Raw genomic sequence first — 121,048 nt, forward strand, 5'->3', positions numbered from 1 at the left:
ACAAAAATTAAATAAAAGTCACAAGAACCATATGTTTTCATTCTGTGTTTGTTATAAGTGACACGTTTTAAGTTGTCTCAACATTTACCACTAGAGAGCGCTCCTACACTATCTTATGGGGTCATGCTGTTTGTACTTGGGTCTGATGCACCCTCTAGTGGCAATCCTGGTAATAACAGGCTAGGAGAACATTACACCACAATGCAGCATTTCATAAACAATCCTGGCCTTACTCCAATGTGTGCAAATATCACCTAAGTCTATTACGCTGCGATATACGTCTTTCTTCCCCCGCTTTTCCTTTCTCGCGCGCTCTTTACCCTTCCCGCCTCCATCTTTATCCCTGAGCCTCGTTCTTCTCCCCGGCCTCTCTGTCCTTGCAGTCCCTCAACAGTTTCGGTCTCATCTATTTCCATCCGTCCTTCACTCTCTGTGACATCAGAAGACTAGCAGCCAAATAAAAACGATCTCAGTGGACCTATAAACTCTGACACTTAAACATAGCCTTCTAGCGCCGATACCCCAGTTTTGGTTCGAAGAGGGGGGGGGGGGGGTTGAAAGATGCGTTGGGAGTATCGTTCCTGCTTGATTTGTTCACTTGACCAGTCGAGTCGCTTTCTTCCAAAGCTTTTACAGAAGCTTGTAGCCCAAATATTTCTAACCAGTGACGAGCTAAAGATATTACCTGAGTAATATCAGACAGGTGGACCAGAGGCTCGTCTTGACCTCTGACCCGGCCAGCTCGGATGGGAAAAAATAAGCGCGAGAACGCAGCGACATTCAAACCGGAACAAAAAACTCTGTTTCATTTGATGTTTTATTTAACATTCCTTAATACAAAACAGCGTACAGTTGAAAATATTTAAAGATATAGTTATGATAAAATACAGAATAAAGTGCTTTTTCTTCATCTTTAGTGTTTTACCAACTCTATAAGTGCCATTTCTGGGTTACATATTTGCATCATTTTTTTCCCTCAATAAAGGATTCATCATTTGTATTTTGGAAAAGTAGCTCATTTAATAAAACATTAACAGTAATATACCTTAAGCAGGAAGACGGCATGTGCATGATTTCTAAACATAACATTACATATTTACAAAAACTGCTTTAATGCCAGCAACAGAAACATCATTTAGTAGTTAGGGTTTTGAATTAAATACTCATGACTATTGTTATCTGTAAATGATAGAGGTGGAACAGGAATTGAGTCAATGTAAGAAAACCAAACATACGTTATATTCACAAAGACACTATCAAATTATTATACACAATAATTTATGACATCGCATTTAACACATCATGATTTAACTATTCAGTTACCATGATTTCTGAGAAATAAAACTAAATTGTGCGCTGTGCAAATACACAATATTGATTTTCAAACAAAAGTGAAACCAAAAGAATAACAACCGTCTGTCCTGCAGATTTTGGTTATAGAGAATGTTCTCTTTCCCCTTATAGCAGACTAAAAAGTTTTGGATTCGTCCTGTAATCATCCATTCGATAAGAGCGGGGTTATATACAAGCATTTAATAATTCTTGAAGGGAATTAATTTGACCTCATCAGTGGCACATTTGGGACTCTTCCATAACCTTCATTGTTATGGGTATCAAATCTGGTTCGACCCTGGTTTGCTTTCTATCCGAGTTCTTTGGTTGGATTAACAAAAAGAGAAGCAGAAAGTCAGCAAAGGGCACCTATTGTAGTTAAGAGACTGACAAGGTGTTCGCAAATAGGTGACGCTGCTGTAGATTGTTCCAGAACTCAAAAAAATGGAGGCGAGTGACTCACACTCCAGACTCCCTCCCAAAGTTGAGCGCATCCAGGGGAATCCCCGGAGGCTGCAGCCTGTCGAAGCCCATCTGACCCTCCACGTCCAGCACACACAGCACATCCACCCTCCGCTCCTCGTAGCACTCCTCAAAGTCCCCTCCCCTCTCGTCCCCCTCCCCGTCATCCCTCCCCCAGCATCCCCGTCCTCTCCCCCGCCTCCTCGTCCTCCTCTTCCTCCCCGCAGCACAGTGCCACCTCGTTCTCGTAGCAGAAGGCGCTGGGCGAGTGCGGCGGCAGGAGGCAGCGTGCCGACGACAGCGGGCCGAACAGGGGGGGCGTCGCCGACCTGGAGGAGGCGGTGGAAGACGAAGACTGGGAGCGCTGCCTGCTGCCCCCGCCGACGCCACCGTCCACCTCGGTCATCTCTCGGAGGTCCTTGGCGCTGCAGTGGGGCGTGGTCGGCACCTCGTAGGTCTTATGGAAGCGAGAGTAGTCCACCTGGTAGCGGTCGACCTTCTCGAAGACCACGGGTTCGAAGCGGTGGCCCCAGAGGATCTCCCGGGCCAGGTAGGAGCTGCGGGCCTGGGTGGTCATGGCCGTGGCCTCTACCATCCCCTCCAGGATCACCACAATCTCAAAGTCCTCCTTCTGGAGGTCGGCGCGGCTCATCTGGTACAGGGGGCTGTTCTCCGTGATCTCGTGGACCACCACCAACGGCGAGACCAAGAAGAGGCGGTCCAAGCCCTCGTCGTAGCCCACGTCGATGTCCGTCTGCTCCGCTGGCAGGTACTCGCCCTCGGCGGTCACGTGCGGCCGAATGAGCTGGGCCCGGATGTGCGCCTCGACGATGTGGCTCTTGCGCATGTTGCCCAGGCGCCACATGAGGCAGAGTTTGCCGTCGCGCAGGGCAATGACGGCGTGGTGCGAGAAAAGTAGCGTCTGCGCCCGCTTCTTGGGCCGCACCATCTTGGCCATGATGGTGCCGATCATGAAGGAGTCGATGATGCAGCCCACGATGGACTGGACCACCACGGTGATGACCGCCACCGGGCACTCCTCGGTCACGCAGCGGAACCCATAGCCGATGGTGGTCTGGGTCTCGATGGAGAACAAGAACGCCCCCACGAACCCCTGGACGTGGAGGATGCATGGCCGCCACTCTGCCCCGCCTTCCAGCACGGCCAGGGGCCCCTCCCCCAAGCCGGGCCGCAGTTCAAAGTCGCCGTGCGCCAACGCCACGCCCCAGAACACCAGGCCGAAGAGCAGCCAGGAGAACAGGAAAGTGGTGGTGAAGATGAGGAAGAGGTACCTCCAGCGGATGTCCACGCAGGTGGTGAAGATGTCGGCCAGGTAGCGGCGGGGCTTGTCCTCCATGTTGTGGAACACCACGTTGCACTGGCCGTTCTTCTTCACGAAGCGACTCCGCAAGCGGCTGGGGGCGGGGAGCCCCGAGGACACGCGCCGGCCGTTGTGGACGGTGTCCGTCGTCGCTACGGTGGCTGGAGCGCGCAGGGCCAGGGTCCCGAGCCCTCCTCCGTCGGACCCCATTCCTCCGCCCCCTCCACCCCCCAGCCTGGCCCCAGCGAGGGGGTGCTGGGTGTGAGGCCCGTGGCCGTTGTGGAGGCCCAGGCTGGAGATCTTGAGGGCATCTTCGTCGGTGGATACAATGCTGTACCTGCATGAAGAGCACAAAACATGTTTTGGGACACATCTTGAAAGACCAGAGAAGAAGGGTGGATGTATAGATAGACTGGTATAAAAGGTTTATTGATGGGTATGATATGGGTAAAGCAGTCTGGTAAAATGCGAAAACATAGTTACAAATGTAATTTTATGCTTTGAGGGTTCATCAAAATGAAACAGCCAGAAGAGAGACGAATACATCTCAAATGTGTATCAATTTCTTTTGGTTCTGTCTCATACTGTTGTTAGGTTAAAAAAAAACTTTGATGGACTTAAATGTGGTGGTAAAAAAAAGTCTGTCCTTGGAAGAAAACATCTATCGAACAACATCTCGCTCACGCTTTTCTCTCACGACTCTCCTGGTCCTCCTCTCACCTGTTGACTCGCACCGCTCCCATGGCGATCATCAGGCTGTGTCTGTGTGGGCAGTAATCCTGGCACGGGTGGGCAGTGCCAACCATTAAAAGAGACGCGCGGGTTTGAGGGGGGCCCGACCAGCGGGGGGGGGACCTGCTGCCTCAGGTTCGGGGGCCCCTTGGAGGCATCAACTCACAAATAAGAAGCATCCCCTCCAAATCATGTATTTCCTGTACGAGCAACAAAAGGAGTAGTTTGACTTTTCAATCAATGACAAATGTATTTCTAGGCATTCACAATCAATACATTCGATTCCTATATAGACCATGGTTAACAAACCAGAAGTTATATGATGTATACAACCAGAAAGTAGGAGACGTGTATGTGCGTATGTTGTTATCGTGAGTTTTGACAATAAAAAAAAAAACATTACGTCAATGTTTCTCCCCGGTCCACAGCTGTGGGCCAGGAGTTTTCCTCTTCTTTAGGTTTGTTCCCATATAGGTTATGGTTACAAGGACCAGGCCTTATATAACCTAAGAATCATAGGTTGTGCCTAGGTTGTTCTAAGTTTTGACCAACCCTGTAAAGGTCCCTAATTTCAAGATCTCCTATCGTTCACCACTGGGGATCTGGAGATTTTCCCTCTTCAAGAATGAATTTGGCCTTAGCCTCAGAAAAAGTAACATTCCACAATGAGAAAAACGAATGTTTTTTTTGTTTTTTTTACTCCCTTCATGCGCATCAGGCGCCGACCGATATACATAATGAAAGCTATTGATTGAATTCTCGATGATGGTTAGCCTCAGGGACCTGAAAGCCGACAGAGTGTGGAAAACCAGACAGACATCGGAGGGGGGCAAAGGTCTACAAAAGAGGAAATTCTGTGGTAATCTACAGTTAGAGGAACAATTGATCCACTTTTTGGCTCCATGACAGGGTTACAGGGTGACTGCGTCGGGCTTATTATGTCAGACAGACTATCGGCCGAACGAAAAAGGGAGGGTTGCGTAATGATTCTGTGGGCTCTCACGCAACAGCCTACGAAAGCATGCAGAGTTTGGGGTCGGCTGCGCTTGGGAACAAAGTGTTTTCGGAATGCTCCTCTGAAAGTACTGAAATTGCCATTGATGGGTTTTATTTTCAAGTCAACATTGAACAGCATGCCTCAACACCTAAAAATAACACTTTCATACACGATTTGTTGGTGCCGTTGGACCTTTGCGTGACGGTGCATGTTTTCTCTACCCCTCTTTAACAAACAATACAGTGGACAGATGTTAGGACCTGGGCTGTTATTGCCTGGATTAACAGCCCTCACTGATTTAAATAATCCCAGGAGATGGAAGATTACGTCAGGTTTGGTTACAGTAACAGCTGGACTGAAAGCGCTGTGACATCATCTCAACCCATAGTCTTAAGGAGTCTTAGAGAGTGGTCCAGGTTCACATGCCTGGGTCAAATGATGTCAGCTACACATTTGTGTGTGGGAAAGGTGAGATTGTTGGATCCGATCCATGTGAAACTGTGCTTGCTTGCTCGATGAAAATGATTGTTTTATCGATTCAAACTCACTTCATTATCTGAAATCTCTTCTCGTGGGCCTTAATTTAGCATTGATCATGTCCACAATGGAATTCTGATCCCACAGTAAATTCCTTTAAATCAGTGAGTCCCTTGTAGAACCTGAATACTGCAGACTTCAAAACACTGTCAAAAACTTGAACCAGAAGCTGCATACATTCTTAGCGGTCTGTCTCTCTGTATCTGTAATCTAAATGTAGATGCAGAACAGAACTGCTGGACTTTTACCTTAGTCCAAGACAGGAACCATTGGTCCCTGAGGGAAGAGATGCAGTAATTAAATGTTGATGATAGTGATTAGCCGTTTCCATGGGAACCTCTCTCCCTCTTCAGCGCGCTGACTCTCAGTGTCAAGCGACTGTGATTTTGCATATGAGTGAAGGAGGGCCGTGGGGCTAGAGGGTAGACACACGAGTGAGAGCTGTAAGTGGCTCTCCTGAGTGACTCACACAAAGGGACTGATTCACTTACATACACACACACAAACACTTCAAAGCTAGCATGCACACACATTCATAAACACACACACGAACGAAGGTGCACTGACACATGCAGCACATGCATGTGTCATGGAACACATGCTTTCACACGTCGCCTAGTGATTTCCCGCTGTCCCAGGACATCAGCATGCGCAGCATCACTCAGTTAATCTTTGTCCAGAGGTCATCCTAACTTCTGCAACACGTGGACGGTAGGCTACGTCATTGCCCCAAACGTCAATATGAGGCACCTCAGATGTATCTAACCCTACATAGGCCTGTAGCTTAATCCCACAGAGAAATACATGATTGTGTGTGTGTGTGTGTGTTTGAGTATGGAGGAAAGCCTTATAGAATGCCAGATTACAACCCTCATAATCTCCTAATCCGAACAACGATACAAAAGATGTAAGATTGCAGTAGTCAAGCGAACAACTTGTTTTCACCGTCATTGTTTTAATCTGAAGCCTGTCATGAAGGGAAGGAGGGGATGACAGGACGAAAGAAAAAGCTGACACAAGGGTGGGCATGTGATCATGAAGGATGGAGATGGAAATGAAGAGATTATGACATCAGTAATACATTGTATCTTGTTTATCCTAGGGACTCCTGGCATTGTTATTCCCTTTTAAATCCACTTATACCAAAACAACAATGTTGCATGGAATTATTTTTGGTGAAATAGTAGCACCTGGGACAAATCCTTTTTGTAAATACCTTCAAAGAGGCTACCTGCGGCGGGTTAGGTTTACTGAAACAGGCTACCCAGGTAGGGTAAAATGAGTTTACCCATTCGGACATTCCAAAAACAAATGCACCTGAAACTGCTTTAGACTGAAACGTTAACACTTGACCCAAAGTTTGCCAAAGAAGAATAAAAAAGACAATAAATGGTAAACAAACTGTTGTGTCCATTGATCGTGATTGTAGCCCTGCAAAAACTTTTTTTTATGAATTTATTTGATCTGCATTTAGATAACTTTAGACAACAAACAACAATGAATGCAGTTTTAAAATTACCTTTTGATGACTAATGTGGAAAATAAATCCACTACAGGGAATCAGGTTCAGAATCAATTGGTCTATCAAATAACATTCCGTTTTTGATTTTCGTTGGACGCTCTCAAACAAGTGGGCGCCATGCACACACTTGTTTAAGCTTGATGTAGGTAGGCTACGTGCATGAAAGTATCTAGGTTAATTTGGCCCAAGGGACTGTTTCTGAATACACAGGAGAAAATACTTAGCCTACCCACAAAAATGACAGACTTTACAGGCTAAACATTTCGTTGATAAAAGTTTGCTTGATAACCGACATTTTAAATCAGTAAGGTATTTTAATTATTTTTAAATTATTTAATAGCCTAAATTATTCTTCTGGTGTTACTGCATTTTGGCAAAGACTAATAGTCGACATGAACCAGTTAGATGATTGGCTGATTGTAAGGCTTTCGATTTTTTTACCATTTGAATGTCAGCGACCAAAAGATCAATAAGTTTCAAGAGAGTAGAAATTAGTTTAATTGCCAAATACTTTTGTAGGCAATAACTGTTTTCCATTAAATTCTTGAAATTCAAACACTTTGAATTATGCTCAAAGTGATTGAATGGCTATACATACAGATGAAGTAAAATAGCCTACATTCGTGATTGGTGTATTGGCTATTGATGTATTGAATTTTTCTTAGGCAATTGAAAAATAAAAACGTGGATGGGTTTGTTTTCGAGGAGCCTACAGAACACTGTGGCACTAAACAACTGATGTGATTTTTCTTTAGCCTACTAATAAACACTATTCATAGGATTTTGAGACAAACTGGAGTTTACGGTAAGTCGATTTGTATTGAATAGCCAAAAATAAGAAAAAACGTCAAGTGCAAAGGTAGCATGGATCACAATAGTCTACTCACCTTTTAATTAGGATACACTTTCGTAGACCCACTTGCAATATTGTGTTGACTTTATCCTGCCAGGCGAAAAAAAACGTTTCACATTGTTCAGCCTCGTTCAGCGTTGTCTAGTGCAAATTCCTCATTACACGCCATGTAAATTGTTTCATGTTTCATTGTCTATTAAACTATTTTGAAATCCGGCAACCTAACACCCAGCCATTCTTTCCTAAAAACGTTATTTCTCCATCACTACGGCGCTCTCGCTCTCTCTCTGTTTCTCTCTGTCTCTCTCTCCGTGGGAGCTCACTTGACTCGCGACTCCAAGAGCTCATATCATTGTGTGCCTCGCATCTCTGTGTGTGTCCCCGTGTGTGGGAGAGAGAGGGCGGGAGGAATGGAGCCGCTTGTCACTTTAATTATGTCCCCTTCTATGTGGAGTGGTGTTCTTGAAACTGTGGGTGTGCATCCCTATTATTTCTACCAGCACGGACGTAATAAACTCCGGTTCCTTGCAGTTAGGTCAATTCAGATAGGTGGACAAGAGTTGGACTGAGTTTCAGGCTAACACTTTATCTAGACCTAACAGTGGTAAGGCAAATAGACTAATTTGGTTTAACCAAAATGCAGTATATGGGTCTATTTCAGTTGCATATTTGCGTGAAAATCTTGATAGGAGGCTATTTTAATAACAGTTAGCCAATGCAAAGTGCTGAAATTAAGCAGAGAAAAGGTTGATTTCACTCAAAAAAACAAAGACACACACTAAGGACGAGATGATGGAGGATAACTCGAATGTGATATATCTAAGTTACATAATCATAAAAACGAGACGTGAAGTAATTGTGTATAAGGTAAGCTAATAGCCACACACACATACGAGGCTCAAAGCTAGGACCTTCCATCCTGCGCACTTAGATCGCCTGTCACACAGAGTTAGCATCCAGTATTAGCAATGCTAACAAGCATCAAGCCCCACGTTTGCATCCTCTTTTTTATATCCTCCACTGAATGGATGATTCATTTCCTGATTATATCGACTTCAAACAGTGAAAGTGAGAGATGTCTGTGGATGAACATGGTTCATCATTTATCCAAATGTCATGATGTTCCTCTTAGATTATCAACCACTTTTTCCAGAAGTTTAAAGTTGTGTCTCCGGCACTTCTCACAGTTTGCTAACATCCCCCTGCAAATTAAACAAATCTAGCTGGATGTTTAACCATTGCAGCCATGTCTGAGTCTGAGTGGTCTGAATCCACTTGGCTTCTTCATGCTGGCAGCCATGTTGGATTTCAAACCAGCCACTCCCAGAGATGAAAACAAAGAGTTATCTGCAGTAAACATGCAATAATACTCATAGATCTATGACCAGATCTCGTACACACAGACACCGTTCTGTATAGTTCCTTATTTCAGGCCTCCTCAAGATGTTACTGGCAAGTCTACACAACTTGATAGTTTCTATGGAAACCCCCTTCTCCTGCTCTCCCTCTCTCTTTGTCAAACAAACATATTTCCAAATCATACCGCTGAGGCAGTGTATTTTTGAAACCTGTCCTCTGTGAGAAGAGGTGGGTGTTCCACGTCCACAGAGGAGCCAGGAGAGAGAGGAAGGGAGAGGGATAGAGAGACAGAGACAGATAGAGGAGCCAGGAGAGAGAGGAAGGGAGAGGGATAGAGAGACAGAGACAGACAGAGGAGCCAGGAGAGAGAGGAAGGGAGAGAGATGGAGAGACATAGACAGATAGAGGAGCCAGGAGAGAGAGGAAGGGAGAGGGATGGAGAGACATAGACAGATAGAGGAGCCAGGAGAGAGAGGAAGGGAGAGGAATGGAGAGACATAGACAGATAGAGGAGCCAGGAGAGAGAGGAAGGGAGAGGGATAGAGAGACAGAGGGCAGACAGAGGAGCCAGGAGAGAGAGGAATGGAGAGGGATAGAGAGACAGAGACAGACAGAGGAACCAGAAGAGAGAGGAAGGGAGAGGGATAGAGAGTCAGAGACGGACAGAAAGCCAGAGGGAAACAGACAAACTGAAATGTGCAGAGTGAGATAAGGAAAAAGAGAGCAAAGAGTAGACCGAAGAGTGTGACAGAAAGAGTACAAGACAAATAGAGAGAGGGAGGGAGGGAGAGAGAGAGAGAGAAAGAGGGAGAGAGAGAGAGAGGGAGAGAGAAAGAGAGAGAGAGAGAAAGGGGGAGAGAGAGAGAGAGAGGGAGAGAAAGAGAGAGAGAGAGAGAGAGTTAAAGACAAGAGTAGACCATGTGAGTTTGGGGTCAGATGACAGAAGACACTGGTAGGTATAGGGTAGGTGTGGGTGTATAGGACTGATAATGTGGGTGGAAATCCAAGAAACCATGAGATACGTATGATTATTAAAGGCATTTTGTGCCCTTTGCTTATCGTGTTCATAGCTTAGCCTTGTGTGGAAGCATCAAGATAGCCAGACAAAGTGTTACAACAATTCATTAAGTAGGCCACATGATTTGTAGCTTCTGAAATATTGACAACAAAATGCAACAAAATGAAAGCTAATCCCATTTACTCTCACTTGGTTTCATATTTTAAAAGGAATTTGTGATGTTTTCAAACCATGCTTATTGTATTTTTGATTAGATCTGTATATATTTGTTTGGCATGTGCCGGAAAGAGACCAAGAATTTGTGCATTCTTAGTGATCTGTACGAGTTTCATAACATTTTATTGGAGTCTAGGTCAAACTAAATATATATTTGTAATTGTTTCATAGGATAGATGTATCATGCGCCTACTATATCATTCCTTAAGGATGCTGAGTAGGTAATACTCAATCAGCACAAAGAATGTCAGGGTTTCAGTTACAGCAAATTAGTTAGTGCAGGCCTATACACTCGATCTTCTTCAGCCATAACAACACTGTTGGCCTGAAAACCGATGTGCACAGAACATTGTTTTTCAGCAGCCCCATAGGTGAAATTCTAGCCATGTAAAGGAAAACCAAGCCTCCAAAAGACCACCCCTTCTGCCAAAATGACCGTCTGTGTGTGTATTAATAGCCACTAATCCGTTCAACTCCTCAGTGCCAGACAAGATACTAAGACGCTATCGGAAGCACACCTTACTCAATGCATTTCTGAACAGTAGGCCTATCTGTTTCCAGCTATCTCCTGAGCCGACAGCATCTCCTCTTGCTTAAATGTCCCATGCAGTCACAAGAGATTTCAATGCCAACAACTTAAATTTGCGCCTGAAGGCAGTTGTGAGGAAGAACTCGAGCTTTTCAGAAGTGTGACTTGTCACTGATGTGGAGAAATTTGTTTTCTTGAAGACTCTGTAGGCTCATTTGGTAAGTCCCAGTTGTAAGTGACGCTAGCCAGTTGTAGAATCCAATCTACTTGGAAGGAGGATGCAAGCTCGTTTTTCACTCCCACAGCAGAACCAGGTCGATGTTTTGGGAAACGGTGAAGGAGAGAACGGCCCGCCAATCTCTCCGCGAAAATGAATAATTCACAGATATATTTAGTTGTTGGCTAAATATAGGACAAGCATACAATATACGTATTTTGTATATTGTGTTTGTAGTGGTTCAACTAAATCAGGGTGTAGCAGCAGGGGCGTTGTTAGACCCTTTTTACTGGGGCACGTGCCCCAGTATAAATCTGCTGTGCCCCAGTAAAATATAAAGTTTGAGTTTTAACAATTACATTTATTAGTCAGTGCATTCATTTAGATTGATAATCCCATTTAAAAAAATGCACACAGCATCCCAATCAACGCTTGTCAAGTCAAAGCAGTTTAACTGAAAACACAAACCCATGCACGCAGAATTCTATGTCAGCGCCCTCGTCTGAGCTTGCCAAATAGCCACTGCAGCGCACCCAGAAGTCCAGGTGTCGGACTGGGCACACAAGTCAGAACTGAGGTAGAAAGAAAACATTACAAAACTAAACCGATCATCTTATTTTGACTAAAACACAAAAACAATATTACTAGAAGCTCAAAAAAACAGTATTTGCGCTCAAATGAATGGGAAAGACATGTGCGCGCTCGCATTAACTATTGATGTCCCTGCCAAAGCTGATATCAAACTTGTGTCCCTGAACTCTTTTATAGTGGGTTAAGCAAGGGGAGTTTCTATAGCCTAGTAGTGCTTTTTGCGCAGCAAGCTTGAAAGAAAAAAAAGGGATATGAATAGGGGCCTGTGCCCCAGTAGAGTTTTATGTCTAACAACGCCCCTGACGTAGCATATAGCAGATTTTTTCCCCTAGAGAATGAACATGAATAGAAAGATTGAAGAGAGATGTATTCAGCATGCAAAGCAGATTTAGTAAGAACTACCACCTGCCATGGGTCACAATTGAATTAAAAAGTAAAAAACAGGACAAAAAAAAAGTTATTCAACTGGGTTGCATGTAAAACGAGGCAAATAGAGATGATAGAGGTCAGTTGGATGTGAGACTGCCACCATTTTGGAGTCACGCAGTTCAGTTCAAACAGGGAGAGGCAGAGAGGGTGCATGATGTAAGAGTAATAGAAGCTATTCTAGTTTCATCCAACTACGTCAATTGCAAGGCACCAAGACATAGGCTGTGTTTTGACCTGGGTAAAAAAAAAACATTTCGAGCGTTTAAATTACCTCCCATCCATTGAATTGAGGCTTGTGTGTTTGTGACAAGTTCAAGAGTGTTTTTGGGGGGCGGGGGCTCCTTACCAGTCTGTGTTACCTGGCATTTGCACAGGAAACAGGAACAAATGTTTGGTAGGTATGTATCTTTATACATAAGCACTAAATAATACCATGGGTTACATTTAAAAATACAAACAGTATCTAATTACATCACATTCCATTGCATTCATTAAAATGTATTAAGAATTTAGTAAACTCCACTTGGTATAGATTGGGAACTTTTTGTCATCATATTTCCATGGTTACTGAAACTGCTCTAATCATAGCAACAGTTACCGGAGCAACTAAGTGTAGCTTGCCAAGTGGGACGCTTATAAGAAAAGGACATTTGCCCATACGTGAGCTATACAGCAGTACAACCATATCAAAAAACCGAATTAGCCACTGGAGGAATTAAATGTGAACTTTGTAATCCCGTGGTTTTCTCAATTGTCAGGTCTAAGAAATGTAGTAAAACAACAAAACAAGGGTGTAATTAATCATCAGAAGTTTAGGACACAATTTGAGTTTAAATTTAAATGCTCCACCACTGTGATAAATCAGACCTGTTCTTGTATTTAGAACACTCAAAGGCCTCCAGCCTTCACCTATAAACGAGCTGTGGAATGGAGGCCCAAGATGCAGCTATAAATACCCTCATCGTCTAAGTTCCGGACGTCTACTGTGCATTCAGGACAGGTTAGAATAGACTTCCTTGTGAAATAGTGTTTCTCTGTCATTGTGTGTGTGCACGTGTTGCCTCGACCTACACAGCCAGACACCCTGTCGAGATAACTGTCCCCCCCTTGTGGCGTCTCTTGTCCAGTGATGTCCCCCGGTCCCTGTTCTCCCACTGTGTACTAATGAAGCAAACACAATAGCACATCGATACCATTTCAGAGTAACAAGCCACAGGCAAATACACTTGGGAGTCAATACAGCAACTAAGTCTTTTTCTCTTCAAACTGAATACGCCTCGATGGCCCCCCTCGACTTTGACGGTAAAAACAGAAGAACAATGTGGAATCTCATTCTCTGATTGTTTTCACTGTGCTTGGTTTTAATGGCGGGGCAAAGAGTTGTTGCAGGGCACCGCATTTGACAGCTCATCGGCAATTCCTCTCAAGCAAGCCATCTGGGAGACAGGCCCACCACATGACATCTGGCAGGTGAAGCAGGAGCCTTATTCACCCTCTCTACAGTTGATATTGGATACACACCATATTGAGGCCTTGTGAGAGCCAATATATGTTTCCATGTGAGAAGAGCAATAGCTACTAGGGGTGGTCTGGTCATACCACTTTCATTTTTACCTGGGATGGTGGAGTCTAAACGGCAGAATACCCTAAAAGAAGTTAGCAAGGTGCACATCCGTTTGTCATCGAATGAAAAATTCCTATCCACATGGCACGAGGTAAAGTACATGTCTATCGCAAGGAAAGCTTTCAATTGATTGGTGAGGTGACTCGTGACATTTGGGGTTTCTGGCATTTACAAGAGTACTGTAGGTCACTGTGTAATGGTTATTTGGTGTCACCTCTATCCATCCAGAGGTGTAAAAGTAAACCGTTGGTAATGGTGTGTGTTTCACACACTCCCTATCTCATACTTGACTTCAAGGAACGCTCACCCATACCAGAGATGGAGTTACACTTTGTTAACTACTTAGGAAGCTACAGTGTTTCCTTGTCTCAGGTATCATACCAGAACACAAACACTAGCCACAAACACACACATCCCTGCAAGTAGGTTTGCATATATCCAGGTAACTACAATCAAACGTGACACAACATTGCATATTCTCTCATACAACAGCACTGCATTATTTTATGATGAGGTAGCGGAAGATCTGTAATCCCAATGTGCCACTTTTTGTATAGGTGGATTTTGTATCGTGCCTCTTGTGTTGAGGCAAGCCATTTGAGGACAACAGGGGTGTTCTGTGGGCTCTGGAGGATCCGTCATGGCTTTCTCTGGCGGTGAGGACTATTACTGCCGGCAGTTTCTACCCAATGCCTTTGACCCCTCCCGCTGTGGCGCCTGCCTACGGCCGAGTCACATGCACGTGAACTCTACCCTTGCCCCAACCTCTCAGGTGAGCTGTCTAAAACCAGATAGTGTTTGCGGTTCGTAGCATTTTTTTTCTGAGGAACTTTTCATCCCCTTCAAATGATGACTAATGGACATGATTTGCTCTGAAACAAAAGTGAGCACCACTTATTTTACACTTTACTGTGAAAGTAAGAGGTAACCCTTGAAATAATTTGCAGAAAAGCACTTTGGAAATGGCATCAATTTACTTGACCTAAATCCTTACTGACTTGGAATAGAAGTCTGACTGACAGTGATGCACAGAAAAACTTTGAATCGAAACGAAACCAAAGAGATCTTGGGTCACTAAGCACGGACACGGTAACAAGGGACTGTCGAAGCCCAGGGTGACGTTTGATTCAATCATTAATTAATTATTGAGCATTGTTTGCAATCTACTGGGAATGACAGGTAATTTAATATGTCCCACACTACCCTGACCTTCCTGAGCAATCTTAAACTAACACAATAAATAAAGTGCAATACATCTTAAATGTAAATCTAAGAACAAAACTGATCCAAGAATCTTCCAATACACGCCTCCACACAGCACAGTAGAGCAGGTCACAAGGTCATGACAACAAGGAACGACTGAATACTGCCGAGTTGAAAAGAAAGGCTAGAAATAGAAGAGGGATGATCAAGATAAGGTTGAGAAAGAGTGGTGGGCGGTTCTGGTAATGCAAAGGCACCAGAGCAATGAAATAATGATGAGCACGGTCAGAGACTAGGTTGAGTTACCGACCGCTCTCTCCTAATGTATTGGCTGAGACGAAGTGAGAGAGAGAGACAGAAGGAGGAGAAGAAAAGTTATTTCAAGATTTGACAGAAGGTGTCGGAGGAGATACGAGTAAGGGAGAAATTTAAGTAAGTGAACACCCACATTTCTCAATTCTTTATCAGAAGTTTAGGGAGACATTTCTTTCAGATGGTGTTTGTTTACTTCTAGGAATTGTGCTGTTGAAAGTATTTTTGTGATGTAAGTAGAAGGTTTTCAATTGTTTAATGATTTAGGTTTGTTCTTGGTTGTTGACATCTATCTAATGGTAGAACCTTTGTGACATTTCACACTTTTAAAAAGGATGTACAAATATATTTTACGTGTTATTTTTAGTAACTTAAAATGCTGCTACACAGCATATACTGTCCCATATATGTTCAGGATACAAACATACAATTATCCTATATATGTACATAGTATATACAGTACAATATACTGTATCAAATGTCAGACAACCTGAATTTAAAGCCAATATAATTCAATTCTTGCCAACTCTAATCCAGAAGTCATTGACAAGTTTGACGTTCCATGAATTACTAATGAAAGGTCAGAATGTGTCACATTCCACCCTTCAGGAAAACTGTGAATTCCAGTCCAGTGTAACCTCCAACGATGTCATCCAAAATAACTGGAACTGTCAGGAGAGTCTGGTGCACACTCTGAGCCCTGAGTGGGACCTCAGTCTAGGTGACACTGACTCTCTGTGTAGGTGAGTTTGTCTCAGTATATGGTTCGTGATTAAGTGATTGACACTGCATGGCAAGCGATATTATCACATTAACTATATTGGCAATAAACGTCTTTAATTACCACAGCATATATTAGCATACTGTGTGCCATGTGTCCACAACCTTGCCTTAGCTCCCAGGACCAGGAGGACTGGCCAGAGAGGAGTAAGTCCTCCAGCCCAGAGTGGTGCTGTGAGGGTCAGCAAGAGATGACCCGGCTGGACCCTTCTCCCCACAGAACCGGCAACGCCTCCTGGATGGAGGAGAACAGGGGCAGGGCAAGGTCCAGGCGACCTTCAGGTCAGCTACACGGACATGCATAAATAGGATATAGACATGCAAACACTTCCACTGGTCAAAAAAAACATATTTTGTACTGTTCCATTATGTTTGGTACTCATCCTCCTGCCATAACTTGAAGATGCAATTCTTGGCTTTTTCAGAAGCAAGAGGGGACAGAGAACGAGAGAGTGGCTATTTCTCTCCTGACCGCAAAGGTGAAGGCAGTTCACATAGGGAGGACGCCCCCCCCCAACGCCCATACCGATACTACGAGAGAGGACACCCCCTCCCAAGCAACCACAGCCCAGAGCCCAAGGCATGCGTCCCCTACCGGAACCGGAATCTTGGAATTCCGTCCCAAAGGAGGGACGCGGGAACCTTCAACCAGGAAACCTGGAGAAGCGAGTCTCCGCAAAGGTACATACATCGTTCCAATTTCCGGCGGGGGACTGATTCCCGAGGACAGGGAAGTCCGAGGTCTCCAAGTCCTAATCGTTCTCCAAGCCCCAACCGCTACAAGCTAGCAGAATGTCCCGAGTCATCGTCCCGGCGTCGGAGTTCCCAGTCCAGAAGCAGAGCTCCGTCTCAGGGTCCCTCGCACGGTCCGTCTCGCCACCCATCAGGAAGGTCCAGTCCATCACATAGGCGAGGCTCTGTGGTGTCCGGTCCCGCCTCCCCGGCGCGGCACACGCCCTCCTACAAACGTGGCGAACCCGCCCATGTGCGGAGCAATGGCGAGGACACTTTCCAGAGAGGGCATGGCCGTGAGTCGAGACGGCCCTCCCACGCCTCCAATGGCCACAGTTTGGACTCTGAAAAACTGTACCGCAATCTAGACTCTATCTCTCGTCGGGGATCGTCGGGCTTACCGCCGGATGGCTATGAGGTTACTCACAGTCCAAGGCCCAGAATGAACATGAACAGTTCCACCAATACTCGTTCTCGAAACAGCCGTGAATGCTCACCCCCTAGGAGTGGTTATGGTACAAAACACCACTCCCCTCAAAGGGAAACTCCTTCTGTCATGGATACCAGACCTGACACAGCACACAGCTACTCAAAACGAGTCTCGGAAGGATATGGTGAAAACAATCCCAGCCCGGCTGCTCAGAGTCCCTGGCATGGCTCCTCCCATTCTCTGCTAAGCCCCGCCCCATCCAGAAACTCCTCCCCTTCTGGGCGGCCCTTGGACTCCAAACTTCTCACGCACTCACTAACGACCCACGCCACCACCATGGAAATGGACAGCAGGGGCATTGATAGGAGCAAAAGTAACACAAGGCGAGGCCTGGAGGCTCTGCTGACCTCTGAACCCAAAAGGAACCCAATGGAGACAGAGGAAGTGGGGATGACCATTGAGGACTACATCATCCTGGCTGACATCCCAAGGTGCATATTGGGGTACCATTTACCAATCCATGTCTGCTCATGGGAGTTGTGGTCCTTATCCGTTTAGCAAGAAAGCAAAGACGTGTTTTGGTGCATTTTGCAGACATTTTCATGTTTGACACCCCCAGGACCATCATGGAGTCAGAGGAGGAGACGCCAGGGCTGAGAAGGCGGACCCAGAGCCCAAGCCCCCGGAGGTTGGAACGAAACCATGTTCCCAGGTGAGTATCCACTGGACCTCCCAGAATGGTCAAACAGGAAGGAGGTTGCATCAGCGATACACAACAAAAACATGGCTTAGGGTTGTTATTTTGAACAACTGTCTCTTAACTGAGAGTCATTTTAAATCTACCTTGTGGTTGAATCAAATAAACAAATGATGTAACTATACTTTGTAAACAGACACTTGGTGAATAATCCCTTTCTCATGATTACCTAAATCTCAAGCTGCTGATCTTCTCTCATCAGACACTGTAAACCTACATTACTATAAACCTACATTACTGTAAGCCTATATACTCTAAGCCTTACATTGCACACATTGTATAATCTTGTGTTCAAAATCTTCATTCATGACAGCATGTTGCTGGGCTCTCTTTATTTAGATATGATGATGAAATGGATGGCTACAGTTTGAAGGCTGAGACTGATGAGAGGGGGAGAGGAAGAGAGAGAGGAAGAGACCGGAGGGAGAGAGAAAGGGAGAAGTTCAGAGATTCTCAGGATGGGCGATATTCTCAAAAGCAATCTACAACAGATCAACACTTCACCAAGGTTGGCACATATGCAAAATATTAAATGTTAACAATTTGCCTATAGGGGATACTTAAGATCATTACAAAATGTGATGTCCATAACTATGATGCATGTGCCATCACCCATTGCAGAGCTCAGATAATTCAAGCCTGAAGGCCCACAGATCTTCAAAACCACGGGAAAAAGTCCTTCCTGAGCACACACAAACACAGGTTAGTTCACCTCTAGAGATGTACTGAAGTTCTCTTGGTATGTGCTTCCGATCAAATAGATACCGGCTCTGCCTGCAAGCAAAACAAGTAGCTGCAGTGGGGTCCTTTCGTCGACGGTGGGGCGCCCAGGGAAATGCCTGTCCCATATTTCCTGTTGCTCATATAACTGACCACATCAGAGACATGTCAAGTTGTGATTATGGAGTGAATCCCTCCACCACCACCACCACAACCACCACCACCATCCCGACCTTCCTAGCGCCCCCATAAATGTAGTTCACTCTCCCATATAGCCTGGGGCCGGCCCTGGTCTGTGCATTTCTATTTTGAGAAGCTCAAAATCTGGTTCACAAATTTGGTAGTCTATTTCATCTGAAAGTTTGAAATGAAGCTCCGCCTTCGTTGTCAATAACCCAATCGGTGCAGTTCTTGAAAGCCACTTCCTGAAGTGTGACCAAAACAGTGCAGTAGCAAGGCCATTTAATTTCTGTGGTAATGTTGCTTCAAGGATAACCAGGAACTTGATCCCTATTCATGTTGTCTTGCTCATGCACATGCCTTTTCTTTCTGACTAATGTAACTTCAACATGTCGGTAAGAGTTTAACTTGGACTGTTGGCTGCATTCATATGCTGTGTCTCTGCACGCTTGCTGCTTGGATGTTGTGATGCTTTACTACATGATACTTAACTTTAGCTTACACTCCTCTGCAAAGTGATTCTATTTATAATACCTACCAAAAATGTTTCATTCCAATTGGCTATTCAATGTGATTGCACTGAGTTGTCTTGGGAGTTAAGTTCATATCAACACTCCTTTTTTTTCTTGTTAGAAACGTGTCACCTTTAAAAAATCCAGAATACAATTGCTATGAAGAAAAATATGAAATTAACTCAAATATAACTTTTGAAAAACATTGCTGTTTAAACACAGGAAACTGTGTAAAAGTCAGTTTATTGTATTATTGAACCAAGTGACAGATAGACTCATGTGACAGTGCTTTGGCCAATTGTGCTTTTTCAGACACGACATATAGTGACAACAAGATAAAGACTTCTGGAGACTGAAAAATGTAAACGGAAACAAAAAAGGAAAATGTTCAGTCGTTTTCTCTCTCAGCCATAAATGTGACATCTCACTCCGACTTCCTGTCTGTTTAGAGTTTCAAGATGATTGTAAATGCCAAGACGACAACAACACATATTTAGAGTTTGACTTGATTTCTTATTATAGACAGACGGACTACACTCTTTCTAACAGTAGAAAAATCCTGCCAGAAAAGTTTGTCTTGACTTTTAATTTGTTCTGAAAGACTGAAACCAAGTTTTTTTTTTATAACAGCCTCTCTCCCTTCCCTTGTAGCCTGATCTTCTGACCCTCAAGGGCTGGATGTCCAGGCTTGATGAGAATAGAGAGGTATGATTAGAATGTCTACATGTTACAACAGGCTTACACACATGCACGCTCTTACTTGTATCCTATTTCATCCCATTTATCCTATCTATTTCATCAAGCATCTGAAAAAAGACGACAACTGGAGGACAATATTGTTCAGACTATGTTGTTTTGAACATATACACCACCGATTAATTCAAGCACTGAATTTATGATACTTAAATGTCATTATTGAATTTGCGTAGCATTAGCATTAGCTTTGTATTGATTTGAATGGGTTTCTTTTATTTGTCACAGTGGAGAAAACATTGGTTTGTCTTCGGTGATTCGGTGCTAAGGTTCTTCAGAGACTCTGAAGCTGAGGAGGTGAGTCTTACCTTGATTACTCCCCGTGCCCTCTTTCCCTCCTCTCTTCTCAAACAGCATTGGAGGAGAGGATCGGAGGCTGCTCCCATACAACCTTCTCCTAGAATAGGTGTTGAGAAGGAGGTTAGGAAAAGGATGTGAAGAAGCAGGAAACAGTTCTAAAACGAATACACATTTTTGTATTGGACATGACTCTCTTTTTCTCACGTGTACCTTCTTTTCCGCCGTAGTCAGATGACCTGGATGGAGAGATAGACCTCACAACCTGTGTGAGCGTACAAGATTGTGATGTGGAGAAGAACTATGGGTTCCAGATACAAGTGTGTGCATTCAGGCGTTTCTTTCTCGTTCTGCTTCATGCAGACATTCACACGAAGCCTGTACACACGCACGCACACACGCACACACACGGCACACACGCACACACACGGCACACACACACACACACGGCACACACACACTACAGTCCACGCGAGTTTCTTAATTTCTTTCCTGTTTGCAAAACCTCTGGAGGTTGATGTTTTTGGGGCTCGTCGTTCTTCTTCTCTTGATCTCTGCTAGACGAAGAGAGCCGTGTTCACGCTCTCGGCTATGACCTCCAGGATCAGGAGGAACTGGGTGAAGGTTCTGAGACAAGCTATCCAGAGCTACCACTCGTCCGGCATCACAGAGTGAGGATGGTAGATGACAGAGCCGAGACTGTACTCTGTACTGTATTTGTGGTTAGACAATGAATCAAACGGAGACACTGACACATACCGGTGGATAGCACATGCATGCTTCTCTGTTATTGAAAGGGAAAGATAAACAGCTGCATCCATTTACTGTGAATTGCTCAAGTTGGTTACAACTATAGTTCAATGTGTTGGCAACAAAACAGTTATTTGCTATGTAGAGATGTACGAAATGTATCCATATCCTGATGATGAGATGTATATGTATCCATATCCTCTTAAATTTCTTTTGAAATGTAATAGTATCCTCTTGTCTTTCTGCTGATTCCACCCCAGCCAATTAGAATGCAGCAGCGAGAAAGAGAACTCCCTCTCTCGGCATTCGTTGTCATGCCAACCTTCCTCTCAGCTCACCCGTGAGACTGGCCCAGAGAACACGGAGCAGCAGGAAACGACCCGTCGACAAACTGACCATCGGTCGGACTCCTTTGATCAGGATCCAGACGCCACGCCCTCTCATTTGGGTATCGTCAGTCAGCGGGAGGAAGGGGAGGGCTGGGACAGAGAGCAGGCCAAGCGATTGGAGGAGAGGAACAAGTGGTTTGAATCGGGAATTTCTTTCAGCGAGATGAGCAGCAGGTGGGATTCCATGGAACTAAAAAAGGGGAGTGTCCCTGTACCTGTCACTCAGATGGACCCGGAAGTCATCAAGAAGTGGGCAGAGTTTGAGAGTCTGTCAGTCCGGGACGTGAGTGCGCAGTCTCTGATTGGTGCACAGACCAGTCCGTCAACCACTGCTCAGGCTTTGCAGAGAGAGGTAGGGAAAGAGTTTTCTATCTTGCAACATTCAAACATGTCAATGAAAAGATGACCTGCATACGTAGCATGGCTCACACTGTTTTGTTCTGTGGTTTATGACATTTCACTCATAAGGCTTTGTCATACAGTCCATTGTGCAAAGTATAAACCTTTTCTGCCCTTCACTCCTCCCCCACATCATTCTCCTCCTACTCCTCCTACTCCTCCCCTCCCTCCTCTCCCACCGCCCTCTCCTTCCTCATCCATACCTCTCTTCCCTATCTCCCCCCCCGCTTCCTGTCCACTTCCTTCCCTCTCTCTCCCACCCTCTCCTTCCTCATCCATACCTCTCTCCCCTTCTCTCTCCCTCTCCCTCTCTCCCACACTTACCCTCTCTTCCCTCTCTCCTCCCCTGCTTCCTGTCCACTTCCTTCCCTCTCTCTCCCACCCTCTCCTTCCTCATCCATACCTCTCTCCCCTTCTCTCTCCCTCTCCCTCTCTCCCACACTTACCCTCTCTTCCCTCTCTCCTCCCCTACTTCCTGTCCTCTTCCTTCCCTCTCTCCCCCACCCTCTCAAGGCCCTCTCCCTGAGGGAGCAGGTGGAGGGCCTGAGGAGGGAGCGTGTGGCCATGGGGACGGTGGTGGAGGTGGGAGTGGAGGAGGGGGTGGAGGTGACGGTGGACAGCCCGTGTGGGCCCGGGGCCCCCTGCGGGGCCAGGTTGAAGGCCATGGAGGAAGCGCACCGTCGGAGCCTCCGGGAGCTGCAGGAGAGACACGCCAGGGAGATACGTGAGCTGGAGAGAGAGAGAGACCGGCTGCTGCAGGAGGAGAGTCAGGCCACCACACAAGGTAAAGTTTCAACATGACATTTCCCGTTTTCATCATGTTTCATAGACAGTGTCCCTGTTTGTATTAGATGGAGGGATGTGTTCCATAATGTCAGGATACAGTATGTGTCTCTCGTGTTTGCAGCGGTAAATAACCCTTACATGATGTTATATAGCTCCAAACAGCTCTTGGTCCTCTCTTTTTCTTTCTCATTGACTCTTCTCTTCCCCGTCATTTTATGTGGACATATTTCTGGACATTGAAGCTATGGAGGCTCTAAAGAAGGCCCACTGGGAGGAGCTGGAGAGGGAGGTGGAGACGGCCAGGCGGTTAGGGGGCGGAGTCTCTAACCTTGAATCAGGACGGCAGTACGTTTTCCTGTGACAAACCACCAGTGTGAACTTACTGTGAATCGAAGAGGAGGGGTTGGGTGCTGACTATGTAATGCGATAATAATCTGGGCTCTATGGGTTTCTGTCTGTTTGCATGTGCGTCTCATCTGTGTACATGTGTACATGTGTTTGGGCTTACGTGTGTGTGTGTGTACATACCAGCTCCCGTAAGGATTCCCTCCACAGCGAGCTTGATGTCCTGTCAGAACGTTACTCCCAGAAATGCCTGGAACTGAGCAGGACGGAGCAGAGCTGTGGAGACGGACAGACAGACCTGAGGCGGATGGAGAGAGAGTTGGAGCAGCTTCGCAGAGAGAACCAGGTCAGAGAGCTGAGGACAGGGAAGAGAGAGGAGGCAAAAGGAACTCGAGAGTGGCGCACAACTTTAAGTCCTTCAGTCACTTGCGCGTGTAACTCAGTTGAATTGGTTAAACTCACTCCTCGGTTTAAATATCACGCACCCGCTCCACCAAAAAGCGAGGTAGCCGGATAAAGCGGTGTTTAGAGGGTGCCATTGTGTTTGTGAGTCAGAGGACCCAAGTTCACTGTGGAAAGATTGGGTGGAACTACTGATGGGCAACACAACAGCGCTAACTGACACCTTTGCACCATGTGGTATCCAAAACATGTTCTATCAAATTTACTACCTTCTGAACACATTCTGGAGTCTTTTAAAAGTGTTTTTCAAATGGACTGTGTCCTCTACCTGTTCCTCTCAGGAGCTGAAGGTGCGGCTGGCTGAGGAAGTCAGTCGCATGCGCTATTTCATCACAGGTCAAAGGTCAGGGTTCGTCTCCACCGGCAACTGTGAACGCAGTCCCTCAGAACTGGAGGTATGGGCTAAGAACTGAGAAAGTGAATCCATTGTACTGATGGAACCAGATGCGTCTGTTTCTGGCTAATTGGAGTGGAGCAGTCTATCTCTGGTTGGTTATATTCTGGTGGAATACTTAATGCCATCTGGTGGCCAAATATGTTGCGTGTCATGAAAACAAATTGTCCCCGATGCATTTCTAAATTTAACCACCCACTGTATGTAGGCTATGGCTATTTCTAACCATGCAACATTGGATAGTTGAAAAACAGTGCTATGGTTTGTGATGATGGTAAACATGATCCCACTCAGAGGTATTCAATCATTGCATAGCACTTATCTGTCAAATATATTTATTATGCTATCACACAAAATACATTTTTTCCTATCATGTCTCAGATGGAGTTGCGGGCCAAGGATAATGAGATCCAGTATCTCCAGAAAGAAATCAGCTGTCTACAGTCTGAGGTGCTGTCTCTAACAAAGGTGGGTGTCAAACGTTTACCTGTGCAGCCGCACATTTTAAAATGCTACCATTCAGTCATTCATATCTCAAATACTCTGCCCTCTACGTGATTGCATCCTCCCCATCCCAGGAAAAGGAGACTGCATACGACCGCTATAAAGAAGCGTATGTGGAACTGAGCGGAATGAAAGGTCGCAGCCAATTGGAGATGGGCTCCCTCAGGGAACACCTAAGACTGGCCAATGCCGCACTGCAGGAGGGGGCTAGAGACAGCTGATTGGCTGGGGCGGGAACCTGCTGACACTTGGGTGAACCATCCCTTTACGAGGGCAACCAGGAAGTGATCAAAGATCAGTGGAATTAGTTGACACTGACTTGTCCTGGTCGTGGTTTGAGTTACCAGGCCTAAGATGCTTGAGTAACCATGACTGAACGGAGAACCCAATGCAGAAATGTATTGTAATAACCCAATGCAGAGAGATGAAGACAAAGCACGGAAGAGCGAGCACTAACAGTACCTTGTGTTTCCACAGACTCGTTTATTGAGTTTAAGACACATGCAAACAAGAGTGAAGGCCTAGTCGTGATCGACCTCACAATATTGAAATCAAATATCTTTGATATGAGGTAAGGATAAAGGAAGATGAAAGAGGGAAGGCCATGGAGTGGTGCAGTAATCTTCTACCACGGGAAATCTCTCTCCTTCCTTGTATTGGCATGCCATCATGACTGCAAAGTACACTGAAGGGAAAAATAAAAACATTCAATCCACTTTCTTGAATTTTAATATCTACCTGTCATTTATCAACGACACATGCACCATGATAGTATTTCATAGTAAACAACTGATTGAGGCTTGACTGGGCCCGAGTAAAGTAGGGTTTAGGCTACATCTTTCAGAGAACAGTTCTCAATTACATTATTACAAGTTGATGTCTGTCACTTAATCTAGGTTATGCATCACATATGGAACACAGATTCCAATTATTTTCTGTTTCCACTGACCTGAGTCAGTCGGCCATTTAGTCGTCATCGTCGTCATCTTCTGGGACAAAGATGTCGTGCTCTTCCAACAGAGCGGCGAAATTCTTACTGATCAGAGTCCCCACATAGAGGAAAGGCACCACCACAGCTGTCATGCGGATGAGTCCAAAAGACGTCTAAAAGACAGAACAAATTAGGCTAAATTAGTAATGTTAACAATTCCATAGAAACAACTGCAGCCCACCTCATTCGTTTTCTGAACTGTCAAATAGGCTAATGTAAAATGCCTATACCCACGCTCCTTCGTATTACTTTTAGTGATGCAATTACAGAACGTCGTGAAAGGAATTTGCTTAACGACAAAAGCATATAATTTAATTTGAGTTTTCAACCCATTTTAAGAAAAATTATATCTACTTACTTCCGCGTTGTTCACTGAGTTATATAAACATACGTTCATTGGCTCCCGCAAATGTCAGGCCAAATATATTAAATGGCCATTGGCAAGAGTGATGTCAATCGAAACCAAGACACGCCTGCAGTATTATGAACCTCCCACTTCATTCCTATTTTCTGAATCATGAAGGTAGTTAGGCCTACCAAGTAATAAACACTCACTTTGTCAGGTCGGGGTAGAATAGTGCCCGAACTAGATGACACCACAGTCCGGCATGGGGTAAACTTGGATATGTTCGTTGGTTTCAGACCAGATTTGCGGCTACCTATGGCCGTATTTCTCGATACAACCTGCCTCGAGAGTCGTAAGACAGCCGTCGCCATATTTCCAGTTTACAGTGTGGGGTGGAATTGTATTGTGGGCGTGTTTATGCGCGTTGCTGCAGAATACCATGACTACGTTCAACACAGTGAAAATTACAAAGTCCATAGTTGTTCAGATAAGACAGTACCAATACATGTAACGTTCAGTATCCTAATATATCATAATTTTAATGTAATTTAAATTTTACACATACGTCACATTTTCATGAATTTGTTAGGTTTTCTTTACGTTGCCTAAATAATGATAAGTTGTCAATCATCCAACCAGGGCGCGAGGACTGCAGCACTTCCTAGAGTGGGCCGGCGGTAAAGAGCGCGCACCAGAAAGAGGAAGTCAAGAAGGGGCTTTGCATACAAAAAAATATAATTTAAATGTCGGAGAGTTTATTTGAAGATTTAAAATGAATTAGGGGACTGCAGGCGATCTCAAAATTACATACAATTTAGATTTTCTCTTAATTATTCAAACCTCAGAATAAAACCCGCCACTACACTTGTATTAGTGACCCTTCGCCGCACGAGTTTGGTCAAGGCGATAGGGAAGTAAGCGAGAAGGACGAGCGGAATTTCTAAATACATAATTTTACCAGTAAACAACGAGGTTGTAACCTACACCTAAACACGTTTAGATGGTAGAAGGTCTCAAGGCATCATTGAGCAACAGAATTAGCATCAACTGGTCTTCACGAGAACTTGAGATTCCCCGAGAAAAGTTGTTCGTGGAGCACGAGCCGTCAGAGGCCTGTGGTCGAGGCTGCATGCATAGACCTTCGGCGTGGTGGAGTGCCTGTGACATAAACAAGAAACATGTCGGCCCAAGCGCAAATGCGAGCGATGCTGGACCAGTTAATGGGCACAGGGAGAGATGGTGAGTATTATATTCTGCGCCCAGATCTAATATTTTGTTGTAAACACGGCATTTTCTCCTGATCATGTATTTTTTTTACCCTGCTGAGCCTGGGCTAACGTTAGCTTGCTAGCTAGTGTTAGCTACGTCAATAGAAGTGTCATGCATTGCTAAATAGCTATCAAGCTAGCTGGCTACCTGTTGGTGCTAGCTAGCTAGCTTATAGCGTTAGCCAGCGAAATTTTAATCATCTTGTTACGATGGAGTCAATCCATGTCACTGGTAGTGTGGACTAGAACGTCTGTGTACCGTGTGGTCTCACGGCGAAATGTTTCCACACTGGGAATTTATAGCTAGCGAACTGCCTACCTTGCAAGATACATTTCGAAACCCAAGTTTGTCGGCTTTCTCTTTGGAGCCAACATGCTATTCGTTTTTTAAATGAATGGGAATCTGCTTGATAACTTAGTAAAATGACCAACATAAACTCATGTTGGGATACCCCTACTGTAATACTGTAATTCCAACACTGAATTATTTATCAATCTGATTGTGATTATATTACAATCCGAAATATCTGCTAATGTCGTGTTTGTGTAATGTTTCCAGGGGACTCCATGCGCCAGAGAATCAAGTTCACAGACGAGCGGGTTTGCAAGAGTCACTTGCTAGACTCCTGTCCTCATGACATTCTTTCAGGCACTGTGAGTATAATATGGGTTATTTACACAATCATGTATACATCCTTCAGCCTTAGGCGCTATATCTGACTGGCCCAACAGTTGGTTTGTGCACGGCCCCCTGTTACTAAAATATCTAATAACCAAGTCATAAAATAGTACTGCAGAGTACATCCTTAAGATCTTCAGTGAATATACTGCTCATTAAAGTCAGGGTAGGTGATGTTGTTGAGGAGCTTTTTGTCATATTAGCCGAATTAAACGTCACATCCTGATAGTGTAATTGGTGTGGATCTGGTAACTCACTCCTCAGGTATGTATACAGGCCACCCGTGCTTGGGATGTTGGAGGTGGCGGGTTCGCTCCCAGTGACGGGCGAACGTCGGCCCGGTGTACCTCTGACGGAGGCGCGGCCACGTCTGTTACAATAGCAACCAATAAATCGAAAGGTCTGACAGTGAAATCAAATGCATTCGATATCTGTGGGCGTCGCAGGACTGTAATAAATGCAACCAATCGTTTTTTTGTGAAATGATTGGACGGCATTGGGACCGAATGCAAGGATGGACCAGGCTGCTCGTCTGTCGACCTCCCAGCAGGAGGAAAGGCAGCGCGGTCATTTGTTTTGGAGTTTGCTTTGAGAGGAGGGGGTGGGATATTTGGATTTGAATCCTTTTGAACTGAAGCCAAATTGCTAGGTTTGCAAAACGTACATGCCCTGCCTCATGACTTCCCTTCTTTTCCAGCGAATGGACCTGGGAGAATGTGTGAAGGTTCACGACCTGGCTCTCAGAGCAGATTATGAGATTGCCTCCAAACAGCAGGAGTATTTCTTTGAACTGGACGTAAGTTCCCTCTCTGCATATTTGGGACGTCTTCTGGTCATTGTATCTGTCACACACCGGCCGTAGGTTACTAAATGGCAAATGGGCTCATTGACTTTTCCTCTTGGTATTTCTCTCCCTCTCCTACATTTACATGTATTCATTTAGCAGACGCTTTTATCCAAAGCGACTTCCAAGAGAGAGCTTTACAAAGTGCATAGGTCACTGATAATAACAACAAGATTGCCCCAAAGCATTGCGGGTAGCCAAAACAAGAAGCACACATTGTGACCGACCCCCAAAATAAGTGCCAAAGGGAAGAACCTCCCCCGTCCTCTCTCACCTCCTGCTGGTTGTCCCCAGGCCGCCGAGCACCTGCAGTCCTTCATTGCCGACTGCGATCGCCGGACCGAGCTGGCTAAGAAGAGGCTGGCCGAGACACAGGAGGAGATCAGCGCTGAAGTGGCTGCAAAGGTGACCCACACCAATCCCCCCGCGCGCACACACACAGACGCACACTTCTGAAAACAGTTTGGGAGATATGTCCCGTGATGCCATCCATAAACGCCGTGCCCCTGAATCCCATTTCATAACTGCCCAAACTGACTCGTGTGCCTTCACGGATGAAGGCTGCTTGTAATCTTTCCCGATGAGGCTTCAAAGGGCTTTATTCAAATTGGCGGTGAACTGGTTCTAACGGTGTTCTGACTCCCTTCTTCGTCCTCCGCCCCGGCCAGGCCGAGAGGGTGCACGAGCTGAACGAGGAGATCGGCAAGCTGCTGGCGCGGGCCGAGCAGCTGGGCGGCGAGGGCAACGTGGACGAGGCGCAGCAGGTGCTGGAGAAGGTGGAGAAGACCCGCGCCATGAAGAAGGAGGCGGAGGTCAGTTGGGAAGGTGGGGGTGGGGGTGGGGGGGAAGGAATCTGTCCTAGGGGCTAGGGAGGATCCCAAGGACATAGTAGCTTTGAACTCAATTTTTTTTAATTTTTTTTTATCATTATTTATTTTCAAACTGTCCCGATTCTCACTTTTCTCAACATGCCTTTCCCCCCCCTCTAGGACGTGTACAGGAACTCCATGCCTGCGTCCAGCTTCCAGCAGCAGAAGCTGAGGGTGTGCGAGGTGTGCTCCGCCTACCTCGGTCTCCACGACAACGATCGCCGCCTGGCCGACCACTTTGGCGGCAAACTGCACCTGGGCTTCATTGAGATCCGCGAGAAGCTGGACAAGCTCAGGGTAGGTCGCGCAGCATCCCCCCCTACACCTCTCCTTCCTGTCGACAGTACTTGACATGTCCACGAGGGGCCTGAAGGGAACTTTTTATAAGTTGACTTGTTCTGGGACTAAGCGTTGGCGGTCGGTTCACTTGGAACTGTCAACTGTTTTTTGAGTAGAAAGCGGTCGTCGAGAAGCAGGAGCGCATGCGGACCCGGAGACGGGAGGAGCGCGACCGGGAAGAGGAACGCGAGCGAGAATGGGAGCTGGAGCGCGAGCGCGAGAGGGAGACTGAGCGCGAGAGGGAGAGGGAGCGAGAGCGCGAGAGGGAGCGAGAGCGCGAGAGGGAGAGAGACCGAAGGAGGTAGGCTGTCTGCCGAGTCTTTTCCAGGATTCGGTGACATGCACTAAGACATGGGTTTCTAGCATTTGATAGGCCGAGTGTTTGCGTCAACCTGTGTGTGCTTCCTCCCTCAGGTCGAGGTCCAGAAGTGGCGAGCGTTACAGGTACGCCATGGTAACCGCTATCAAAATGTAGCTACCAACCTTTCCCGCGTCAGCGATGACCTAAACTCCTCCCTGCCTTTCCCTCTCTTTCTCTCCATCTCTCTCTCCCTTCCTCTCAGGGAGGGGGGCAGTTCATCCTCCCATCACTCGAGACGGCACCGCACCTCCCGGTCCAGGGAAGAAGGGGGCGAGCGAGACAGGGAGAGGGAGAGGAAGCATAGACACAAGGAAAGGCACCGCTCGCGCTCGCACTCCCACAGGAGCAAGAGGAAGAGGTGAGACTGGCGCTGCCTGCACGAGAGCCCCCGGCTCCGCAGCTCTGCTTCTGGGTCCTGACCGTGACATAACCGTGTCTGTACAGCTAGCAAAGCGCTTCAGACAGTGACATATTTGAGCTGTTGCGTACGAGTTGAAAGGAGACAATGACTCGACAATGATAAATTGCAGACAGCATTTTTATATATATATATATATATAATTTTTTCTTCAGGCAGTCATTGCATACAAAGGATTTCCGCTCATGTACTCGACGTACTTAGTCAAAATAATTTTTGTGTGCACAACATGAGATGCATTGTTTAACTGTTCTTTCATTTTGGAGAACAACAACCTCGAATTAAAACCCCCTTTGTTAAATGTGTATTTGAAGAGGAGGGTATGTGCTCATACCAGCCTTTAACCCACTGTCACGGCTGGTCTAGTCTGGGTTTTTCCCCCCCGATTCCCTCATCCCAACACCTCACGGTGCCTCTCCCCTGTTCCCCCCCCCCCCAGGTCCTCCAGAGACAGAACCTCAAACACCCACGACAAAGAGCGCTCCCCAGCATCCCAGGAGCGCTGGCGGGAGGCCGGAGGGGAGGCCCGCCGCAACGACCGTCCCCAGTTCCCGGGGGAGGACAGGGAGAGGTCCACCTCCCCGGAGCTGGCGCGCGGGAGAGAACGGGAGAGGTCCGTGTCCATCGAGAGAGACCGGCGCTCCAGTTCAGAGGAGAGAGAGTCGGGGGAGATATAAGAAACCGAGTTTGGCGGGGGGGAGGAGGTTCCCGGGGTCTTGCGTCGATGGGGAGGGGGCGGGGTTGAAAACGAGTCTGGGGGTGTGGGTGTGGGCGTGCAGTTGGGATGTGCATGCGTGCGTGCGAGTACTGAATGTCTGTTCATGTTTAGACCGGGGACATGAATTAGGTGGGTGGGGGGGGGGGGGGGGGGGGGTACAAATTTGATAAAGGAACAAGACTATTTACGACCAGGAGAGCTTACTAATTCACATACGCAAGAAACATGGGTGTGAATTATGACTCAAATGTGGGTGGATGGGAATGACTTGAAAGAATTGAAAGACCAGGGAAGCTTTACTGAACATCATCTTGTGTTAATAAATTGGATATTTAGAGCAAGCGAGAAATGACATGGGGGGGGGATATGGAACTTCTACCTTAAAAACCTCTTTGTTTTAGACATGCTGTTCAGTTTTTTTTTAATTTTATTATCATTATGATATACAACGTTATTACCATTGTTTTTTTGCGTTCCATTGAAGAATCCGATATTTGGTTTCGTACGGGGGTGTGTAGCCATGGGTTTATACACACACAGACACACACATTTACACTCACACGCGCCACACACACACACTTGATGAATACACACTCTTACAGGACATGTAGAATGAGATATAGGACATTCACAAGCATTTTAGATATTGGAGCTCTGGCCAGTGGTATTGAGTTAGTTAGCACACTCTGTCCTTTTGCTGTGAAACAAGATGGAGGTTTTGCAGGATCTGTACCTTGCTGTGCCATCTACAGTACTACAAAGTAAATAAAATGTTTGCTTCCGTTGATAACTGTTTGCGGAGTCGTTCTTGTTTGATTCAAGGTGAGCATCTTAATAGTATGTTTAATGCTGCCTTAGACAGTTAGGCCTATTATACGTTTGATAATACTTAGCCTTGTTTGTGAAATGGGCATACACGGCATACTGCGTATGTAGATTTATGAAGTTCATAAGTTATGTTGTATTATACCGGACATTGAACTCCAGTGACATAGGTGGCAGTAGTGCTCCAATTATTTTGTAGAATAAGAGTGTGGCGTAGACGTCATGACGTAATTTGCATACGACCCATATTCAAAATAACGCGCCACTGCAAGTTGTCATGGATGGAATTGGCTCTTTTCTTGTTTAAGCAGCGCCATAACAAATAAATAAGGAATCATGTCTGTACTTAAGCCATTTAATAAACTGCCTGATCTGAACACAGCGAACATTTTGGTAAGTACGATGTAGCTACATATGAAGGACTAACAGCTGCTAGCTTCCTAGCCAGTTGTCAACAACGTAACACAAATACAGTAGTTGGAGAATGTGATTTAATGTTTCCCGTTACAGCTGGTGGAAAATGAGGAGCAGTTTCAGCAGAAGCTAGCTGACGCAATTGTGCAACAAGAAAAATCTGTCAACGTTATTGTGTGAGTGTCATAATGTTCTACGTTCATGTGCTACAACTTACATATACAATGTATTATTACTCTCTCACTTGCTGACGAAGGAACACAGGTAAACTGACCCGCGTGATGTTTGTTTAGGAGATTAGCTAGAAATCTTCCCCTGCCCATGGAGAATGAAGAAAGTCGTCCTCGGATAGACCTTGTGGTCTTTATCGTAAACCTCACCTCAGATCTCAGGTGAGGTCAACACAGCTTTACGTTGAGGTGGTTGGTTCAACAGACAACCAGTCAACCAACAGTTACCTACAATTTGTGGGCATTGGGGTTTGTGAGTGTTACATTCATCTACTGATTCCCCATTCAGTTACAAGTCAACAGAGACTTCCCTGAAGTACTTGGATCCAAGTTACTTCCTCGGAAAAGTCTGCTTCCTTGTCACCAATGGTGAGAACTCGACATGCCTATTCGTTCTGCTTTATCGCCTACATTTTAGACTAATGTAGCGCACATGAACTCTCTTTCATCACTCTGTGGAATGGCAGTATGCGTCCCAACCCTTAAGTGTGTGTGTGTGTGTGTGTGTGTTCCTTCCCTCCATCTCTAGCTCGTAATGCAGCAGTGCCCCCCGAGCGTCTGGTGTCTGTCAGGAAGCTAGCCGCATCCTTCCAGTGTCCCTTCATGTGTGCCGAAGACCAGGTTGGTATAAAGAAAGGATGCCATGAATGTCTGGGGACAAATGTAAAACACACTTATTTCACGGCCCCACTCTGTCTCTCTGCTGCCTCCCTCCTTGCGCTGTCCCTCTTTCAGACGACAGACGGAGTGACCACCGCGGCAGACAGGCTGCTCTCGATCCTCAGGGTGGCGGCGGGCCTCGTTCCCATGGCAACGAGTCTCTACCTGTCCACTTTGACCCGCTGCACTGTGCCCGCTGACATGGACCAGCAAGGCTTTGACTGAACCTGCCACTCAGGACTCTGTCTGAGCCGCTGTCGAATCGAACTTGGACCAGAAAACCAACTCCTCGTGTTGATCCCTGAACTATCCCTGAACAGCAAAGGGATCTTATCCCGACGTGTAAATAAAATGTATTTGTAAATAAACTTGATATTTTTCCTGAGAGCTGTCTTGTTTGTGCTTTGTCATTCAAAAAAAGAAAATTTCAGATGAGGAACATGTTTGGGTGTGATTGTTATATAACTGATAATATTTTTTATGAGGGACTGGTATTTAAGGACACTAGAGGGAGTGCCAGACCTGAGACACAATTTGAAAAATAACTATGGACATTCACAAACTAGACAGTAGAGTAAGGCACAAAAATATATTGTGTTTTTTTTCTCATACACACACTGTCTCTGTATCACATTCACAGGCACCTCTCCTCTTGGTAAAGCTGTCATATGCTTAATGAGGCATGAGTATTATTTTCTACTCACGCTACCCGTTTTTCTCTTCACTACATACGCACCTCAACACCTGTCCTCTGGGTCGATCATGTCCCTGAGTGACCTCTTGCCCATTGGCCTCTTGCCCATAGACATCACTTTGACATTTTCTTCATAAAGGTACTGCATTATTTGGCGGCAGTTTGGGGCGTCTGAGATGGTACAGAACAAGAATGTTCATGGTTTTCATCACGATTGATTTATTGACCATGTTTGGGGGCAGGGCCGGCCACACTATAAAAAGATAAGGGTAGGGGAGGTGAGTGTTAATTGACAACTGTCTCTCTAGGAACTTGCATGCTTCATTGTTTTTTTGTTCTTCACCTTTCCGTTGGTGGAGCTCTTCTGTCCCCCGCAGCGAGTCAGCAGACGGAAAGAGAATGTCTGTGCATGAGGGAGGGAGAGAGACCTAGTCAAGTCGACTTGGTAGTCAAGGACATTTAAACCAAAGCAGGTGGGTGACCGGGTCACCTAGGGGCTGACACAGTGCCTGGTGTCACGTCTGCAGAGATGGTGGCGCGGCAATCGCTCTATTAATAGTGATGCTCTCACCATGGAAATGAAGCAACTTCCTCAGGATTGGTCAGCTGCCATCCGCTGACAAGTCCAGAGCATAATTCTTTCTTGACTTCAATGGAGACTTTAATACCGAAGGACTTGTGACCTTGAGTTAGAAGCAATTCCAATAAACCATATTCCGTACCCAGTTCCTGTTTATTTAATCTCTCTTCAGCTTGAGTGATCTCTGCTCTTAATTCCCTAAGCTATCAAGATCCAAACCCTGCTGAGCAGGGGAGAGTGTCAACATGATGCTTCCAGTAAAGAATGCCCCAGCCATCACCACAGCGTCCCACTGGTGCTCCCATGGCGCCAGGGCTGGAGAGGGTCAGCAAGTGTGAGAGGCGGGGAAGGAGATGCTCCTGCCGTGTGGTACAGAGGGAGTCACGTCCACATTGAGATAAGGCCACAGGATTGGTGCGAGAGAGGAGGATGGGTGGAGAGGCAGAGAACTGACCAAAAATCGACAAGGGAAGTGAGGAGGAGGAAAAGAGTGAGGCTGGGAGTTCCCTCTAAGTAGGAGAAAGAACAAATCGAGAGAGGGAGACATTGAGAGAAAGGGAGAAATAGCAAAGGGAGAGAGCGAAACTGAGACATGGCAAGAGAAAGAATGAAAGAGAGAAAGAAACTGTGAGAAGCAGCGATATAGTGTTTGTGTGTATGTGTCTGTTAATGAGGGGAGCTTGTGGACAAATTGCTGACCGCTGGCTAACTCATTTATTTCTCTCTGAGGCAGGAATAAGTGTGGTCATGTGTATGTCCTGGTGGATACACATCTTGTTGATACATTCTACTTATCCATGCCTTTTTTTATTGTTCATAGATTATAGATTCTAAAGATGATCATAGATTATTTTACAAGAAGCAGTAAAAAATGCCCACAGTATTTTGTAGTTGTGTTTGTTTATTGGTTTATTTGCAAGTCTTAACATGAGTAACTGTGCCATGTGTGTCAATTGACATTCAAAAAGCAAAACATTATATCATTTATATTACAATGACAGTAATGCTGAACAGAGAGAACAGGATGAAAGTCATGCTGACTCCAACAGTCACATCCTGTGAATCAAACCCACTACTGTGAGATTGTCTATTGGCAAAGCAGTGCTTGGATTCAAATTTATTGAACAGCTTTGCCCTTGCAATTCTTACATCGGATTTCTTTATGTTCGTTTTAACGCCATGTTTTAAAAAATCCATTCAGACCTCCCAACAATAAATCATGTTGATGTTCATGTTACATATGTGGCGTGATGACTGAAACAGCAGAGGTCTAAGGTTTAGCCAGTGAAGCCCAGCTCTTTGTAAGTGACGTCGATGTCAGCGATGACCACGGCCATCACCCTCCTCAAGGCGTCCTGCCCAGCCGCATCCAGCCCTGCCTTTTCCCCCATGACTTTGGCGATGACCTCAGTGATAAGCTAGTATGAAAACAGACCAAATACTTTGATAAGATGTTTTGTTTTAGTTTTTCAACATTTCTTATTGACAAAAAATTGAAAAATGTTTAGCACACCCAATTTGGGACGGAGAATTCAAAATTATAGATAGATTATCCACTTGGGAAGTTGGTAAACTTAGAAGTGTGATAAAGAATATTTAAGCATACTAGAGAAGCCACAAGTGTGAGAAACCAGAAAGAAGATCAATTAAAGGGAGACGAGAGATTCATTTTCACCCTGAAGTTGTTGAGGGCAATCTTGTGCGTTTTGGCATGGGTGGTGGCCAGGGGCTTAAGGAGTGCAGCATGGTCACCCTTAGCCTTCAGCAGATCACCCAGCTTCTTCAGCACGGTGGCGCCGTGCGCTGATACAGCTGCGTTGCCCGCGAGGTCGCTCTTGGCGATGCCAGCGAACTTAGGGAACAGCTTCTGGGTGTCTGGATTTTCATTGAACAAACTAGATAGAAGGAGAGATCAATAATGAGAGGAAGACAGTGATACAGTGTGAATACATCAGAATCAGAATGGTATTTATTCGCCATGAAAGTTTACACAGACAAGGAATTTACTTTGGCAGGAAGGTGCATATAATAAACATATAGGAGCCTAAAATTTTAATATGTGGACCATCTATACTAGGGGTACATAAACTAGCAGTACTAAGTGGAATTTGAATTAAATAAAATGTACAATTAAATAAAATATAAGTTGCCATAAAATAAAAAACAAGTTGCCTATTACAAAAAAATAAATACAAATATTACTAAAAATACAAATGTACATATTTAAAAAGGTGGCGTTTAAATCTTGACGACTTTTGGTAGTGATACACATTGAAGCACCTTGCATGGGATTACGCATGAGTCGTTCCTCGCCCTTTTGCTAGTGAAGTTTCATACTCCATTCTAACTATGAATCTATCTCAATGTACTGCCTTGACCGCATACTCCACTGACCGAGTCAGAACCAGACCTCCATGGGTGTTGTAGTCGGCCTCGACCGGGCCCCAGCACTTCAGCACCATGTCAAAGTCTGCCATAGTCTGAGGAAAAGGAGATGCGGAGGCGGTTAGGGGTTATGAGTTAAGTATAGGTTATCAACCAGTTCACAGAATAGATATTTTATGCTTAGAGTGCAGTTCCTAATTTACACGTTATGGCTACATTTATAGTGTGGATTGATTTAAGAACAATGGAAGATGGCCAGTGTTTTCTCAAACAATTGGCAATCACAACAGGTGATTGTATATGATATGCAAACAAGATAAAGCAAGCACACACACAAGTCTGTTGTGTCATTAGATTTGTCCATCAAAGCAAAGCTCTGAAAGTCTGGCAACATTCTCATCTGGTAATTTTATACGCATAAGATTTAAAAAAGTTATGGATAAAATATAATTTTTAGTGTTAAGTAGGTAGGTTAAGAGTGTGTCCCATGCTATCTGGAGGGTAAAACAGGGTGTGTGAAGGGGGAGAGGAGGAGAGGTCAGCTGGGTACACTGGTGAGTCTGCATGGCATGACAGGCACACACATACACACACTAACAAACACTACTTGCACATAACTGAAAAATGACATTAGCTTAGCAACAGACCATTAACCGGGAAATTGTTTAGTATTTGTTTTGTGTTAGCAACCAATACATTGTTAAGGAAAATGTTTAATATTTTACCGGTAATAGACGGAAACGAAGATTTGAACTCCCCAGATACTTTGGACCTGACCAACGCCCCCGACCCAACCTTTTATAACCCCACCCTTCTCTTCCTCCTCCTCTTCTCTCACTCATCACACCCCACCCACCAATTAATCCATCCCTTTTTTTATATACTCTCCCTTTTACTTTCTGTGCTATCAAATCGTAGGATACCTTGCTATTAGTGCAGGCATTGCATACTAACCCAACACATCTGGTCTTTTTGAATGAGATTGAAAACATTAAAGTATTTTGTCAATAATTAGCAGTGGGAATCATGGCACTGTTTCCAAAGAGTGAAACTAATTAAATGTGACACTACACAAACCTTTCTCGATGTATAGTATTTATATCTCGTTTCACAGAAATAATTAACTGCATAATGGTGATGTGATTATGGTGACTGTATGGTGCGATTGGGTGTCAATGTTTTTTAAGTTAATATCCTTGACAAATCAATTAAAGTAAAACTTTGAATCTGCCACTTATGGCAATAATAAATATTGGGGATCTTAATGACAACACATAAAACAATTGGTTCTTGCCAATCCCCAGTCTCACCAGCTAAAGACCCTGCTATATTTGTGCATCACCAATCCCTTCCCAGCACACACCCTTCCACCTCACACTTCTCTCCCTCTTATCCATTATCTTTCCTTTACCCCATATCTCTCTTTTCAAGTTACCATGCAGCTAAATAAAGAAATATTGCAACAGCCAGGCTCACTGGTATTGCCAAAGCATTTAACTGGGATCACAGTTAGGTCATGTTCAAACCATGGCACCAGAGAATGGAGGTCGATTTCCTCAACGGTACTCTAATAATATCAAGCGCTGGTCTTTGAGACATATTTACGTTTTTTTTTCTTCTCGGTCAGCTACCTGCCCTCTATTTTAGTCATGAGTAGTGGACTGTGTTGTGGATAGACTCAGTGAGTTGTGACATGCCAATACTAGCTTAATTGGTGTAAACATTCAGGCATAGTTCAAAGAAAAGTCCATAAAATGGCTAGCAGTAATACTTAAAATTTCATTTTTTTCTTTCTTTTTTGGACACAAAAGAAACCCAAACAAACAAACAAAACACTTTATTGAATACAATTCATGGGCCTTAACATAGGCCAGTGTATTGGCCTGATTAAATACATATTTTCAAATGGAGATGTATGGCATGTAAGTAGGCAAATTTCTTACTTTCTTATTTTCGAAGAATGGAATTCACCCTTTAGATTCTAAAGGGTTATTCTCAGGGGCGATTCCAGGATCAGACCTTTGAGGGGGCTCAGCCCCCAATGAGAGTGTGACATGGATACAGTGTCTTGCAAAAGTGTTAAACCCTCTCGCTAATAAATCACTAATTTCACTGGATAGCAATTAATAATTAACAATTAATTGTCACTTTCAGTTACTGGTTGTCACTTTCAGCTACTGGTTGCACTATCAGTAACATTGCACTATTGTACTTCACTGTACTTCGCCATCAGGCTCCTGAATGGACATTGACATGGTCATTGATTCACTTCTCACTAGTTACTTTGCACAATGTCACTTTCAGCTACTGGTTGCACTATCGGTAATATTGCACTATTGTACTTCACTGTACTTCACTTAATTTAGACTAGGTTTGTAGGGTTACCAATAGGTTATTATGTGTATTTAGGGAATAGTATATTGTATTATGTATATGTATCTGTATATTTAGGAGGTTTACTTATTTAGGCTTAGCATAGATGTATGTGTTTATATTCTGTGTACTTATATGTTATGTTATGCCAGGTGCTTGCATTGTCTTGTCTTAAGAATTTCAGTTCCCAGTCTGACCTTGTTATTGTGCAAAATATTGAATGAATGACAAAACTAAGCACCCTTAAAAGAGTCTAAAATCGCAACTGGTCATTCTAAAGGCTAAAGTTGAAAAGTGGCATTTGTCTTTGTTACTGCGCCTTCTGGCGACGCTCTACAGAAATTACTGTTCTGTTCCAGACAAATCTTTTAACGACAAAGGTTGGTTACTTGACTGCTCAATCATATTTCCAGATTTGGTTACCCAATGGCGTGTTTGAAAAAGAAAGACGCATTGAGACTTCATTGGTGAAAACATATAGGCCTATGTGTTTTACAAAACCCGGAAGCGACAGAGAAGGTTAGAGTCGGCTGAATTTGTGTTTGTTTTTAGGATTCAAAGTTATGATTTAGAGCTATTCAATGCTTAGACATATGTTTCTGTGTATTATACTGCTGTTCTTAATTCTGTAGAATGCTCAATTCACTTGAATGGGGCTTCCAAATATTCTGTGTTTTCAACTATTTTTCCATATTTGAACGTTTCTTTGCATCATTTACCGTTCGCGGAACTCCTCCCTAGAACGGGCCTCGTCCAATCATACCTTAGCAACCGCTACTAAGAGAAGAAGGTCCGACAAGTTTGACATATGAAGCAATTTGGTGAAACGGTGTGTCGATCTGACACAAAGTATCCTGACAGATTAGAGGGAGGCTTGGTTTTCTTTCCATTTCCAAAGCCCAAGACACAAGAGGAAAGGTGACGGCGGTGGATTAGACAGTGTGGGAGACCCCACTCCCAATTTAGTTTAGTGAACATCAATAAACACAAATATGTCTGCTCCAAGGTAGATAAATTAAGCTGCTACTGTAGCGCACGATATGTAAGATATGCTAGTTGAGAGAACATCCCCAAACAGTTATGGTTCATGTCAACTAGTATTATTACCACTCCTGGTGCATAGTCACTCCAACAAATGTGTTAATATTAAAATCAAAATATTACCGTAAAAATGTTAATGTACTGTATCAATGTTGAACAAAACATCCCAACAGGCCATTATAAACGTATTTTATTGTAATATTTGTAGCATTTTGTGAGTGGCCTACTCCTAGTATCCAAAAGATTGTGTTGGTTGTATTGAATAAAGAGGTCGTGGGGTTTTTCATTTTTCGACTGAGACCTGTATGCTTTGGCTCTGATTTTTGTTGTTTCCCCATCGTTGCTAATTTTAATATTTTGAATATATCCTTCCACTGCATATTGCAGTCCCTTCTGCTGGATCTGGAGGAGATGGCGGAGGTATTACTCCAAAATCATCACTCACACTGACAGCGTGTCCCCGTACTCGCCGTGTATTTTGGGTTGACAGTTCCGGATATTGTGTCGGACGTAGCAACAGTAACTAAGGGGGGGGGGGGGAGTAGCCTTTTGCCTTGGATTTATGTCTTTCGTAGCACTCCATAAGTAGTCCGGTCATTATCGTGAAAATAAGCCCCGTCAGGGCGAAGCAAAACCCTTCCGCTTACCCTTGGACTTACAGTTTAAGTTACTGTACACATTGTTAGCTAATTCATATTGCTGATGTTACGTGTACTACCAAACTGTTCAGTTGGTGTTTCAGAATGATACAGACTTTGAAAGGTATAAGACACTTAATGACATCGTCTACAATGAAACATGCAGGTGAGAAGGAAGTTTAAAGTATTCAACGCATTATGTTGTAGTAGGCTACAATTGTGTGTGTTCTTCGTGAAGGACAAACGTGCTTGCGTGCGTTTGTGTTTGTATGGGACAGAGAATCGCATATTTAATCACGTTTTACCATAACCTTTCATACAATTCACAGTTTGAAACTATTAATGTGCAACAGTTTCAGAGTTCAAAATGCCGGTGCCATGGGGCGAAATCAGAGGCAAGGTCTGGGGTCCTGACCATGGCTGTCCTGTACTTTGCCTGCATGGGTGGGCTGACAACTGTGGAACATTCAACACCCTTGTACCCTTACTGCCACAAGGTACCTAACTAGATCAACTAAATTGCACACTGTGTTGTCTAAACACATTGATGAAAAGGGCTGACAGTGTTACTAATGCAAGGTAAAGAGAAACATAACTGAAGCATAAAATCTGAACACAGTGTCTGTGGAATAAGGATTCTGTTGCATATTCCGTAATCCCTGTGGCCACGCCCTGGCAAGGACATTAAGAAGAAAGGGTCATTCACTTCTTTCTTTCTGTCAGTCCCACCCACCACTTTTTTTTACTTGCATGGTTTTTCTCTATCTCTCTTCGACAGACTTCCGATATGTAGCCGTAGACATGGCTGGTCACGGCCTCTCCTCCCATCGTCCTCCTGGGGTCTTTTATTCCATCCCCTCATACGTGGCGGACGTTCGGCGAGTCATTGACGGTACAGAGACTTCAGAAGCCTGAAATTGCCATTGATGTTATACTGTATAACAGCACATGACAAAACTGAGATTGTCTTAGTTCAATTGGAATATAGCACACAAACCCATATCACATGCTAAGGAGTTACAGTTCCAATTGATCCAAGCTATAAGCAATGCAGAGACTTGCTTGTTGTAGGGCATGGTAGGACAGTCTAATTGTTTTGTCTTGCTGAAGTTGGCCGGGGAAGATGCACAAGCAAGTATTGTCTGGTGTCGATGAGAAATCCAACCTGTTGACTTACATTTGCAGCTCTCCAGTGGAAGAAGTTCTCCATCATAGGGCACAGCATGGGTGAGTTGCAAAGTTGATCGTTGTATTACATTTCATACAAACTCTCCATCTCTCTTTTGGGTGTATGCCATCTGACCATGCTCTCTCCTCCACAGGAGGCACTGTAGCAGTAATGGTAAGACGATAGCAGAATGCAATTACTTTCTAGATTACTATATATAGGATACTGGCAGTTTAGCATTATGGAAGGAGTTGGCCCATGTGTTTTGAATGCTACCATGTCCCGTTACAGTTGTTAACTGTTTTTACAGTTCAGTGCCTTGTATCCAGAGATGGTGGAGTCGGTCGTGCTGCTAGACTCTTATGGATTCTTACCCACAGATCCGGTAGTTAAACATTCAGGAGATCCACAAACACACTTTGAACACAGTTCGGATGTAGGATTAAATGAGGGTGTCGTTCTTTCTGATATTCTCTCTGTTCCTCTCTCTCTCCTTCTGTCTCTGTGTCACTTTCTTAAATTCTAGAAAGAAATTACACGGGTGATGAGACAGGGCTTTGATGAAATGCTTCAGTTTGAGAAAAAGAGAGAGGAGATGAAGGAGCGGGTGTACACCCATGAGAAAGCCGTGCAGAGGTGAGGCTAACTACCTCCCTGGGCCTGTTTTTGTTTTTTATCTTCTTCTTTTTTACCCCCCCTTTCATCCCACGTTCACTCAATCTCTTCCAGACTCATGGCTGCAAACCCCACCCTGTCCGAGCAGTCTGCTTGCATTCTTTTAGAACGAGGCCTCGCTGAGGTGGAAGGGGGTAAATATGGTGTCCAGCTCTCTAGTTTTAAAATGTAATGTTTACTGTTTGTTTTGTGCTGTAATGATCCTAGGAGCTGGGTCATGTGAAGTGTTTCTTATTTTTTCTTTCTTTTGTGTCACCTCAGGAGTGGTTTTTACCCGTGACTCTCGGATCAATCTGGTGAGTGACAATGAAATGTCTTAATGAGACAATGCTGAAAATGTAAACAAATTGGGTCGACACTCAAAAAGAAGGATGTTGTAGAACTGCTGCCAGACTTTATTCAGTTTAATTCCTCATGGCTAATTTGTAATGCTGCATGATTCAATGACTACTTGGCACACATCGGAAATGTTAATGGGAAAAACTCATTCAGTCAAGTTCCAGTGGTGTGGGCCAAGCAAAGTCATGTATTCATGCAGCATAGGGAGAGATTACACTCCACACCATAGCTGTGAGCCAAGAAAATATTAACACTTAATAAAGTCCCGTGGAAAATGGACAGAAGCATTAACCGTGTGCAGTGAAGCCGGTGTGTTGGTTGTAGTCAAACGGTTTCTACAAACGTCAAGGGCTATATTTCAGCATCTCAGAAGAAGGGATTAATGTTTCCACAGACGTCTCTAGTCTTAGCGCCAGGGGCAATTCTAGGATCAGACCATAAATGTTTTGTATAGCATACATCCTAAAAAACTATTAAACAAACGGGATTACCTGTGTTGAACTACTTTGAAAAGCAAAAGTCAAATGGATCACTTACTGTAAAGCTAACACGCGTCCAATAGACATCATTTTTAATATAGCCTACTAGATGATGTAAGATGGTTCTGTAAACCTCTCCCCACTTGGCTGTGAGGTTTTCGGCATTAGGAGTGACGATTGGTTCCAGAGCCAGTTGTAAAGTTGGGAAGCACGGGTAAAATGCTGTGTTAGCCATAGCCACGACTAAAATCGCAACTGCTTAGCGCTGTACCACAACATCAGCAAAAAAAGAACAAAATATTTGCAGTGTCAAGTTCTGCGTATACAGTTGTAGTTTGATGTGTGTATGTAGTCTTGCAACAATAAACACATGGGTATAAAATAATTAGTTGATTCATCAATGTATGCTTTGTTTATCAGTAAATGCTCACTTGTTACTTGCCGAAATGTATTTCAGAAAAACATCGAGCCAGTCAGTCGGGAACAGTTTCTAGAGTTGAAGTTACTGATACAAGCTAAATTACTACTAGTACTGTAAGTACTTAGTTTACTAAACTAAGTTACACTACACTTAAGTATACACTGTGCTTTAGTGCCGTGGTTTAAGTAAATTCCTTACCTTTCTTCCAGAGCTGACAAGGGCTTTGAGAAGTTTTTTTCGCAACCCGATCAGAAGAAATTTACCTCTGCTCTTATTCAAGGCTACAAGGATCACAAAGTGAGTGGTATATAATTGACAGTATATGTCAATAAGTGCAACAGGATTGAAATGTTTGATTGTGTCCTGTAAATTTAGGGAAGATTATGCTAAGCAGACTCAGCAGCGCATCACAAAAAGAGCAGGGATATTTTTAGGTGAAAACGCCACGGCAACCTGCATCACTGAAGAGTTACTGATTTTTTTGTATTCTTTCCTTCTTATTCTCTAACCCCTCCTTCCAGGGCATCGTGATGACAGTCTCTGGAGATCACCATGTCCACCTGAACAGTCCTGAGAGAGTGGCCACGTTCGTCACTGATTTCCTCCAGTCCAACTCTTCCTCATATGTCTCTGGAGAGGAAGTCGCAAAGTTATAACAGACACAAACACTTTACCAGCACACTCTCTTACACAGTGAGATGTGCTTTAACTGTCATTATAATCAGGTCACAAAACCTAAAATACTGACACAGTACTTTTTGTACTGCATAATTGTACTACTGCATTAATGTGTGCCTTCGTAAAGTGAGTAACTACACAGGGCTACTGAAAGTCACTTACGTGCTTCCAATCTACTCATGAACAAAAAATGTTTCCCAACATACTTGTATCCTAATATTTGTAACATACTGTGCCAATGTTTTGATCTTTTTAAGAAACATGTCTCGTGGCTACTTATTCATGTTGTATGTTTTTAAGCAGTTCCTTGCTACTGTTCTGCGGAAATGTGTTCTGGGGGGTCAGAGGGAGTCACGTCCACATTGAGATAAGGCCACAGGATTGGTGCGAGAGAGGAGGATGGGTAGAGAGGCAGAGAACTGACCAAAAGCGACAAGGGAAGTGAGGAGGAGGAAAAGAGTGAGGCTGGGAGTTCCCTCTAGGTAGGAGAAAGAACAAATCGAGAGAGAGAGACATAGAGAAAGGGAGAAATAGCAAAGGGAGAGAGCGAAACTGAGACATGGCAAGAGAAAGAATGAAAGAGAGAAAGAAAGAAAGTGTGAGAAGCTGCAATGTAGTGTTTGTGTGTATGTGTCTGTTAATGAGGGGAGCTTGTGGACAAATTGCTGACCGCTTGCTAACTCCTCTCTCTCTCTCTCTCTCCCTCTCTCTTTCTCACGTTCTCCCTCATGCACAACAGAGACATGTCTAGCTTCTAACACAGGTGATTAGGTGACTACCAAAACAGGCAGGAATGCGTCTGTTCATGTGTATATCCTGGTGGATACACATATTGTTGATACATTCAACGGTTCTGTCTAAGGTTCAACCAGTGAAGCCCAGCTCTTTGTAAGTGACGTCGATGTCAGCGATGACCACGGCCATCACCCTCCTCAAGGCGTCCTGCCCAGCCGCATCCAGCCCTGCCTTTTCCCCCATGACCTTGGTGATGACCTCAGTGATAAGCTAGTATGCAAACAGATTAAATACTTTGATAAGATGTTTTGTTTTTCAAAATTTCTTATTGAGGAGAAATGGAAAAATGTTTAGCACAACCAATTTGGGATGGAGAATTCAAAATTCTAGATTGATTATCCACTTGGGCAGTAGGTAAACTTAGACAGAAGTGTGATAAAAAAAAATATTTAGGCATACTATAGCAGCCACAAGTGTGAGAAACCAGAAAGAAGATCAATTAAAGGGAGACGAGAGATTCATTTTCACCCTGAAGTTGTTGAGGGCAATCTTGTGCGTTTTGGCATGGGTGGTGGCCAGGGGCTTAAGGAGTGCAGCATGGTCACCCTTAGCCTTCAGCAGATCACCCAGCTTCTTCAGCACGGTGGCGCCGTGCGCTGATACAGCTGCGTTGCCCGCGAGGTCGCTCTTGGCGATGCCAGCGAACTTAGGGAACAGCTTCTGGGTGTCTGGATTTTCATTTAACAAACTAGATATTATTAGGGTACCGTTGAGGAAATCGACCTACGTACCGCCATCATTTCAACTTGACCTAACTGTGATCCCAGTTAAATGCTTTGGCAATACCAGTGAGCCTGGCTGTTGCAATATTTCTTTATTTAGCTGCAAGGTAACTTGAAAAGAGAGATATGGGGTAAAGGAAAGATAATGGATAAGAGGGAGAGAAGTGTGAGGTGGAAGGGTGTGTGCTGGGAGGGGATTGGTGATGCACAAATATAGCAGGGTCTTTAGCTGGTGACACTGGGGACTGGCAAGAACCAATTGTGTTATTATTAGAATCCCTAATATTTCTTATTGTCACCATTAGTTGCAGAGTCAAAGTTTTACTTTAATTGATTTGTCAGGGATATCATCTAAAAACCATTGACACCCAATCGCACCATACAGTCACCATATCACATTACCATTATGCAGTTGATTATTTCTGTGAAACGAGATATAAATATTATACATTGTGAAAGGTTTGTGTAGTTTCATTTAATAAGTTTCCGGCTTTGGAAAGAGTGCCATGAATCTCACTGCTAATTATTGACAAAATGTTTAACACTTAATGTTTTCAATCTCACTGAAAAAGACCAGATGTGTTGGGTTAGTATGCAAAGCCTGCAATGATAGCAAGGCATCCTACGATTTGATAGCACAGAAAGTAAAAGGGAGAGTGTTTAAAAAAGGGATGGAGGTGGCCATGCAATCGATTTGTAGCCTATCACTAGCGAAAGTTGTCAAGATTTTAACACCACTTTTTTATTCAACCTGTATTACTGTCTCCCTCTCATTATTTATCTTTCCCTCTATCAAGGGCTTTTGAGACTTTGAGATTTTTTCTTCTCCGTCAGCTTCCTGCCGTTTACTTCAGTACTGAGTAGTGGACTGTGTTGTGTATAGACTCAGTGAGTTGTGACATGCCAATACAAGCCTAACTGGTTTCAATTAACCTTCAGGCATAGTTCAAAGATCAGTCCATAAATTAGCTATCAGTATCACTTAAAATTGCATTTTAAAAATGTATTTCTGGACACAAAAGAAACCCAAACAAACAAGCAAAACACTTTATTGAATACAATTCATGGGTCTTAACATAGGCCAGTGTATTAGCCTGATTAAATACATGTTTTCAAATGGAGATGTATGGCATGTAAGTACGCTAATTTCTTATTTTTGAAGAATTGAATTCACCCTCTAGATTTTGAAGGGTTATTCTAAAGGCTAAAGTTGAAAGGTTTTCAGGCATTTGTCTGTATGTAACTGCGCCTTCTGGCGACGCTATGCAGAAATTATTAGTCTGTATGTCCCAGGCCAATCTTTTAACAAAAAAGGTGATTGGTTAGTTGACTGCTCAATCATATTTACACATTTGGTTACCCAATGGCGTTTTTGAAGGAGAAAGACGCATTGAGACTTCATTGGTGAAAACACATGTGTTTTACAAAACCCGGAAGCGACAGAGAAGGTTAGAGTCGGGTGAATTTGTGTTTGTTTTTAGGATTCGAAGTTATGATTTAGAGCTGTTCAATGCTTAGACATATATTTCTGGATATCGACATTGTTAATTACTGTTCAGTTGGCGTTTCAGAATGATACAGACTTTGAAAGGTATAAGACACTTAATGACATCTTCTACAATGAAACATGCAGGTGAGAAGAAAGTTTAACACATATTCAACGCATTGTGTTGTAGTACAATTGTTTGTGTTCTTCCTGGCGGGCAAACGTGCTTGCGTGTGTTTGTGTATGGGACAGAATCGCATATTTAATCACGTTTTACCTTAACCCTTCCCACAATTCAAAGTTTGAAACTATTAAGGTGCAACAGTTTCAGAGTTCAACATGCCCGTGCCATGGGGAGAAATCAGAGGCAAGGTCTGGGGTCCTGACCATGGCCGTCCTGTACTTTGCCTGCACGGGTGGGCTGACAACTGTGGAACATTCAACACCCTTGTACCCTTACTGCCACAAGGTACCTAACTATATTAATTAAATCGCACACTGTGTTGTCTGAACACATTGATGAAAAGGACTGACAGTGTTACTAATGCCAAGGTTTCTTAAATGTTTTCTCCTGCAGTGAGTTTTTCCTTGCCTTCCTTGAGGGTTTAGGTTGGTTTATGGGCAGTTCTATGGGCGTATGTGAAGCCCTCTGTGACATGTTTGTGTGTAAAAAGGGCTATACAAATAAATGTTGATTTGAATGCAAGGTAAAGAGAAAAATTATAATTGAGCCTTGTTGCCCAGGGCACAGAAAATTATTAATCCGGCCCTGGGGGGACGGGGGGGGGGTGGGGGGGGTGGGCGGGGACTGAAGGGTCACATTGACCTGAAGATAACACAAGCGTTAAGAAGAAAGGGTCATTCACCTCTGTCTTTCTGTCAGTCCCACCCACCACTTTTTCTTACTTGCATGGTTTTTCTCTATCTCTCTTTGACAGACTTCCGGTATGTAGCCGTAGACATGGCTGGTCACGGCCTCTCCTCCCATCGTCCTCCTGGGGTCTTTTATACCTTTCCCTCGTACGTGGCGGACATTCGGCGAGTCATTGACGGTACATAGACTTGAAAAGTCAAAACTTGCCATGCCATGTTACGCTGTATAAAAGCACACATAACAGCAAACTGAGATTGTCTTAGTTCAATTGGAATATAGCACACAAACCCATATCACATGCTAAGGAGTTACAGTTCCAATTGATCCAAGCTATAAGCAATGCAGAGACTTGCTTGTTGTAGGGCATGGTAGGACAGTCTAATTGTTTTGTCTTGCTGAAGTTGGCCGGGGAAGATGCACAAGCAAGTATTGTCTGGTGTCGATGAGAAATCCAACCTGTTGACTTACATTTGCAGCTCTCCAGTGGAAGAAGTTCTCCATCATAGGGCACAGCATGGGTGAGTTGCAAAGTTGATCGTTGTATTACATTTCATACAAACTCTCCATCTCTCTTCTGGGTGTATGCCATCTGACCATGCTCTCTCCTCCACAGGAGGCAATGTAGCAGGAATGGTAAGAGGATAGCAGAATGCAATTACTTCTACTAGCCCTTGTGTTATCTTCGGGTCATTCTGACCTATCAGTTATTGTGACCCACCGTCGTATTGCGACAACTTTACCGCATACAAAAACAAAGTGAGGAATTTTCTTTTAACCCTAGCACTGTCTCAGACCCCCCACATTGCGAAGGTTAAAAGAAAATGCTATTTATTTGTTTTTGTATTGGGTAATATTGGGTAAACACAACGATGGTTCATTGTGAATCTTTGGGTCATGTGACCCGAAGGCAGCACAAGGGTTAAATCACTATATTCATAGGATACTGGCAGTTTAGCATTATGGAAGGAGTTGGCCCATGTGTTTTGAATGCTACCATGTCCCGTTACAGTTGTTAACTGTTTTTACAGTTCAGTGCCTTGTATCCAGAGATGGTGGAGTCGGTAGTGCTGCTAGACTCTTATGGATTCTTACCCACAGATCCGGTAGTTAAACATTCAGGAGATCCACAAACTCACTTTGAACACAGTTCGGATGTAGGACTAAATGAGGGTGTCATTCTTTCTGATATTCTCTCCGTTCCTCTCTTTCTCCTTCTGTCTCTGTGTCACTTTCTCAAATTCTAGAAAGAAATTGCGCGGGTGATGAGACAGGGCTTTGATGAAATGCTCCAGTTTGAGAAAAAGAGAGAGGAGATGAAGGAGCGGGTGTACACCCATGAGAAAGCTCTGCAGAGGTGAGCCTAACTACCTCCCTGGGCCTGTTTTTGTTTTTTATCTTCTTCTTTTTTACCCCCCCTTTCGTCCCACGTTCACTCAATCTCTTCCAGACTCATGGCTGCAAACCCCACCCTGTCCGAGCAGTCTGCTTGCATTCTTTTAGAACGAGGCCTCGCTGAGGTGGAAGGGGGTAAATATGGTGTCCAGCTCTCTAGTTTTTAAATGTAATGTTTAGTGTTTGTTTTGTGCTGTAATGATCCTAGGAGCTGGGTCATGTGAAGTGTTTCTTATTTTTTCTTTCTTTTGTGTCACCTCAGGAGTGGTTTTTACCCGTGACTTTCGGATCAATCTGGTGAGTGACAATGAAATGTCTTAATGAGACTGTGCTGAAAATATTTGGGTCGACACTCAAAAAGAAGGATGTTGTAGAACTGCTGCCAGACTTTATTCAGTTTAATTCCTCATGGCTAATTTGTAATGCTGCATGATTTAATGACTGGTTGGCACACATCAGAAATGGTAATAGAACAAACTCATTCAGTCAAGTTCCAGTGGTGTGTGCCAAGCAAAGTCATGTATTCATGCAGCATAGGGAGAGATTACACTCTGTACACACTGTGAGCCAAGAAAATATTAACACTTAATAAAGTTTTATGAAAAATGACAGTAGCATTAACCTGATGTTAATATCAATTGTAAATATATTATATGTGCAGTGAAGCCAGTGTGTGATGGTTGTAGTTAAATTGTTTCTACAAACGTCAAGGGCTATGTTTCTGCATCTCAGTAGAAGGGATTAATGTTTCCGCAGACGGCTCTAGGCTTAGCGCTGTACCACAACATCATCAAAAAAAGAACAAAACATTTGCAGTGTAAAGTTCTGTGTATACAGTTGTGGTTTAACGTTGTGTGTATGCAGTCCTACAACATTAACCACACATTGATATAAAATAATTTGTTGGATTTATCAGTGTATGCTTTGTTTATCAGTATATGCTCACTTGTTGCTTTGAAATGTTTCAGAAAAACATAGTGCGAGTCAGTCTGGAACAGTGTCTAGAGTTGCAGTCACTGATACAAGCTAAAGTACTAGTAGTACTGTAAGTGCATACTAAATTACACTACACTTTATTATACACTATACTTTAGTGCCGTGGTTTAAGTAAATTCCTAACCTTTCTACCAGTGCTGACGGGGGTTTTGAGAAGATGTTTTCGGAACCCGATCAGAAGAAATTTACCTCTGCTCTTATTCAAGGCTACAAGGATCACAAAGTGAGTGGTATATAATTGACAGTATATGTTTAAGTGCCGCAGGATTGAAGCCTCATGAAAGGTTTGGTTGTGTCCTGTATATTTTAGGAAGGATTATGCTAAGCAGACATAGCAGCACATCACAGGAGAACAGGGATATTTTTAGGTGGAAACGCCACGGCAACCTCCATCACTCAGTTACTGATTGGCTATTTTCTTACAGACCCAGTCACCTGTAAATTCCATTATTATCTATGGTGTCATGTGTGGATACAGAGTATCTGTCATAGAATTTCATGAAGGCCTCTAGAATATGTAAAGGCCGTAGTTACCAAAACAAAACAAACCACCCCCCCACCACCCATATTATCTTACTGTAAAAAAAAGATTTCCTTCTTATTCTCTAACCCCTCCTTCCAGGGCATCGTGATGACAGTCTCTGGAGATCACCATGTCCACCTGAACAGTCCTGAGAGAGTGGCCACGTTCGTCACTGATTTCCTCCAGTCCAACTCTTCCTCATACGTCTCTGGAGAGGAAGTCGCAAAGTTATAACAGACACAAACACTTTACCAGCGCACTCTCTTACACAGTGAGATGTGCTCTAACTGTCATTCTAATCAGGTCACAAAACTTAAAATACTCACACAGTACTTTTTCTACAGTATAATTGTACTACTGCATTAATGTGTGCCTTCATAAAGTGAGTAACTACACAGGGCTACTGAAAGTCACTTACGTGCTTCCAATCTACTCATGAACAAAAAAAATTTCCCAACATATTTGTATCCTAATATTTGTAACATACTGTGCCAATGTTTTGATCTTTTTAAGAAACATGTCTCGTGGCTACTTATTCATGTTGTATGTTTTTAAGCAGTTCCTTGCTACTGTTCTACGGAAATGTGTTTTGCGGAAATGTGTTGAGTAAAAGTAACGCTTTTCAACTATAGGTTGTCACGAACTTATGTTCACTAGTCCAATGCAAAGTCATCCATTCTCCCTGCTTGTCACCCAATAAGACATATTAGCCTTTGAAGTTGATCATTGATGTTCTAACTGGCAATTATGAAGCAAGGGGGAAAGAAAAAGGTTCTTCCTGATCCAATTTTGTAAGAAGTAGGTCATCTTTTATGCCGTTTAAACTTGGATCAGTCGTTGTCTCACAGTACATTGGTTCTTTGTTTTATAGAGCCTTGCTCCATAAAAAGGTGGCATATTGCTTCTGCCGTGGGATGATATGTGGATTGGCAAGCTGACCAATATGTCCCTGCAGCTCAATGTCACGTAAACCGGCGCGACGGCCTCTACATTAAATGAAGTGGAATCGATTTTCCACTTGGGAGGCAGAGACATTTGAAGGATCCCCTCCCTTCTCCCCCCTAAAACAGAAGGGTAAAAAACATGATGGGTTATGTAAGTTTCCCCCTCCCACTCCCTTCATCCTCTTGCCATTGCCGGGGCGGATGTAGTCATGGCAACGCTCATCCCCCCAGCCCTCCCCTCTCTTCCCGTGTGACGTCAGAACTCAGAGCCGTGTGAAGCTGCATGCAGCTTCATCCTCTAGATCACCTAGGATTCTATATCGTATCAAAACCACTGTCGTAAATGCGTTAGATCCGTCAATGGTCTGAATACCTATATCTAAATGATCGTTGCTCCTAAGCCTCCTCCCATAACAGCAGAGAGAGTATATTAAATCCACCAAGAACTACGGAAAAGACCACAGGTATGTACACGGATAAAGCATTCTTATGTCTGCAATGAAGGGCTCGTTTCAGCATGAAGCTGTTGAGCTTCGACTCGTTTTACACACTCTTTGGATGTGATACGTTTGGCTTGAATCTAGCAAAGGATAGTCAGTGGTTAGAGATGCTGTGGTAGAGTCAGAGTGGCCGGTGCTCCCATGTAAGGAAAGCACCGCTCGTCATGAAGGCATGCTGGGACTGCAGATCATTATGCAACGCTTGATGACTCTGTTCCCCTTATACAGGTAACAAGTAGAATTATGTGCATCTTTAGATTAGGAGCGTTACGTAATGCTCAAGTAACATTAGTTACTATTGACACTGACCAGTAACTTCAATCCCTCCGTTCTCCAACTCCTTTGTACTCCCACCACCTCTCTGTTTCTTCTTTTCTGCTCCTTCCCTCATCTGTCTCTTCTCTTGTTTCCTTTGCCCCTTCGCCTACCCGTCCTCTGCTCCGCCACCCCCACACACACACACACACACATACTTCCATCCCTTCCGTGCCATCCTCCCGCTTCTCTCTCCCCAACCTCCTTCACTCTACACATCTACTTTCTCCCCTCCCCGCCACTCCCTCCATCACTCCTCCTCTCCACCCTTTTCCCTCCTGCCCCGTCCCCTCCACCCCTCCCTCCCTTCTCCCCCCTGCAGCGTCCTCAGCATGTCGTGGTTGTTCCTGGACTGGTTTGTGCCCCTCTACCTGCTGGTGTCGGTCCTGGTACTGGCCGGTTTCGGGGCCTGCCTCTACTTCCTGGAGCCCGGCCTGCAGGACGCCCACAAGTGGAGCAACAAGACTGTTCGGCACCACCCGCTGGTGGCCAGCATCAACTGCAGAGACGATGACAGCAATGCCTTGATATGACTCTGGATGGATGGATGGAAGCATGAATGGATGAGTGAACGAAAAGAAAAGTTGGAGGGAGGTAGGGAGTGAGGGAGGGAGGTTGAGAGGTGGTGCTTGTTTCAAAGGGACTGAGCATGCTGGACTGCCGGATGTAAGCTACTGTTACAAGCTAAGCCAAATGATATACAGTGTTTGTGCCATATCATAGCTGTGCATTTTTGCATAGGGTTTTGTAAATGAACAATCACTTCACACAGATCCCATATGTCATTTAGTAATTTTTATTGACTGAAAATGTGAATGCAATACATTTGTCTAAGTCTAGATCGACAATGATGGACGCTGTGATTAGGTGTCATTTTTTGCAAATAGCCTAGTTCAGAAGGAATCCAAAAAAAACTATTTTCCATAGAAATATGTGGATCTGAAAGGAGTAGGATCAACAAGATGGCTGAAGTTACTTGGTGAGGTAGATTGATGACATTCATGTCCATACCTATCCTGATATTCTCAAATCCTCAATTTAGATTACATACTCAAAATGTAAACATATTGCATTGGTTCTGGGTGCTGTTTCTGGACAGAATGTGGATCAACATATGTGGTTGAAATAAGTGCCAAAATTAGGTGAGGCCAAAAATATATGAACCTGGAACAAATGATGTTTTTAAGACAAGACTATGGAGTATATTTTTTCATATTATTGTTTTTCATATTAGTATTGTTTATGGCAAAGTGATGAAAGTATGGTGTACATGTATGTACAACTCTTTTAATGACCTTATGCCTCTCAATGTATGTGCACATGGTTATTAAATCAATGTTTGAAAATGTATCAGAAATCTGTCTTTATTCTTCAATTCTGACGTTGTACTTCGATGTTCACATTTTCTGAGATCTAAGATTCCAAAAATGTCCCTGTACTGACTGTTTTCAACAGCCACCCTCTATGTACAAAACCCCTCCAAAAGCTGAGACTCTTAGTTCGTACCAGACAGATGTCAGGAATCTTCTGGAAAATAACAAACAGACTGTGAAGAGATGGGGTGAGTGGGCGAGTGAAACAGTGCAGCTTTAGAGGAGAGGAATGAGGAGAATGTTACTTTGGTACCCACCACTTCCTGTTGTCTTCCACCCTGTTTCTATTCCTCGCTCAGTCCACATCTCTTGAGGAGATAGTGGAGAGCTGTCGGGTTCTCAGGTCGGTATTTTTTACAATATCTTTACATGTTTATCCGAACAGGAGTGTGTTTTTTGGATGCAGTGTTTGTGGTATGGTCTCTTGCAATATTGTCTGTCATATCAATGATCTGTTGCATATTGGGGGTTTAAATGAATGAAATGTGGGCTTTTCAATTAACCAAATATTGTTTTCACCCCATTTGTGTTTTCCCTTCCTTTTTAAAAACCCCTATTCCTTAAAACAGCATAATTGACATCATTTTGATTCATTCCATATTTCATCCCATCCTATTTCAGACAATGAGTGCCACTAACCAGCTTGTAACCTTGCTCCCTCGAGCATCTTTGCCCCAGAAACCCCCAAAGCACCTAGCCAGCCCGTCTTCCTTCCTTCCTCTCTCCCTGTCTTCTCCTGTCATTAAGAAGAAACCTATCCGAATACCCTCCTTTGATGTCCAAGGAATCGTCTTTGAAAAATTGATCTCAGAACAGCCTGCTTCACTCAGGTACAACTGGTGCGGCGCATTACTTATGGTGCTCTGATTGTGTCTCCCTGGTATTGTACTGTTTTGCAAGTTATTTTTAACACTGTGCTGATTTGAATTTGTAAGGCTGGTAAGTTGGGAGTGTAGACCTATTTTTGCTTTGATACTTATAATGATTATTATTTTGCCTCCTTCTCTCCTGATCTACCTTTCCTCTACTTTTACCAAATTACCTCTTCTTGCCCATGGACTCAGAGTGAACTCTATGGCTCCAAATCACGCCCCTCAGCCATCTGTGTCTATGATGTCAATTAACATCGAACCGACTAGCTACCCGTCTTTAATTGGTTTACGTTCAGACAGATTCCATGGAAACAGATATACAACACTTCCGATCGCCAAGCGCAAGGCCAAGCCAAGCGTCTCTCCCACTCCCATCATGAAACTCTCTCCAATTTCACCCAGACACAAGCTTAATCCAAGCCTCTCTTTTCCCCTTCTGAAGCCAAAGCCTGTCATCTCTCCAACAATCTCCCTTCCAGAACCTAAGCCTGTCATCTCTCCAACAATCTCCCTTCCAGAACCTAAGCCTGTCATCTCTCCAACAATCTCCCTTCCAGAACCTCAGCCTAACGTCTCCCCAATTCTCAGGCTTAGCCCCTCTCTGACCTCCCAGTGTCACACAATGCCTCTGGACAACCCAGGAACAAAACAGAACTTCCCTATGCCTACAGAAAGAAGAGCAAGGTCAATCCCCATTTCTGCCAACAATAACCAGTCTAAGTTAGGTAAACCTATGTCCCTAACACCAGCAATCCAAGACCAGTCCATACCTGACCAGGAAGGATTGACCAGCTTCACTCACTGTGGAATACTAAGTCCTATCAGGGTAACTCCCTCTAAGGGTCCACCCCCAAAGTCTGTTGATAACTCTGTCGAGTTAAGCAGTGACATTGGATGTTCTGGGACCTTCCTTGTAAAAAGTAAGTGTCAGGACCCTAACTTATTACAAGCCAGGCTTGGGTTACGTAAAACAGGGAAGACAAGATTCAGCCCCAGGCTTTTTCTGGGTAAGGATGACGCCTCCGGTTCAAGGAAGGAAGACACAAATGCTAAACCAAAGCCGTCCAACCAAAATTCACCAGAAAGTATTATTTCGCCAACTGGGTGGATGGCCAAACAAAATGTTATCTCAGGATTAGAAGATCGTGAGCTCCCAGTGAAAGAATTTCATCCAGTTCATGTTCGGTGTAGATCCCTGAGTGACAAACAGGCCACCCAGTCAAGTCCTAAATCTGAAAAGGCAATAAAGTGTCAACAACCATTACAGAATAGACGTTTGTGTCAGCCTGCTAGTGTTGACACTGGTTGTGAGTCTCTCGATCATGTGGATCCCAATACATCTCTTCCCAAACCTCCAAAGAGAATGTCTTGCAAAGTTGAAAAAACCCCAACGAGTCCGTCCGCACAAAGAGAAACTAAAATAAGTTTTCTTAAAGGTGAAGTTGGGAAGGGACCAATACTTTCAAAAGACATAGAAAGTGGCAGGTCATCTCTTAAGGAGTCTTCAAAGACAGTCTCAGATTACTCATCTCAATCTTACCAACAAGCTAGACCTTCCAGATCCTCCAACACGTTTAAGAATCCAGCATTCTGCAACAGCCCCAAAAGTCAAAGTCCATTCTCTGACATGCACACGATGAAAACATACAATAGGAAGCGTCTGTTAGGTGGCCTTTTAGTCTGTGACAATAGCCTTTCCAAACACATCAGTGACAACCAGGAAGCTATTCCGTCAATTGTAAGATCTGATAACTGTGAGACTCAAAGTCTGGTGATACCTCAGAAACAGGAATCCTCCCTCACTTCCTCTTCCCAGACTGAGGTGATTAAGGCCTTTAAAGAGGGCCATTTGAATCTTGACAAAGTGATCTGCAGTAGTTCGACAACAAAAGTGGTCAAAATCTGTCCAACTGGATGTTTCATGCTAAACAAAAGCGTCAGTGAAGACATCACCCAGACACAAAAACATAGTTTTGATCCTGAACAGTCCTCACATGTAGCAAAGAACAACATCAACCACAGACGACTGAAATCTGATGCTACGGAACAGCGCCAAACTGGCCCGCCACCTGACCATGAGTGGCCCAAGCTGCCACCAGAATATTCCTCAGAAGAATGGACCGCGAGCTGGCTGCTGGCCATGGGGTGCAATCAACCCAACACACCCGGGGCTGGCAGGGATTCAAGAGGGGTCTTTGAACTGGTATCACAAGCCCAGAGCGTAGGATTCCAGAGATCAAATGAGAGAGCTGTCTCTTCATCATGCGCACTGAGTCACCCTCATTCAAGCAGGACATCTGTCACCGATGAGGCACGGGAGTTACATGATACCGCCATGCATCACCCAGGTGTGATTCACGGGTCAGTGGGTGAGTAAGGAGACAACGCTTCCATGACTGCTTGTTGGTAAACAAAAGTTTGTGGCTGTATTTATTACATATTTTGCCAGACAAATTGTCCCACTTTCTTGCTTTGAAATGTGAAAGATTAAAGGTATAGAGTGTGCCAGATGGAGAAACAAGGGACATAGAGGGTAGCAGGAAAAATAGTGACGTATATTATGTCCTTATGAGTGGGATAACAGACATGGGTATATTGGATAGATTAAACTATGTTACGGGGAGCTGAAAGGGACTAATACACAAACTGGTCAAATACAAACACAGACCATGCGAGCACATAGAAAGTGTACACAAAAGAGGGTGAAAGAGCATAGCAGCAACAACAAATGGCAGGATATGTGAGTATATAAAAGTATCAGTGAACTCTAACTGCAGTCGATTTACTCTTTCATTGTAAGCTATTCAGTGAACAACAGTAGGTACATAATGGATGTTTTACATTTTAAGATTTTACAATCTACTCTTCGTGGTACATTCCTTTACATGAATAGCAATACAGCAACAGAACATTTGAATATAACAGATAAAAATGTGGCCATTCATTACTGGTATGTTTACATTGTTAGTTTGAATCCAGTCTTAATTAATCTTAAATTCTGTTTCATTAAGCTTATATTAACGTTCTCCCAAAGGTTCTGAAAATAAGCTCGGGGTGATGTCAAAATAGCATCCCTGAGGAAAAAATACTTTTTGAGCATGCGTGCTGTATCTTTCAGTTCCCTCTCCTCTTGTCGCCTTGACAACGAAAAAGGGGGGCTCTCAGTCAGCGAGCTGGGGGGAAGGAGGGAAAGAGGTACCCAGTCAAATCACATGACCCGTATTCCACATCTCGCCTACCGTATCGGACATTTGTCGTTGGTTATTGTGCCCTGCGTGGATTGAAAGACAGATTGTGAATTTGCGATTCTTCGTCCTAAAAAATTAAGCGATTGAACCCACACAGGAATTGGTAAGTCGAATAGCTAAGGCTAGTCTATGTCTTAACACCACAGACGACATAGAGTTAGCTAGCTCGTTAGCCAACGTTAGCCGGCATGGATGGAGAGACAATGGGTCAGGTTATAGATGTAGCTAGCCAGCTAATCAGTCCTAATTATTGTGAGTGGAAGGCATTGTTGTTTGAGTGGAATGCAACGTGGACAAGCCACTTTATTTTGCTTGATTGGTAGCTAGTCCTACCGAGCTAGATTCTCATATTCACAGAATTAGGATTTACTGTCGCAGCTTTACACCCATGGGAATAACCGTGGGAAAAAAGGCAGGCATTCACTGAAAATGGCCAATTTCTCGAAAATTGAGGCATAGGTGGCAAGCAAGATAATTTAGCCTAACGTAAAGACAATTTTACAAATTTTGTCCACACAATTTAGATAATCTGCAAGGTAGCTCTACCTAAACCTAATTTGTCAGTATCAGGTTTGAGTGGCTGTATACGAAAGGCAGGGAGAGAGAGAAAGGAAGGTTGTTCAAGGATGTGTTCAGTCGAACTGACACAGTGCTTGTTGTCCTGACCTGTCTGATCTGTGTCAAGGCGTGTGTGCACTGTCTCCAAGAGCAGCAGACCAAGCTACATGTGCATGCCCCGCAGTTAAGGTATCCTGTCTAGAACACTCCAATTATGGACGTCATGCTCAGCCTTATGTCTGTTCCTGAAACCATCTGCCTAGCAAACAGTGCATGGTTTTCTTCTCCTCATATTGCTTTGCCATTGGAATTAAGTGGTACAGTTTCCCCTCCACCCTCCTTTCCAGACATGTCTGATATTGTTCCCCCGGAAGTGAGACCCAAACCTGCCGTTCCTGCCAAGCCCCCTCATGTGGCAATTGCACCCCCAGCCACCCCACACACCCCCTCCCCACAGCAGGCGCCGCCGGTTGGAATTGGTGGCGGGCTCGGTCATGGAGTCGGGGGCCAAGGTATGGGCGGTGGCTCCACACTGCTGGGCTACATCGGGATTGACACCATAATCGAGCAGATGAGGAAAAAAACCATGAAGACGGGCTTTGACTTCAACATTATGGTAGTCGGTGAGTAAAGGCTTGGAGCATTAGTGGGTTTAGAAACAATGTGCGAGTAACTTTGTATCTACAGGATTGAGTGTGCTGTAGTGTAAGTTCTGTTGTGTTGTTTACTGAGAAAACCATACCAAAAAAAGCTGTCAAGGACCATCATGGTGATCCTCATGCTTCGGGTGCAGTTCTCAGACTTAGGACGCTTCGTTCTATTTTTGATCGCCGTTTCCCTGCGTCATTCCATTTCTCGCTCTCCCCTCCTGTCAGGTCAGAGTGGTCTGGGGAAGTCGACGCTGGTCAACACTCTGTTCAAGTCCCAGGTGAGCCGGAGGAGCACGGCCTGGGGCCGTGACGAAAAGATCCCCAAGACTGTGGAGATCAAGGCAGTGTCACATGGTATGAGATGGGGGTTGGAAAGGGGGTTTATTACAAGCTTCTTTTACACGGCCTGTTCAATACGGGAGTGTTGTGCCCTGACTCCATTGACTGCAGCATTGTGTTGTCGGCTATCACTGTGCCAATTGCCCCTTGGCATAGATTGACCCAACAGACTATGTCCTGCCTTGAGGGTGGCATACACTGGCACAGCTGGAGCATGGTGTCCAACTGTGGAAAGAGCCAGCTGAGTCATTCCGCTCTTCCTTCCCCAGCCAATCAGATCATGTTTTCTCTTCTATCATCTTTCCTGCTGGTCCAAAACAAAACAGCTAATTGTACGCAGTGGCTGTGATTTTCACTCTCGTAGCAAGCCTGCTTTTTATTTTGAAAGAACAATGAATTTATTGTTTTTATTCAGTGATTGAGGAGGGTGGAGTCAAGATGAAGTTGACAGTGATTGATACCCCTGGCTTTGGTGACCAGATCAACAATGAGAACTGGTAAGGTGTGTGTGTGTGTGTGTAAGAGAAATCAAACCTATCTGAGATCACTATTTCTTTCACGCACTATATTTAGTTTTAGGTCACCTCATTATAAACGGCCATGCACTAATTGTAGACACTCAATTCCTTTCTTGAGATAAAAAAAAACTCTGTCTGCCTTGCTGCAGAGGGATTTGTTTTGTAGGGCCCCCTCACTGTCACTTGCTTAAAAACATAGTTCTTTATTATGCAGTGTTCAGTTTGCTTGCAGTTACCACAGAAACACACTCCTCCTCTCCCTGTGTGTATTTTTAGTTTTAACACCCACCTGGATTTCTCTACTCTGTTTACAGCTGGGAGCCCATCTCAAAGTACATCAATGAGCAGTATGAGAAGTTCCTGAAGGAGGAGGTGAACATAGCGCGAAAGAAGCGCATCCCCGACACAAGGGTCCACTGCTGCTTGTACTTCATCTCTCCAACCGGCCACTCGTAAGTTCAAAACAGCACGCCGTAAGAAGGAATGTTGAAGTTTTGTTTTTTGTTAGTGCTTTGTGGTGCAATTACAACACGCACGCACATGGGCGTGCGGTTGTCGTTCTCATGAGTTTAAATTCAACTGCACACACTCAAATACTGAGACAGCCTTAGCAGCACTGTGCTCGTTGGCAACATCTTTGTCCTGATTAAGATGAAGCCAGGCTCATCTGAACTGGAAAATTGCCCTTCACACAAACAGATGCCATCTTTTCTATGTGACAACCCAGTGTGCCACGGTTTTTATTCGGATCATTGTGACCAAGCAGGATACTTTCTGCATTGTCACCTACCCAAAGGGCGGAAATTGGACACATCTGTTGTCCAATAAGCTTGGTTTTTGTTATTGAACCGGGGGACAGAAAGCATCATGAAATACCCTCCTTTGTTCCCTTATCACTGAGCCTTAAAATGAGTGTGTTTGAAAATGAAGGGCAAGCATCTACAGAAGCTTATAAAACCCTTTGCTTTACTGTCCAGTAATCTACATCCACAGAGTATTATGCCCCTTGCACGCCAAACCGACATCCCCTATCCCTCCATCCCCATGGTCCTAATACAACAAATTATTATTGATCAACATATGATTCGTATAGCTGTCTATGTTAATATAAATTGTCAGCACTTCTGTGAATACATTGGATTCCCCTTGATTTACATTTGAAAGTTTAAAGCTAAATTCTATTTCACTGCAATAATCATAATATGAAGGTTTATGTGTTAACGCATGCTTGTACTTTTTTTTTGTTTTTAAGTGTATTCTGTCTCTCTCTCCATCCCTCCAAATGTCTGTCCTAGTACTTCCTTCGCATTAGCATGGTGCAGTACATTGCTGCATCAATATTTTAAGTGACTTTTTAATGTCCTGGCTTGTTTGTTTGACCGTATGTTTTTAATGATCTTTAAAGGTCAGAGTATCTCTCTGTCTCCCCTCACTTCTCTTCCCTGTCTCCCTGCCTATATCTCTTCCTGTTTCTCAGTCTCCGGCAGCTGGACATTGAGTTCATGAAGCATCTGAGTCGAGTGGTGAACATTATCCCCATCATTGCTAAGTCTGATACCATGACCCCCGATGAGAAGATGGAGTTCAAACAGAAGGTAAGAAACGTACATCGTTGAACTGAAAAATACTCAAACATTTAACTCAAAACATATTTTCGTATCTCCTACCGAACATTTTACATTTGGTTACATATTTTCTGTTACGGGTATAACAATAGATACAATAGTATTCATATTAAACCATTTGGTAAGAGGATTTCATTTCGGTATACATTTAAATCGAAATGATTCATTGAACTAATCTTATTACATTTGGAAAATAAAATCTAGCTTAAATTCTGTGAAATATAATGCTCTCTGTGCCACTGTGCATAACAAGGCAGCCTAAAAAATGTAACAGGCAATGTTCTGTCTGCCTCTCTCACCCTCAAAGAAAAAAACAATCTGCTTTATGACATGATGGGACACATGCTGATGCTAAGTTAGCTAGTTGCAATAGGCTAGCTGTTTTTGTTTCATAGGCTACTAAAAAGACACCGCCAGGTAAGGTATAACTCCATCATTGTTTTTAAGATTTGTATTTGATAGAATTCTCTGGCATTTGTACTTTTTGTTGTTGTATGGAAAACATACCGGACCGTGACACTATTCTATTGTATCAAGCCATGAATTTTGTGGACCGTCACTGTCACACCCATATTTTCAGTGTTGTTCACTCGCAGTATGATGCTGGCAGGCTTATGCCAGTCAAGCAAATCACTCATTTATACAGAACTTGTGATAAGTATCTATAAAGGTGGGAATCTGTGTGTGTCTGTGGCATCATTTTTGTTGCAAACTGGGCACTGTTGACATTTGGCAGGTGTATTGAGCAAGGACATGACAAAGAAAAAAAAAAGAAATCTAAATAAACAAATTTGCCGCCATGTTGAGCTCACTATTTTGACGCATTTGCCACCATGTTGAGCTGACTTTTCTATTGTCATTGTGAGACAAATTTGGATACAGACCCAGCAAACACACAGTAAATTCATGAGTTACCAAGAGATTCTGTTGTAGTGATGTAGTTGGTAATTTGATGACCTGAATTCCAAAGCATACAAATTCAAATTGGACCATCACCAGTTTTCACTCAGTGGTTGCAGGAGGCCAAATGTAAAATGTCTTTGGAAGACCAAAGACTGTGCCAACATGTTAGATCTGTTACATGCACAACCCCAGAATCTGAATCAGAATTTGGTTTATTTTCCATGTAGGTTTACACAAACACAAAATTTACTGTGGCAAGAAAGTGCAAACAATAAACATACGGATCTTAAATTAAAAGTAAAAAAATGGTCTGACTAATTAAAATTAAAGTTCAACAATCTAAAAATGTTAACAATTTGAAATATAAAATATGTATACAAATTAGGGCCGTCAAGCCATTAAAATATTTAATTGCATTATTTCATATGATTAATCGCAAATGTATTCAATTTATTACATATAAAAATGTATATCAAGTTGTATCCGTTAATTTTTGGCTGGGTGAAATAACATTAAAAGGGTGTACTTAAAAACCTCAAATAACTGGAGGATAGCGAGGACATTGTGAGGGACTTTTATTCACTCACACATGCAGTACAATACTGAACATACAACATATTGTTATATATTTAGGAAATGTAATCTCAAATTTAACATGTAGTCACATACTACAGTGTCCGTATAACAAGTTTATTCACTCACAAACTATACTGATTTATAATTAACATCCACAAAATCTGACTTGTTCAAGAATATAAAATATATTTATTCCGTATGTCCATATTTATAAGACATGTAGTCTCATTTTACGATATCCTGCTCCATAACATTCAAATTTCACTCAACAAAACATGACTGTCAGAGATACAAGATACAAAAAAACAATCAATAAACCTCTCTAAAGAACATTTATTCATTTAGCAGACGCTTTTATCCAAAGCGACTTCCAAGAGAGACCTTTACAAAGTGCATAGGTCACTGATAATAACAACAAGATAGCCCCAAAACATTGCGAGTAGCTAAAATATGAAGCACACATTGTGAACAACCAAAATAAGTGCCAAAGGGAAGAACCACAAGAGCATGTGTTAAATAAGTTACAATTAAACAACATGAACCGCTATAAGTGCAAGTGTACCTGTGGAAAAACAAGCAACAGTAAAAACAATTTATCACAGCGAGTACAAAAATGTAACTCAGTTACCACTAACCACAAGAGCAACAAGTCTCTAAGCAAGAGCCATTGCGATCCTTGAGGAAATTAACATCGGGTCAAGCAAACCATTCCTAAGTACCGTTGTACTCCCGGAACAAGTGCGTCTTGAGCCTTCTCTTGAAAGTGGAGAGACAGTCTGTTTCTCTGATGGAGGTGGGGAGTTGATTCCACCACTGGAGGGCCAGGCAGGAGAAGAGCTTGTGTTGGGACCAGGCGGTCTTGAGTGGTGGGACCACCAGACGGTTGTCTGAAGAAGACCGTAGGTGGCGGGTGGGGGTGTAAGGCTGCAGGAGAGACTTGATGTAGTTGGATACAGTCCCGTTCACTGCTCCGAAGGTCAGTACCAGGGGTCTTGAATCTGATACGGACCGTGATGGGTAGCCAGTGGAGAGAGATGAGGAGCGGGGTAAGATGGCAGCATCTGGGTAGATTGTAGACCAGGCGGGCCGCTGCGTTCTAAAGCCTCTGAAGAGGGCGGGTTGCGCATGCTGGGAGACCAGCGAGCCGCAGTAGTCCAACTTGGAGAGGACAAGTGCTTGGATTAGCAGCTGGGTGGAGTGCTCAGACATGTACATACTTCAGATACTTATTAAGCAACCACAGATTGGCCTTCATTTTGAACAATACAGTTTCTATGTTGTTGACCCAAGACTGCTGCTCAGAAACAAGTTTGTTCACATTTCCAGACAACAGGGGAGCTCGCGTCTTTTGCGAGTGTTGTCTGCCGTATATTACCGGAGCGAACACTGCTGCTGCTACCGATGTGGCTGGCTGTGTGCTTTGCTTGCATGTGATACTTTAGGCTGGAAGTACTCCAGTGATAACTAAAATCCGCCTGACAATCAGTACACACAGCCTTGGTTTAGTCAAAAGTCTGGCAACTTTTTGAAATCAAACTTCCTATCTAAAAGCCCTCTCTTCATCATTCAGCTACTGTCGGCAGTCGAAGTCATGTGACAACAGGTGATTCCCAGGGTCAAAAAGAAACCTGCGTTAACGGCACAATTTGTTTGAAAGTGCGTTAAAGCAGGGGGTCCCGAGGACCAGGATTGAGAACCACTGGTCTAAAGCAGTGGTTCTCAACCCTGGTCCTCAAGTGTCCCCTGTCCTGCATGTTTTAGATGTTTCCCTGCTCCAACACACCTGATTCAAATGAATGGGTTGTTATCTAGTTATGCAGAAACCTGCTAACGACCATTCATTTGAATCAGGTGTGAAACATCTAAAATGTGCAGGACAGGGGGTACTTGAGGACCAGGGTTGAGAACCATCGGTCTAAAGGATACAAATTCAAATTGAACCATCACCAGTTTTCACTCAGTGGTTGCAAGAGCCCAAATGTAACACCCTTGGAAGACAAAAGACTGTGCAAACAGGTTTGATTTGTTACATGCTCAACGGTGTAAAACCTGTCAAATATATATCATACAACAATAAAACATTACCCTAATTTCCCCCAGAAAATAAGAAACAAAGGCATAAGCAAACAGAACATTAAAAGCTGTTCACAAACAAAATTGACAGAAACACATTTTAATGATAATTTCTCTTCAACTTTTGCGACGACCCTCAAGGGGTGGATGCTAGAAGGTGTGAAGACAGTCTTACAAATTCAAATTGGACCAACACCGGTTTTCTTATGAGGTGCCAATGGAAGACAAAGGACCATGAGTATATTTTAACACTTGTGCTGCCTTCGGGTCACATAACCAAAAAGTTCATAACGAAGCATCGTTGTGTTTACCCAATTTTACCCAATACAAAAGCAAATAAAAATAAATGTATTTTAACCTTCGTGATGTGGGGGGGCTGAGACAGCCCAACGTTTAAAATAAAATACTTCACTTTGTTTTGGTATGCGGTAAAGTTGTCGCAAACTACGGTGGGTCACAATGACTGATAGGTCAGAATGACCCGAAGATAACGCAAGGGTTAAGAAAATCCCCGTTTGCCAGATCACAAAAGTATTTCATTCAAACGGGCACTGAACCACTACAATACAATTTTGAGAATGATGCCAATGCGATGGACAATAGATAAAAGTAAATAATGTACCTTAAGTGGATGAAGGAGAAGAAACCAAAAAAGATTGTTCCTGCAGAGATACTTAACCATTGTCTTCGTCTTGTTCTTTGTTTGTTTTTGCAGGTGAGGAAGGAACTGGAGGCATCTGGGATTGAGTTATATCCTCAGAAGGAGTTTGATGAGGATATGGAGGACAAGAGTGACAACGACAAGATCAGGGTGAGCAAAGACTCCATTGCTCCAGATTCACAGCTTGACATACATACTCAGAGCCCATTGATGAGGTGCACTAACCCGTTCACAAAGATAAATTTGTCATGGGACCAAAGTTAAAATAGAGCAGGGAGACAGGATGTTACAGCCATCTCATTAGTTTCTCTCTGTCTAAGGAGACAGAAGGGACTTAAAAATATGTTAAAAAAAATAAATGTAAATGTGTGTGTACCGTGTTTGACAGTATATGATTGACTATGCTTTCAATACAAACAGTGATATAAGAATTGTATTAATTGCCACAGGATAACAAGGGAACATTGAACAGTCTGGTGTTCTTAAGAAAAGTGATGCCATGTGGTGGGGTACATGCCCATGGGTAGTTTACCTATCCCCTTGCCCCTTTTGCGAATGACCCAAAAGCCAATCGAAAATCACAATACCACATCTAGGCACAAACTAAATAAAGGAGAGGATAACATTGCAGAACGACATGTCGAAATGCACAACTTGAGGCAAAGGAGGATCCAAACGGGTAATAGATAGGAGTACCCAATTATCTGGCTGCTGAGTGTCTTGATTCCCCCAAAATGAACCTCTCGTTACTTTTCTTCAAGTCAGAATCAATATGTATGTTCAAATCATATATTTCACTTCGCTGACTCACTGCATCTCATGACCGGTAAAAACGACAGATCCCCACATGAAGCAGCCACGCCTCATAAACTACTTACGGTTCTTTTCCTCACCCCATTAAATCTGGTGTGTCCGGCCACAGGAAGCGATGCCCTTTGCCGTTGTGGGAAGCGACAAGGAGTACCAAGTCAACGGAAAACGAGTTCTGGGGAGGAAGACTGCCTGGGGAGTGGTAGAAGGTGCGTTGGTGCACTACTGGATTAACAACATTGACCTTTCTCATTGCCAATCCGAGAGCAACATGGAGAATAGATTGTAATTGCACTTGTTGAAATTCATCACTTGTTACGCTGGAGTACATTTTATTTACGTTACATAACCACTCTCGTTCTTTTCTTTTGTTACAGTTGAAAACAGCAAACATTGTGAATTTGCTCTTTTGAGAGATTTCCTGATCAGGTATTAATTATTGTAATGCCTAAATGGAATAAATATAACTGAAACTTAATTTTAACTGATCATTTACCCAATAATCTGTTTAACTTTTCTTGCTTTCCTTTATTCTTAAGGTCACACCTCCAAGACTTGAAGGAGGTCACCCACAATATCCACTATGAAACATATCGTGCCAAGAGACTCAATGACAATGGAGGATTGCACCCCATCTCATCCAATGACACCAACCTGTAATTAGTTTTGACTCATTTGAGAGAACCAAAAAAAGAGAAGATGAAAATAGACTAATCTATGTTGTGAAATGGCATCACTGCATGCTAGGAGAACATGTACAGCTGTGAAATGACACTTATATCATGCAAGGTTCCCACATCACTCATCTCGTCACACGTGTCATCCAAGTTACAACATCCCAGCCATGCCCGCCCTCCCTCCCTCCCTCCCCCCCCCCCTCCCACCTACACACACACACCCGCGCCATATTAAACTCGTAGTTTTTCTTCAAAAATACAAAGTCAATTGCAATTAATAATAATAGTACATCTTATTTAAAGGTGCCTCTCTCGGCACCGTACAGGGGTACATAAGACATTAAAAGCAGCAAAATAAAGAATACAACAATATTAAAAACAACAGAAGAAGGCATAGCAATTGGCATTAAATGGAATAAGCAGTTTTAAACAGATGGGTTTTGATTTTCAATTTGAAATGGGGGAATGAATTGATATTTCTGAGTTGGGGTGGTAATGACTTCCAGAGATGGGGAGCAGAGCGGCTGAATGCACTATTCCCCATGGTGGTGAGGCGGGGAGAGGGGATAGACAGGTGTATGGAGGAAGAGGATCTGAGGGAGCGGGAAGTAGTGGGACCCTGGAGGAGATCAGACAAATATGGGGGGGGGCGAGGTTGTGGATGGCCAATTGAATGAAGGATTACTGTTACTTTAACTACATTTAATTATTTATTCACAAAACAAATCCCCTCACCCACACACATTTATGGCCATTTTTCCTCACCCTGTATTCATATCTTTTGTGTGCATTTTATTTTGTTTTTACTTGCCACTTTTTTAAACAAATTCAGGAACATCAACCCATTTATTGAAGTATTGTGATAGATCAAACTAATTGTCTCAAAGCTTGATGAAAAATGTCAAAGCTTGATGTATTTATGGGGAAACAGACCTCAAAACTGACCAAACTGATTCCTCTCAAAAATGTAGTGCCATGTGAAGGATTTGTGGCCATCTTAAAGATACTGAAAACCTATGAAGCTGATATTGTGCCAATATCATTCTGCCAACAACTATTCTCTCTGCCAGGTGGTGGCAGTACTCCACAACAATCTCTGTGACTCAAAAGACAGTCAGATATGTGCAGTAATCATCTAGCACTTACTGCAAAGACGCTTTGGTAGCTTAAATGCAACCTCAAGCATCTTGCCAATATCCATCCAGTCAGATCAGGTAAACCACTGATTCTGGAACACTTCTGAATTAAATGTGGTTTCCTTTACTGCTACCAATAGAATCATGTAAAGCGAGCTTACAAAGTTTCCAACATGCTATCTGTAACTACTAAATTGACTATAGATGTTTTGGAATACCAGAGTAACCATTCCGAATAACTAACAGTTACATGTCTTCTGAAGGTTTCTTCAGGAAATCACCCATACTAATGTACAGTTATACACTGTTTACAGAAAGAGCACATGCACTTACAAAAGTCACAAACTTTGGGTTTGAATTGTATCCTGGAGGGGTTTCCCTGAAAATGTTTTATACAATCATATATGTGTGTGAGAGTGTGACGTGACAACATTGCTGTCTGATGCAAAAAAAAAGTGTAGTTCTAGTGGTGTTTTAGTGCCGTTGTTGATTTTTAAGGAACAATCAAAATAATATTTCACAAAAACTGTTTATATTTAATATTTCTAACACTTTTCTCATCTTGCCCGTCCATAAACATGCATCCACATCAACGTCACTATATTGCCTATTTAATGATTGCAGTGTGGTGTAATAAATCAACAACAAGAAATGGTCATGTAAACTCTAGTAATTGTTAATCCGCGGATAACTCAGTTGTCTATACCTTACTAGTGTCCTAATGTGAAAATATTTTTTCTTTTACACAATTTTCTCAAAGTTGTGTTTCACAAAGATGTGTTTCAATATTGTTATTTATTTATTATTTATGGTAATTTATAATTATCTAAATAAACATACATTTTTCGGACAAATGTGTGGACTTGCGTCACCAACTACAATTACAAAACTCAAGACTTTCTCTGCTGACAAGACTTAAGTTAAAGTAATGTTAATGTTGACTTTTCTTTGGACTTTCTACAAATACACTTACCTTACGATCTTGCTCAAGAAAATGTGCAACATCTTAAGGTCACTTTAACGCAAAGCGTTGGTATATCATTACAATAATATAAGTATCCCTTTGTTGGCATTTTTTTTAGAATGTTCAGTTCTCGCGTCAAGAAGCCCTGTTGCAACACTGAAAGTTGATAGGTGGGTAGGTCTCAGTGGTAGAGCTGCTGATGTAGAGGTTGTAAGCCCATATCACCCTCTGGTAAAGCGTCTGGTAATTTCTTTTAAAATTGTTATTATTGATAGCAAAAACCTGCAAGACAACCACACCAAGGAAAGGGCTGAAAAACTCGGCAATATACAACAGAGCCACTGGGTGTCTCAAGTATGCGGTTGTGACGGATGTGAGCGAAGAGTATGGTGTTAGACATAAGGAAAAACCTATTCTATTTTAAGATATATAATATCGTTGCAGGAAATAGAGTCCTACAAAATGCAGGCATTAATACATCATAAATAAATCCCTCACACCCACGTCTCTGCATTCCTGCGTAAAAACACCAAGTGTCTGTTCCTATAATATGATAACATCTAATGTGCGACCTAGACGCCAGGGATTGGTATGCTATACCATCTACTCTTAAGCACCTTTTGTGCTATGTAGACATGAATAATTTACATCTAACATGGTTAGTGTCTATTTCACCATTTTAACACGCATGTTGTTTATATCGCTATTGACACATACAGTGGCGGTCAATTTGTGTCTTTTCTACATGTAGGCGTGGCAAGTGCGTAACCATGTTAACATGGGCAACGTGTGATAGCTTCTCAATATATACTTTTTTTATAGACATTTGTATTTAGTGAGCCTACAGTCGTTCTTTATATATATATATATATTTGCTTTTATCTTCTATATTTATATTGATTGAGACCATTGGATAGAGGCAGAAAAGCATTAGTCTCTCGAGTGGAAGATATGGAGGAAATGTCCCATGCCAGAATCAAACCCAGGCCCGTGTTTAGGCCCTAGCTTAGAGGTATGCGCCCTACTCTGTGAGCCGCAACATTGCTATTTTTGTGTCCACTCATCATGTGATATAGAACTTAAAAGAGCTACTATTAGCATTAGATGGTAATGTCAGGAGTCAGATGTCTGCGTGGTTAGGGAATTGGGCTAGTAATCAGAAGGTTACTGGTTTGATTCCAGGCCGCGCAAAATGATGTTGTGTTCATAGGAAAGGCACTTCACCCTACTTACCTCGGGGGGAATGTCCCCGTACTTACTGTAAGTCGCTCTGGATAAGAGCGTCTGCTAAATGACTACATGTAAATGTAATGTCAGTTGAACCAATGGCTAATAACTGAAAATTTACCATAGTTGGACTTTTTATGTATTTAATATTCTTCCTTGGAAATGAAACAGGTACCCCAAGTTGTAGCTTTGAAGGTCATACAGGTAAAAAAAATCCTAATTTCTGGGCACCCTGCTGGTTTACTGGGTAAGAGCGCATTCCACTAAACAAAGGCCTTTATGCAGGGGCCTGGTTTTGAATTTGGCCTGGGCCATTTCCTGCATGTCTTCCCATCTGTCTCTCCCTGCTTTCCTGTCGATCAAATAAAAAAATAACCCAAACCTTAAAAGAAAATGGCTTAATAAAGTTTCAACTTGGAATGGCGTGTGTACCACAGCGACACCCATGGTCAGATCAAAATAACTGTCACAGATGACCCCAACCCATTTGTGATGGTCAGTAATAGTATTGATGGTCCATCCATTAACTCTGGATAAAACAGAGTGATTTCCTCATTCTACCAAGTTGTGGAGCCAACCCACTTTGATTTGGCCTTATACTTATGTCTGACTTCCTATAGAGAGGTTTTGAAGACACCTTTTAATTCATTAAAAAGTTGCATACAATTCATCTAAGAATTAGCCGAAAACAACAGTATCTTGTTCAAGCCCTCAAGTAGTACTTGTTAGAACCCTTTTGTGTGCTAGAAAGGGAAGAGACAGCGTTTCGAAAATTCTGATACTTACCTTAATGTTTAGAAGTTCCTCTACTGCTTCTCAAGAGTACAATCCATATCACTTGGCTGGTCCAATTGGATAGTTGTATCAAATATACCGTCCACTTGCTCACATTTACATTGACATTCTCTTTATTAGGAGTGTGTAGCAGTGTGCGAATTACGGGAGCTTTAAACCCCCTAATTAAGACTTGGACCCGTCCAAAAGAGGCAAAAACAACAAGAAGTTGACCCCCCCGATTATCATTGCATAATTTGCACTCTGGTTTGGAGCATTTATTCTTTAAAAGCAATTCAACTTCAAGCAATGTTTACCAAATTGGTATGACATTGTTATAAAACCCTAGTAAGAATACCAAACTATGCAATTGATTTGCTTCGAACAATTACTTGTATTTACTCAAACACCAGTAAAAAAAGTATGATCCAACCTTTTGTCAAAAGATTTGAATCATATTTTTTTTTTCTTATTGTCTTTTTTGACTGATGTTTTTTTTCCGCTGCTGTGACATGAGGTCTGGCTCTATTTTCCCGCCAGTGCTGCTTCATTTAGCCATGTCTGAAAGAGCTCACCCCCTCCCTCCCTTTTGCAGACATAGGGGAGGGGCATTCCATGCAGACACACATTCTTGCAACATTACTGTTAGGGGCCTACTCGTCACTTTTACCATTATCCTGTGCAACTTCAGTGCTGTTAAAAAATAAATATACAATTTCAGTGTTAAGTTTGTCCCTTTACATTGTTTTATTTATTTAACCTTTATTTATCCAGTCAGAATCATTTAGAACAAGTTATTATTTTCAGTGATGGCCTGGCATTGACTATAAAACTCGAATTGTTAACCATGGTATGAAGCAAATGTAGGGATTTTATTGTAGCTACGAGAAGAATATCAAAGAGCTCTAAAAAGCACTTAAACATTTGTATGCCCTCTATTGATCATTCATGGAACTGCAGTGCAAGCAGACATTTCAATAGGCGGTTTCATCATGAGAATAAGAAAAACAAAATGGCTGACATGAAGTAGGCTGCAGCCTGTAGGGTGGCAAGTTTGGGTTCAAGTTTGATACTGTAAGTGTGCCAGTATTACATGATTATTTTATTCAGTCATATACTCAGGACCATGAGAATTGTGCTTGTAGTTGTGTATAGGAAACTACTATCCTAAGTCAGGTACACATTGTACTGTATTTGAATAATTGAAATCCGTTTTGCTCAAATAATGAAATGTCTAAATTTCGAAAGACATTCTAATTTGTGTGGGCTAGATTGTGGAAACCTATGTTGATTAATTTCTGCTCAACTTTAAAACTCTTTCCACGTTGCGCATGACCTAGGGTGAATTTGGGTAATCTGGGAAATGTTTTGCATGCATTTTCTCATTGGAGCTGCCTGATTAACTAGTGCCCTGACCGTTTCTGTGACACCACACCAATCATGTTTTGTGATTTCAGTCACATAACAATGTTTTGATAACATCCATGCTAAATCTAGAGTCAAAGTTCTGTGGACTAAACATTGTCATGGCAGGGAAGAAAACGCTCTGGAGTTTAGGTGTCCCAAATTACCCAATGTCCCAGATAACCCAAATGTACCCTACCTTCTACAATTAAGGCTGTTTTTCCATCCCAAGTTTATTTTCAATTCATGTTCAATATACTGGGGTATGCATTTTTACCCTTCACACACTTGCTTAGACTCCTCCCATTAAATTCCACCCATCCCCCATAAACCCCCACCACCTCCAGCTTAGTCTGGCAATGATTATGGATTGTACTGTAGCCGTTATCTTACATATGTAGTCAACTAATTTCTGAATCCAATAAATTATTGAGAAACAGTCTTGATTTATTATTTCTTTGATTTTGTGATACTCTTTCATTGTGTGTAATCACCGTCCAAATAACCTTTGATATAAAATTTTTTTTGCTTTAGCCAAATAGGGAAACCTATATGGATTGACATTTATGTTGTGTATGCCGTTGTTAAAAACTAGCAGATTTGTATTCAGTTGCCATTTCTGTTCATGGGTAAATACTATGCCTTTTTTCTACAGTTGACTTTCACACCACGCGCGATCAGATTTAGACTCCTCCCACTAAATTCCTACCATCCCCCTCTTGTATTTCTACCTTCCCCCATTCATCGCTTTTCCTGCCTTGTTCTCCGTCGTTTGCCACCCTGCTTATGTTTATACAGTTCGACGTCTGTCTTTATTAAATCCAACAAAGCATCGAACAGTGAAATACATACCCTCATACTACAGGCTGCAGAATGCTCTTGTCTCGACGCCGAAATAAAAAGCCATCTGTAAAACACATAGGCCTACTTACTTGCATTGGCAGACGAAGTATAATATAGTTGACACCCTAACCTACTTTTAAAAATATTTTTACTTGAGATTTTACGCCGTTTCGTCGTTGACAGCGAGTATGAGTCTTCTTGTCTGCTCTCTGTAAGCCCAACCCCCACACACAGCACTCACGAGCTGCTCCTTTGAGTACGAAAAGAGGAGGAGACTGTATAGGCTGCAGCGTCCTGAGAGCAGTCCTCACCGGGTTTGTTTTGGTGTGAGGTGTCCCACCAGTGTGCCAGTGTATGTTCGGTTCTGTATAGATCTTATGTATATATATTTATATTACGACAAGTTAATGTTCCGCAATCTATGACCACTACATCTACACAGAAAGCGGGAAGAAAACACGTGCGGTGCGCTCAGACGTTGGAGTATTCGCGGGCACTCGACGAACATCCAAACATTGGTAAATTGGTTGCTTTTATCATCACATACCGTAGTTAGCTAGCTAGCTGTATAAATAATTAGTTTAATCCCTATAGTGGTTTGTACTTATCCTCTTTCAAGTGGTTTGCATGTGAAGAATTGTAGTGGTTAACGTTAGTGTTAGCAACACAGACTGTCCTCTGCTGGCCAGGCGCCTGTGGTAGCTAGCTACGTCCTTAGTCAATTGAATGTAACATGTATTGTTTTTTTTTTGCTGTGTTACAAAGTGCAAAGTTTTCCTCACAGTTTTCAAACGATTGTGTTAGTAGTCTTTACTTGGTATCCTGTTAATTGAAAGAATGAAATAATGTCACAATGGTGGTTATTGTAAATTTCACAGTTGCTCCAGGCATGATTAACCACTGTTTTATTGTCAGGCGTATCATCAATAACATGGCAACTTCACATAGTTTATTAATAGGTTGTCAAATTCCACATCAAATCCAAAAATGTACTTTTATTGGTAAAATTAACAGGATACATATTTGCCAAACTCAAGAGCAATCTTCCAAGTGACCCCTAGAGGAATTAACTACCAAAGCTGCATTAACGTGAAGCGTGAGTTCGCTATGTAGGGCTCAGACGTCTTGACTTGTGAGACATGGATTTGCGAAACTACGACCATGTGAAAATCTATCTTGCTAAGCTCTAAATTAATAATTTATTCCTGAACCATAGTGGTTCGGACCAAAAAGCATCCAATGAGAACTTACTGGCAGCTACGAGTGTGGTTGACGTTGGCCCGTGAAAGACAGTGGTTCAACCAATCACCTGCAAAGTCTTTTTTCATAGTGCTTACCCTTTTCCAAGGATGACTTCCCAGATGGATATGTGTAACAAACATCTTGCGAGTCAGGTCACTTCTTGTCTAGCATATGAACAGAGTTAATGGATGGTAAATATTAGCAACCATTTTTGTAGGTCAACATGGTGGTTATAGTACAGCTAAAGATTAGATTATACACACAGGCTAAACTTTTTCAAAAAGTTCTCCGCAAAGTTGAACACACCATTGGCTGACTCGATTGATCATCCCATTTTATTCTTTGTTGGTCTCGTAAAAAATGCTCCACGTTCCATTTTTCAGATAGCGGCCTGTTCCATGGGGCAATACAATTTAATTAGTAGTATGTACCCGGACATCTGCTTTCAAAATGTGATTTGGCTCAATTTTTTTAAGGGTCAATCAGATCCAAACATTTTCTGAATTCAAGATCCTACACTTTGGTTACTGCAGAATTGTTTTGGTGTTATGGAACCCACATTATATTTCAGGTATTGAAGCATCTGTGGACTGGTCTGAATTTCACATCAGATGCCTCCATTTAGGCTACATCAAGTGGTTGGCTGACATTTAGGCCTAGTTGGCTTGGAACGGAACAGAAGAGGCAGGCTAATGTATTTGATTCTCAGAAATACCGGATCTCAAAAGGAGTCAACCCCTTATTTTTATGTAAACAATAAAATGCAATGAAACATTTTATTGTAATTATGCATTAGCATGCAGGAATTCCTTAGTCTGCTAGCAAAGTGGTACTTAAGTGAATGGATTGAGGCCACAAGGCTACAAACATGTAAGCTTTTGCGCTTAAGGTTTTTAAGAGAACCAGTCTCTTGGTCCAGCTGAAGCAAAAAAATGGCTGCCCTGGTGGCCATTTTGAGTTGCTTCAAAAATGGAACAAACGCAGCAGTGGTGACTGTGTGGGGGAGGGGAGAAAAGAAGCAAAAAACTAGCTGCATTAACCTCTGGTTTGAACACAAAAACAAGAGCAGATTAATAGCAGACAGTAACAGGTTAATATAACCTACAGACCTGTGAAGGTCTGTCTAACATTCTTCCCAAGCATTTTGTCACTCATTTTTTATTTACCCATAGTTTCCTAACGTGGTACAGTCCAACTCAGCTGTAATTTTCCACTCAGGAGCCACACAGTATGCCTCTGAGCTTGTTTGCAGTGGAAATACAATGTGACTATAAAGTTGATCCATTGCAGTTGTCTCTGGCCTTGGTAATGTATGAGACTTTTACAAATTGTTTTTCTTTTGGACATTTGCAAATATGAGGTTTTTAAATTCTCCCCACAAGCACAAACACTAATCTTTCCAGAGGGAATGGTACAGCCCTACTGCCAGTTCCCCTCCCCCACTCTTCTGTCTCCCTGACTTCCATATGCCTGTGGTTTTGTGCTCATATTGCCTGTGTAGCCATACATTCAGTGTGGCTGCTTTTGCCCTCCAATTAAAAACTGGGCAAACCCTGGATAGGACCCACCCACAATTTTGCAATATTTGTTTTGTGTGTGGTGTTGGTCAATACTAATTTACTAACTGAGTAAGATTTATGTTTGAAATCATATATATTTTTTGGGGGATGATGTTGATGAAGTATGAATCAGCGTAGACAATCTAATGCCATGAATAAGCTTGAGTGAAATGCAGAGTTTGACTGATGTAACTGCATTGTTAGCAAGCATAGAATCATGTTGACGTTGAGTGTGGAAACCAATCTGATCTAAGGGTGATTGTTTTTTATATATTTTTTTATTATTAAATTAGCCTATGTACAATATACATTTCGGTGGTCCTGTTTCATTGGTCATCCAAATATATGTTGAAGGCCTTTATGTGTATCCTTGCTACATTATCAAAGATGGCAAGGTTGTCTTTGTGTACTATTTACCTTCTAGAAGACGTACAATTACAACACAAAATGCTTATTTTCTGTACAACACGGTTGACACAATTTTACCCCACTTTAATAATAAACAGGCCTGGTATATAGTAGAATGGTATACAGCTGGTATATAGTAGAATGGTATACAGCTGGTATATAGTAGAATGGTATACAGCTGGTATATAGTAGAAAGGTATACAGCTGGTATATAGTAGAATGGTATACAGCTGGTATATAGTATTATGGTATACAGCTGGTATATAGTAGAATGATATACAGCTGGTATATAGTAGAATGGTATACAGCTGGTATATAGTAGAATGGTATACAGCTGGTATATAGTATTATGGTATACAGCTGGTATATAGTAGAATGATATACAGCTGGTATATAGTAGAATGGTATACAGCTGGTATATAGTAGAATGGTATACAGCTGGTATATAGTAGAATGGTATACAGCTGGTATATTGGTTATAGTAGTCTGTGTCAAGTAGTACAACTAGGAGACAGGTTTTGAAGTCCCTGCTGGGGACTGGTAAATGAGAATATAGGAGTGTAAATGAGGCAAAAATTAAGAGGCGAGTTTCATTTGGTTAGAATGAATTTGTCTAGAGTTCTCTAAAATACTGAAGGTCATAAAGAGTTAGTTAAAACAACAAACCAGAAAAGGGAAGCTGTTGTTTTTTTTTTCTCCACAAAAAAGAAAAAAAAAACCTCAGCCAGTCTCAACTGGTTCTATCCAGTTCTGAAAGCAGCCTCTCTTGATTGGCTACTGGCCTGATTGCGTCTCTTCCTCCCCCTTTTCAATGTTGTGCGTGAATCCATGTTAGGTCATACCCAACCAAATGCATAATCCTAAATTATTATTGTTAAATAACTATTTAATTAACTAAGTCTACAATGTGACTGTTATTTTTACACAAGTGTCTTATCTTGCGTACAAAGGTGAGAAAATCCAGAGTGCAGTTTTTAATAACTATGGTCTAGCTTGTGGAGACAACCTGACCCAATTGTTCTCCTGTTTCTAGAACAAGAGATACACACCTACAGATAGATTACAGGTAGGCCTTCCTATCAGACTAGAAAAAAAGACAATTTGATTTTGGTCATTAGTCTCACGATAAATGTGTTCGTAAGTAACTCCCAAGGGTGCAGCAGTGCGTTTGTTCCCACTGGTGTGTGAACATGTGAAATCTCAGGGAGTACTGGGTGCTAGCTAAGTCCCACAAAATCGTTACTATAGCCTTGAATTTTGTATAGCTGGCCATGAGGACTCAAAGAAATGTTGGATTATCTATTGTAGTAATTTACTCTATTAAAGGCAAAACTTAAACATCCCTCAAAAGACTTTGTTGGTCAATAAGTGCTACTTTAGTAGTGAGAACATACATTAGTAGTCATCCACACCATGCCAGTAATTTCCTGTCTGCATACAGATCAGCCATGACAAGTCAAGAGTTTGAAGCCTGACTTCTGTGAAACACTGATGAGGTGGACTCCAGAGCCCGGTTATAGTCACCTACACCATGTGGAGTTGCAGTTAGACTTGGGGGTATTTTATTGGACTTGGGAAACATGTAGGCTGCTCTGCTTTCATAAAGCAGTGTAGGTTTCCCGCCAAATGCATGACTGACCATGACACATTTTCATCCAGCTGTTTCAGTCCTTTAATGAATGCCATTTGATTATATATGGTTACTGAGATGTGTGTGTGTGTGTGTGTGTGTGTGTTTATATGACCTGATAGGTGAAATGAAGTGCTCAATGTATGCCTTGATCAAGAACAGTTAGTCAAAAGGTGGAACACATTGTAAACTTGCACAATGGTGGGTGAGGAATAAGCAAAAATACATGTTTTAGGCAGTTATCTTTAGTATGTAGATTTTGTAATGATATCTGTTAGTAACTGGAGAATCCAGTTGTAGTTGCCATTGCTGCAAACAGCAATTCTGGTGGCCATTTTGTGTTTCTGCAATTTCCTGATGGATGAAAGAGGAGACGCTGGGGGATGGGCAGAGAACGCAGGGCAGCCCGCTGGATCTCAGTGACCAGCTAAATCTTGTAGTTTACTCTGTCTGCTTTGAGGATATTTATACTGAATAACCTTTTATAATGAACACCCAGAAAAAAGCCACAGTCCATCACTGATGGCCGTAGTTCTTTTAGGTCAATTTTGTCATACCATATTGAGAGGGATGTTGGCCTGTGCTGATTTTGTTTTCTTCTGTTTTGAGTGTATAATTAAAACACTGAAGGAGACAATAAATGTTTATTTTGTAGTGTGATCATGCAAATATTTTACTGTAGCGTATGAAACACTTTTCCAAAAGGCAGTTTCTGTATTTTTCAGTGGAGGGGACTAATTTCCAACTAAATTATTTAATTTAAGTTCAGAGGAGTTTAAGACCAATTTACATTTATGTTGATTTGTTAAATATTTCACCTCAAGCTCCCTCTCTAGCCAGGAGTAACCCCCCCCCCCCATTTCCAGAATGGTTCAGTCCATGCTTGGCAGTAAATTTCCACTGTGCACTTGGAGAGACTGTGCTTGAGTGGGGGAGGGGTGGTGTGTGAGGCTGTGCACTTCAGTATTGACTGCGTTGCTAGCTTAGGTTTGTGTGGGTATAAAACATACTGTGCTCCTTGTTTTTTGTCAAGTTTCATAAGTATTTAATTTGATATTAACTGGGGCTTATATTTACATGTTCACAATGGTATTTATCAATTCAAGGATACAAATGCTTGTGTAATATGTTTTTGGTTAGTGTGCTTGACAGAGTGATAGATTATAGTTGACACATTCTGCTGTGTCAAGTGTTCCTGTGCTAGCTGAGATACTGTCAATGAAGACTCGCACACAGTTTTTACATAACAAACCACGCGTTGCTCAACCAGATGGAACAGTCCTAGCAGCAGCCCACCCCTCCCCCTCTCCCTGGTTTTGTTCTCTCTTTTCTGCCCAGTCGTTGCTAGCTCCCTCAATTACAGCCAAACAAATCACTCGTACAACCTCTGCCCAAGGATGAAGGGCCTACTATATGAAGCTTAGGCTCCAGCCACAGGTTGATATGCTCTTCCCTTTTAGATATTGATTTATCTCTTTGGTTACATTATAACCAAAACATATAACTTAACTTTCAGCCTATGAATTGGGCGAGGAGGGATAGAACACTAAGCGAATCATTAAAACTCATCGCTCACGGTAGATATGAGTTATTGTTAGTTGTTTCCATGTTAATTACATTTTGTCAATTGTTTGTTTACAGCCAATGGTTGCAAGTAAATTAATGCACAAGGAAGGTCCAGTAATGGAAAGTAAAAAAAAAAAAGAAGTAAAAAATATATTTTTTATTCTGAGACATGTGGGGCAACAGTCAGTTGATGATCTTGACTCCTTTTAATGGTTAAAATAAGTCAATCTATTGGAAAAGGAAATATGGCTTGTGGACATAGACCATGAATCATAACCACATGGGGAACAACAGTGGTGCCTGATGGTGCCCTGTTTTGTAAGATCAAATATTTTGGATTATTTTAAAATAACCTATTGTTAATAGGCCAAATCTATTCGCGCTCAAATTTAAAGAAAGCTGTGTGTGAATAAAAGATCATTTATTTTAGCATTCAATGTATTGGTAATGTAAATTAAAGAAAATGCGCCAATGCTGACAAAATATTATGCTCACGTTTAGAAGAACCTTCAAGATGGGAACTTAATCAAAATACTTCCAACTTCCTGTGTACGGTTTTATGTTGAAAGGTAAAAGGAGAGAATTTTGACTTGAGACTCCATGGACCATATCATGTTGCTGTCTCAGGAAGTCATGCTGGTCAACTGGAGAATTATCACATTGGTGGAATTATCACATTGGTGGAAAGATATTGTGTGGAAAAATGTGCTCACCCCTCTAGTTCTGCAACACATTATGTCAACGGCTAGTAAATTACCTCATGGACCTCAAGAGTGAGAATGAGCAATGAACTAGACAGAGGCAGCTAGCCAAGTGGACGATACTAGTTGGCTAACCAAGGATGAACTGTAGTGAAGCAAGACTACATTGATAGAATACCGGGGGATGGGATCTTGAAGATCATACACATTTGTTGTACCACACTGGTATAGAGAAAACTTTGGACAGTTTACACCTATCATGGATTTACTGATGCTGGCTTAGGAGACTAGTTAAGGATTAAGTTTGACCTGGATATGTGAGCAGAAGAACGTAAACTCCAAGTATTTAGCTTACAACATCCAGCAGTGTTTTAGACAAATATTGATTTTTTTTTTTACTTTTACTGAAAAAGTTTTTAATTTGGTCTATATAGACCAGTATAATGTCAGTGTGACTTAAAGTTGACCTCCAGTTCACAAGTAAATTTCCAGAGCAAATGCAAAACATGCCAGCAAAACATGCCAGTGATGAAACTTGATCTGTGGTGATACCGTGGAAACACGTTTTCAGCTTTTTAGAGCCCAGCCTGGCTGCACACGGCAGAGCTGTCAGCCATTTTGTTTCTGCTGGATTCAGACACAGCGCATGAAGACAAAGGTGTGGGGGAGGGGAACATTGCGCGCAGTGCGCAATAACATTGGAATGTCTACTGTGCTGTGGGTTACATGCTGTGTGTGATGTGATTTTACAGCAGTGGTGTTAAGCACACATGATGAAATAGGCTATTAGATGGACCTGTTGTGTAAAATCAGAAGAATATATCTGTCACCTCAATGTTAAGAAACATAAATGCCATTGGACAATTTTTTATTATGTTCAGTACAAGGACATAAGTAAATTCATAGATCATTATTATCATGTAAAATAAAAACAAACTAGATCTTGCTTATTTACATAGGACTGCATGGACTGTGATTGGAGTAGCATCACACCTTGAAGTGGTGGTTTAGCCCTGTCTTTACATATTGTAAAGCGCGCATTATTATTGTATTTACACTGCAGACGTTGTCAATTTCTGTCGAAAGTCGTGATGTTGTCATGAAGCACAACATGAAGTCAGACTCATGCTGTAAAGGATATAGCTGTCTGTTAAAACAGCAATGCAGTCATATTGTTATACCTTGAATCAACTTGACAAAGTAGTGCAAGGTATTGTCATATCGTTTCATAGCGAAGTAGTGTTTAAATGTGAGTAAATAACAAGATCTATTTTCTGTAAGTAGCTTGGATTACAGGCCTGTGTTTCAGCATGTAGTGCCATATCTTCAACCCTACTGATTTGGGGCCAGGTTTGAAAAGGTCCACCCTAAAGTAATATCATTGCTGTTTTTAATTTTGTGCAATAGGCAACACTGATGACATAATGCAGTGATAAAATTGTACTTCAAAACACTGTATCGTGTCACCTATTGATGTCATGCAATGACAGAATCTGTCCAGGAAATGGAGCGGTCAATCTCATTTCTGAGAACACCAGATTGTTTTAGTTTCCACTGGTGACAATTATGTTGTGCTTTGGTTCACAAATTTAGGTATTTTGTCTCCTATCATAAGATCTCGCCTTTGCTACTTTAGTTAAATAGGGTTCTTTGTACAACCAGGCAAACTTCTGGAAGTGTTCCTCCGGGTCCCCTGTGTGTGTGTGTGTGTGTGTGTGTGTGCATTTGAGTGAGCAAGATGGTGGCTATTTGGGCATTGGTTAATTATTTAATCATTTAGTCTACACTAATGATGATCAAGCGCTAATTCTTCCATAAATCACATGCAGTCCAAACTAATACTTCTGGACGGGTATAGCTCAGTGGTAGTGCATTTGACAGCAGATGAAGGGGTTTGCAGGTTCAGATCCGCCTCTGTGCGTCACTTTGGATAAAAGCATCTGCTAAATGAATACATTATTATCGTATGCATTATATACTTCTATTTCTGTATGGGCAATTAGGCTAATGCCCTTTCTTCCTAGAAGAATCTGGCCTGGTAGATCAAGCAACACCACATCTTTCACTTCTGTGCATTATCACATGGAGCAGGTAGATCTGGATCTCGCAGAATGTCTGCTACTCCAATTGGGTACTTACAGACAAATGAACTTCGTGCCACGAGTTATTGATGCAAAATATGGAAATGTGTGCTATTCATTTGTTGCAACCCTTCCAGCACAATACTTGACCATGAAATAGGCCAAGTACACTGATTTAATCATAACCTCTCCCCTGTTCCTCTGCAGGTAGAGCCTTTTAGTGCTAAATCCATGATAAGAAACAACACTACCTCAAGGTAAGATTCCATTTATTAATAACAACACTTTTATTAAATTGTTTTCATAATGTTTTAAAAATGTAATCATGTTAAATATTTTCTATATTTGTTTAAGGTCCTACAATTGAATCGTTAAATGTTTATACAATTGGCTAACATTACAGGCTACTTAATTACTAAAATGTAAAAACAGGCAGGCTACAACAGGGTGCTTACAAGTTGGAACCTAGCCTCGCAACTAAATACGTTCTGCAATTGGAACAGTGTACGGAAATCATGCACCTTTTGCATAACCCTTATTGTTGCCAGCAGAGTGTAACTAGCAGACCTGATTTGCTGAGGAGGTGACCAATAGGAGCACAGGGGGAGGGGAAAGAGACAGAGCAGTGCTGCTGTAGTCTAGAAAGTATTTTCTGCGCTGCAGATCCAAGAGACCACTGCACTTGACTGCCAAAGCTTGCCAGCTCAGTCAGGGATTGATATTTTTAGTGTGGTAACGGAGTATCTTTACCAAAACATTGTTTTCAGAATGTTTCCATTTTGAATATTAGCAGTCTATTAACCAGGACTAAAGTTATCGTTGAATACTTTGGATCGAGCTGCATGAAGAAAGAAGGGTTGCTGTGCTCAGCGTAGATTTTGCTGTGCTTAGTCACATTTGTAGCTCCAATTTTCTCCTGTCAAGTACAATAGTAAAATATGCTGAGCTCACATAGCTAGAACCTTCCAGAACAGAACAAAAAGGGAGAAAAACAGAGCTCTCCACAGTGACCCCTGGAGTTGGTTCCAAGTCACTGCACAATTTGATGTCAACATATCTCTCACTTGTACCTTTTGAAAGTTATTGTTGGAGTGTGTATAGGCTAAGTGGATGTCACAGGTGGGTAGCCAGTGCTTTAGCCTCCAAGTTGTGGTTTTTGCCTCTCTCTAACATCTTTTCCCGTGTTCCTTAGGTGAAAATGGAAGTTGCTGTGGCGGAGGAGAAGAAGAAAATCTTCAGAGCCAGAAAGACTATGAAGATAAGTGACCGGCAGCAACTTGAAACTCTCCACAACTCCTTATCTTCGAGCGGGCGGGCTTCATCTACCTCCTCTTCGCCTCCTCCCTTACTGAACGGCACGCATAAAGAGGATGGCCAGAAGGGGGCAGACAGTGACACCAGAGATTCGAAGAGCCCCGTTTTCACACCTTCGACCTCGCCAAACTCGCGCTCCCCCCCCTTGGCCTGTCCCTATCGTTGTCCCCCTCTCCTCCGGCTGTACCAAGTCCGAAAGCTAAGGAAGACATTCCTCCTTCACCCTCGTCACCATTCCACTCCCTGAACAACGAACTGAGAAAGATTGAGGAAGAAGGAAAGAAGGCGCGCTCTCCTTCCCCACCTAAGGAGTCTCCCCAGTTGTCTTCAGCTAAGGAGGCCAAGGAAGGACAAGCTAAAGAGGCTGTGACGGCAAAAGCAGGGAAGAAGCAAGAGGAAACAAATGGCACGGAGAAAGAGGTTTGTATAAGGTTAAGAAAAAGAATGGTGGAAAAGCAGCAACATGGAATGATAAAATGGTCAGATTAGTTATTTTAATTGGGGTCCAAGCATTGCTTAGCAACATCCAAACTGCCCTTAGCATGGTATGGCATGGCGGCCTAGCTAAGCTACATACTCATCTGTGTATTCTCTGCAGGAAATACAAACTGCTACCAAAAGCAGAACCACCAGTTCCGTGAAAGAATCTTCCCCAAGCTGCCCTGTTTCTCCTGCCACATCTGACAAGGTGTCTGAGAAAAGCCAGAAGCCAGAGCAGAAAGACTCTGTAACTATGGGAACGGTTACAGACAGTACAGAGGTCAAGGCTCCCGAGGCGCCTCCAGCCAAAAAGGAGAGATCCTCCTCCCCCAAGGCTACCACAGGGTCTCCTGAACCCTCCTCATCCTCATCCCCCTCTACCGGACCTGTGTCAGCCGAGGACATAAAAAAATTGGCCATTAAGAGTGGGAAGGGTGATGGTGATCAGGGAATGAAGGCAGAGGTAAAGGAAGATGAGAAGATGGAAGTGGACCTAAAAGTAAAAACGGAAGCGAAAAAGGTGAAAAAAGAGCTGAAGGTGGAGGATTTACCATCGTCTTCTTCATCTTTATCATCTAACACAGGTATGAAACCAACACATTGGGATGGATTGAATAATTGGGAATGTAACAATAGGAGAGAACCTGGGCAAATATCGACAACGCTTATCTTCAAACATCTGTGAAAATTGACTACAAAAGTTCTGCTACACAGGCTGTAATTCAGTGCGTAATGACACGGTCTTATGTAAATTTTTCCTGACAGCTGTTAAAGAAGAAAAGAGCTCCTCTGGACATAAACGTTCTCTGTCGGAAGCTGATGTCAAAGATGAATCGAATGTGGACCGAGATGGGAAGAGGCAGAGGAGGGATGGTGTTGAGTTAGAAGCACAGCTGGAACTGAAAATCACTGCTAAAGCTGGCAGTCGCCATAAAATTGAAAAGGTGGGTAACATTGGTCGTTGGCAGTGGGATGTGCCCTTTCCCATGTCTTTCAAGGACAATTCCAAGCGCAAGAGTCATTGCCGTAGCCTTTTAACTATATAAGCCATGGATATTTCTTGCATTGGTATACTAAGTAAGCTCACAAGATGGATCTATATTTCCTAACAAAATATTTTGCTACTTTGAAGGTCAAGCACTTTGTTTTTCTATCCAAGTTTCATTGTGTGGATTGTTTTATAGTTTGATGTGTTTTGATCAGGTTGTTCAGCAGTTGGTGGAGGAGCGGATGAGGGTACTGCAGCTTACAGTCTTTGACCAGAGTTTGCAGGAGTTAAAGGAGCGTATAGACAAGATCGACTGTGCCACCAAACACCAGAGCGCCCTTAACACGCTACAGGTAAGAAGAAATGGCTAAAACATACAAATTCTCAACCTTTACAGCAATTTTTTATTTTTCATCCAATACAGTTGTCAACCCAAGCCTTTAGTCTCAATGTAAAAGTATCAAGTAAAACATGACACACGTATTAGAAATTGCAGGTGCAATAAACTCATGCCAAATGTTTTTCAGGCTAAAATAGCTAGACTAACGAAAAAGTTTGGAGAAGCCAACCAGTCCTCAGAGAATAAAACAAAGGAGGTAGGAAAACAGACAAGGGACAGAATCCCAATATTATCCAGCCTAGATATCCAATACTGATACCAAACTGTCCACAAAAATAAAACGGTGCACCATGTTACTAATGTACCCTATAATTTATTTCCCACAGGTGCTCACAACCCCTGTAACTAAGACTCCAGTTTCCACCAATTCCACTCCTACGCAGCGGTAAGAGTTCAGCCTTTCAATTCTTAAACATCCTTAGAGTTTGAGCAAATGTTTTGAAAGATGTCAGAAAGCTATAGGATTTAGTACTGTAGCCCATTACTCTTTGAATTTATTTAAATGTTAAATTGATTGACAGAATGTACGGTACACAAGAACATTTAATATGGTCTCATTCTCAATTCAAATGGTGAAGCATTGTGCTTCAGGCTGTGTATGTGGGTTTGTATTGTGTTCCCTTGTATGAACGTGACAAAACCAGACTAAAGCCCATATCTCACATGGAGCCACGGTAACGTGTGATTGAATGTGTAGGTTCTGTACCGGATTGTGTCAGCAGTATGGTTAACTCTAGAGGCTGGAATACAATCTGGCGGAGAGTGAATTATGACATCAATCCCAAAACACCAGTTTGGGATTTGACAATATTTTTGCCCATTAAGGGTTGACTTCGCAGAGAACATGAAGGGCTTACCCTTCTATAAAAATAAAATTTAAAAAAATCCTTCGCTCAGAGACAAATTGTTTTTCTTTTTACGGAGTAGAAGGCGTGTCGTTTTTTTACTTCTTTTTTTTTTCTCTCCACCGTCAAAAACATCACATGGTCCTGAGTCTTGTGACGTTCTACAATGTGAAGCTTGAGAGCACAGCCCCAGGCTCTTCAGAGTGTTAGTGAATGCAGCACCCGCTACAACTGCACCTCTCCTCCCCAACAGCGTGCTCCGGGGGCTGACGCCGGAGCCGCAGTCCAAGACACGCAGAGGGTGGCTGGCGCCCTCTCTTGTCAGGATACCCGTACAGTCGATCAAACAGGAAATCAAAGAGGAGGAGGATGTAGAGCTACCCAGGCTCCCCTCGGAACGGAGGACTTCAGTGGCACATCAGCTGTCGGAATGTAACGAGGGGCCGGCGAGAAAAGATGTACAGCTTCGAGCGCTCACAAAGGAGAACGAGAGGCAGCTGTTCTTTGGCTGCAGGGACAGCCACATGAAGCACAAACCGGTCCGTTACGCTGTGCTTCTCTTCCGAAACCTTGTCCACTATGAGGACTACAGCGGCTGGGTTGGACAGGTCAATTATGTTGGGCTTCAGGGCAGGGAAGCACTTCCTGTGAACTTGAGGAGGACCATGAGGGCTCTTTTGGAATATCGTTTCAGCAATTTGAGGCGATGTGATTGGAATAAGATCCGTGAAGCAATCAATGCAGATCTACGAGTGAAGAAAAAAGAAGCATTTTTCTCTTTGACTTAAGATTTTTTACATTTTTATGGAGAAGCCTTTTCATGTTCATAAATTTTACTCTTGTGGAGAAACTATGACTCTATGAATTGTTCCAATGTATGTGTTTGACTAATGGTTTTAAACCCCCCCACCCCCCCTAAAAAATAAATTATATTATTTTACGCCCCAAATCACAGCACTCAAAATATAAATACGGTGCCCGCTAGAATGAAACTTTTGTGATCTGACAAATGATTTGGGTCTCGGATGATATCATACAGAACAGGATACCAAATTGCAGTGATCCATGAGTCCATCGCTCAGTGCAGCTCAACATGGCAACAAACACATTGTCTTGCGGACCACTCAACCAAATAACTTCACAATTGAGAGTGCACATCCTTGGATCCTGACCACTGCACCTGCCACATTTTAATCGTCAGACAATGCCCAGTTCTCTATGACTGAGCCACAGACACAGACATTCTGGCCTTGATAGTTAAATATAGTCGCAAATTGGGAAATCCTATCCGGATGATGCGTTATGATCTGGATGATACTGTGCATCAGCACATACTCAATGTGGAATGAACTCCTTTTTTCATTTCCAATGAAAAAAAACTTCAAGATTGAAGTGGAATACTGAGGAGGCCTGATAATGTGACTAAAATGCCATGGATATGTGTGACAAAGCTGGTCACCGCACCCTGACCCTGTGTCTATGAACAACTCAAAGCATTCTACATTTTTCTAAACAGGCCAGTCTGGACCTCTATGGAGGTAAAGCAGATCCCCACCACACCTGTGTCAACCAACCCCCCTGGTGAGTAAGAGGACTGTCTTTGCTTACACTAACCTTTATTCCTAGTATTCAAGACATGACAAAGATTGGGAAATTATAACTTCTTTGGTCACTTAAAGGTGTGTATATTCATCACATTCTTTTTTTTTTTCTTCTTTTCTTTCTTCAAAATATTCTCTGAATTTCAGTGCCTCCTGCCCAGCCCAAGTCTATTCCTCCCACCTCCACAACCACAACCATGGTAACACCAGGGCCCATTCTCCAGCTGATCTCAACCAGCAATACCACCACGTCCACACTGGGCACCAGTGCTACCCAGAGCCAGCCTACGGGAACCTTGTTGCTCAAGACCGCTCAAGGGACCAATATGGTGGGCCAGGGCCAGCCTGTCCTCATTCAGCTACATCCAGCCCTGTCCATGCCTAATGGGCAGCCCGGAACCGTCGTCAACATCCCCGTCTCCTCTTTCGCAGCTGTCAACTCCCACAACAAACCCAAAACGACCACTTCCACCTTCATCCTCAAGGCAGCTCCCTCCACCACAACGGCCACGACGATGGTCCCGGCCATCCAGGCCTCCACCTCCCAGATGACCCCAGCCCAGATATCTCTGGCTCGCTATCAGGGAGGTGCAGGGGGCATCAGCACACCCTACGCAGGAGTGTCTGTGGCCACAGCCAGGATGCCTGTTCAGTCTGTTTCCGTAGCAGGGGCGGTGTCTTCATCCTCCTCACCAGCAGCCTCCGGTCCAGCTGCGACAGGCTCGACAGCTCCTGGAACGCCCTCTGGGACAACGATGACATCCAAGACAGGTGGGTACCTGGCACCACTGGGAGCCCACTCAAAATGATTGTTCAAGTAGTTCAAGCTAATTATTCAGCCTTCACAAGGGTTTTACAAATTGGCTTCGTAAAAAAAGTTCTAAGTGGCTTTGTAGAACTTATTGTTTGTTCTGTTGGATGTGTATTGGAATGTTTTCTACACAGCAGAAGCAGTGGCTGTTTTACAAACTACAAAAGAAAGACATGTAAATAGTAATAACTCCCTCACTTCATTCTCTCTCAACTTCAGATAATCAAGCCACAGGTTCTACTCCAACCAAAACGCCTGTGCAGGGTCCCCGGCCCAAAGGCTCTGTCATAGACCTTACTGAGGACGACGATGATGTACAAGGTGAAGATGAGATTCCAACAAACAAAATAACCTTGCTGTTGTATGGTTTTATAAAAAAAAATAAAAAAATAGCAGACGCTTCTATCCAAAGCGATATACAAATGGGGCAAATAGTAGCCACAGCAGGATTATCTAGGACCAGAAGTGCATAGTTAGTGTAAAGTAACACAATTTTATCATTTCAGTGATTACTGCCCAGGGATGCTGGGTAGCGGCATCTTAATTTTCTTCTCTCTGTCTCAAAGTTGCCAATCTTTTCTCCCTCTCATAATTCTTCCCCAATTCTTCACAGTGACGGGCGTTAAGAAGGCCATAGGCATAGCTGCTCATCGTCCTCCAGGACCACCCCCGCTGATAAGCATTCCTACAGGTGAGAAACACCTGTGTGGGTGTGTGCGTGTGTGTGTGTGCGTGCGTGCGTTAGCAAAAAAATTTGGGTGTCATACATCTAATGTGCTGAAAAACAATTCACCATATCCTGATGATGTATCTTAGTAGAGGTGTTCAGCCCAAGGTTGTCATTTCATGCAGTTAAGAGTCCTATGACCTTTATCACAGAAGTGTGACTCACATTGTTTGTATCTTCAAACAGGTGCTACTGCTAGGTTGTCTCCTCAACACCCTGTGAGCAGTCCCCAACATACAGTCCACCACCGCCCCCCACTGGTGAGAATCTTAATCCTCTCAAATGTTCTGTTCTAGGCATATTTTGTTGTCTGTAACTAAAGAGTTTTTAGATGAGAATTTAAATAAATATTTACAACATATGAGCAATTTTTAACCTTCTTACTTATCCATCTCTTGGATCCCTCACAGGACTCCCCGGTAAAAACACGCCTTAGTACACCATCCAGAACCTCCTCCACAGCCCTGCCCCCCTTACCGACAGCACCCCTGCCCACCACCCGCCTGCCCCAGGAGGCTGCCCTGACCTCGCTCCCCCAGCAGCCTCAGCTCAAGCTGGCTCGGGTGCAGAGCCAGAACGGTATTGTTCTTTCCTGGTGTGTGTCCGAGACCGACCGCACTTGCGCCACTGTGGACAGTTACCACCTGTACGCTTACCACATGGACAACTCTGCCGCCAATGGGCAGGCTTTGCAGCACTGGAAGAAGATAGGTGAGGTCAAAGCCCTGCCTCTACCAATGGCCTGTACACTCACCCAGTTTGTGTCTGGATCAACGTATTATTTCGCTGTCCGAGCCCGGGACATCTACGGTCGGTTTGGACCCTTCTGCGAGCCTCAGTGTACTGATGTCATCAGCTCCTCCTCCTCAGCGAGCTGAACCAATCAGAATGGAAGAGGGCACGCATTTTGGGAACGTGCATATTTGTGTTTTAGGAAGTTGAAATAACTGTTAAATTCTTTAGGGAATGGAGTTAGGATCCCTGTGTTAAACATATTGTACACAACCACATCCAGGGACATCCATGGTAAATATATGTTGCTGGGACCCCAGATGATAATCTGGTTTGCGACAGGATTTTGGTCAACTGTTATGTATAATTTTTGTGATTTAAGATATTGTTCAGAATTGAATAAATCTCTACAGGCTGTTCAGATATGCTGACATCTGTTACCTGGTCCAGTTCCTATTTACTTTACAGGAAATGGTTGCATCAAAATGCATTGTTGTGTTGGGAAACTAAATACAAATAATGATGGTAATTTTGTATGTTTGTCTGGTAACCAGACTTTGACAAATACAATAAAACGTTTTTAAAAAAACTTTTCTAATTGAGGTTTCTTGTTTTGATTACAATTATATACAAAGTATTCAGACACAAACCTTTAATTGGAATACTGCATGAAACAAGTTATTTGGGAATTTTTATTGGGAAGCAGGAGCTTCCTTTTCCAACAGTATTTAGTTAGGTGTCTGGAAGGTGCAATAATCATTATAAATCAAGAAGAAAGGCTAGTAGCTATTTTGAGAAAATAACTTACATTCACTTACATTTTCTAACAAACTAACTTGTAATATCTCAAACAATAGATATTTGAGAGAATAAAGGTCAAAACAAAGGTTTTAACTTTATGAAGCTTCATTACATCTAGGCCTACTTATACTGTGCATACATTCAAAGTCAAAAGTCAAATTCAGAGTCAAATAGTGCCAGGCCACAGTTAAGTTTTAGTTCTCTTAACCACATAAAGACACCACTGATCAAACAACACTTTATTAATTCCCAAGATTGGGAAATGTGGATGTTACAGCAGCAGAGACAGGTAAAAAAAACATTAATAAAGAATAAAATACAATGGATAAATGATAAACATCTATACTATAATGCAAGGAGTGTCTGCTGTTTTCCCAGCAGCACTTTGCAGTTAAGGGGGCGCCTAAGCAACACACGCCTTAACTACGTTGTCAAAAAAAAAAAGAGCGATATCCGCCACCGTGTTTTCTCCCTTTTATTCCAAACCGTGACAAACCACAGTCACCCTTCTCTGCACAACACATAAAAATGTGTTTTTTTGAAGAAACATTTTGACCACATTTCATACAATAATTGGAGTTTAAGGTGCTTTACATAAAATCAATAATTAAACAATAATACAAGTAATAAAAGTAACCCTTCTGAGCACAGGCTTTGCGGTATCTCAAGCCAAAGTCTTTGCTGTTTCTCAATATAAATAAAATGTAGGCTAACTCAACAAAAACACATAAACCACATTTTTTGCAGTATCTCGATCCACAGTCTTTGCAGTATCTCGAGTCACAGTCTTAGTGGTTTCCCAATATAAATTAAAATGTAACTCAACAAAATACAAGCCGCAGTCTTTGCGGGAATCCAAAACACACAAGCCGCAGTCTTTGCGGGAATCCAAAACACATAAGCCGCAGTTTTTGCGGAATCTCGAGCCACAGTCTTTGTGTTTTCCCAATATAAATAAAAATGTAATTTAACAAAATACAGGCCGCAGTCTTTGAGAGAATCCAAAACACACAAGCCGCAGTCTTTGTGGTACTTCGAGCCACAGTCTTTGCGGTATCTCAAGCAACAGTCTTTGTGGTTTCACCATATAAATAAATATGTTATAAATGTATATGTTAAAATGTTTTGCGATGGATCCCTTTTAGCCATGTTGAGTTTGGGGTTTGGATGAAAAACTGTAAGAGAAAGGAAATATTTAAAGTGGATTCTTTATTTCAGTACAGCTAGAAGGCTATTAGCTACAATTGTTGTAGACTACACAAACAACTCAATATGGCTTAAGTCCAAGACTGAGATTTGATTTGAAACCAGGAGTTACTTGATGGACAACCTTTGAATGAGCGATTCACAAATATGTTTTAAAGACCACTGTCATTTAGGAAAAAAAAATTTTTATGGCGATAAACACCGATACATCCAGGGTTGCGTTTCCCGAAACCATCGTAAGCCTAAATTGATCGTAGAGTCCATCGTACGATGGATCTTAGTTGTACGGGCCGTTTCCCGAAACCATCGTAGCTAAAGAGGCACTTGAAAATCGTTGTGGATTAACGAAAGCTCCAGACCAGTCGTAGATCGCTAAGTGCATCGTAGCACAGAGACTCAGTGGAGACACACGTAGGCCAACCATGAAAACTACATTAAACTCATGCTGAAAGTTACTTCCGATGGAAAATAAGATTATTTTAGTTCTCTTTTTAGAACAGTTATGATGGAACTGGGATATTTGTTAAGCCATACAAGTTTAAGTGCCGAAAACATATCTGAATCCGGTTTATTGTCAAGTAAATTTAGGTTACACAAAATAATTTGATTTGTTGGGTTTGGTGCATGCAATGAAGGTATTTAAAAAAACTATGTCAGTCTTATTCAAAATACTATAAAATTGAAATATGGCTGTTGTAATGTGGAATAGTAACTAGAAATACATTAACGTAACGCTTTTACCAGTAGGCTACAATAACACAACAACAATTGAACATTGAAGATGTATATTAGAATTATAGGGCTGGTGGCACGCCAAGCCCGGTGGATGAAGAGGCTGGTGGCAGAGCCGAGCCTGATGTTGGGAGATGGTGGTGCCCAGGAAATGGAAAGACTCCACAGGGTTGACTGGGAAGTCACACAAGGTGAAGGGGCCAGGAGGGAGTGAAAACGACTACAAATACAAAAATCATAAAAGCCATTGAAGGTAGTATAAGTCTTGAAACTGAGGCCTTGAGAGCCCATGTCCATCTCCAATAACCAAGGCACAAGTAATTTGAGAAATAGTTGTTTTATGGGAGTTTGTTCTCCCTGCTCCTGCCCCTCACATGGATCTGAGGTGAACATGTAAGGATTGGACAGGCAACACCGAATATATGATACAATACACAATTCAGCCTTTACTTAATGTAGCATCATACAATGTAGCTACATTGATAAGTAGCTACTCAAATCAAGAGCCTACAATAAATGTAAAGTTTTCTATAGCGACAGAATTTTTTTTTGTGTACCGTATTCGTTAAATATTTTGGTTAACGTTTCAATTTTAAAGTCTTAAAGTTGCGTCAGAAGATTCACATTTCAGTACAATGGACAGCGTCTTGTTAAGTGCAACTTAAGAGACACGTACGATGGTTCTCCTTACGAGCATGTTTGGGAAACGCACGTAGCCTAAGAAATAACGATGGATCGTTATTTTCATCGTAGAGAACCCTCGTAACAGCTACGATCCATCGTTATCGGGAAACGTAGGCCAGGTGAGTAGTGCTGATTGCTGCTATAAGAGAATGCCTGAAATGATTTTGCTGAAGGCTCTGCTCTCCATCTGCCACAGGTCCGAGGGGATGGGAGGGGCTGCATCTTGTGCACCTGCAGGGACTTTCTCTGCTTCAGAGCATGGCAGCCACTTAAGCACTAAAATCTGTCATATTGTGTTAGCCTATTATATCTGATTGCATTCCAATCTGATTACATTCCATACAGCCGCATTGACCCAGAAGTGCCATTGATAAGGAGTCTCAAACATCGGCATTTCCCCTTAATTGTGACGATGTTCGGTGAAAGGCTGAAAGCGACTCATGATGTTGCAACTCGGTTGGCAAAGGCATAAGGAAATTCCACAGCTAGTGTATTGAATGATAAATCGATTAGGCCTACATTTGTAAGGATAGGTACGCTCTACTTCCATAATAAAGGCAATTTAAGGTGCGAGTGAAAACGACTATTAAAGTAGAAAAAACTGCACTCTCAAGCTTGTCTCATTGCAAATTTTGACCATTTTATCAACAGACGCGTTTTGGCCACACTGACGATGGCTTACGCCGAGACGCGTCTGTGAATAAACTGGTCAAAATAAACAATGAGACAAGCTTGAGAGTGCGTTTTTTTTTTTTTTTTTACTTTAAATCGATTAAACTCTCAGTCTTCAATACACAAAATACATTATTCTACAGAGCAATGGGGTTTGAAGACCGATGTGCTTACTGTAGCCTAGGCTAGGCTACAGTCTAGTTTGTTGAGCTCTTGCTCAGAAACTACAATAGACAACTTGATTTGAGGTTAACACATTTTTCAAGTAAAAAGATGAGATAACACTAACCTATTTTCCAGGCGGGTAAACACGATCACATGGTCAGCAGGGCCTAGCCTACAACATTCCATAAAGTGCAAGTGAGATTTACAATTTTCCCAGTCGTTAACACAGATCGCCAAGTTGGAAGCCTAGAAGTGACAGGCTACAAATGTATCACTTGCCACTGGAAAATTGGCGCGAAATCATGACCGCACGCGCTGTCGCGCGCCTATTGCTCTTGAGGAACCGCTTCAAGACCAACCTGGGACGCGCTTCAAATATGAAGACAGACTGCGAGAACATTAGAAATGAAGGAGACATCCTATCAACTAATAAACTATGTAAGTCAACATGTTATTTACTTTGTTGGCTATCAGGCCATTTAAGGCATATTGTAGTTCTGGTAGCTTATGACATTAACTTTGCCGAAATTAACTCGTTTTCTCCGATTCCCCGTGATAAATGTTTTTGTTCTTGAACGAAGTAGGCGCATCGAGTAGCCTAGTGAAGCTGCACTCATGTCCATACTGCAATAGAGGGAGCCATTGCTTTTTTCCCAGACATCGTTTTTTCGACATTAACGCTGACTGTATCCCTTTAATTTAGAATCTTATAGAGGGACCCTCCTCCACGCATCTGTCTCCATCTCTTTCTCTCTCCCTGGTAAAGAAGGGGAAACAGAGTAAGTGGAGAAGCTTGAGTTCTGCGCTCTGTATTCTATAGCCAGACATAGGTGTCAGTTATCCACTCTATCACTGGGTAACAGCAGCACACCAGCATGCAGCCATCTGAGTGACATGTCTTACAGTTTCTGTGTTGGAGAAGGGTTACTTCCAATCTGAAGTACAGAAGGTGCCACCTTGTTTTGAGGAAGAAAAGAAAAGAAGACTGAAGATTTAACAGGTGGAGAGAAGGGGAGATTACTGATAACCCCCCCCCCCTCTCGCCTTACTAAAACAGCAAAACGGAAGGCCTTGGAGTATTCAATTTTTTCTTTCGTTTTATATTTTTTCTATTCCTCATCGCGGTGCTTGGAGGTGCTTCATCTTTTCATATACTTGCTCTCTCCATCATTTGCCTTTTTATCTATTTTTCCATATACCTGGTGTACAATTTTCTCTATCTATGAGTGACAAAGAGAGAGAGAGGAGGGGGAGTTTCTATTTGATTTTTTGGGCTTTCTTTCCCCTCTCCACTCTTTCCCACACCATTCCATCCTTTTTGATTCTGTCTCAATCTCTTCGCACATTTCTATCATCAGTTCCTCACACCGCATTCCACGCCTCCTCTCTCTGTCTTTCTCTCTCCTCTCTCTCTGTCTCTCTCTGTCTCTCTCTGTCTCTAACTCAGATGCTAATGAACTTGGACTGAATTTTTCCAAAGCCAACTAAACAGCGCTTCATCAATGACTCTTTTTTTCCTTCTTCTCTTTTGGTCCCTTCTCACCCATGCCCTATGCATCACAGTTTTGTGGGATTCTTAATTGTAACACTCGGTAGGTTTACTATTGTTTAGTGTCTGTCTATCTGTCTGTCTGCGTGTGTATTTGTGTGTGCTTTACGTATACATAAAACACACATTAACACACACACATTCACACACACACTAAACTATGGTTAAAAAGACGAGAAACATGGTTGTTCAGTCAGTCGATACTGGTTTCACAATTTCCTCATGCCCATCCTTCATCAGTAATTTTGCATCCTTTTTTAACTGTCATTTTTAAAAACTGTTACTTATTTCTTCTGTGATTTGGACGTTCTTCTTGTCTTTCTTCATAATATTTTTTCCTCCAATGTCATGAAAACGTGGAAAAATTGATCTAGTTTTACCTTCAGCTAAGGCTTGGAAATAGCCCAATATCTGTATTTCAGGATTTGAGAAGCTATGTATTTCAACTGTGAACTTGATGTTGAGATTATTCCCACATACGTAGTTTTACATAGTCTAGAATAAATTATTATTAGACATCCATAAATATTTCTAACCATTGCCGTAAACCCTCATCACATCAATGCTTGAAACACACTCTTCCATTCTCCTGGTCAATTCGTTTTCTCACTCCCACCCTTTTCCTCCTCTTCCTTTTCTTTCCCCCTCACTTTCCTTCCATTTTTACAGTCTGACACTACAATATAGTAATAACAGCCCTTTCACAAGTAGCCTAAATTTGTACTATGCGCTATTAAAGCTTTTCTTGTAGTACAGTAGGAACCCTATTCCACCTCCTCTTTAATTTGAGATACAATCACACCAACCAGTAGACCCTGTTGAGCCGTGGGATTAGCAGTGACTGTACAGTAGATTAAAGAGGAAGTAAAAGCGTTGCTATGGATATGAACCATGTCAGTGTGTGTGTGTGTGTGTAGGTTGGAGATAGCAACAGACCGATAGACAGATAAGCGTAGAGATAAATTCTAGGAAGCATACTCATCTCATCGTCCCTGTTTTTCTCTCACACTTTTTATAAATCTCTCTCTCTCCCTCTCTCTTTCTCTCTCTCTGTCACATTTCCCTTAGTTCTCTGTGCTCTTGGACGATTCACTTCGGTATCTCATGGCTTTGGGAGTACCTTTTCAAAACCTCATCAGCACAACAAACATCCACATATCTTTTTATAGGTCAACAGCCACGCACATCCATAAAGCAACACATCTAGTTTCTGACACATTTGAATGCATTTATGTCTGCAACTTTTGTCCTTTTTTTCCTTTCTTGTGGACTAAAAAAGAGGTTGAAACACCTCCCGTTTGTCATTTGAAGGGGGATGTACCCCATTCAGGAATAAGAAACCACACGTTTTGTGCCTGCCCTGTCGTCACTGTTGTGCCCCACACCACTGTTCTTCTTTAAACAACCTTCACTACAAGTTCATAAATAATAAGTTACAGAAAGGAGTTAAGTAGGTGAGTAGTGAAGTAATAACACACACCTGCTTCCCAACTGAGTGTGTCTGTGCATGTGCGGAGGTGTATGTGTGTGTGTGCCAATGTGTATGTGCCTCTGTGTAATGTATGTGGTTTATGCCTGTGGGTGTGAGTGGATTTGTTTTGTATGTGTGTATAGGGGGTGGGGGCATTTGTGTGTGTGTTTAGGGGGTGGTGGCATGTGTGCGTGTATCAATCTGCATGAACTTCAACCAGCAGGCTCCTCACACATAATGTTTGTATTTATAAGCCTGCACTGTTAAACCTCTTGTCACCCAACTGTGACTAATTGGATATGTATCAAGCCAAGTCTTTGATGTGAATCCATTGCCTATACGTTTACACTTTCTATGAACTGTGCTTTAACTCACTGTACATACATACTATTTATAGACTACTTACTGTAAATACTATAATGAAGTCTACCCCTCCCTTCAATGTCCCAAATGCATTGCGTATATTTACTTAAAAGTAAAACATTATGGACTAATAGGATAGCCTATTTATAGGCATCATTCTATGACTGCCTGTTGTTCATTGTGGAAAAGGTTATGGTTCATTATCTACACCCTTGTCTCTTTAAGCTTTGATTATTTAAGCTACGTTACCCCTCCAGAGCTGTTAGTTTCTCTCTGTATCGGAGATGATGAATCTGTAGACATGACTCACGAGGCTAATATGACTCATGTACCAGTCCTGTGTTGTATTGTGGTCCTCAGCGATGGCCCTTAATAAGGATGCATTTCAGGATGCATCATACAGTGCAAATGATGGTGGTGTTTGCAAGGCTCGAGTGGCCTTATGTCAAAATTGTATTTGTATTCACTCTACCTCCTGCTCTGTATCCAGTCCTTTTTTTTCTGTCTTTTTCAGTTAAATATATATTTTATTTATGGTTAGCTGAGTTTTCAGGGGTGGTATATACATCTTGTCCCTGACACCTTTTGATGTATTTGGCATAGTTTGTTTGGCTCTTAGATGCTAGGCTTAGCACCCTGTAGTGTGCTTTTAAATCAATATATGTAACTTAGGTCACATAGGTGTCAAATGTAAACAAAAGTTAGAACACTTGCTTTTGCTCATAGAACATCACAGAGATGTTAAATGCCTAGCAGTATAAGGGTCTTAACTTTTCCTCAAAACATTCCTTCTCTCTTGGGAGAGGGAAAGCCACAACTACCACAGTTTGACGGTAATTGAGTGTACTTTCCACCAAATCCACCTCAATGATTTAAAACAGCTTTTAAGCAAAAGGATGTCACTCGAAAAGTCAAGTTGGATATGTTTTTAAAAGTTAGCTGGTATCAATATTTATTTGTACCCAGTATGCCCCCTAAAGGTATTTTTTGTCCCTACTTCAGAGTGATGCTCACCCAATTCCTTTGGGGGTTTTAAGCATGCTTGTTAAAATAAGGAAGCAATAGAGAGGGGTGAGGTTGTCAAACAGTTACCTTACTGGAGGCATATGAAAGTGGTGAAAAACGTGTTTGGGGGCATTTCTGGACATTTTCTATGAAGAAATGACCTTCCTGCACAGGCTCAGCTACGCTTTTACAAATTTTTCGGAGTAAATTCCAAATTGAATACTATACAGCAAAGTGGATCCTGCATATACCTATATTATCCACATGATGAGTCCTTGACAATATGTACAGGAATATGTACATATTTAATACCAAGTTTTGTCCACTTCCTTTCGATAACAGTTTGAAATCTATTCTTTGTTAAATCAATTTCCATATAAGAAAAACATGCCAATTATTCATTTTTATACTTGTTTTTATATTTGCTCAAGTGCAATATTTACTTGTGCTCATGCACTGTAATATGCGGTAATAACATCATTTGAATACTTGGAATACTACTGAAGGAGTTTGAGATAATTATGGTTTAAAAGAGTCAGAGAAAAAGATGGGTTTGTAAATAAATTTAGTTGAATACATAATTTATGACCCTGCCAGACAGGATTAAAATTCCACTCGCACACACATCCTCTGACAACTTTCCCAGGGCTAAATTGCAGGCACAACACACACACACACTTCCTAAAGGGGTACATGCTAGAATGAGGGTAGCAATGCAGGACACAGAAAGTGGGCAGGGATGGATGGAAGAGAACATGAGAGAGCATGCATTCATTAAAGGTGAAGTGTTGAGATCAGAGACATCATATCCGTACAAAATTTATTCATCCCACCCCAAGCCCTGCATTCTTCCCAACAAAATTACCAAAGCACCTCACGTTCACTCAACTCTTGCCTCGCCTTGTCGAAATTTAACAAAACAAAACGCCTTTGATATTTGTTAAACGGAGGACATTTTGTTTGATCGAAACCGCTGGTTCATTGAGATTCAAGAGAATAGCGAGCGTGGTTAACCACCTCGGGGGCTTGGCGGAGCTAAGCCTTGACCTTGCGGGCCAATTGACTTGTGTACACGACAGCATTTAGCCCCTTCCACATAGGCAGCATCCATCATCCACTGCCTCTGTGGTGGTTAACTCTGTCTCTCCTTTTCCTCAGCGTGACTAAAAGGAGAGCTTGTCATGGACCGACAGACAGACAGACAACGATGACTCGCTGAGTCTCCCAAGAAGACAACGAAGTGCAGAGGCATAGAAGGGAGTGATAGAAGACAGAGGAAGAACGAGGAACACATTCTCTCTTTCTCCCATCTTGGAATCGTCAAGGCAACCGTGTTCACACATACTCGCACTTAGAGACTTCTCAAGAAGGGAATCTCGACGAGCTGTTTCACCAATGGAAAAAGGGAAGACGGGTTGCCGGGAAAGAGACGACTAAGAGAGGGCCTCCATCTGTCCCTAATCGATCAATCCGTTTTTTTTAGTTCACCCGCACATTCTTACTTGACATTTTAGGTTGGCTGGTGACAGTGACTTCTGTTTTCAAAATTTGATGTTTAATACAGTGAATACAGGTACATTAAGTTTGTATGTTAGATGAAAATTGTATTTTGTAGCAGTATTCAAATTAGGGGAAAGGGGCTTGAGTTTCTCAGTTAAGCTTCCCATTCCCATAGACTCAGTTCCCTCCAATCTTGAGTAGATCAGGTTATTGCCAAGATAGTTTTAAATCCATTTTCCAACCTCTAGCTGAGCAGTATTTCACGCACGCCAGTTATCATCCCCGACCTCTATACCCCCCAAGCAGACAAACTCACACACACACACCGGGCTCTGATCCCTCCTTCTCCAAGACCTCTCCAGTCATCTCCACACGGCTTCATCTTTCGCCATCCCTCCATCCGGGGCTATGAGAGGAGGAGTTGCGTCCCAGACCACACCATCATGCCAGCTCTGAAGAGGAGGGAGGACATCTGGGCTGGCAATGTACAAGGTACGCCTTTACTCTAAAACTCCTCTGTCTTTACTTCATGTTCTTTTTGGTGACGTTTGTTTAGCATATTCACCTAGTGGAGTTATATATAGTTTTTTTTACTGAGTCAATCCACACAACTAAGTTGGAATCTCTATCCAATCTCATTTTATGCTGATATGTCTATCTACCTGATACACCATAGAAATATGGGTCCTTATATTAATGCCACTGTATTGTGACTAAGGTTGGGGTTGATTTGAGCTCCAGTCTTCATTTCCGGTAGCTGTTATGGTGTCCTAACAGGCTATTTAACTCTGTTACGGAGAATGTTTTAATTCATACCAGGGGTCATGCACACACAGTGTCCTCTCTGCTGGCCTTTCATAATATGGAATGTGCTGTGCTCTGGGTTGTGCACTGACATCATCAAAGAGGCACCCAGCATGCTTTGAGGCATGTCACTCTGTTCCAATTTTCGTTAGGTACCCTGGCCCTAAGACAGACATTTATTTATTTTTATTTTGGGGGGGATTGCTGTTAAAAGCCAGGACAATTAGTTTTTGTTGTTGTTGTTGTTGAGGAGCTTAAGGAAAGAAAGTGGAGGAGCCATGGTCACATTGGCTTTGTACTCCACTGTCTCTCCCTTTCTTGCTCTCCCTTTCGCTGAGTCTCTCTTTCTCTTTCTTGTGAATTTTGGGAGAGCTTCATGTTGAGACAAGGGATAACGAGGTGCCGTCTTCAGTGAACACATCAAAAATGTCTGAGATGTGCTACTTCACAAGGAGAAGCAGGTCTAGACTATAAAACTCGACTGGGGGAAGTTCGCTTTTTTTTATTCATTATATCTAACTTCTTTATGCTGAGCTTGCTCACTCCTACCAGGCAGCTGCCGGCTATGGCTTGTTTGACTGATAAGGGAGATGGAGAGAGAGAGGGAGAGCGGGAATGAAAGAACATAGTGGATTTGGAGACAAGGAGGAAGATTGAGACAGAAAAGAGGGGACGGGAACGAGCATGCACTCGTGTCATTGTGGAAGAAGAGGCGTCGACAGAAAGAAGGACTAGGGTGCCCAACAAATAGACAGACAGCGAAGACAAACAAACAGACACAAATAGGCTGAGGAAGGGCTCAGAGACAGACACCCTCTGACTGACAGAAAACCAGGAGCCAGATAGCCGGCTCAAGTCAAGTGAAGATCTCTAAACCCAAGACCCAGAGGAGATGCGGATTGGCGAGGCGCTGGCGTGTGCGTATGTGCGTGTGTGTGTCGGATTACGTGGTCCGACTGTTTGTTCTCTCATTACAGCGAGCCGGGCGGCGAGGCCCCTGCTGTGATCAGGGCCCCGCCACCGGAGGGGGCAGTGTCGTTGGCACAGCTGGGCACTAGGGGGCACAGACAGATGGGCTGCTGTTGACTATGGGCTCCGTTTGACTGGCTTAACAAATATTGATGAAGTCATTAAAGGATTACAGGAGCAGGGTGGCCAGGTGTATGGGTGTGTGCACTGTATTCAGATGATGTGGTTATGTGTTTGTTTGAGTGTGTGTGTGTGCATATTTTTTTTTCTATCTTTCTATCTTTTTTACCTATTTTACTATCTTTGTTTGAATCTTCGACGCCCTTGCATCTTCAAAGACACTGCAAGTACGGAATGTCCACCAAAAGTAATGACTCATTAACTCCCATATTTACGTAAGCATGTAACAGCATATATCACTTTCCAAGGGTGACCATGGTAGATCTAAGAATGCTCATCTCAAAAACAGGAAACCACCCACACTATTTCTGAGAGAGATGAAAATAAGTATCCCAAATGTCTTTCTTTTTATTCTCTCCCTTTCATTTTCCCACTTTTGTGTTGTAGCTAGCCATGCATGACTGTGTCAAGGAAGAAGGCAGAGCTAAGAATAGAACAGGGGACCTGTTACCGTGGTACTGCTACAACCCACACAGATTAGCTTCTCAAACTGGCACAGCAACTGCTGTATTCCTCTGACACGTTTGCCTTGATACCTTCTTCAAAGTTCTGTGTCGTCCATTTCTGCCGGTTTTAGAAAACAGTCGAGAAGACGTGACCAAAGATGTTTGCGTCAGAGTTGCCCTCAACCGCTTATGATAATGAACAACACTGCCTTTTGTTGTCACAACATCAAAATCAAATAGGATCTCTTTGAACGGATTGTCTATGTTGAGTTATCGGCAATTAGGTTGTTTGAAACGTGACAAGTGACTGTGGTTGTGCATCCCAGATCTTCCTCACCTCTTGTGAGTGTTCGGTAATGACACGATCAGAAACGTCAGGGAGCCACCCGTCTGAATTCTTTTGAAATACCGTCACACCAAACGGAGGCCCTTTGAAGCCTGCCGTTGATAGGCAGACATGGCCAATGGAAAGAGAGTCAGAGAGGTTCCTCTCAGACACAGAAGAGGCAGATTGTAGAACAAAAGCGATAGAGCGACTGTTGAGAGAGGGGTTGAGGTATAGAGATGAGAGCGAACATGATGGAGGGAGGTTTGATAGCGAAAAACAGGATGAAGGGATGAATTACTGAAGAAGGAACAGGATGGGGAAAAAAGGAAGGATTGGAATCGTGTCATGCAGATGGCTCGGATAAGAAGGGGAGATAGCAAGTGGAGTAATTATAGGTTCACTAGTGGAGAGAAAAAGGAAGAGAAAGATTTCAAGGGAAGTGTGGAATTTTGATTATATATCTAGGTTAAATTTCATTGCATCCTGTGGAAGAAAAAAAGAGTACTTTTATACGTGTTCCTTTCATCAAGAGCTATGCCCATGCACCCAGTCGAGAAGCAATGGGGCTGTAGTGCCTTACGATGGCTCACATGCGGTCCCTTTCATCGTTGGATCGGTTGCATTGACTTTTGACTATCCCCGACCCATTGCCCTTGAGATAGCGGAAGGCGTCTGAACCTGTGTGACTGAGTGGCGGTGGATTGACTCCATATGTGTATATGTCTCCATGTGGCGCCCTTGTTATTATTAATTAGCCATGACCTGCAAGACTGCATGGACGGGAGAAGTGGATATGCAACTATGGGGGGGAGGGGGGGCGGGGGAGGAGGGGAGGGAGGAGGGGAGGGAGGAGAGAGGGGTGAAGGGGATATGCAACTGAGGAATTGAGGAGGGGGGGTAGTGATGTTTCACAGGTGTAATGTAGAGATGACAAACAAATGACAAAAGACATTGATGAGAAATCTATCCAAGTCCTTATATATTTGCCATTGTACTCAATGAGGCTAGTTGGCCTGTTGTTTGGTTATGTCCAAGACGGCTACTATCTGGCCTCCCCTTTTCAAATGCAGTACCATGACATCAGCTAGTTGGCACTGGAACAAGATGGACATGAAAAGAACCCCCAAAAATCCATAGAGGTTCAATGTGGAACCATTCTCAGGAGTTAACCCTTTTCACAAAGAACCATTCAAATAGGAATTCGATTCCACATTTTAAGAACCATAATAACCATGTGGAACCTGAACGTTCCCAATGAGTCATTTATTTGACACACGATTCTACAACATTCCATACAGCACCTTTTTGTTTTACGATTGTAGGGTTTATTGGTGGCCCTGTGGGTCAATCCGATAGCACTGTTCCTAGATGCGACATCAGGGGGCAGGTATAGACGACACATGAGGCCATATAGCGACATTGGAGTGGTGGTCCAGTTTGTGTGGAGGCCCCTGGGGGCCCTCTCCTGTGCTGCGCTCAGGGACGCCTCACTGTGCTGCCAAAGGAAGTCCAGGAGGCAAGGTCTGACCTCCACAGAATAAATAGCTTCAATGAGGTAATGAACACCCGAGGGGGATGGAGAGGAATACGCTCTGTCCCATTGTGTGTGTGTGTGTCGAAGTACCTGTGTGTGTGTGTGTGTGTGAGAGACAGACAGTGTGTTTGTGATGATGTGCCTGTGTGAGAGACAAAGAGAATGTTTGGGTGTGTGCAGGATGTGCGTGCAGTTTGGCTGTGCTTTTAGTGTATAAGTGTTCGTTAGTGGGCCTCCCTGATCAAGACGTTCCAGTATAAGCTATTATTTTAGAGACTAAGGTTGCCAGAAAAGTGTGTGTGTGTGTGTGAGTGAGTGTGTGAACGTTTTTGCAGAGGTACGCACAGTATAGTGTTTTAAGCATAATTATCTGTAAAAAGACTCTCAAGCAAGTTGAAGTACCCTTAATCAAGCACCCAAGACCCTCTTCAGTAAAACGCCTTCTTCCATTGAAGACTTCTGCAGCGAAGTAACAGATGACGACACCCAGAACAGATCGCTCCAAGGGCTCTCCTCTCCTTCGTACGCATCCACACTCGAGCTGTCTAGGTCTGGACACGAGTTTAAGGCCTCCTGCCACATTCACAGAAACCGTGCCTCTACTTGCCCCCAACCCCCTCTTTTTCATCTCCTGCATTTGAATCAAAAACACTGGGTGTCCAGAATATTTTGCATGGCTGCGATTTTTATTTTAATAAGGGATTTGCCTTTTCTCCCTGAATCACCATCAGACTAAAAGCCAATTCCATTAATTTGTTAGTTGAATTACAGCCATTCCCAGTACAAAATGTTAGACTTGAGAGGAGAGAACAAGAAAGAATATAGAATGCAGAAGAAAAAAAAAGCCGAAAGAAAGGAAGTCATGGGCTTCTGTCTGTGCTCCCTGACACGTTGCATTGTGGGTATGAATTGATTAATTACAGAGATGCTAAATAGAGCGACGCATGTTGGATTATAAACCCAACGTAGGAGTGTCATTATCCCAGCATGACATCTGTTTACCTGAGGAGGGGCTGAGCAAGGAGAAGAGCCTGGGAACAAGAGTGACGGAAAGCACTCAGCATGCAAGTTCCAATCACCCGCTAAGCGCCTGTGGGACTCAATGTTTTAAACAATACGAGTAAATTATCGTAGCCTCTTTGCACCTGCGGGAGCTTCTCAACATGTCAGAGAAGCATTTTTCTTCAACTCGCAGACCCGACTCTCGTGATTTCGGTTCAAAGGCTGCTGGAATGTTTGCGTGACCTGTTGGTCCAAAGCATTGACCTGATGGAAGAGGACCTTCAAAAAGCCATCACTTACCATCAGTGAATGTCAGATCCAAATGTTGCACAAAAAAACCCCCACCCGTTTTCAGATTATAGTGATGGATTATTAGTCATGACTGTACATTTTTGCTCTCTACTGGAGTTGTGTACCAAGCCTTTTCTGTCTTACCTTCCTCTGCAAATAGGCTCCAGAAAATGTCAAAATATATTTCCCTCTGTGTCTCTCAAATCCCCAATATTTTGCTTTCGGCCAGGTTTATCTGTAACGACACATGTTAAATTGCACACAGGCGTTTGTATGAACCGCCACTCACACTCAAGCTGTTAAAGTAACTACCCCTGTACACACACACAGACACACACATCACACACTGTAATCCACTGCAGTATTAAGGACAAGCCAGTATTTACTGTACCTCGCAACAAAAACCTTCCCACCGTTTCCTACTCTTGTCACGGAGCCCTATTGGCTGAGCTGAAGTTAAAAACCTCATTAGTTTAGCATCGTCTGGTCATAAAAAAAATCTGTGGGAGGGGTGTGTGGGGGGGGGCGCTTGCTGTCAGGGAGAGAGAGAGGGGGGGTGCAGCGCGGTGGTAAATCTTCAGATTCTTCCGGTAGTTTGTGCTATTTGAAGCCTGGTGAGTCCCACCCTCTCCCCGGCATCCCAATCAATCTTCTTTGTAAATGTTAAGTGTGATGACACTAACAGGACAGTCTTATTGACACAAGCCACCCCGCCCTGGGGCTATCTCTTACATGTCCAAAGTGTGTGTGTGTGTGTGTGTAGCAAGCAGGTGGGTACTTATAAGAATGTATATATGTGTGTGTGTGTATGTGGACACATCTACAGGGAGTGTAGTTTCGATGTGTCTGTTGGCTGAATGACGGGCCCTTAGATACCTGGGTTGGGTATGTGCATTCAAACAGCCCTGGGCCTATACATGCTGTTTTCCGAACTCAGATACATAATGCATAGGTCACAGTGTGTGTGTGTGTATGTGTGTGTTTGTATGTGTGGAGAGAGCTTTCCAGGTTGTAGTCAGCAGGGAGCACGTAGGCCAGGCTGAAATGACTGGGTAGCAATGCATTTGTGTGGGTGTTTAGCACGGACGCTGAAACACACAATCCTCCCGAATTTTGTTCCTTAATTGCTTATGCGGGCGCCGCACGAACACACGGGAGCGTTTAAACGCGCGTCGGCTCCCATTTATCTACACACGGGTTTACACAGTCGCGGTTTCCCTACGCTGTCAATGAACCAGCTTGGCTTAATGCTCTTGACATTCAGCGCCTAAATGCTATTAATTTAGAGTTATTAATGGCCGTTAAGATGTTATGTTGGGGTGATTAAGCCTAAATGTCAGGCCCGGTATTCACCACGTCAAAGTACTCCTGCAGAAGCTGGTCTTCATTTGTTGTCGCATTGTGCGGCTGACCTGCTGTTTTTGCTGTTTGGCTTTATTTGCTTTTTTTCAGCGCCTGTTTTGTAAGGTCAGGTGGACGAAACTTTGGCTTCCCGGCTCTTTGCGAGAGCGTGTCAAGTTGTTTTTGTGTGTGTTTGTGTGTGCAACTGTTTGTTTGTCTCTGTCGGTGTTCAGTGTGTATTTTATTTGGAGAGAGAGTGAGAGACAGTGAGAGAGAGAAAATCGAAGGAAAACAAGTGGGCTTGTGTGTAGTTTCGTACCCTGGGTGTCATTCTGTGTGTGTTTGTACAAGCTTACTTAATGTTAGTGTGTGTAGCATTACAGTGTGTATGTGTGTGCGTGTTATCGTGTGCCAGTGCTGCGTGTATCTCCCTGTCCATCAGGGCGCCGCGTGAAGGCACATTTGAATAGTTTCCATGGAAACCAAGAACTGCTTGTCTCTCCCTCACCCTCTCCCTCTCTCTCTACTTCCCTTGCCCTTTCTCTCATTCCACCCTGACTTTGTGCATTCTCCCTCAACATTCCCTCCTCATTCCTCTTGTGACTCTCCTCCCTCGCTCCCTCTCTCCAGCCATCCTCCCCTTTAATGCTAACCTTTCCCTTTCACTGGGAATTGTGCATCCACCAACCCCTCGCTTCTTCACTCCTCCCTCGCTCCCTCCCTCCTTTCGTCTCTCCGTCATCCCTGGCTCTTTTTATTTTATCATTGTGTGCCAATCATGTCTTCTTTTCATCTTCTTCTCGGCAAACAACCCCCCCAACCCCCTACTCCTCCACCAACCACAGCTCTCCCTCCACCCCTGCTCTCCATTCCACCCTCCCTCCTTCCTTCCCTCCCTTCCTCTCTCCCTTTACCCCCTCCAACTCCCCCCTTTGGGTCTTCTCCTGGACGCTCTTCATCGTCTTCCCCTCCTCCTTCTTCCTCCACCTCCATCCCTCTTTTGTGTATGTCTCTCTATTTATGCTCCCTCGCACCGCTCCACTCTCCTTCCTCTGCTGTTGCCGCTCTCCTCCCACTCTCTGCCTTCCTCTCCTCTCCCTCTCCACCAGCCCGCATCCTCGCGGAGGATTGAGCTCATTTACAATTAGCATGTGTACCTGCCATTAGGCCTGACAATCCCACTGTAATTAGGACCTTTTAAACGGGAGGCCATTTTTAACTGTGTAACCCCCTCCCCCCCAACCCCACACAGTCACACCCTCCTTTCTCCCTCTTTTTTCTTTCTTTCTCTCTCTCTCTCTCTCTCTCTCTCTCTCTCTCTCTCTCTCTCTCTCTCTCTCTCTTTGGGGTTTCGATGGTGTGGTTGTGTCTTGATCAACTGATCAACTCAATAAATAAAATATTCCACATGGTGCAGAGAGAGAGAGAGAGAGAGAGAGAGAGAGAGAGAGAGAGAGAGAGAGAGAGAGAGAGAGAGAGAGAGAGAGAGAGAGAAAGAGAGAGAGAAAGAAAGAGAAAGAGCGAGAGCGAGAGCGAGAGAGAGAAGGGGGTGGCTGTACAACTGCTCGTTAACTATAATCAGCATGAACATATATTCATTAAAATCGTCAGCTATGTCCCTCTTTACATTTATGCCGAATCTCATTTATACTACCGACACGTGAACACACACACACACACATACACACACACACACACACACAGAAACAACAGCTTCCACATGAAGCTATGACTAATTGTGTTTTTCCCTGCCTGTCGCCTTCCTGTGCTCACATTTCTCTCTCTCTCTGTCTATTTCACTCCCTCACTATGTGTTTCTCCCTCTCTCTATCTCCCTCTCTCAATTTGGTTTCTCTCTTTGGCTGTAAAAGAGCAGCAGTTGATAGTAATAATTGTAAATAATAGGTTTTGCAGAAGAGATAAAGGGAGAAGGGGGTGGGAGAGAGTAACAGAGAGAGAGAGAGAGAGAGAGAGAGAGAGAGAGAGAGAGAGAGAGAGAGAGAGAGAGAGAGAGAGAGAGAGAGAGAGAGAGAGGGGAAAAAATTGAGTAATGTGTGTGTGTATGACTGAAGGAGTGAGAGAGAGGGAGAGAGAGTGAGAGAGAGAGAGAGAGAGAGAGAGAGAGAGAGAGAGAGAGAGAGAGAGAGAGAGAGAGAGAGAGAAAGAGAGAGAGAGAGAGAGAGAGAGAGAAAGAGAGACAGAAAGAAAGAAAGAAAAGAAGTGAATGAAACCAGCAGTCAGGTCTGGTCTGTGTGCCTGATGGTCACTTAGCCTAGCAGCCAGTCCATGAAGCTCTGAGGCCGTCAATCTGTCAAAACACACCCAGTTCTGTCTGGTCCTCCTCGCACACACACTAGCACGCGCACACACACACATCGCTTTCTTTTTGATGTCTGCCTGTGGCCTCTGAGGAAGTCAGAATGTAATGGTTCTGGCAGTATTGAGCGTGCGTGCGTTTATCACTGGCTATGTGGGTCATTCACCTGAAACCACTTTTGGGCTTACTATGAAATCAATTGCAGCATTGCATGATTCTTTAATGGCTATTTCTTGACTGTTGTTTGTCACATTCAGTCAAGCCAACAGGTCTCTCTCTCTCCCCTCTTCTTTCAGGGACTGCATTCACACTCCTCCACGATGCTTGTCAGCCTCCGCCTCTTCCCCTCCTCTCTCCAGGACAGGCTCATCTCCTCCCCCACCTTCCCTCCCCCCGACCACTCTGCCACTTCCTCCTCCTCCCCCCACCACCACCACCAGCCCCCGCGACAGGCCCTGCCCGCCCTCTCCCTCTCCCTCTCGCTCCTCCTCCTCTCCATGCTCCTCCTGCCCGTCTGCGAATCCCGGCGGGCCGGGGGCGGGACTCCCGGAGGGGCCGGAACCAGCACGGGACAGGGCGGCGAGCGAGGCGCGGGAGGCGGCCAACGGGGCGTCTTCATCCCCCCGGCGCCGCCCCTCTCCCCCAAGCTGGCCCAGTACCTGAGCATTGCCGTCATCCTGGTGGGCAACTCTAGCGAGGTGACGCTGGGGGCCGGGCTGGAGAAGGAAGACTTCCTCAACGTGCCCCATACCCCCAAGGTGGAGCTGGTCACCATGAACGAGACGGACCCCAAGAGCATCATCAACCGGATCTGCGCCCTGATGACCCGCAACTGGCTGCAGGGCGTGGTCTTCGGGGACGACACCGACCAGGAGGCCATCGCCCAGATCCTGGACTTCATCTCGGCCCACACGCACATCCCCATCCTGGGCATACGAGGGGGCTCCTCCATGGTCATGGCCGCCAAGGTACTACTGCTCTCCTCTGTCTAGACCATACCATTTCTCTGGGAGGGGGGGGGGGTTTCGCTGTCAGGGTTGAGGGTCGTTTCGTTTCCGGTGGATTCCGGCGCGCGGGCCTTTATGTCGGAAAATGAACGTCGTCGTTGAAGGGAGGTCTTTTGTCATTTATGTTGACTTTACGCGCAGTTTCGGTGGCAGCTTCAAATGATTTCAAATGATTGAAATCATTCCATTTAGGCGTATTTAAATCAATTCTGCATGCTTACAGTCGTTGAATTGAAACGGAATAGAGAACCGCATAACCTTGACAGATCCATACGTGGAACCTGCGTTGGTATGGATCCGGGTTGCCAGGTTTGATATATATGCCGCATTCCAGGTGCTCTGAGAACAAAAATAGACAGGGGGGCGGTGGAGTTGGGGGGTGGGGGTAGCGTCAACTTTCTCCAGATTTCCGTCAGAAGTGGACGTCACTCACAGCAGCGAGGGTGTCACACGTTCATTCGCATACCGGCTGGACACGCCTCTACGGAGCCAGAGCTATTTCAGAACCCTTAGAGTGACGTGACGGCCCCTCGCTCCCTTGGAGCCCAGCCACCATTTTAGCATCTCTATTTCCACAGCCCAGCGGCCCCACGCCCCCTAGTGCAGGTGGGGTGGGGGAAGGGGGGGGGACTCTCTCTTTCCCACATGATCCCTCAGTGATTGATTTAGTCCCTTAATTGGCTTCCCCTGCGAAAGCCGGTGTTTCGTCGAAGGTTCTGACAGCGATTCGAGTCGATGCTGAAAAAGACTCACAGCTTGAAACGATGAAACACTGGCAGGTCAAATGACGACCGTGGGATTGTATGACGGGACAGGGTGGGGGTTCAAATCAAATGCTAAAATGTAGAAGAAAAGGTCAAGGACATAGATCGAACGCGTCATTTGTTTGAGGTGTATTTGATTTGAACTCAGTTTCAGTTTTTTAAGGCCTGGTTTCCATGTCGATGGTTTAACTGAGTCTATCAACCACTATTTTCAAACAGTTTGTTCTGCGTCTGATTTATATAGGATTAATATAGGATATAGGATGGTTAGGATTTGTGATCGTTGGGTAAACTGAACGTTTCAGATGTCTTGGTATATTGAAGTATCCATGGAAGTGTATCCACTTTCATGGACTTGGATAACAAAATCGCCGAAGTGAAGCGTTTCTGGTTTCTGTGACTTTTCCAAATCTTGTTTGCGGGTAAGACAAAACAAGAGAGCCAAAGGTAGATATTACAGCAAACTGCTTTCTAAAGCCCTTCTTAAAGTCCCTCCTCAACCTGTCGACCTGCGCTACCCTGCCAGGCAGACCGAATCACGTTTTTTTCTCTTCCTCTCGACTTGTTAATGGATGAAAACAAAACAAATCAGATCGAATCGGATTAGCTCGCTGGCGGGAGATGGTCCTTCTCGAAGCCGCATGGGGTTTTCTGCAAAAGGTCGGCCCTGGGTTTGCAAATAAACATGAAACAGAGACAGGCTCTCTTCGAGTTGAGCCAAAGGTTGATCACTAAAGAAAGCTTTTTCTTGACAATAGTAAGGAGGGCAAGACACCATGGCGATTGGGACAATACAAAACACAGATGGAGAAAATACGAGTAAAACGGACGGCACGATAAGAGTGTAAAATTGAAAGAAAATGAAGGCGAGAAAGAAAGAATGGATAACACGCAACGCCAAAGGTGAAGGCTACGATGAGACGAGGGAGGTCAATTACAGGGTGACAAACGGAGCGGGGTGAGTGTGGTAGGGAGGGCGAGAGGAAGAGAAAGAGGGAAAAGAACGGGAAGGAGAGGGAGACGGGAAGACGGAATAAGTGAAAACGGGAGACGCAGATAAAGAGGCAGAGGGAGAGAGAGAGTGAGTGTGAGAGAGAAAGAGAGAGAGAGTGACAGAGAGAGAGTGTTATGAAATAACACGGAGCTGCGTGCGTGGGTGTGAGGGAAAGAAGAGAGGACACTGCTCAATATATAATTACCACATTTGAAAAGCTGACTGAGAGCCAGGGGCCATGGAGAGTCAGGAGGCTAGCCACAGAGAGAGTCAGGAAGCTAGCCACAGAGAGAGTCAGGAGGCTAGCCAACGAGAGAGTCAGGAGGCTAGCCACAGATAGAGTCAGGAGGCTAGCCATAGAGAGAGTCAGGAGGCTAGCCACAGAGAGAGTCAGGAGGCTAGCCACAGAGAGAGTCAGGAGGCTAGCCACAGAGAGAGTCAGGAGGCTAGCCACCGAGAGAGTCAGGAGGCTAGCCACAGATAGAGTCAGGAGGCTAGCCACAGAGAGAGTCAGGAGGCTAGCCAACGAGAGAGTCAGGAGGCTAGCCACAGATAGAGTCAGGAGGCTAGCCACGGAGAGAGTCAGGAGGCTAGCCACAGATAGAGTCAGGAGGCTAGCCACAGATAGAGTCAGGAGGCTAGCCACAGATAGAGTCAGGAGGCTAGCCACAGAGAGGGATGGAGAGAGGGATGGAGAGAGGGAGAGGTTGAGAGAGGGTGGGGTGGGGAGAGAGATAAGAGAGACAAGAGAAAGAGATGAAGAGAGAGAGAGTGGTGTGAAAGCAATAGTAGCACAGAGGGAAAGAGAAAGGGAGGATGGAGGAAAGAAAGAGAGAGAGTGAGTGACAGACGGGATATGGCGAAGGAGGGCAGGAGAAAGACAGGGTGATGCCAAGGTTGATGCCTAACTGAAGAAATATTGAAGTGTTTTCCCTTGTCTTTTCTCAATAATTACCTCTCTCTTACGGTGTCTTATCCCTTTCATTCTTTCTCTCTGATGCTCTTTCTCCCACTGTCACACACACACACACACGTCTGTCTCCACACACACACACACACACACACACACGCACACATACAGAAGGCTGAATGCAGGCTGATACGGTTGGCATGGAAACCACTTGCTTATACATTTTCCCAATATAAAGCCAGCCTTAGAGAGAAGAAGAGGCCATGTTTATATCTGAGTGGCAGATATAAAAAGAAAGAGGGGGATGGAGAGAGAGGTTTAGGGAGAAGGAAGAAGAGGACAGCAGCCCCCATTGGAGGGTTGGACCAGGAGAGAGTGACATCGTTATAAAAAGGTTAAAAAAAAAACATATAGAGAGGGGAGGGGGGTATCAACAACAGATAGGAGAGAGGGGAGGGGGGTATCAACAACAGATAGGAGAGGGGGGGGGGGTAGAAGGGATGAAGAGAGCTGGATGAGTCTCTTGGAGAATAGATAAAAGAGGCAAAGAGGTAGAGGGGGATTTGAAAACTGCATTCGGAAAGTCGAGATCGAGGAAGTGGAGAAAGGAAGAGAAGAGATTTCCACCCATGGAGAGAGGCTGAGAAAGAGGGAAGAGAGTAAAAGAGAGAAAGAGAGCCATGAGTGGGTGAGATGGAACAGGATGCCTTAAGAGTTGTTGGGGAGTTGTGTGAGCTCAACTGTGTGTGTGTGTGTGTGTCCGTACAGTACGTGTGTATGTGCCCGTCTGTGCATGCCTGTGCACGAGTGTATGACGGAAAAATTTACGGCACCAATAACTCAATTTCCTTCAGCTAGTTGAATCCATTGTCTATCAAGCGGCCAGAAAAAAAATCATCTCCCCACCTTAAGCTCCCTCAACCCTCCAAGCCCAACATTTGGATGGTGAAACATGCCTGCTAGCCAACGATTTGAGTCAGGTGGCTGAGCGGTTAGGGAATTGGGCTAGTAATCAGAAGGTCCCCGGTTCGATTCCTGGCAGTGTCAAATGTTGTAGTGTTCTTGGGTAAGGCATTTCACCCTACTTGCCCCGGGCTTACTTACTGTAAGTCGCTCTGGATAAGACGTTTGCTAAATGACATTTAAACAAATTATTGTATTTGTTAAATTAATATATCTATTTTTTTACTTCATGAACTTCAACCCCCCCCTTCAAAAAAAAAAAAAACCCAACAACATTGTTTTTCACGGCTTCACAAATCCACAGACAACAAGCGACGCGATTGGCCGTTTCGGTGCATAGAGTGCCAACGGCGGCACCAGTGGTCGTTGAATGCCCCATTAGGGGGGGATCGCTGAACCTGCGACAGATGCAGGTGAGGCTATTAAGAAGGAGACAATACGCGCTCCGCTCCCCGTTTGGCCAGGAATTCTCCACCCTCTGTGGGTTGACACGGGCGTAATAGGACACAATGTTGGAGCGGGCCCCGTCCAAACCCTGCAAACACTAATGAGGTCTGCCACATCTATTGTTAGGAGTTAAGCTGCAGCCTCTGTGGTTGTTGGTGTGTGTGTCTTTTTCTTCTTCTTGTGTGTGTGTTTGTGTTGTCTTGTGTGTGTGTTTGTGTTCTCTTGTGTGTGCGTCTCATGTTTTTGTCTGGCTTTTTGTTTGTATTTTTCTTGTGTCTGTGTATGCGTGTGTGTGTGTGTGTGCGCGCTGGTCTTGAATGATAATGGATTCTCTCTCGTCTCTTGGTGGGATTACGGTCGGTATTTTCTCTGTAAACAAGGTGCCTGGAGCCCTCTGTCAGATCTCCCGGCCCCCAAGATTAGATACACAGTTTAACTTTCATCCCGTCATTGTTTTTACAACTCAAATGGAACATTCCTACATAAAATACCGACATTTATACCTAAACCATAAACTCTATAAACAGTGCAGTGATTCGACCCTACATACTTGGTAGATTGATTGACAGCTGATTGATTATTACTGTGACTAAATTTTTTACACCTCTGTTGACCAATGGCAAGCCTTGACCTCCTCCAATGGGCGGTTCCACTGGCGTGAATTGTCATTCGATTTGTGTGTGTGTGTGTGGGGGGGGGGAAGGCTCACAGGGAGTGAAAAAGAGGGAGAAAAAGAAAGTGGTGTCTCTTTCTTCCTTCCTCTTGCTTTTGCTCTCTCCCTTTTTCTATTGCTCTCTCTCTCTCTCTCTCTCTCTCTCTCTCTCTCTCTCTCTCTCTCTCTTTCTCCCTTTCTCCCTTTCTCTCTCTCTCTCTCTCTCTCTCTCTCTCTCTCTCTCTCTCTCTCTCTCTCTCTCTCTCTCTCTCTCTCTCTCCATTGTGTTCCAATTCATTGTTTTATGACTTTGCTCCCTGCCATTTGGCTGTGCGTTCCATTATGAAACATTGTTCTACATGATAGGATAATGGAGAGGGAGGCTGTAATGTTCCCATGTTGCAATTAGGACCCGTCCCAAAAGACAGGAGCGTTACAGAATGGCTGGGCCCACTGTGGCATATAGGCATCTGTCTTACTGTCTTACTGTCTTACTGTCTTACTGTCTTACTGTCTTACTGTCTTACTGCCTGCCTGCCTGCCTGCCTGCCTGCCTGCCTGCCTGCCTGCCTGCCTGCCTGCCTGCCTGCCTGCCTGCCTGCCTGCCTGCCTGCCTCCTGTCTGTCTGCCTGCCTGCCTGCCTGCCTGCCTGCCTGTCTGTCTGTCTGTCTGTCTGTCTGTCTGTCTGTCCCTGTCCCTGTCCCTGTCCCTGTCCCTGTCCCTGTCCCTGTCCCTGTCCCTGTCCCTGTCCCTGTCCCTGTCTCTGTCCCTGTCCCTGTCCCTGTCCCTGTCCCTGTCCCTGTCCCTGTCCCTGTCTCTGTCCCTGTCCCTGTCCCTGTCCCTGTCCCTGTCCCTGTCCCTGTCCCTGTCCCTGTCTCTGTCTCTGTCTTTCTTCCCCCTTCTTTCATCTGTTCCATCTCTCTATCTCCCCCCCACCTATATCTCTCTCTTTCTTTCTCTCTCTCTCTGTCAGCTTTTGTATCTTAGTCTCTGTTTCTCTCTGTCTCTTTGCTACTTTGATCTTAGTGTTGCAGCTGAACTGTTTCTTTCTTCTCTTTTTCACGTGTCTCCGCTTCTGTCACTCTTGTCTCACCGAAATTAATTGAACCTGTGCCATCAAAGGCGACCATTGAGAGAGCTGAGGCCAGGGAAAACGAAACCTCGATAAGTCGTCCATTTCAGAAACGAACCTCGTCGCCCAATCTCCGACTCCACTTCCCCCCCCCCCCCTCAACCTCGCCGAATGATTCCCTCTCCTTTTCCTTCCCTCGCCCCTTTCCGTTCGCTCTCTTCTTCTGTGCGTCCCTCTCTTCCGATGTGGCTCCAGCGTATGGGCAATTGGAAACCCAGGAGGTTTTCGAATCCCTTTCACGTCTGATTGAAAAAGGGGGTTTGCGTTTGCTCCGGTCCGGATAGAGTGGCAGGCATGGAGGGGTTTGTGCTTCAGGTGCTCTTTGGCTCCAAAGAGCCTAGAAAAGCTCAATGGGAGTACATATCTGGTATTTGAGAAGATATCAAATGCTACTTCTGTTTTAGGACCATCCAGATTTCCTCCCATCACATTGCAGATGGATGAAGAGAGATGGTAATGGCACACACACACACACACAGACAGACAGAAACACACACATACATACACAAGCACACTTTTGGATCCTTGTCAGGGTCCAAACTCTCGCAAACAGCCTCCAGCACGACTAGTCAAGGCCGGGGTCATTACAAGTCCAAGGTAGCGTACACACACACACCATTCCCTTCTCATTTCACAATCTCCAACCACTTTCGCTCGCCTTCATTGTGAAATGTTCAGCAGCCGCGGTCAGCTTCCTCGAATTCCCCACTTAAACCCCGTTCACATTCTCCTCTTTCTCTCTCCGTGCCTTCCTCTTCTAACATCTTAATCCTTTCATTCAAGCAGGATTTGGAAAAGCCTGTTCCTTTCTTGTCACCGCTCTCCGTGTGACGGGTGACGTCGCGTGGAGAGCGTGTGCTTCCAGGTAAGGTTTGCGAGCGGAGGCCGGACGTCGCGAGAGGTCGGCCGGCGTATGACTAGAGAGCGCTGAGGAGAGATGGGAGGTCGGCATTCTCCAGGGCACAAACACCCATCTGGCCTTTCGTCCACGCGAGACGTTTAATATGGAGAAACACAATTACCGACAGTGAGGGATGACAGACGATTCTGACATAATGATGTTATCCCTCCCTCCCTCCCTCTCTCTCCCCTTCTCTCTCTCTCTCTCTCTCTCTCTCTCTCTCTCTCTCTCTCTCTCTCTCTCTCTCTCTCCCTCTCTCTCTCTCTCTCTCTCTCTCTCTCTCTCTCTCTCTCTCTCTCTCTCTCTCTCTCTCTCTCTCTCTCCCCTTCTCTCTCTCTCTCTCCCCTTCTCTCTCTCTCTCCCTCTCTCTCTCTCTCTCTCTCTCTCTCTCCTCTCTCTCTCTCTCTCTCTCTCTCTCTCTCTCTCTCTCTCCCTCCCTCCCTCTCTCTCTCGCACACCTCACTCGTTACACCCGATCGTGTTTCGCTCAGACAACAACCAGCTGTTGTGAATCCTTTCGTTTTTTCCCGACAGCACTCTCGGTGTGTGCCGCTCGCACCGCGGCACCGACGCGTCTGCGCCGCCTTTGATGGAGCCGCCCGACGAGCCGCGGGGATCGGCGGCCTCTCCAAAACGGCGAGCTGTTAGAGCCATTGACTGTTTTCCTTTCCCGAGGCCGACGCGCTGTGATGTGTCAATCAAGGCCACCGCCGGCACGTCGTCATCAAAAACGACCCGGCAACAAGGTTGCTGGATTGAAGGGAACCTATTTACGCAAACGAATCAAAGCCGCTATGGGGGCTCAGTTTCCCACGTTCTAACGGTTGCGTGCAAAAGGGTATTCCAGTCGGTCTTAGTGCACTAGGAAGTGGGCAAGGTATCTCAAAGAGAGTTACACTACGGTTTAATGCATATGGGTACATACTTACACCCTTATCTATCATACGGAAGTGTGCACTTTCTATTAATGAGTAAGGGTATGAGTGCACACTTACGTTATAGGACTGAGTGTACAAGTGTGTGCATCGACTATGTGATGGAGAACGGCGCAAGCGAGCCCTTCTGTTTTCTAGCTAAGGAAGTATTAAATTCAACTTTATTAGATTAGATTCAACTTTATTGTCATTACACAAGTACAGGTACAAGGCAACGAAATGTAGTTTAGGTCTAACCAGAAGTGCATTGGCAGTAAGTGCAGGATATACAGTGTAGTGCAATAAAGTATGGACAGAAGCTACCCTAGAAAAGTGTAAAAGTGCAGTATACTTTTCCATGTGATAGATAAGCGTATACGTGGGTACTACCATTTGATAAGGGTTTAAATACACTCTTTTATAGGTAAGAGTCTAAGTAGACACTTCCTTTTGATACGTTAGGGTGTAAGTATACACTTGCATTTTCTGACAGAGTGTAAGTATACCCTTCTATTTAATGACTAAGCTGTAAATGACAGTGAGAACAGAGGGGTGGCCCCATGGATAAATAAGTGTGGCCAGTCTACGTGCAGTACCACGTCTGTGAATGTGTAGGTGGTGAATGTTTGGAGATATACTCGGGTTGTTAAAGTTGTTGGCGGCATAGCCAAGCCAGTATGGCTGCTTTACAAACGAAACTGTGTTAAAATCGCATAAGTACTCTCAGGGGGATGCCGCGGGTCGGGAAGTAGAGACGAGGGCAGTCGTAAGCGGCCTCGCTCAGCGAGTGCGTGACTCTACGCTGGCGGTGAATGAAGACCACGTGTTGTGATGCGGCGGTGTTTCGTACGCGGGGGGGGGGGGCGAGGAGAGTGTGCGCGTGCGGATGACGGGTGTGCGCGAGTGTTGGAGCGCGCGAGGTCCTGACTGTAGCGCGTGTGAGCGTGTGCGAAGGCGAAGGCGGGGGGGGGGTGATTCGTTTAGGGGAGACTGAAGAGGCGAGCTCTTGAGCTGTATTGTCAATGAAGGTGTCAGTCCCAGGGTGCCCGTCTCACCGCTGATGAAGCCCACTGAGCTGAGGATGACAGAGCAGGCTGCTGGAGACATCAGCTGTCACCAACAGATACACACACACACACATACTGTACATACATACATATGCACACATACGCACACATACACACACGCACCCACTCACACACCCTCGTGCACACACGCGCAAACCCGTTAATAATCAAACCTACCCTCTTGAAGACTTTTTAGG

The 121,048-nt window shown here is 43.6% G+C and overlaps 11 protein-coding genes and 1 pseudogene across 22 annotated transcripts in view; 8 read left to right on the forward strand and 4 right to left on the reverse strand.

The window, feature by feature from the left end:
* Window positions 1–835: 835 nt before the first annotated feature.
* LOC146237825 (ATP-sensitive inward rectifier potassium channel 12-like) lies at window positions 836–24,669 on the reverse strand. Its single transcript, XM_084686115.1, is given in 10 exon segments — window positions 836–1,972; window positions 1,974–3,452; window positions 3,836–4,047; window positions 20,427–20,515; window positions 20,629–21,644; window positions 21,770–21,892; window positions 22,400–22,649; window positions 22,878–23,094; window positions 23,268–23,360; window positions 23,815–24,669. Coding segments are annotated over 3 exon segments (1,746 nt in total). The 5' UTR covers window positions 3,922–4,047; window positions 20,427–20,515; window positions 20,629–21,644; window positions 21,770–21,892; window positions 22,400–22,649; window positions 22,878–23,094; window positions 23,268–23,360; window positions 23,815–24,669; the 3' UTR covers window positions 836–1,791.
* LOC146237826 (TRIO and F-actin-binding protein-like) lies at window positions 14,804–24,669 on the forward strand. Of its 2 annotated transcripts, XM_084686118.1 has the most exons (18): window positions 14,804–15,374; window positions 15,864–15,997; window positions 16,150–16,316; window positions 16,460–17,687; window positions 17,816–17,908; window positions 18,293–18,461; window positions 18,575–18,655; window positions 20,038–20,070; window positions 20,347–20,415; window positions 20,646–20,735; window positions 20,977–21,086; window positions 21,426–21,902; window positions 22,319–22,737; window positions 22,982–23,084; window positions 23,271–23,430; window positions 23,828–23,941; window positions 24,322–24,408; window positions 24,519–24,669. In XM_084686118.1, exons 3-18 carry the CDS (start codon window positions 16,226–16,228, stop codon window positions 24,663–24,665), a joined length of 3,471 nt encoding a protein of 1,156 aa, XP_084542244.1. In that variant the 5' UTR covers window positions 14,804–15,374; window positions 15,864–15,997; window positions 16,150–16,225; the 3' UTR covers window positions 24,666–24,669. The 2 variants fall into 2 exon arrangements, with proteins under 2 accessions (XP_084542244.1, XP_084542243.1); XM_084686117.1 differs by lacking the exons at window positions 14,804–15,374; window positions 15,864–15,997; window positions 16,150–16,316; ... (2 more) ...; window positions 18,293–18,461; window positions 18,575–18,655 and having other exon boundaries at window positions 20,017–20,070; window positions 21,426–21,906; window positions 22,467–22,737.
* A 228-nt stretch (window positions 24,670–24,897) lies between these two features.
* Window positions 24,898–26,182, reverse strand: LOC146237827 (essential MCU regulator, mitochondrial-like). Its single transcript, XM_084686120.1, has 3 exons — window positions 25,991–26,182; window positions 25,394–25,548; window positions 24,898–25,129 (listed from the first exon to the last, which is right to left on the reverse strand). The coding sequence occupies exons 1-2, from the start codon at window positions 26,150–26,152 to the stop codon at window positions 25,411–25,413; spliced, it is 300 nt and encodes a 99-aa protein (XP_084542246.1). The 5' UTR covers window positions 26,153–26,182; the 3' UTR covers window positions 24,898–25,129; window positions 25,394–25,410.
* Window positions 26,183–26,419: 237 nt separating this feature from the next.
* LOC146237828 (putative RNA-binding protein Luc7-like 1) lies at window positions 26,420–32,067 on the forward strand. The gene is made up of 10 exons (XM_084686116.1): window positions 26,420–27,020; window positions 27,609–27,703; window positions 28,426–28,524; window positions 28,867–28,977; window positions 29,241–29,384; window positions 29,562–29,738; window positions 29,897–30,081; window positions 30,195–30,224; window positions 30,344–30,499; window positions 30,999–32,067. Exons 1-10 carry the CDS (start codon window positions 26,960–26,962, stop codon window positions 31,234–31,236), a joined length of 1,296 nt encoding a protein of 431 aa, XP_084542242.1. The 5' UTR covers window positions 26,420–26,959; the 3' UTR covers window positions 31,237–32,067.
* Window positions 32,068–32,262: 195 nt separating this feature from the next.
* Window positions 32,263–33,791, forward strand: cenpm (centromere protein M). Its single transcript, XM_084686119.1, has 6 exons — window positions 32,263–32,495; window positions 32,613–32,692; window positions 32,810–32,908; window positions 33,036–33,115; window positions 33,276–33,367; window positions 33,482–33,791. Exons 1-6 carry the CDS (start codon window positions 32,439–32,441, stop codon window positions 33,629–33,631), a joined length of 558 nt encoding a protein of 185 aa, XP_084542245.1. The 5' UTR covers window positions 32,263–32,438; the 3' UTR covers window positions 33,632–33,791.
* A 1,810-nt stretch (window positions 33,792–35,601) lies between these two features.
* Window positions 35,602–37,157, reverse strand: mb (myoglobin). Its single transcript, XM_084684872.1, has 3 exons — window positions 37,075–37,157; window positions 36,356–36,575; window positions 35,602–36,098 (listed from the first exon to the last, which is right to left on the reverse strand). The coding sequence occupies exons 1-3, from the start codon at window positions 37,155–37,157 to the stop codon at window positions 35,958–35,960; spliced, it is 444 nt and encodes a 147-aa protein (XP_084540998.1). The 3' UTR covers window positions 35,602–35,957.
* Window positions 37,158–40,993: 3,836 nt separating this feature from the next.
* LOC146237831 (serine hydrolase-like protein) lies at window positions 40,994–45,916 on the forward strand. Of its 4 annotated transcripts, none has more exons than XR_014740521.1 (15): window positions 40,994–41,283; window positions 41,471–41,614; window positions 41,896–42,009; window positions 42,303–42,344; window positions 42,440–42,459; window positions 42,596–42,670; window positions 42,812–42,921; window positions 43,015–43,094; window positions 43,222–43,256; window positions 44,236–44,312; window positions 44,409–44,496; window positions 44,721–44,848; window positions 45,181–45,359; window positions 45,617–45,648; window positions 45,740–45,916. XR_014740521.1 is itself a non-coding variant. In XM_084684943.1 (14 exons), exons 1-13 carry the CDS (start codon window positions 41,223–41,225, stop codon window positions 45,320–45,322), a joined length of 1,116 nt encoding a protein of 371 aa, XP_084541069.1. In that variant the 5' UTR covers window positions 40,994–41,222; the 3' UTR covers window positions 45,323–45,359; window positions 45,740–45,916. The 4 variants fall into 4 exon arrangements, 2 of the variants coding, with proteins under 2 accessions (XP_084541069.1, XP_084541070.1); XR_014740520.1 differs by having other exon boundaries at window positions 45,617–45,640; XM_084684943.1 differs by lacking the exon at window positions 45,617–45,648.
* Window positions 45,742–46,786, reverse strand: LOC146237832 (myoglobin pseudogene; annotated as a pseudogene).
* A 1,013-nt stretch (window positions 46,787–47,799) lies between these two features.
* Window positions 47,800–52,294, forward strand: LOC146237833 (serine hydrolase-like protein). 3 transcript variants are annotated; one of them, XM_084684945.1, is made up of 12 exons: window positions 47,800–48,027; window positions 48,197–48,349; window positions 48,819–48,932; window positions 49,231–49,272; window positions 49,368–49,387; window positions 49,783–49,857; window positions 49,999–50,108; window positions 50,202–50,281; window positions 50,409–50,443; window positions 51,115–51,191; window positions 51,278–51,365; window positions 51,765–52,294. In XM_084684945.1, the coding sequence occupies exons 1-12, from the start codon at window positions 47,967–47,969 to the stop codon at window positions 51,897–51,899; spliced, it is 990 nt and encodes a 329-aa protein (XP_084541071.1). In that variant the 5' UTR covers window positions 47,800–47,966; the 3' UTR covers window positions 51,900–52,294. The 3 variants fall into 3 exon arrangements, with proteins under 3 accessions (XP_084541071.1, XP_084541072.1, XP_084541073.1); XM_084684946.1 differs by having other exon boundaries at window positions 47,801–48,027; window positions 48,206–48,349; XM_084684947.1 differs by having other exon boundaries at window positions 47,970–48,027; window positions 48,182–48,349.
* Window positions 52,295–55,096: 2,802 nt separating this feature from the next.
* On the forward strand, window positions 55,097–68,482 carry septin3 (septin 3). Of its 6 annotated transcripts, XM_084685026.1 has the most exons (12): window positions 55,097–55,140; window positions 55,367–55,627; window positions 55,862–58,038; window positions 59,823–60,098; window positions 60,351–60,479; window positions 60,880–60,961; window positions 61,297–61,434; window positions 62,460–62,577; window positions 66,875–66,970; window positions 67,743–67,839; window positions 68,008–68,059; window positions 68,170–68,482. In XM_084685026.1, the coding sequence occupies exons 2-12, from the start codon at window positions 55,422–55,424 to the stop codon at window positions 68,288–68,290; spliced, it is 3,492 nt and encodes a 1,163-aa protein (XP_084541152.1). In that variant the 5' UTR covers window positions 55,097–55,140; window positions 55,367–55,421; the 3' UTR covers window positions 68,291–68,482. The 6 variants fall into 6 exon arrangements, with proteins under 6 accessions (XP_084541152.1, XP_084541156.1, XP_084541155.1 ...); XM_084685030.1 differs by lacking the exons at window positions 55,097–55,140; window positions 55,367–55,627; window positions 55,862–58,038 and adding exons at window positions 58,086–59,020; window positions 59,603–59,664; XM_084685029.1 differs by lacking the exons at window positions 55,097–55,140; window positions 55,367–55,627; window positions 55,862–58,038 and adding an exon at window positions 58,086–59,664.
* A 6,476-nt stretch (window positions 68,483–74,958) lies between these two features.
* atf7ip (activating transcription factor 7 interacting protein) lies at window positions 74,959–92,163 on the forward strand. The gene is given in 15 exon segments (XM_084685373.1): window positions 74,959–75,173; window positions 84,050–84,099; window positions 85,035–85,298; window positions 85,301–85,576; window positions 85,755–86,220; window positions 86,402–86,580; window positions 86,840–86,977; window positions 87,152–87,220; window positions 87,351–87,409; window positions 89,386–89,450; window positions 89,618–90,241; window positions 90,501–90,602; window positions 90,895–90,972; window positions 91,195–91,268; window positions 91,419–92,163. Coding segments are annotated over 13 exon segments (2,856 nt in total). The 5' UTR covers window positions 74,959–75,173; window positions 84,050–84,099; window positions 85,035–85,040; the 3' UTR covers window positions 91,887–92,163.
* A 19,434-nt stretch (window positions 92,164–111,597) lies between these two features.
* Window positions 111,598–121,048, forward strand: part of grin2bb (glutamate receptor, ionotropic, N-methyl D-aspartate 2B, genome duplicate b) — a 52,530-nt gene continuing 43,079 nt past the window's right edge. Inside the window, 1 exon segment of the mRNA XM_084685970.1 lies at window positions 111,598–112,068. Coding sequence (XP_084542096.1) covers window positions 111,598–112,068 — 471 coding nt within the window.

This window comes from Hypomesus nipponensis, chromosome 21, assembly GCF_054491055.1.
Source record: "Hypomesus nipponensis isolate SF chromosome 21, ASM5449105v1, whole genome shotgun sequence".
NCBI lineage: Eukaryota > Metazoa > Chordata > Actinopteri > Osmeriformes > Osmeridae > Hypomesus > Hypomesus nipponensis.

Bases quoted from the DNA above. Each gene is read 5' to 3' on its own strand.
- LOC146237831 (XM_084684943.1), top strand. From the start codon at position 41,223: ATGATACAGACTTTGAAAGGTATAAGACACTTAATGACATCGTCTACA. The intron at 43,257-44,235 runs GTGAGTGACAAT...AATGTATTTCAG, and splicing joins GTGACTCTCGGATCAATCTG to AAAAACATCGAGCCAGTCAG. The intron at 44,497-44,720 runs GTGAGTGGTATA...CCCTCCTTCCAG, and splicing joins AAGGCTACAAGGATCACAAA to GGCATCGTGATGACAGTCTC.
- LOC146237827 (XM_084686120.1), bottom strand. From the start codon at position 26,152: ATGGCGACGGCTGTCTTACGACTCTCGAGGCAGGTTGTATCGAGAAAT. The intron at 25,549-25,990 runs GTGAGTGTTTAT...TCTGTCTTTTAG, and splicing joins TTCTACCCCGACCTGACAAA to ACGTCTTTTGGACTCATCCG.
- LOC146237826 (XM_084686118.1), top strand. From the start codon at position 16,226: ATGACCCGGCTGGACCCTTCTCCCCACAGAACCGGCAACGCCTCCTGG. The intron at 22,738-22,981 runs GTAAAGTTTCAA...TGGACATTGAAG, and splicing joins GAGTCAGGCCACCACACAAG to CTATGGAGGCTCTAAAGAAG. The intron at 23,942-24,321 runs GTATGGGCTAAG...ATCATGTCTCAG, and splicing joins GCAGTCCCTCAGAACTGGAG to ATGGAGTTGCGGGCCAAGGA.
- septin3 (XM_084685026.1), top strand. From the start codon at position 55,422: ATGAGTGCCACTAACCAGCTTGTAACCTTGCTCCCTCGAGCATCTTTG. The intron at 60,962-61,296 runs GTAAGGTGTGTG...CTCTGTTTACAG, and splicing joins CAGATCAACAATGAGAACTG to CTGGGAGCCCATCTCAAAGT. The intron at 68,060-68,169 runs GTATTAATTATT...TTTATTCTTAAG, and splicing joins TTGAGAGATTTCCTGATCAG to GTCACACCTCCAAGACTTGA.
- cenpm (XM_084686119.1), top strand. From the start codon at position 32,439: ATGTCTGTACTTAAGCCATTTAATAAACTGCCTGATCTGAACACAGCG. The intron at 32,909-33,035 runs GTGAGGTCAACA...TTCCCCATTCAG, and splicing joins AACCTCACCTCAGATCTCAG to TTACAAGTCAACAGAGACTT. The intron at 33,368-33,481 runs GTTGGTATAAAG...TCCCTCTTTCAG, and splicing joins TCATGTGTGCCGAAGACCAG to ACGACAGACGGAGTGACCAC.
- LOC146237828 (XM_084686116.1), top strand. From the start codon at position 26,960: ATGTCGGCCCAAGCGCAAATGCGAGCGATGCTGGACCAGTTAATGGGC. The intron at 27,704-28,425 runs GTGAGTATAATA...CTTCTTTTCCAG, and splicing joins ATGACATTCTTTCAGGCACT to CGAATGGACCTGGGAGAATG. The intron at 28,525-28,866 runs GTAAGTTCCCTC...GGTTGTCCCCAG, and splicing joins AGTATTTCTTTGAACTGGAC to GCCGCCGAGCACCTGCAGTC.
- mb (XM_084684872.1), bottom strand. From the start codon at position 37,157: ATGGCAGACTTTGACATGGTGCTGAAGTGCTGGGGCCCGGTCGAGGCC. The intron at 36,576-37,074 runs GTCAGTGGAGTA...CCTTCTATCTAG, and splicing joins GGAGGTCTGGTTCTGACTCG to TTTGTTCAATGAAAATCCAG. The intron at 36,099-36,355 runs GTGAAAATGAAT...TTTTCATACTAG, and splicing joins TTGCCCTCAACAACTTCAGG to CTTATCACTGAGGTCATCGC.
- LOC146237833 (XM_084684945.1), top strand. From the start codon at position 47,967: ATGATACAGACTTTGAAAGGTATAAGACACTTAATGACATCTTCTACA. The intron at 49,273-49,367 runs GTGAGTTGCAAA...TCTCCTCCACAG, and splicing joins CATCATAGGGCACAGCATGG to GAGGCAATGTAGCAGGAATG. The intron at 49,388-49,782 runs GTAAGAGGATAG...CTGTTTTTACAG, and splicing joins GAGGCAATGTAGCAGGAATG to TTCAGTGCCTTGTATCCAGA.